The sequence below is a fragment of the Ammospiza caudacuta genome, chromosome 3 (assembly GCF_027887145.1).
Source record: "Ammospiza caudacuta isolate bAmmCau1 chromosome 3, bAmmCau1.pri, whole genome shotgun sequence".
NCBI lineage: Eukaryota > Metazoa > Chordata > Aves > Passeriformes > Passerellidae > Ammospiza > Ammospiza caudacuta.
In genome coordinates this window covers 111,259,026-111,403,204 of record NC_080595.1, presented here as the reverse complement: position 1 = coordinate 111,403,204, position 144,179 = coordinate 111,259,026, and the positions used below count along the sequence as shown (strand labels likewise).

The window sequence follows — 144,179 nt, the reverse complement described above, 5'->3', positions numbered from 1 at the left end:
TCTTTTTCACCTTAATGTTTTGCCCACAATCTTGAGAGATGTTTGACAGCTTAGGAAACTCAATATTTCAGGGATTTTGTTCTGAAAGTCTCTCTGTCCCCATCAGTTCACTGTAGCTGCCAGGCCTTACATCCTCTCCTGGGAATGAAGTGCATGGAACTGAGAGGGGAGAGGGACCAGCAGCTGGTGAAAAACCTGACAGCTCCCTTTTAATACTTACACTCTTTTTGCAACTCTTCCTATCCAGATTTCCATTTGCTTAAAACTCTTTATCTGAGAACAAAGCAATGCTTCTGAGCTTGTTATAATCCAGCTTTGGCAAGGACATACCTTCTCTCAGGGAAACAACCACTGGCCCAGCCCAGGCCCTGTACCTGATAGGTGGCCACAGGCTTGCCCATGAGTAGGTGTGAGCACACGCTGTCTGGATTCAGCCAGTGAACTTTGTTCAGAGACTACTGTTTAACACTTCCAGGCATGTTTTTTGTACAACAGGCTCATCACCAGCTGCCAGAAGAGAGCTGCTGAGCTGCCATCCTGCCCCAAACCACCATTCATGCCCTGGGCTGTCCCCTGCCTTCTCTTGGCTCGAGCATTTGGGGGAAACCTAGTTCAGGGAGCCAGAACATGTTGTTATTCATCTGGCCCATTCTGTTGAACTAACCCACTGTCTTTATTAATTCAGTTTTTCTGAACAACTCAGCTCTCTGCTCTGGTCCCATGAAAGCCTCCAGGGAGCAGAGACTACTGACTGGGAAGGAATCACTTGGGGATTCACACAACCAATGCTAACTAAATTTGTTAGCTGTAGAGCAGTCTCAAAGGATGGGGAGGAGAGATAAAAGAAAAGAAAGAATATTTCCAAGAAATCCAGTTCCAAGGAATCAGTGTGTCATTGGTTCTCCCTTTGTGAATTAGAGAATTCACGTGGGAGACAGCAATGGTGAACAAGTTCTTCCCTTGTGTGTAAAGCTTCAAGAAAATCTCACACCTTAACAGACATCAGAACCCAACCACAAGACACAATTCCCCACAGATCAGGCTGCACTGGCTCTGCTGTTCACAAACCTACTCATTTCTTTTACTCTTTGATAAGATCTGGTGGTTCACTGCTGTCTAACCTCTATGCAGTAGATGAGTGAAAAAGAACCAGGTGATCAGAGTATTTTTTGCTCTTGCATAATGAAGCGTGGTAACTCGTGCAGAGGCGTCAGGGCTGGTAAGCCTACTGATCAGGCTGCACCTCTGCAGTTTAGGAAAGGTCCTGATAGGCTTTGTTTTCACCTATTTCTAACCTGTCTATATCAGATATGCCATGCTAGTTCCCCTGCTTCATTTTGAAAAGAAAATGAGATCTTTATGAGAGGAAAACCATGAAAGAAGGAAACAATCAATATTATGCAGGGTTGCCCTTGGGTATTTGGTATACAGAGTTGCCCTGGTGGTATTTAGTCAGATCTAATGAAAATGACTATTTTATCACCAGTTGTTGTGGGAGACAATTCCACAAGGAACTGTGCATCCTGCTGTAAAGAGATTTTCCTGCACATTTCTTCCCTTTCTTGGATGTATATATCTGCACTACATAAAGGTCTCAATTATTAGAAAGGGTCTTCTTTTTAAAAATACACTTAACACCTCCTATCTAAATCTTCTCTCACAAATTAATCCCTTCAAGTGACACATCCTTTTTCTTGTAGTTTAATCCAATTACAGAATGTAGTTTCAGTGAGCAGAGAGGGGAATTATTTCAATGACATGTCTGTGACCTATGGTAAAAGTTTGATTTGGTCCTTTCTCGTGACTCTATTCTTGAAAAATCGTGTTTAGCATTTTGTCCATAAGAGCTGACCAAAAATGGTAGAATCCATGGTAATTTTTGGGAAGACATGGTGACTAATTTCTGAGTTTTTGATCATCCAAGATTAAATTTAAAAAAAAAAATTATTTAAGGTTTTCTTCCTGTCATCTCTACTCCTTTCTATCTCATGCCTTTTTACAGAGAACTGAAAGAGAAGAAAAGCTAGAAAGGGCAGAAAACTTGTTGAATTACTTGTCCTTTTCTACTCAGTTCAGAGACTAGAGTATTCTTTTCACTCATAGATGTAGTTACTAGCCCAAATATATGTTAGCTCTACAGCCTCTTTAAAACTAAATTATTATTACCTGTGCTCATGGAGAAAACTTTTCACAAACCCAGACTGCTTTCCACCCTAATTACTAGGATATCTCCTCGTGGATCTTCTGCACCTTTATCTTTGCCTGTTTCAAATTACCTATAATGCATTGACAGGACACACCAAAAAATAAATGGATAACTGAGAAGCTAATTGGTAAGTATGCAAAGCTTCCTTAATGCTACCTGGAAACGACTGGTTAGAGTTCAAATCAGCAACAGAGGTGACAGATGTGTTGTCAGGTTGCTAGAAAGCAGATGGAGAAATAAGCAGAACTTCTGGCCTGCCTCATGAAGCAGGTTCAAACTGATGCTGCCTTGAGACCTTCCTTAGTCAGTGGGAGATTTGTACCAATTCAATTAAGTCTCCACTGTGCAGTTGAAATACAAATAAGCTATTCACTGGCTATGCTGAGCTAAATGCATAGATTTGGATTATGTGTCTACTAAAACACCTGTGGAGATTGCCAGTTATCATAATGTTTTCCAGAACCTAGCTCTCCATCAAGGGAATGGACTTAGTTTGGCCCTGCCTTGGTTTTGGTATTTGAGTTGTCAGCTCTGGTCATCCTTGACAGCAAAAGATACCAGAGAATTTTGTGCAAAACAGATATCAGCCAAGATTCCCAGTCAGAAGCTTATTTGCTTTGTAAGTATTTTTATTCCCCTTCTTTCTGGTTATTCCTCTTGACCTTTCATTTCAATTATTGACAGGAGGGGGAGAAAAAAGAAAAATCCCAAACCACAAAATCAAAACACCTATTGTCCCCAGGAGAAATGCAGCAGACCACATAAGCACTGCCTGACTCACTACATTATTCACCAGTACCTTCCAGCAAAAGCAGGGGATAGGGAAAAGCACAGGCCAGACAAGGAGAGCTCTGGGCCAGCCACCTTCACCTTCTGCTCCCTTCCCCAGGGCTGTCTGTGCCTCTGCCCAGCCGCCCACAAGGACACAGCAGCCACGCTCCACCTACACACGACTGGCCTGTCTGGTTGCCTACAGTGAAAAGCTTCTCCTCTTTCTTCTCCCAGACTTCAGGGCAGGAGGCCGGGCACAGGCAGAGCATTGGCTTGGGCTCGGGCTCTCTTTTGCCATCTGCGAGCAGTGGCGGTGACCCTCGCTGGTACTGCACTCACCTTGGAGTGAGAGGAATTGTGACTCATCTTTTCCCACCTCTCCAAGCTGGGAGATGAGATGCAGGTCAGTGACGTGGCATGGCTTCCCAACCCAAAAGCAAAGCCTGTTAATACTGCTTGGGATAAAACACACGTGTTCTCCCAAGTAGTGCAATGAACTGGCAGTTTTGCAGCCTGTCCCCATGGGTCAGGGCATTTGTAAGTGATGCTTTGCAGTCCTCCAAGATGCACAAAAATGCTCCAAAAGGGGGAAATTGCCTTCAGTTTCCAGGATCCTCACAGGATCCATGGAGGACAGGCATTTGCAAGAGAAATTATTCTTCCACACTGCAATGTGCCAACTGCATCAAGAGCATTGAATCCAGCACTAGCTCAAGCCAGCCTTCAAATCAGGACTGGCTACTCAGCCAACAGACCTGGAAAAAAGGCATTAGGCAATGCATCTTTGAATAGAAAGACCCTTTTCAAAAAACAGCATCCCCAAGCCTTCCCTATTGGCCCACGCTGTTGAACCTGCTGCCCTGACTAGCTAAAGCTCCTAGTTTATCAAAGAACTGTGTCCAAAGAAATTCACTTTGCAAGCTGCCTGAGGCAGCTCTGGGAACATCTCAGACACACTGAAAAACAAAGCCAGTAATCATTTAAATTATTGCCAGGAAACTCTGAGCACCATTTTTTTTGCAAATAAAAGCAGTGGCCAAAGGGGTGCAACTCCCAGGGCTGAGGCTCTCCCTCTCTGACAACTTCCCAAGACACCTCTTAGGATGTCTCCTCAGAGGCATTTCTTAGAAACCAAAAGAGCACAGAAGTCTGACTCCTTCTCTCACACAGCAGCCTGAGTAAGTTAGAGGTCCTGGAAAAGGCCAGTCCAGATGAAGGTATTAGTTAGAGGCATATAGGGAGTGCTTTGGCTGTAATTTTAAGACATGGAGGAAGTGGGGAAAAAGGTGAGGCTAGGAAGAGAGCATAAAATAGGTCCAGACCAACTGTTGACAAAGGTCAGAGCACTTCTGGAGGGTATTTCTCCAGAGTCTTTTTAGGCTCTCCTCACCCTCTGACCACCAGATGTGTGCCCCAGCATGCTAGTTCTGGGGATTTTAGGAGGAACTGAGCCCAGCCCCATCATGCTGGCAGCAGGAGGCCAGCTGGCTTGTGGTTCACCTCTGCGATGAGACTCACACCTAATTAATCCCCAGCAGGGCCTTTTCAGAAACATCGGCATCACTTTTGCCTCTTCAATACCTTCCAGCCTTGGAAAGGCTGATGCCAACACTATGACTACCCAGGTGCAAGCAGAGCAAGCCAGGAGCCAGGCCAGCACCCTGCCCCACACCTTGGAAGATGTTCTGACCAGCTCCCTGTCTCTCTACAGCACAGACAGGTTCAGAGCCTGCTTTTCCCAAAGCAGTGGAATCTGTCTGAACCCAGACAGCTGGGCTTGGTTGGCTGGTGGAGGATACGGGAGACAGAAAGTGGAACCTCTGCCTAGGAGTGTTTGGGTGAAAAGAATGAGTCCAGAGATCCTGTGCTGTCTGGCAAGGAGTGATGGTGTCAGGTGAGGGTGCTCTGGCATGTGTTTGTGACAAGTGTCCCCAGGACCTGGACAACCAGGCTGAAGAACACAAGTGTGAGCAAAAGTTTTGTCACTCCTCTCTGTACCATTCTTGCTGCTGCTCTGGGAGTGAGCTGGAGAGAAAGTAACCAGCATGTCAGAACACCATGTCCCAAAATCCTTACTTCATGGGGAGCATTTTGCATCCAATGAAAAAGCAGACCCTTTTATATTTTTTGTTTGCTGCCTACCTGCTTGCACATGGTGGCTGCAGGCAGTGCTTTTGCACATTCACAACACCAGCCTCATGGGACCAGTTTCTGCTGGGCCTGAGCAGGGGATGGAGGAGTGTGCTTGACCAGGCCATGCCAGTGGAGCTGCACCAATGCACAGGCACCACGCAAGAGTCATCCTCATCTCCATCCTCTTGTGGCCAGTGGCTCATCAAACCTGGAATGCCTGGGACTGGTGCAGAAGGGTGTCAGGGAGTCTTTGCAAACCAGGGTCCAGGAGGGGAGTGGGCTTTCTGGCTGTGTGGGTCCCACTGAATGCTAGTGGGGCTGAGGAGAGCCCTGCTCCCATGCATGGACTGCTTTTGCAATGAGACTCGGGATGCAAGAAGTAAAGTGGGCTGTCAGGGCGATAGTGGTTTTTGGGGTGCTGACAGTAACCCTGGTACACAACAACAGGGACAAAGTCTGTATGGATGAAAGTAGCCAATGGAGGACATTAATTCAACAGCATCTTGCCCATGAATTCACAATAAATCTCCTTTCAAATAAATCTCCTTTCACTCAGGGGAGAAGCTCTTTTGTTTTAGGCCAGAGGATGAAAATCTATCCATGGTAAGGCCAAGTAAATATGCAATGACTTTTTGTTTTTTATAAAGATGTTTCAAAAATCATATTTGAAAGTACCCAAGAACTTGTGCCAAGAAATTTCCATGGGGAAAACATTGCTTCATTCATTATTTTAAATTCTAATAAGAAATGTGCCATAAGTTTAATTTATGAATACAGCTGATGAACACCAACACAACATTATATGAACTTTGGCACACATCTGCTGGAGGGCTAAAATTTAGCTCCTCACACTAGGGATGAGTGAATGGGTAAAACATTTAGGAATATCCCTTCTTACTTCACACCATTAACTTCTGCCTGGATTACCAGTTTATAGAATATACTGATTGCTGTGATGACTAGCATTTGAGTAAGGATTTGCCTGTTAGAGGAGAGAGCAGAGGCTGATCTGCTGACTCTTCTCATGAGGTCCCTTTTCCAGGCAAATATTTGTCTCATTCTCCAGTGACTAATTGCCCACTGACATTAAGTTCTGGAAATAGTAGATCCAAGCCTAACAGCCTGAATGTCGAATGGATGTATTGAAGTTAGGAAAACCACTGTCCATCCACCAGAGCTCCCCACTACCCCTCTAGTGACAGCTGAGGGGTAGTGGGGAGCCTGCCTTTGACCAGAGATAAGCAAATGGTTTCCAGCATTCTGGATAAAAAAAAGTAAGGCTAAAGTCACAAAATAATTGGCCAGCAGTGCTTCATGTTGACCTTACTCTGATCTGAGCCCTTATAAGGCCTTTTGAACAGCAGTTCGAGCATTTCGATGGCAACAGGGGATTCCCTGTGAGAGCCCAGAGCAAACCCACACTGGGAGGCAGAGGAGGCTGGCCCCATATGGCCCTGTCACTGCCACTGCAGTGGCAGCACAGAGAGGCTGGGCAGGCTCAGTGTGGGTTTCCCATGCCAGCTCCGCCACAAACACCTGAGAAATTCAACAACTTCCCATTCCTTCCCAAACTCCTACACTACCCCTACTAGGCCTCATTTTAGCTGCAACCGGAAACTCCGCTCAATTCGGCCTCCATGACTCCCAGCTGCTATAGAAGGACCAACCCCGTATCTGCCCTACTCCACTAACACAACAGCCCTCGGAGCAGTGTCACACAGCCCTGCCTGGAGCAGTGTCAGTGTCACACAGCCTGGCCTGAAGCAGTGTCAGTGTCACACAGCCCTGCCTGGAGCAGTGTCAGTGTCAGTGTCACACAGCCCTGCCTGGAGCAGTGTCAGTGTCAGTGTCACACAGCCCGGCCTGGAGCAGTGTCAGTGTGACACAGCCCGGTCTGGAGCAGTGTCAGTGTCACACAGCCTGGCCTGGAGCAATATCAGTGTCACACAGCCCAGTCTGGACCAGTGTCAGTGTCAGTGTCACACAGCCCAGCCTGGAGCAGTGTCAGTGTGACACAGCCCGGTCTGGAGCAGTGTCAGTGTCAGTGTCACACAGCCCGGCCTAGAGCAGTGTCAGTGTGACACAGCCCGGTCTGGAGCAGTGTCAGTGTCAGTGTCACACAGCCAGGCCTAGAGCAGTGTCAGTGTCACACAGCCCGGCCTGGAGCAGTGTCAGTGTCAGTGTCGCACAGCCCAGCCTGGAGCAGTGTCAGTGTCAGTGTCAGTGTCACACAGCCCGGCCTGGAGCAGTGTCAGTGTCACACAGCCCGGCCTGGAGCAGTGTCAGTGTCAGTGTCAGTGTCAGTGTCACACAGCCCGGCCTGGAGCAGTGTCAGTGTCAGTGTCAGTGTCACACAGCCCGGCCTGGAGCAGTGTCAGTGTCACGCAGCCCTGCCTGGTGAGCCAACAGCGTGGGCTCCTTGGGGAACAGGCACATGGGGCAGGCAGGCAGCTCCTCTGCATGCTGAGCTGCCCTGAGAGCAATGTGGGTGGGTGACACCCACACCATGGCACCCCAGGGACAGACATACAGCCTTTAATCATCCTCTGACCTGCCTCTCACCTTGCAGCATGCATTTACCTGAAGAAACTTTGGGTTGATCTGGTAGGACATACTATACATGGCTAAACAACGGCTGTCAAAATAAATGCAACTACTTCTGAAGGATTTGGTGAAATCAGGGGTGAAATTTGTTGCCAAGCTGTCAGACAGAGAGTAAACACTTGCTTATTTGTACATAGCTGGATCAAAGATTTGTTAGCTGAGCCCCCAGGGCTACGTTCCTAACTATTCTTTCAAAGCTGGGTGAACAAATGTCTGAAGGCAAGATGAACAGTGTGGAGAGTTACACCATTTTAAATTACATGAAATTGTACTCTTTGACTTATGTAACCCTACCTTAGTGATCTCTATGACAATTACTTGCTATACCGATGGAGAGTTGCTCAAAACCTGGAAGACAAGAAAGTTGGGCATGTCCAGGGTATGTAAAATGACCTTAGAAGAAAGAATCAATGAAGGGAAAAAAATCTCCCCTATACAGAAGAGGAAATAGTTTCTGTTAAGTAGCCTTTGGTTAAAGTGTAGAAGTTGCATTTAGTACTTAGAGTTCTTCTTACTATGCATTGTCAATCTGAAAAGCCTGGGGTGTTCATAAAAATGCTTTCCCTCTTCATCAGGAAAATAATCTGCTGTTGCCATTAAAAGACTGAATTGTGACAGCTTTGAAAAATCTTTCCTCAGATGAATGAAGCAAATCACAGAGGTAGGCAGGCTGCTGATTTGGATTCGATTTCTTTTATGTGCACATACTCTGGTGGTGGTTATTCAGGAAGCCAAACAAGACAGGAGAGACTGTTGAATAACAGAATAACACACCTTGTTCAAATTTATATGAATAACCTTCTTTGACCACTATATATTGTAATGAGATAAATTAGTGAAGCAGACTTTAATACTGGCAGATAAAAAGAACCCCAGCTTTGAAACGTGCCTGGTATTAGGATTATCTGGTCACCACTGAACATGAAAGATTCCACCCAAATACTCTGCTTTCTATGTAAAGGGAAGTAGGAGATGTCTTTACAACATGAAGGTATTTCTAAACATCAAATACACATCAGAAGCTGTTGCTGGCACCTTCTAAAGCCACCCATTTATTCATTCCCACACAGCTGAGGTCTGTTAAAAATATTGCCTCAGAATAAAATGAACCCCTCTTTCAGCAGATTTAGTTCTTAAAGATGCACTAGGTGAATTTGTCTGAACCATTGACAAAAACAGCTGTAGATCAAATGCATTTATTTAACAGGTTGTTTCACAGAAGAGATGTGCTAATTACCAGAAAGGACATAAGGAACTATGCAGTGTGAGCAGGCTTTTAAAGTGTTCTTCTTTCAAACTCAGTCAGGAGTGTCTGACACACCAAATTCAGCTTATTAGTTTTGAAGGTTTACATCTCATACTGGATAGCTGCTGGAAACCTGCAAATGTTTTTTAACCTAAGGTTGTGCTGGCTATTTTCCTGTAAATTACCTAATTAAGTAAGACATATTGCTTGCTGACACAGCCATCCTCCATTTCATTGGAACTCCATGCAGGGAGAAGACCTTAGTATCTGGGACCTCTTCATCACTAAGAACATAATTTGCTTTTGCCATTACTCCCACTCTTTTCTTTCAACAGGACCTGAGGAAACATCATGAAGCTGAGTCAGAGGAGGTTTAGATTGGATATCAGTAAAAAGTTTTTCATGCAGAGAGTGATTGAGCACTGGAACAGGCTCCCTAGGGAAGTAGTCACAGCACAAACACAATGATTTGATGTGTCTCCAAAAGAGAATTTTGCTGAAGTGTTCTTGAAAATCCTTATCTATACTATCCACAGGCACACATCTTCACTTTGTACCATGGCCATGGCTCCATGTGGCTATAGCAGTTCTCTTTTACTTAAACCAGTGCAGCATCCATGTTATCAAGCCCAAGCTGCAGCCATTTATGAAGGTGGTTGAAGATCACCCCATCTAAGTTTAGACACCTGCACACATAATTCCCCTGACTTTAGACACACACCTGCAAATGAAAAGAGCTGAACCCCAGAGGTGCCCATTTCTCTTCACTGCCTCTAAAAAGAGCCTTGAGACCTTACTCAGACATAGATGCCTACATGGTGGACCTCTAACTTTGGACCAGAAGTCCCACCCAGTATTGCAATGCAGCTGATTCCTACGTGGCTCCGTTCTGAGCTAGCCAGACAAACACCAGGTCTGCTTTGAAAGTCATGAGGCTGTGCTATCATGGCAGCAAGCCCAGCCTAATAAACCACATGTGGCAATAATAAAGTGGCTACCTGTCTTCTGGAACACAGTGAGCTAGGTAGGGTGCTGTCTGCTCTAATTATAAACAGAGGGAAAAGGCAGCTGTCTGCACTTGTTTGTGTACCTTTTCTGCATTTTTTTATTCTTTATAAAAATTTGTGATTGGCACTGGATCTGTTATGAATGTAAGATTTTGATTTAAGCATCTGAACCACGCACCTTCTCCAGTGTGCTCATTAGGTAAATTCTACTGTATCATCTTAGTGCAGAGCAAGTCAAGAAGCTTACGCCTTGCCAACTAAAATGTTATCCAGCCTACGACTTAATAACCCTTAAAAGTCTTGCCAGCTTTGTTATGATGTGTGAAAAATTCACCTGAAGCACACAGTCATGCCAAAAGAGCTCTAATGTAGATATAATTATATCAACAAAAAAATATCCTTCAGCGAGTGTAGTTTATTTACGTCAATAAAAATTATAGTTGTTTATAGGTATACTTAATATGCATCCTTGTGTACACACTCTTTTATATACCATACATACATCAGCTGCTGTGGTATAGGTAGGCATACAGCAGAGTGTCATTAGTGAACACCAAGGTTCTGCTGGAGGAAGATTCCTGGGTATGCTTTTTGCAATGTTTGAAATGTGTGCATTGTGTCTGTGGAAAAACTGTATGCTTTTCCTATTTTTTCTTAACATTATGTAGGGTATAGTGTTTCCAGGGTAGGTTTTTAACTTTTTGGGGGCTTTTCATAGAAATTAATTCAGTTAAATTTTCCTAAATGAAGAGATCTAGGTTATTCATAGCTTTTCTAGTAAATGTAGAATGAAAACCAAGTATAGTTTTAGATTCAATATAAAACAATTCAAGTATTTGAGTTTATTGGTTTGTCCTAGACTAATTAGGGCCTGATCCAAAGCCCATTTGAGGACAATGGGAATCTTTCCACTGGCATCAGTAGATTTTGGATCAGGCTTGGATGGCTATAGAAAAAAAAAAAATAATGCTGTCACAATTCAGCCAAATAAATGAAAGCATCTGTCACTTACCATGATTTGAAACTAATTGCATGGAAAATTAGATTTATGCAATAAAGATCTGTTATTGCTTGAATCTGGATTCAAGCATTTTCTTGTAGTTCACAATATTTTATTTTCACTTTGTTTGCTCATTTTCAAGAAAGTATATCCACCTCTTCCTGTAAAAAGAACAGCTTCATCCTACAAGAGCCAAAACCAGAACTGATATTAAAGGTTTTCCAGAAAACAAATTCAATTCCAGCTTTGTTACTGTGATAATTGCAAGCCTGGTTTTGTGTGTGAGGAGAGGGAAGGGAGAGACCTGAGTAAACAATGGGCAGGGGTGGGCTTTTGCTGCTCCTGCGTGCAGTGGCACAGCACTGGCCCTTCTGGCACCTGTGTCTGAGCCCCTGTCCCCCTGCTGTGCCATGGGCAGGGACCCCTCTGCTCTGGGGACCCCCACACTGAGGGACTCTGGCTGCTGCCTGCAGCCCTGACACGCTGGGGGCACAGGGGAAAGTATCTCCCCCTGATGTCTCAGGCTCCAGCACCCTGGCTTTGCTCACACTGACACTGTTTAAACTACTTTCTATACATTTCAGACCCAGCTTGGATGTGATTTTTGAAGACAATGAAGGGATGGCACGTGACTTTCTTGGGCAGCCTTAAGAAATTGTTTATAAAAAGCAAGAGAATGAAAACTGGGGAGTCCTTTTAATTTTGTTTTCTCACTCAAGAAAACAAAGCTCTATTTGGTTGTTTGGGTTAGATTTTCAACTTGGGCCAAACAGATTTGCCAACTAGTCTGTTCATTACCCTAAAAAATTACTCCACTTAAGTAATCAACAAGACTCATCCTGCCATTTCCATGTGCTCACTATCAAAGAAGGTGAGCTGAAAAACCCTGTGCATGAGATGTGTGTGGGGAATCCAGGGTGTCCTTCTAACAAACCATGTTGCAACAGGCTTTTTGGTACCCAGCCACATTCCAGTGTTTCCCTTATGAAAGGGAGACATGCAGCAGCACATCCTTCTGCACACTAACCCAGGAGGCTACAGCAGGCTGTTCACCAGGGTCCTAAACAAGGGATGGGTGAAATTGTTTTGCCTAATTTTCAACCCACTTGAATGTCATGGGTTTTAAAGTTCACCAGTCTTGAATGGTTATTTGGTTTGCATTCCTCTGAGGTGAGGCTGCAAGGGTGGGGTGAAGCAGAGAGAGGTCCTGGATGAAAAATGGGGCAGAGAAGACAAACAAAAACAGAGAGATAATGAAAACAGGAGAAGAAAAGAGCAAGGAAAACAGTTTAAAAAATGAAGCATAGCCTATAGGTATCCTGTGTATGGCATCTTATTGTATGGGGCTGATATGTGCTTCAAAGCCAAATGCAATTGTATTTATGTTTATAAGACTTGGAGCCTTAGGGGCAGTTAGGGGGTGAGAGGGAGAAAGAAGAGAGGTAAAAGAGATTTAGAATAGAAACAGGGAATAATGGGCTTTCCCCACCTCAACAGATTAGGGGGTTTTGTGTATGTAAACAAACTAGAAATGGGGTAAGGGAAAACTAAAGCATAAAACCAGGGAGAGCAATGATTAATGGATTTGGGAGTCTGCTTCTTGGGATAGGGTTTCAAGGAAGGGAGTGAAATCACAGGAAAACTCCAAAGGCAAGGGAAAGAATAGGAGGGAATAAGCAGGTAAAAATAGTGAGGGCACTGACTGAAAGTGCATTACCTGGACTGGCAATGAATTGGCAATGAGCTGGACTAGCAATGAATTGACTGCCAGCTAATTACAGTGTCCCCATTTCTGCAAATTCTACCGTCATGCAATAATTACTACCAGTTTGGGGGCATCATAAGGACTCCACCATGGATGTTTTTTTACTCTATATCTTCTTCCTCATCTTCTGCAGGAGGAATGAAAGTCTATGCTTAATCAGATGAACAAACAACGTCAATCTGTACTTGCAGAAATGGTTTCAAATTCTGGGAAAAGAAAGCTCTAAATCAGTCTCCTGAGCAAGCCCAAAGAACCAGCTCCCAGTGGCTCTTGCTTTCCCACTGCCATGACTGTGATTCTCCACAAAACAAACAAATAAACAAACAAAACCTTGGAATGCAGGCAAATGCCTTTCTCCTGTTTCTGGGGAACTCCGGAGGGCAGAGCCAGGGACACAGCAGAGCTGTGTCTTCCCCTTTGGCTTTCCTGCTCTGGAAGAGCCGTGCAGTGAGTGAGGGACAGGGCTGCAGACCCTGCCAGGTGCCCCCTGGCAGGCCAGGAGTCACAAGAGGATCCTCACTCTGCTGCCTCCTTCCCCTGAGGTGCCCCAGGGCCAGCAGAGCCCTGCACCACCCTCGTTGCCAGCCTGTGTTTAATGAGTACATTGAGTTCCTAGGTACTGGAGAGGGGTCTGTGGGTGCTGAGTGTGCTCTGGGACACGTGCATCACGCTGAATCACTTTCCAGTAGAAGGAGGACCATTCCCAGCTGCATGGGAGCTGTGAGGCAATGGAACACTGAAGGAACATACACTTCCTGGTGGTGCCTGACCAGAGCTCTTGCATCACCGGACAGCACTTGGCTGTGCTGAGGAGGGCACATCAGGCTCCTCTCTGCAGCCTCACCTGCAGCCTGCACTTCTCCCTGGCATGTGAGTGCCCTGACTGACGTGCAGCCATCAGCACCTTTCCTCACCCTGCAGGAGGGGCTGGTATGCAGAGGTGCTGGAGTTACCAGCTAGTCTGTAGCTTTCTGGTAGGATGCGAATGAGGACTGACAGCAAAGTGGGTGCAGTAACAGAACAAATGTTAATGGGATAATGTCCTGCTTTCATTATCTCCACCTGCCTTCTATATTCCCTTACCTTCAGAGATAATCCCTAGCATTTAATTTAATGAGCTTTTGTGTGTGCATCATAGCTTTCCGTTGTATTTTCAAAGCAGAAAAGCAAGCTTATCAGGCAAGATTTTTCAGTCTCTTGCAGCTGCAATTAAAATGTTTGCAGGAAAAAAAAAAAACAGAAAAGAAAACCATGTGGTAAATTTCTGATAATATAGTTGTGGTCTGCATTGTTTTCTGGATTAAAAAAAACCACCAGTCTCACCTCACATCATAAAACCTGACAGACAAGAAATCTGTGCACAATGTCTTCCATACATTCTCCAGAGCAGAGGTTTGAAAGCACTTCATTGTTTTCTTTTTTAGCCTTTTGAATGAAAATTTTTACTCTCTCTTATCTTTGTCCCACTTATCAATGCATATTTGGGTAATATATGTGTTGGGCTCTTAGCACTTTCCCTTTCTGACATTGCTGTGTGTTCAACAAATAACTTTGTTTTTTAATCATTAACTTTCAATTAGACATCAGAGACCTTGCAAAAGTCTGCCATTAAAAATGAAACTGATTATTTTACAGATCTAGGGTTTGATAGGTAAGCTCATTAATTGGCAGTAAGGCAGATGGATGTAAGAGTCTCTCTCTGTTATTGTTATGGCAGTGTGAAACCCAGCATTGCTGTGCCATGTGGACTATTAACACCCAATGTGAAACAGTGCCCTCCACAAACCTCTTGCAGCTGAATATATAATTTAAAGGATGAGGAGAAAGCAAGAATTCTGGTCACAGGTGGAAAGCTGAGCATTCCAAGGATGCAGTCAGTGTAATTCTGTATCAACACAAAAACCAGGACAAGTCTTCTAAGTTCCCAGTCAGTGCGTTTGGCTTAAGGTCACGTCTCTTCTGATCCTCATCGACTAATATTGCTTTAGTGATTTGGGGTTATGGCAGCAAGAATATTACCAAGGTCTTTGACATCCTACAAGCAGACCTGGGCAACTATAAATGTTATCTGACAATGTTTTCTGAAATCTATGATGCCTCCTGGAGTTATTTTTTGACCAAAGGCGTTGCTTCAGACAACCCAGAGAGAGGAAAGTGCTCGCTGCTCCTCAAAGGAGCAGATGTCACTGCTGCCCTCTCTGCCTGCTTCCTATTTCTCACAGCAATTGGCTAGGATTGCTCCTGACCTATCAGGATGTGTCTGTGGCAGTGTTCCAGGCAACTAAACAACACTGGACAGTTTGGGAATATCAGACCAGGAAGGGTTTAGAAGCACCATCATGGGCTGTCTCCCTCATTGTGTTAGCGGCTGAACCACCCAGTGCTTGTTTCCTCCAAATAGCAGCCCTATAATTGTTTCCTCTTGTCTAGTTCATTTTTAGAACTGTTTTAATTTTGCCTATTGTTGACCCTCCTAGTTTAGTCTATTAAGCTTTACATACACATGGAAAAAAATAACAGCACCTAACTTCCTGCCGTCCACTAGCCTCAAGAGTAACTCTCAGGGTACAAACATAAGGAACCAGGAAAGATATATTTTAAGCTGTGACATGACCACTGTGGCAGTTTAGAAGGTTAAGATGAGCAGGATTTAAGGTATGAAAGGGCAGCTCACCACATGTGTTGTTGATTTCTGTCACACATTCTGTGGGGCAATCCCTCTGATCTCAGTAGCTGCAGTTTGAGATGCTGCCCAAAGACTGGCTTGCTGCAGCATTATACTACAGATTTATCAATCTGCTCTGGTTTTACTTCACACTCTTCTGCTCCCCAGGACAAAAAAAATTCAGGCATCTGGTGAAATTCTTGGAAGATACTGCCTATTTTAAAATGTTACAATATTTAATATTTTATCCAAGCTCTCTGAAAATTTCCTTTAAGATGTATTCTTACCTCTAATGTAGTGTATCCAATTTAAAATATTTTCTTTTGATTTCCCAATAATCTTCATGTTAGTCTGTTCTAAAGTTCTAACTGTGAAGTGGCTTAATGATGCTTTAGCATAGCAAGCCTGTGCTGAAGAGCTTTTTTCCTGCAGCTAATGCAGTGGCTCCTTCACACTAAAGACAGCAATGTCTGCTTTGACCCCTACAGGCTCTGGGTTGGATTCTAATTACTGCAGATCTGAGGTTTTTTTCCTTGCAAGAGCTCTGTGTCCAGCTGCATCCATACCTGGAATCATCCATACCCTTCTAGGTGACCTTGTGGTGACCTTCAGCACTTGATGGCACATGTTGTCCATGACACAATGGGAATGCACTGAAGCAGCTGGCTCACACCAATGCTGAGCGTCTATTACTTAAGAAGAACCTTGTTGAGGCCAAGGCACCAGATGGAATTTCAGCCTTTTAATAACCCACACTACAGGCTGGAACACCTGGCTGTGGAGGGGGATTTCTGGGTGAGGTATCTAGCATGCTGACTGGAGAGAGGTAAGTACCCAAAAATTCCTGTCTGAGGGCTCTACTCAGCCTGACAGGACTTTCTAAACAAACTACAATGAGCACTGAAAAAAGAGGTGTCAATAATATTTTTCTCTTGCTTTTGTATGGCGCCCTTTTGAAACAGCTTCAGAGCTTCATTTGATTTTCTGTGCTCAGGGAAGAAATGTTATGGCCTCTATTTCCTTGAGCTTGAATGAAGAAGAAAGCACCTGTGCTTACAATTGTGCATGATGCCACAATCCCTTCATCCAAAATCTGGCTAGTAACTTCAGCTCTGAGAGTTTGACTCCAAAATTCCCACATCCCAGAAGAGCCCTGCAAGCACCAGATCAGTTCTGGGACAGATAAACCTTCACCCTTCCCACTGGAGATGGGCAATGACAGGTCAAGCCAAAGGTCCAAAAGGAGAGCAAATGAGCAAACACCTGATGCTGTGCTCCCTTGAGGAGGACACACACAGGTGAGAAGGGGTGTTCCCATCTGCCAAAGAGACTCCTGTACAGGGTCCCACAGCACAGAGACCTAGAAACAGTGGCTCACTGAGAGCCTTCTCTGTTCAGAGGACTGATTCCAAAGCAGAAGCATTTCAGTTGCAAATACTGTAGTGGGTTTTGTTTTCTTTCCCTGAGTAAAATCTGTTTTCAGTTAACTTCACATAAAAACCCTAGAAAAAGCCGTAAATTTTAGGGGTTTATTATACTCAAATGAGCAAGCATATAATATATAGACAGAAGGAGCAGGAGATGAAATATGATACATTAACATACTTAGCCCTTTTGTTGACAAAGCAATTTTACCATCAAGAAGAACTCTCATGACTTGTAACTTTAATGACTTTCCTTTTGTATACAGGAGGGTGACAAGAAATATACACAAACCGCTGACTTTGGGTTTCTATGCATATTTCTACTTTCTATAATTTCATGTCTTTTGGCTTTCCCAAAACCAGAAAGTGAAGCCTCCAGGTCTTTTCCATCCTATTTTCCTGATTCCAATTTAATTTCTAATTTTGTTTTTAAAATGCATAGCAAAAAAAAGGGCCAGGAATGTATAAAAATAATCAAGGTCAAATTGAGGTGCACTCTGTGAGCAAAGGCATGGATGGAAAAGAGGGACAGGTCTGTGTGACACACCCAGTGCTGGAAGAATAGTTCAGGAGCAGTGGAAAGGAGGCCAAGCACCATTAGCTGGGAAGGAGAGCAGAGAAAATATTGTGTCACTGCTCTGATTAGGAAATGCAGCAAGTTTCATTCCTGGTTATCTTGGCTACCTAGCTCACTTTGGTTTGCTGCAGCTACAAGCACGTCAGTATTTTCAAAACACAGTTCCAAAAATATTCCTGTAGGAGAAAAAGGGACACTTCTTTCATGTGTTCCATTGGTATTGATGCCAAGCTCTGATTCAACAGCAATGCAAGCACATTTCTGAGAAATGGAGCCTTGTTTATTTCTATTTCAGGGTGCTACATTAGTTTATCATAAAATATGAATCATATGACACCAACATTAATTTGAAGTACAAGAACAAATCTAATAGCTCCCAAGTGCATTGAGCTATCTTCTCTTTCTTCTATGTTTATCTCACCAAATATTTCTAAATACTACTGTATACTTCCTCCACAATTTAGATTTGAATGAAACATAGTACTGAATTTAACAATGAATTCTAAGTCAATACTAACATGTATTTTGCTGTTATTAAACAAAATGCTATCCACCATATCAGACATCTAAACAATGAAATAAAAATCTGGAAGCTTTCAAGTATTTTAAAACTGAATTCATGAGGCCTTATATTAAAATAGGGACATATGGTTTCTCTGCTCACCAAGAATGCTTTTACCTTCCTTGTAACTACAGAGCTCTGAAGAAATCATGACCTCTTAAGCTCTTCATAAAGATAGTTTATAATAGGTGGGTACCTCATCTGTTTGAAAAATTGTAAGCACTAACTGAACTGCAACTTGTTAGCACTCCTTAAATTCCAGTGCCTTATCTATTAACCTGAACAATGTGAGTGACGTATCAGGTAGAACAGAGTGACAGTGTTTGCTGACATTCCCATTTGTAGAAAGCAAGAGGAAACCTAATCCTAAAAAGATCCTGACAACACTGGTTGCCACACTTCTTAATTTTCAAGGAAGGGAGAGCTAGCAGGTGTTAAATTGCACATGCCTGCATGCTGCTCCTTAGAGAGCAATGCATGGGAGAAAATCTATTTATCAAAACTCCAGTTGCAGGTTAGAGTGCCCTAAGAAAAAATACATGACAGCTTGTCTCTAGTCTCTGTGCCAGCTGGTACAACCACAGTACTGTTTATGCATCTGCACGTGGCTCAGCACGTTATACAGCCCATGCCATGATATCATAGCTGGTGCTGTGTCACTCGAATGCCATTCAGTGCATTAAATGACACAATGAAATGGAGCAGAAAGACTGATGTGACAGTTCTCAATAGGAAGTGTTTATCTCTGTTCCATCAGTGGTTTAATTGACTTGCAAACCACTCAGGACTCTACAAACATTTAGGAAGAGATCTTTAGCAGACAGTAACACTTTACACTAAAGTGTCTTTAAGTACACTTATTCATAGTACAAATGGTCAATAAATTACATAATTTAGATACACATGCTGGGAATAGTAACAATTACATTTACCTTTGAGTCCCTCTATCTATGTAATTGAAGGAAATTTATGCTTAGCATACTAAAAATACTTATGGTGTTATACAGTGAAATCTGTTTCTCTGTGCTACTTCCCCATACTTTATTCTAGTCTGTGCTTTCTAGTCTTACAGCTCAATCACCAGAAGTTAGCAAGTAATTGTCATTAATGCATTAAGTAGCACAGGTAGTGCTCATCATATTTGCACAAAATGTTTTCTTGTCCTCTTCCCGAGAGGAGAGGCACACAGTGCAGTGTTCAGATTTTCTGTTTACAGAATCTGGGACCTTTTTCTTTTTAATAAACTGTGGAATCTAAGACTATCACACAGACTGGGGTCCGGACAAAAGGCCTAAAAGGATCCTGAGCACATGTATTCCACATGTCTCCAGTCTACCACAAGCCATGTAATTCCCAGCATACCACAGAAAAAAAGACTTGTGAAAATCCTTGCAGGACCGTGTAGTGCCACAAGAAGGGAGCAAGGGAAATCAAGATCCCTGGCAATGTCTTGTTTATGTTTACTGTTTGGTTTGCTCACAGGGCTGTAGGAATTTATTTATGTGTACTCTGTAGAGAAGCCCTCATTCTCTCCAGACACCTATGGGCCTCACCAACTGGGCATGAGGGAAAATGTGTTCCTGATCCCAAATCTGATGGCTACTTTATGCACCCAAGAGAGCAGATAGGACCCCCAGCACATCCTATGTGATATCCTTTCTTACTGTAGGTAGTTTATTGCTGCAGAAAGGAGCAGGAAGAAATTATCTTCAAACACAAAATAAATTTGCAATCAAGTTTAATATCAAGAGGAAAAAATCTTTGGTTTCTACTAGTGGCCATCAGAAAAGTAAAGCCTTTCCTTAATGTGACACAATTCATTTAATGAACAGAGATCACATTTATTTAGTGCTGATCAGAAGGTCCAGACATCCAGAAACTAACAAAGCCTGATGGCTTAAATATTAATGTCCATGCTTGGAGATCATCATGATCTTCTCTTGCTGTTTAATTCCATTCATATATTTAATTTATAAGTAATTTTGTATTCTTTCTCCATCAACTCTGGCAGCTATTTCAAAACCTGTTGTTTCAATGGTTGAAAAATATATTCTAATATTTGTTCCAAATATGTTTATGTAAAGCAAGTCCAAAAAATGGGCCCCAAGGTGCTAGGCCTTTGGAAGAGAAGTTGATGGAACTCTTTAGACAGGAGTTCACTCATGGATCTGATAATTTGTCTTCCTCAAATACCATCATCCTTATTACACTTAGTTTCATTAGAGCAGGGGAAGGGCTTGGCTGCCCATGGTTTTTACATGACATAGGAATCTCTTGGTTTGTGCATGTAATGGTTTGTAGAAGCTGAAAAATAAAAGATTTACAATAGCTTTAGATAATTTGTATGCTGTAGTGTCTCATGTCATCTGATGCTTCAAAATCCTGTGTACATCACATTGCTGTACCTCAGCAGAAGGACATAGATAAGCAAAGCCAGGTCATCATCTGCTGAGATGGAAACTCCTCACTGGAAAAAGATGACAGAAAAGTGACAACTGTGATGCCACGTATGATGAGCTGAACTTATAACAATATTTCTAGGTTGCATCAAGCTATCAAAGCCAGGAGAATTATTCACTATAGCCACAAAGCCATTAAATTCTTTCTACAATTTGCTTACACGTTTTTTGCATGCCTTTATGTCTAATCAATCACTCTTTACTGTAATTTTATCTGTCCAAAATAATGGGCAATTCTGGTAGAAATAGTGTAAAAGAAAAGTGGAAGACATGCAAAGATTAGGACTTCTTCCACTGAGGTATTAGTTTAATTCATTGGCCTGAAATCCTACCACTTATCTTAATGGAGACAACAATGTCTTTGTCATCATTTTTAGAAGATAAACACAGGATTTGGGACACAGAAATGCATATTCCTATAAATATGTCTATTTACTGGAGTTATGAAATAATCCATAATTTCAAGAAATTACCATTTGAAAAAAGTAGTTCTTTCTGGACCTAAAATATTGTTTTTCAGTAGATGTTCTTGCAAATGGCATATTATTCCACCATATTTATGAGAGGGGTGTTTATCTAATGGCATTTTACAATGGTAGAGTCAGACATCTATGCATTTGTTAAGGGCAAGGAATACTTTTCTCTGTGTGAAAATTGAAAATTTCCTTTCAGAGATCTCCCAGTGAAACTTTCAGGAAGGACACCCCATGTCTACAACTCTTGAGCTCAGATTTCCTTGGGTGTTAGGAGCTTCTAAAGCAAATTAAAGAGCAGCAATGCAGACAAACTACTGACAAAGAGGTATCATGATGTTTGAGAAGGCCACATGTATGTGTACAGAATTATTTACAAATAAGCTTATTATAGTATTCAGAGCACTACTTCAGTGTCCAGTCCTGAAAGGCTGCAGGTACTCAGGGCTGAGGAAGAGATTTTATCTCCAGTAGAGTGGATATAAGGATGCTCCTAAATTGTCACATAGCTTCAGCAATCAGAGTTTTGATTCCTCTGTCTGTACAAGCTGAGATGTCTTTTTTAAACCAGGTACAGCATTGTTGCAAAGTGCATGGAAGTTTTTAGAGATTATCTGTCTGTCCTAGGAACATTTTTAAGGTATTTTACTACAAATGCCTTCCTTTTAAATAGGCCCTACTCTCTTTTTTACTTAATCATAACTGAATTTCCTTGGAGAGTCTGGTCAAATATTTCAGCAGGCACTGGGGAACAGTTAATTACAGAGTCTGTTAAATTCTGTGCACTGCTCATCATATTTCTATTAGGTTAAGATTTTTCACTTTGTTTTCTTCCTTTTTTCCTAATGTGAAACATTCTTCAGGTAGGGATATGATTTGGATGCCACAAATTTTTCTTTGTGTTTATGCTGTATTGCAGCAAAACAATTTAGCAATGCAAGGGAGAAAAGAGGTTGCTATTACTCCTCAGTGCCATCAGTGCTGTGGTGTGACAGTGCACAGGGTGCTTTCTCTGCCACGTGTACCATCGAGAGAAGGGACTCAGCTACTCACCTATGTACCTCTGCAGACAGGCATTTAATTTGCACAGGATTGGTGTCTGTGAACAGCAAAGCCTGTCTCCCCCTCCCCTGCCAGGCACCAGGCTGGTGCCCACCTGAGCAGGTGTTTAGTGACAAACTGCTAGTGACAAACACTGCCAGCAGCAAAAGACCCACTGCTGGCACATCTGTGAGAAACACGTGGCAAAAGGAGAAGCTACAGGTGGCTCCGTAGCCTCCAGCACAGCTATTGCAGCAAGGATGGTTTCTTCATTTCGGAAGAAAATTTCATCAAGATTTTTATGACCTAAAAGTACATTAGAAATTACTTTTGTACCAAAGTAAGGTACTGAAACCAAAGTTTCAGTTTCAGGTTAGTGAAATTTCTTAGTACCTGATCTACCACATTACACAGCGTGTTACAGAAGCAGTCCCCTTCTTTCAAATACACAGATCCCTCTGAAAAAATTGCACTGCAAACTTAAACAATTACTTTTTTATTGCTTAAAACATCCTTTTCAACTTTCATTGTCACCAAGGCAAAACAGCTTCAATCAAAAAAATCCCCTTAAAACAAACAAATGAATGAAGGGTCACGAATACTCAAAAATAACAATGCAGGTCTATTTTGGTAATCCACTTGGCAGAGTAATATGGAAGCTTTTCTCCAATGAACTGCTTCCAAGTTTTCAAGGGTACAGATCATAAATAGATTTTTCAGGAAATTCACAAAGTTTGGGTATGATAAGGAGAGAGTAGATAATTAAGAGCAAATTTTGATTTTACCTATGTGAGTAAATAACAGAGAAAGTAGATTCCTTCCCAAAACAGGGCACCAGCATGTTTCTTTTTCTTAACCCTTTATGGTGCTTTTTTTTTCCAAATTAAATCTCCATCCTTCTTAGTGGAGACTTTATCTCCAGAGCCAGAGATAGCCTTTGAGTCTGAGAGGACACAGTACAATAAAGGACATAGAGGTCTTGGTGATGACAACAGGAAAAGCTCAAGGAAGAAAAGAGAGTGGCGCTGAAGGATGTGTGCCAGAGAAGGACTGGGGAGGGAAGGGATGTTGGGGCCCGAGAGGGAAGAAGGTGAAGGAGTCCTGGAAGTCGCTGTTATTTCAAGAGATGGCACAGATAGGCAGAGAGCCGACTGCAGAGCGCGGCCGCTGACCTTTCCCGAGCTTCGTGTTACAGCAGGCCCGACAGAGCTGCTCCGAGCCCGGCCCTCGCTGGGGACTCAGAGCTGCTCCGAGCCCGGCCCTCGCTCCGTGCCCAGCCCTCGCTGCCTGCCGGGGACTCAGAGCTGCTCCGTGCCCAGCCCTCGCTCCGTGCCCAGCCCTCGCTGCCTGCCGGGGCTCAGAGCCCCTCCATGCCCAGCCCTCACTGGGGACTCAGAGCCCCTCCACGCCCGGCCCTCGCTGCCTGCCGGGGGCTCCGCTCTCCCGGCAGCTCCAAACCCGCCCTCTCCATCCAGCCTGTCCCAAAACCCTGGGCACTTCCCGGCTTTCATAGAGGCTGCGCTCGCCCAACACAGGGCTCGCAAAAAATTTGACTCTACAGGGTAAAAGGCGATTTCTTTACCAAAACATACCAGTTTAGCTTTAATCATTGTCAAAGAAATAAAAATGGATGTCTGAAGCATTTCCAGCTTTCCTTTTCTTATCAAGGTGAAAACGCACGTAGAAATGATTCACAGAATCAGAGAATAATTTAAAATTGACAAGAATTATTTGGGAATATTGTTGCTTTTTTCAAGACTTTTTTCTGCTGAAAAAAATAAATCTACAGGTTTTCTTATATAAAAACACGAGAAATGGGCATTGTTCAATTACTTCTCTATTTTAAATTTCATCATGTTGTGTCTTTTCCCCATTGTCAAAGAAATAAAAATGGAAGTCTGAAGCATTTCCAACTTTCCTTTTCTTATCAAGGTGAAAACACACGTAGAAATGATTCACAGAATCACAGAATAATTCAACATTAACAAGAATTATTTGGGAATGCTGTTTCTTTCTTTTCAAGTCATTTTTTTTTCTGCTGAAAAAAATAAAGCTACAGATTTTATTTTTTTTTTAATAAAAGCATGGGAAATGGGCAGTGTTCAATTACTTCTCTATTTCAAATTTCACCATAGGGAGAGATGGTCAGAATAAAGCTAGCCTTCCTGCTCATGGAATGAGCAAGGAAGTTTCGCTTTATTCTGACCATCTCTCCCTATACAGGCATATTAAATGGAGAAAAGACACGACATGATTGGCATTGTAAAGATTATTTTTTTCATCAGTAGTAAAATTAAAATGGCAGATTCAAACTTGTAATTTTATTAATAAATTTACAAGTTTAATTGAATTAATAAAACTTGTAATTTTCTTAATAAAGAAAAAAATTGGATTAACAAGGTCACTTTCTCCTAAAGGATCCTAAAGCATTGTAGGAAAAAACTCTAAAGGATAAAGGATGTGCTATTGACAGTCAATCATTCTTCTGCTGAAAGTCAGCACCTTGTTGGCAGCAGTACTACCCAGTTAAGACAGGAAGTGAAATACATTTAATTTAATTGCAGGAATAATGTATGTGGCTAGAACAGTACTTTGATATGGCATTTGGTCACGTCACGCATTTAATAGCTGTGTTATTGTGACAACTGCTATGCCATTCTCCACAGCCCAAGTGGTCAACACCATTACATCTGAATTAAACAGTATGGCACTACCCTAAACATCAGCTGGGACACTGATTCAGTGCTGACTCACAGGGGACATGCTCACATGCTCAATTGCAAACACTGTTCTCCACAGAGTGGTTACTTGGACATTTTCTCCTCTAAGCAAAATCTTTGTTTCACATTAGTTTTGAGAATTGAAAGGTACTGCAGGGTGTGAAAGCCTCTTTAAGAGAGCTGGAATTACCACTCATTCTTAGTTTGCTCTTCTGATCTAGGTAGGCTGCAAACTAAAACCTGAATAGAGAATCAGTGCAAGTTCTGTGACATTTCAGAACACTTTTTATTGAAATCAGGATATAGCCTCAAAACAACTTTCACTCCATTTTCCAGAAATATTTCAAAGAGTTTGCTTTCTTTAAAAGTGGGATAAGCAGGTGACAGTAGGAAATTAAATTCTGCAGCTTGGCTTGTTCAAACTTGTATGCAACTGTTCACCTCTGTAAATACACACACAGGCACCACAAATTGAGAGTGTCACATCAAAAAGGTGCAATACAGCTTCTTTTCTCAATAAAAAGCCTGTTGTGCTTGTTGTTTAGGTTCTTTTTGTGTCTTTTGGGTGTCTCCTTGTCCTGGAACTGTTTTCCAGGTATGTGAAGAAGGATGGCCTCTTAGTTTCTTCCCCCAGCCCATTTTATGAGAGTAAGACAAGTTAATTGTGCTTGACGATATGGATGACCCTTTCAAGTCATGTAAAATGATACTGCTCTGCTTATCACAGGTAGATAACCATTAATATTATGTACTGTCTATGGGAAGAGAAAGGGTCTTGTTTGTTTTGAATGTTTTCAAAGGTAGGAAACAAAGGGTCCTGTGGGGACACCAGCACACAACAGACAGTGCAGCTATACAAATCAAAGTTAAAAGACAGGTACCTGCAGTAAAAAACAGGTGAAAGACAAAAATCTGGCTGTTTCTTTATAATAAACCGAACCCATTTCACTGAGGTGTAAAGGGGTGAAGAAGTAAAATATCATATTTAACTCATGCAGAACTCCTAACTGGAGCTCACTCCTGGCCAGTCACTATTTATACTGAATGAATTCCCCAGTTCTCATTCATTTTAACTGGGTTCATGTGTGTTATATAAAATTCCTTTAAAAAATGGGCATCTCTCAGAGTATGGTTCAGAAAATACTTTGTCATTTTGTTCATACAAGACTCAAGGAAAAGAGGATCTAGAGCCTGAAACATTTGCATTATTGTATCATTTACTGTTACAGCTTAGGAGCACAGGTCCCTAAATCTAACTATGAATAAATTGCCCCAGTGCAAGGGTGTTTCTTTGCAAACATGGGCACCAGTCAACTTATATTCAATAGAAGGGCAAAGCAGGATGAGGAAGGATCTAGTCAGCTGGGTAAGTAACGGGTGCATTTATGAGCTGAATTTTGCCTCAGTGAAATATTAATACTCACAGAACAGAATTTTCAGCTTGATTCAGCCTTCTGAGTCCAGTGGACTTGGGAACTAGCCTTTAAACTGATTGTTTAAAAATACTCCACACCACAACATCCTAAAAAGCCTGAAAGTAAAATGCACCTATTTCTTCGTAACTCATAACATGTATTGCACTCTGACATTTTTAAGCCAGTGGAAAATGTCTCATTAGCTTGAGCTGGCTTTGGATCAAGCTCCTGAAGGTTTTCGAAAGACATTGCCAGCATCTGTGCACTTCAGACAGCCTCACTTTTGGAAGCAGAATATAATAGTTTCTGGTGCTATTTTAGAATTGCATTGCATGCACTGCATCCTTTGTGGTAAAACAATATGATAAGAAAGATCAATTATATATCTCATTTGACAGATTTCGTGTTATCTGCAAAAGAAGAATGTAAAGTATAGAATTGCTGGGCAGGCAAAGAGCTGATTGAGGAAAGGGATCTCTCAACAGAGCTCAGTGGAAACTCTGCATTTTGGAGAATAATGAAGATCCCAGATCCCCTGTGCCTCAGTCTTTTGGAATAATTAGGGGTTCACTTACTAAGGGTCAGATCATCTCATTGACCTCTAAACTTTCTGATCTTTAAGAAGCTCCTCAAAGGAGGCATAAATCAAAAAGAAAGTACTATCTGCCTTTTAATGTGAGTTTTCAAGAAATCAAAAATCTATGCTTTCTCTGAAGTTAATTAAATATTCTAAAAATTTTGGGGTCTGAAGCCTTTCAAAAAGGCAATTATTGCCACAGCTGAGTGAAAACTTGATCTATTCATTGTGTGTTACAGAGAAGAAATGCATTTTAAATTACTCTGAATGAAAATTACCATTGCTAGTTTTAAAAGAAAACTTTTTAAAGACAAGTTTTTCTTTACATTTTGATATTTGGTTTTTTATGATTGAAAAGCTGTTAATTTGAAATTTCTTGGAAAAGTGGAAATTTGGGGGAAAGAAATCAAACTATTTGGGCTGATTTGTTTTGAAAATCTTGCTGAAATAGAGTATTAGTAGATTTGAAATAGTAGGCACATATTAAATGTATGATTAATAAAATGTGCCACATAATGAAAATCGATTAGGATGGTGAAATGGGAGCAAATGGGTGAGTCAAAATATTCAGTACAACTTTCATCTTGGAAATACAGACATTGAAATGCTCAGAATCCTTTATATTGCATCAAAATACCTATAATTTCTTTTTACCAATAATAGAAAACCTCAACATCATGGTGACTGAAACACTTTTGTAGCATGTCTGTGAAAAAAGACATAAAAAGTTATGTGGTTGAAAATTAATGTTTTGCTAATGCTATAAATGCATACAGAAAAATATGTACTAGTCAATGAATGGTATGTGTTCACTTTCTTTATGTAAGGTTGAAAGAAAAAACTATCACAAAGGATCTACCGGGTGGTAAAATTCACTATTGATACCACTGTGTTGTATCTGAGTGTTGACTTACCATAATGGCTGCACAATTTTAGTCCACTTGTAGCTGTGCTTATATATTTTCCTGTGTTTAACAGAACAAATGGATCTTCTGACTTTCATCTGACCCCTGATACTGCCATGAAGCATCTCTTTAAAATATTGCATGGAAACTTCCTTCTTTTCAAAGCAAATCTTAACATTATACTAATTGCTGTAACAATGTGTTTACCTTTCTCTGCTGTTAAAAGAGAATATTAAACCAGCAACTTCAGACATATTAACACTTTCTCTGCTACTCAGAGAAAATCTCTCACAAAAAGAAGTGTCAGAAGCATCACAAAAACCCCTTGACCTTGCTACTGCCCTTCTGATTTTATGCAGAAGGTACTAAGATATCAAAGATGCTCATGTACCCAGTCTCTTTGAAATCACTGTACTTGTTAGGTACTTAAATACTTTCAAGCATTTAAGCTTTACACTGCAGCGATAGGCTGTAGTGTGCAATTCTTAGACAAACAGCAGTGCTCTTCCAAATTCAACAGGAATAGGAACAATTGATCACTTTCATATTCTGAAGTAAAGTTCTAATAGTTTTCATGTAAGGTTTCATTTTATCTACATGAAAATCCTCAGATATTTTGTTGAACCCTTTAGGAAAGGCTCTTTTGACCTGCATGGAAAACAATTTGCAAGAAAACAGTGCAAGCATAGGTTTTAGAGCTCTCATAAAACATCATGCATGGGACAAGTGAGGCTATGTTACATAGAAGAACGGACTCTGTCCATAGAGTTATCAGTTAGGTCAGTGGTTAATGTGTAATCTTCAATCTACAAACCCTGAAAAACGAACCCTCTGCACTCCATATCACCTCAAAAAATGTGTGCATATAGTCACTTTCCATGATCTCATAACTTAATTACTGATTTTTCTTAACTTCACACTATTAACAGAACCAAAGTTCTCTCATCTATTTTTCTGCCACAGAGAAAATTTTCATGCTAAAAAGCTACTTTCAAATTCTCCTGATACATGCAGTTTTATTCTAGAATTTTTTACCTAGATTGATTATGAAAACTATTTTAGGTTTTCCTAAGTTCTATGATCCATATAACACATATGTAACACAAACTATATTAAAAATTAGATGTATTTCAACTAGCTTATTCAAGGATTTGATACACCACTTCATATAAGAAATGATATTTGTCATTCTAATGAAATTGATCAAGCAAGATGCCACTAATTTTAAGATTTGAGTATTTTTGTCAGCATCTTTTTAAAAGCTAATCTGTATTATGCCAGCCAAGCTTCTATGACAAACCTGATTTACAGATTTTTTTTACTACATTCTCTTCTCACAAGCCATGAGATAGACACATAATGCAGAGTTATGCAGAGTTATGCAGATACCTTTGTGACTATTTTGTTTGTTGCTACCTCACACTAGAATTAGAAGTCCTACAGAAATACTTTTTGTGCTAGGCAAGAATGGATTTGGCTTTGTTCTTTTCCTTTAGCATCATTCATACTCAGAGGAAACTTACTCAAATAGAAATGAGATTCAGGGGGACATTGTGTTCCCTAGAATCTCTAAATAATGACCCTTTCCCTAAATATGACCCTGTTCCCTAAATAAATATTCAGCCTTCAGAAGTGACTGAACTTTTATTGAACCCCAAAGTTTTGGCTTATCTCTTAGGCAATGGCTGGGCTGGTTCTTATTTATATCCCTATTTAAAACAAGCTGGTTAATTCTTGGGTTTGCTTTCAAATTTAGTCACACATGGAATATCTTAATTGTTTGTTAAAGGAACAGCAGGTTGTGGTCAGGGTCAAATGCCCTTGTGCTCAACAGATTTCAACTTTGCATAGTACTTACTCTTGAGACTGTGATAAGCAAACCTAGAGGCAGATCAGGCTTTATGTGAGGGAAGTGCTGAGTGTGCAGGTATGCAAGGGCAGGGGAAAGGAGGAGGGGACCTGACTTCATTGGACTGGGTATTTTTTATCGTACCAGACAGCATAGTATGTACTGGTAAATGAGCTTTCAGAGCACACCTTTTGGACAGCATTGGAGTCTGCAAGATTGCAGACTTGCAAGACTCTGCAAACAATGCAAGATGTCTCCACTTCACAGTTAAGCTGGATGTTAGCAGAAAGGTTTAGGTATATGGGCTGGAAACATGGTTATGTGTTCAGTCCTGCTAGTTACTCACCTGCTTTGTAGGTGCAAACTGGACCACAGACCTGCTGATGGTCCTCCAGTGCTGCCATTCCAGAATTACATTTTCCTAGACCAGGTGGGGTCCTCCCTGAGTTGCTCCAGAAGGGTCTTCAAGTAGTTTAATCAGCACAGCATAAGGTAACATAAGATTTCTGCTCACATATGGTGAAGATGTCCTTTGATGTACTTGAGGAAAGGCGAGGATGTTGTGGAATGACAGAAGTGTGAGGTTCCATGGAAGACCTGCCTATAGCCATGATCCCAACAATTTCACTAGGGCAGCTATGAACCGTGGGCTGGTTGAGTGGTTTCTAAGCCAGACTCTCAGGGAGCTGGGCAATCAATGCTCTCCTCATTTCCTTGCTTTCATTCCAAACCTGATCTTGCCCATTCAGGGACAGATTATGAGGGGGACTGGAGGAGTTGAATGGCAGTGGGCAAGACACAGATAATTATTTTAACGTGATTTGTGAAGTGTCAGGCTCAGATGTAACGCTCTGTCTTATCACTGAGTGCCTCTCCTCACTGATGAGCAAATAATCCTAAAATGGAGAAGTTAAGAGGAGCAAATCAGTGGGAGTTGACCTCCCCTGGCTATGGTGGCTGTAGGAAGTGGATGGCTCAGCAGGCAAGGCACCCTCTCCAGGCTGGTGTTGGCACAGTGTCTATGTTGTATATCAGGCTGCCTCCAGGGAATAAACAAGGGTTAACTCAGACAACCATGATTTCAGGTCTGTGCTCTGCAAAAACAAAAAGGAAGACTGCCCTGGATTTCCAACCAAGGGACATGTTCTGTGTGATTTTCTTTGGAGAACACTGCTTGCCAACTTTTCCACACCCTGGAACTGGGGGTCTGGCTGAATTTATTTTCAGCACTCTTCAGGAAATGAGGCTGTTAGGTTTATTAACCTGAAACTAGAAGACAAATTCAGTTTCTTTAGTAGGTGTAGGGACATGGTTACTAAATTTACTGTGCTTTTTCCAAAGGTTTGAGTCTTGGAGCAAGTCTGTCAGATGCTCCAATGTGTGTCTGGCTGAAATCCCCCAGCTCAGAGCTGCCAGTGTGAGCAAAGATCTTACATAGGCAGCCACCTTCAGTTAGCTCTGGTAAAAGAGAAATCCTAAGAGCTGTGTAGAAATGTGTCTTTCTCCATGTGAGTGGTATCAGTAAAAGGGCAGTGAGTGCACAAGTGATTAAGAAGGCTGGTTTACAGCAACATGCCAGTCTCCCACGAGACAAAAAGAAAATCCAGGTAGCATTACACAAGAGAAAGGTACATTTCTTTCTCTGATCTCTTTAGTGCTTACAAGATTTAGATAACATGCTTATCATGAAGCAAACGGAGATATTTTGCAAGTTTTACTTGGTGTGGTAACAACTGTTACCCTTTATACCTTTGTAAATACCCTGAAGTTCGCAAGAGTAAGTGCATAAATAAAGTGAACAAACACAGCCTAACTCCAAATACCTCTTGGCTTTTCACATACATCATTTAATTAAATGATGAGGATGAATTTTTTGTGAGGTTGTAATAAAATAAAATTATTTAAATAAATAACTGACAAAGTAGTCATACGGTCAGAATAAATTACCATGATGTTTTTAATTACTAAAGTAAGTTTTGGTAGGAGGGAAATGAATAACATTAGAAGATTTAATTACTGAATTCAGAGGGATTATTTACAGCACTAACATCAACAACATAACATCTAACATAATTAGAGATCAAAGAAAGTCTAGCAGGCAAGCAAGACCCTTCTTGCAGAAGATGTGTCTTTGTCTTTAATTCTTGCTTTTCTTTAATTTAGGTTTCTTTCCCAAGTACTTTTTTTTCCTTTAGAATATTTAACTGTAGATAATTAAATAATTTTTGTAAAGGATCAGATAACCTGTAGCAGTTGTCTGTTGGTTCTACAGAAGCTAAACATCAGAAATAGGTGAAGAATATTGACATCACAATCCCACTTCATATGAGAGGACAGGGGAGATGGGGAGCTAAATAACACCACTGTTATTTAGTACAAATGCTTGTTTAAATTTTTTCCTCAAGATTCATAAAGGGCTCTTCTGACCTGGGTAATTTCAGCAGTGCTTTGGAATAGTTGGTCTATGAAATTATAGGGCAGAGGCCTTGTTTTACTTTGGCCCTGTCCTGTGCATTTTGATGACTCTCAGGCATGTGCAGAGTTTGGAACAGGAGAGCTGCCAAGAGGCAAAAATAAATTAGATTAATTATATACAATGAATTAGAGAGAAGTTTGTGAGAAATTTTTTGTGTAATTTTTTTCTACTCAAATGTGTCCACTTATTTCTGCAATTTCTCTGATTTGCTCCATGTTTTCTGGCTGTACTCAGGAACCTGTTCCAGGCACTGAAAAATATCTTCTCTGTCTAGACTGAATGCAAAGGAAGGACATCCAATAAAAATATTCAGAAGAGGAATTTACATCCATGAAATCTTTCTCAATTTCTCCTCCTTCACGTTTTGTTAGAATTTGAAACCATAGGGATAAAAAAACCAAAAAAAAAAGGTTTGCAAAATTTGATTTAAAATTTACAGCTGAAGAAAAATATTCTAATACACACTGGATCATTGAAATTCCTGCACAATTCTCCAAGAGAAGGAAATAACAGAATTCATTAAAGACATTCATTTTCAGTAATATTGTAACTTGAAAAACTTCTAATTATTCTACAAAAGTGACTACTTACTGAATAAATCACATAGGGCTCCTGTACCAGTCCCACACCACTTTAGAATGCATCTCTTGAAAAGTTTTGGTTGTATGGTTTGAAATTAGTTATTAAAAGCTTTTCTTATCAACAAATCACATATTGGAGCAGGAGAATCACATGCCCTCATTTTTCTCCAGCTTTCTGTGAGCTCCAGAGGGCTCTGTCCTTGCTCAGCCTCCCTCCTCCCACTGGAGAGGGCACCTCCTCTCTGGGGAAGGTTGTCTGTACACCCAGGCCCAACTGCTCCCACTGATGACTCAGATCCACCCGTCTGCTCCAGCCTGTCCAAGCCCAAAGCTCAGTCTGCCTCTCTCTAAAAGTCTCGCCATTGGCTCAAGCTCAGTGTGGCTCACCAGTGCTCTTAATCTGCCTTCTAAGCTCTCCTTGCTGCTGCTTTTTCAGTCACTGTGGTTAACATCACTGGCTGTTCTGTGCTTGGCCCTTGAGCTTGTCCAGCACCTTCAGTCTAGGACTCTCAAGGCCTTCTGTAAATTTTGATACACAAAACTTCAAAGCTTTGACCTTCCTCATACTTCCACACAGCCAAAATTACCAGTCCAGCTTTCATCCTTTCACCACAAGATGCTTCTCCCTGATGTGGACGGAGCCCATTTCCTGCTCATTCCTCCATGCCCATGTTGTAAGCAGGCTTCCCCTCTCCTCCCGTGTTCCCATCCACACCCCTGACATCAAGCACAACACAATTCCCCTGTGTACAGACTGCAGCCACTCTGCCATCTTGGACAACCCATCCATGGCACCATCAGTCATCACACACTCAGGAACCTTTCACATCAGTAATGCTCCATTTCTACATTGCTCTGCCAGTCAAGGTGAAGCTCTCTGTAAAAACATACAGAACTTTGCTATTATGCACCTTCAACCATTGACAGGGAGCTTTCCTTTTTCACAGTCTACAAAACACCAGATTGTGGGCATGCTGCAAGTGTTACATGCACAGTGACCTAGAACATCACATTATTTTTCTCCATGTCTCTGAATGCAAGCTTGTCACAGACACCTTTTGTGAAAAATCTTTTCTTGAGATTTTTTTCCCTTCTGAGAAGCTGCAGCCTCAGAGACAAATGTAAACAATAGAAATCTGCTGCTGTGGAATGTAACAGGTGGATCCATGATTGGTCTCCTGTAGATGTTTGGATTTACTGACCACTCACGGCAGAGCTGGGTCTCACTCTCTGTCCGAGCCCGCTGCCTTTGTTTTCATTCTATTCTATTCTATTCTATTCTATTCTATTCTATTCTATTCTATTCTATTCTATTCTATTCCATTCCATTCCATTCCATTCTATTCTATTCTATTCTATTCTATTCTATTCTATTCTACTCTTAGCATAGCTAGCCTTCTGAAGAAACCCTTTTCTTTCCAATTCTTTTTAGTATAGTTATAATGTTATATATATATATAATAAAATAATAAATCAAGCCTTCTGATCATAGAGTCAACATTCTCGTCTCTCTCTTCACCTGAAAACCACTGTGATCACGGTCACACAAGCTATCTGTTGTCTTGTGTTCTTCACTTTGACTGAAAGTAGTAGATCATAAATGCATGGAGCATCTCTAGCACCTGGCCCTGTGTGGAAAATGGCACAGTGATGACCCAGTCCATATCTGAACTACACAGAGTCTGCAGTACTAGAAATACAGAGATTTGATATTCAGCATCTTTGGAATGTGTTATTCAGTTTCAGGACTAGGTTTGACTCACACTCCTTCAGAGAGGAGTCTAAAGTTATCCCTAAATATTTTAAAAGTGAATTATAATTATTATGATTATTTAGCATCTACTGAAATCAGGTACCTTTCTTAAAAAAGCAATTCTGGAATTGGATTTTTTTCATTCTTCTTATTTTTACCTTCACTGTGGAATTGTAGAAGTAATATTTTAAACAAATTGCTATACAGGGTTGCTAAAGTACTACTTTGTGGGATAATCTTGCACTGTGTTCAATTTACTTTGAATTTCAGATTTGGTGAACACTGAATTACATATAGTTTTCTTTCTTTCTGAAGTATTGAGAGGTTCTTCTCAAAGTCATGTGCAAGTTCCTCTTGGAAGCACATTTCTGGTGCTCTGACTCCAAAGTTTATTCTTTCTGCAGGGATCTATAGTTTCTATATTTTTATAACCCAAACCAAATGTTTTCTGAGGCATAACAGAAAGTTTTATTTCTAAGTAATTTGAACACATACATTCAAAGCATATTAAACATGGGTAGATGATGACTGCAGAAGATATTTCTAGATGTGGAGTCTTTTAAAAAGAGCTAAAACTGTTTTCCTTTCCAAGAAAAATATATCTGATTCCCTATGTTTAGTGTATTTCAAATTCTGTCATCATGTCATAATCTGTTAATAGGAAGCTGCCTACTGGTTTGCTCACTGCCAAGATTAGGGATGACATTCCTACACTCTTGAAGTCAGTGAAAAAACTTCCTTTGACTTCAATAGGCAGAACATCTCATCCAAAGCAAGAAAATTTTTATCCTTACATTTTCAGAATGGAAAAGAATGAAAAGCCTTCTTCCAATTCATATTTATCTCCATTTTCAGATACTGCCATGTAAGAATTATTTACACTGTCATCCTTTTTTATGTAAAGATTATCTTAGCTGCTTTTGACACTGAAGTCAGGAGTTAGCATATAAGGTGTTTTTGCAGCATACAATAACAACAACAACAAAAGATACTTTGGAACGGCAAAAGCAAACACTGAAAATTAACACTTATATTTCCATGTTACTAATATGAATTTGCTACCTTTCCACACAAAAGAATGAACTTAATTTCTTTAAATAGAAAATTATATTTGTAAAGATAATTTTGTTTTCAGAGTGATGTTTGGTGGGAGGAGGTGGAGGAAGGGCTGATTCAAGATTCAGTGAAATAGGTGCGGGGAAAAAAGCAGACACAAAACCTTCTATTCACTTTGTTGGACTTTGTGTCACACCCTAGCCCCCTGTGTAGCAATAAAACAGCAAGAAAAGCTCAACTCCTTCTAGCTTTTCTTCTGCAAGAGCCTTCTTAAGAAGAATTTAGCAAAATACCTGAGCCATGAGTCCCAGCCAAATTGTATAAGATTAGGATTAATTTCCAGAAATGCTGAAGTAAGTATAATCTAAGTATCAGGAACACAGTGAATTGGTGCATAAGTAGGCACCAGACCTACAAACCTTGCAAACACTGAAGGTCTCTGTGAAAACTTATTAAACAACCCAAGCACACCACATGCAGTGAGACCTGACTATTGACTGTCTACCCAAGGACACAAGGGCACAGATTTTACTATGTGATCTCTGGTTTTTGGCAAACCCTTCATGTTAAAATTTAATAATAATAATAAAGAGTCATCAGTCTTAGAATTGTGTTCATTCTTCACCTCAGGTCACTGCACAAGGAAAAGGTGAACCTAAAACACCTTAACTTTCATCTGTCTGAAAAAGTTCCTTCACAGAAAAGTGCTTTTGGATTGGGTGCACTTATACTATGATCTCTGTGCTCAGTAGTTCAGATATGTTGGTTTAGATTGCCTACCTGATGAAATACCTTTTGATACTATTTTGATATTGCAATGCCACACTAATGCTTTGTGGGCATCACTGCATCACTGAACTGATTTCACAGCAGTGTAAGCACATGTAAGCACACCAATGCACATACCCAGGACAAGCCAGCGGATGATTCTGCAGTGTGACTGACTTCAATGAACCCATCCTGTCCCATGGTGTGCAATGAAGTTTGCCACAATGAAATATTGTTTTGCTTGATAGTATGTTCAAATATTGACCAGTCCTATGACAAGTTTCTGTGACCGAGATAATAAAACCATATTTTATTATGTAAGCCACTCCATAATTCAGCTCAAAACCGAGCAATCCTTTAATTACCTATAAAAAATACAAAATTATCATAATTAATGTGTAAGCTAGATGAACATAATTTAGGAATCAAAGGATCACTGAAAATCAACAGGACTTAAGCTCCTGACTCAGTGCTTCCAAAATAGAAACCCATCAGGGCAGACAATTTGAGAGTCATTCCTCCGAAACTGGTTATTCGTACTCCTCAGCACACGCGCATCGCAGCACAAGGCTGAGGTTCTGCTGACACCTGTTGGTAAACGTCTGAACAGCAGAACTGATGTCACACAACTAAGTAAACGAAATAAAAAACATGCATAGAAAACAGGAGTAAAGGTACAGACGTGTCTTCATTCTATAACAGAAAAGTTTCCAGTTATTGGTAAGTCATAATGCGAGTGAGGCTGGGGAAAGGGCGACAAGGAAAGGTAAAAACAAAATTTGCTGCTAGATTTTTTTGTAAGATGTTCCCTGACCAAGATGATGAGTTCACTTCCTACTGAGTCAATATACTACTTGCAGTGAGTCATTGTGGAGATGCTGACTAAGCTGAAAGAGATTTGCTAATGACTGGATGATCAGCAGAATTATAATTAATATCAGCAGAGACCGGTATCTGTTTTGCAAATGATCAGAATCACGCTAACACGGGAGTGCGATAAGATGACAAACACTATTGAGAGATTTTCAAACTTTTTATTTTATATATGGGAAGATAAAATTCTGCTTACTCAGCAATTTATCTTCAAAACACAGCAAAACATCAAAGATGAACTCTGTCAGTGTTAGTTAGGCCCAAGAAAAGGTAAAATTTTAGTAAAAATTTACTTTCTGCTACAATACAAACAATTGAGATAGGCTTCAAATTTTCAGTCACAGCAGTCCTATTGTGAATAACTTAATTTTGTGTTAGCCAAACATATCAAAAAAGGCAGAAGAGTGCTACCCCTTTCATAGTAAGGATTTCTGTTATCAGACTGCACACTGCACTCTCTTTCATTTGTACAGGGCATGCATGGTGTCCAGTAAAAAAAAGATATGTTTTGTGCAGTGCTTTAGACACAATGTGAACCTGCATTAACTGCTTTCCTGATAAGAAATGATCCAACAGTGTAGATTTGCTCCTTCTACTGTTGTTCACTTCCTTCTCCCCCCAGAAAACAAGGGAGAAATTTACAGTACAGAGAAAATTCACCTGGTGCTCATGTTTGAAAGAAAATTACTGCTTGTAAAATTACAGGTCCAAAGATCTTACCCTGGACCACTATGTACTTGGGTTTTGTTTTTTGTATATTCCCACCTTCGTCCTGTATCCAGGATGAACTGAAAGGTGTTGTGATGGATGATTGCTGTGCTTCTGGATGCTTGCCAGCCCATTCAGGGATTGTCCTGCCCTGCTCCAGAGCCCTGCTGGAGCCTGAGGAGCTCTGGGCGCTGCCGTGTGCCCAGGCTGCCCTCTCCCACCAGCTCAGGGAGCTCCAGCTGTGTGGAAGAAGCACAGCTGCCCAAGACTTCCACTGTAACTCAGGCTGGCTGCATTTACAGCATGAAGCTGATTTTCGGAGACGTTGTGGAAATGCCCAGGATATTGAGATGTAGGGCTGTTCAGTCAGATACACGACAGATAACTGTGCCCAAGCTGCTAAACAGTCAGGCATTCTGGACAAACATAAAAACATTCATCCTGTCTGAAAAAGACATTTTCACAAGGCAAACTGCAGCTCTGAATCAAATGCACGGCCTCTACTGTCTACAAAATAAATTAACAGTAAGCTGCCCAAAACTCCCCGACAAGCTGTGGACATACAGCTTGTTTGTGTTGCACACTGGCAAGCAGAGCGCTTGACAGAGGTATTGAACTAATAATTCCGCCCCCATGATGAAAATTTGTGCGCATATTCAATTCTGTCTGGGAAGCTTTAGACAGAAACAGCCTTGGCTTGCCAGTATCTACCTAAGCAAGTTGCTCAGACAATTAGCAAGCTTTTATCAGCATCAGGCATGTCAAGGCATTGCCATCAACTTCCTTGCTGGTGGCATGTTCTTCAGCCCCAGAACAAAAGGTGTAGTAGTAGTCAGCAGCTGTCCCGCTGCCTTGCAAAGGGAGAAGATTAACAAAGAAACAAGGCAAGAAGGAAAAATCCCAAAGAGAAGGGATGAGAGAAAAGAAGCCACATAGCTGTTGTTTAGGATGTAAGCAAAGATGATGAGCACGGTTATGTCACGGTTATGTCACTTAGTAACAGTGGCCATTGCGGGGCTGGCATATTTCATATGTACACAACCCGCAGTTTCTACACAGGATGTCCAATTGGAGATGGTAACTTTTCATTAAGAGAAGGCAATCAAGACACAGGTCTGAGCTGGTAACTATAAAGGTTTGATGCCATTTCTAAAATGTTTTAGGTGATTGTCATTCCAGGTGGTTATTTTACTAACAACCATGAGCACTCTTTGGGCTTACCAGACCTTTAAAGGCCACACATGAACCTCCATGTCTCCAGCTGGTGCCATTAACCACACATACACATGAGTTTACCCTAGATGAAAAGCTGCAGTGAAGTCCTCCCCAGGCTGACAGGACAGCTTGGCAAAGGCTGTGGGCAGCAGCTTCATTTGGAAGAAAATTGGTTCATCCATGCTGCCAAACTGCCTCCTATCTCCTCCATTGTGCAGGAGGAGTACACCTGGTCTCTCCCTGGAGGAAAAATATTTGCAAGTTTTCTGACCCAGGAAATCCTATTGTAAAAAAAATATCCATGAATGAGCCTGAATTCATACACTTGAAACACCTTTACTGGGCACCCTTTCATCCAGCCTGGCTGCGCAGGCCAGAGTGGAGGCTGGTGTGGGACTACACACCATAACTCTGAGGCAAAGGTGACAAGCTGACAAGCACCAGCCAGCCAGGCTGGTGCTCTGGAGTGCCATCTCCACTGGGACCAAGTGGCCAACTTGGCCTTCGCTTCTAGGGTGAAGGGGAGTCGCTGGAAACTTGTAGAGTTCTGTTAGATGGAAACACACTAGAGGTTCTACTCTATAGGTTTGAGTGGACCAAGCCAAGTTTAGCCTGGAGAAGAGAAGCTCAGGAGTGACCTTATCGCTCTCTACAGCTCCCCGAAAGGAGGTTCTGTCCAGGTGAGGGTCCATCTCTTTTCCCAGGCAACCAGTGACAGAATGAGAGGACTCAGTCTTAAGCTGCACTATGGTAGGTTTAGGTTGGACATCAGGAGGAAGTTCTTCACAGAAGGGGTGGTTAGACATCAGAATGGGGTGCCCAGAGAGGTGGTGGAGTCACCATTTCTAAAGTGTTTAAGGAAAGACTGGATATGGCACTTACTGCCACAGTTTGCTTGACAAGGTAGAGTTCTGTCACAGGTTGATGATCTCTAAGTCTTTTCCACCCTAATCGATTCTGTGATTCTATGATCTGGCTTTGAGCTGCTTGAGTCACAGAATCAGAATCAAATAATCAACCCCATCTAGGAATCAGCTCTAATTTCGGGCCAGCAGGGGACTTCGGCCAGCCAGACCCCAACCGCTTCTTTCCTCACTGTGTGCCAAGGCTGGGGAGCCGAGCGGGAAAAGAATGACCGCTCGAGAACCTGCGATTTTATTTTTTGGCAAACGTTTACTATAAGGAGGATGAAACCCGGGTGCAGCCGGGTACCGAACCCTGCCGGAGCACCGGGAGCGGGGAGCAGAGCGCAAGGTCGGCAGGGCCGGCTCCTCAGCCGCCGCCATGGCGCCCGGCCCCCTGCCGCCCGCGCGGCGGGAGCCGGCAGGGGGCGCTGCGCGGCGCACGGCGCTGGCGGGGGGCGGCCGTATGGCGGCAGCGGCGCTGCGCCTGTGCCGCGCTGCGCGCCTGCTGCCGGCTGCTGCTGCCGCCGCGACCCAAAACACGGCCCCAGCCCCGCGGCCGCCTCCGCGCCTCGCCTCCTCCTCCTCCTCTTCCTCCTCCGCCTCCTTTGCTTCCCGGCCCTCTCTGCCGCAGCCCGCCATGCCGGCTTTCCAGTACCCCGAGGTTTATCGCGATGAGACCGCCGTGAGTAGGGCGCTGGCTGGGACAGCACCCGGTGTGCGGCGACCGCCGGGCCTGGGCGGGGGCACCCGGCTCGCCATTGCCGGCGGGGCCGCCTCGGGGCGGCGGTGCCGCCTCGGCTCTCGGGGCTTTGTTCGGCGGCGGCCGCGGAACGCCCGACGTGCTCCGTGCAGAGAGCCTCGGGTTTGTCGCGCCCGCGGGCCGCGGCGGCTGCCGGGGGCTCGTTAGGGCGGGATTGGGGCCCTTGCGCCGGTGCCTCCGGGCACGTCCCGCGTGTGCGGGGCCGGGGCCGGGGCCGGGGCCGGGGCCGGTGCGGAGCGGGCGCGGGAGCAGCGGCCCCGGGGCGCGTCCCGGAGCTTCGGTACCGGTGCGTGTGTCAGGGAAACCCAGGCCTCCGCCCGGGCTGCAGCAGCGTCAGCAGAGGAACAAATAGTCTATTTATATAGGATGGCACATCTGTAACATAGTCTCATCTCCCTGTGTTTCCACCGCATCTGGATACACAAGGGATTACAGTTTAAGTTTGGCTAAAATGGGATTGATTTTCTTTCCCTTCCTCAAAGCACTGTGCATTGTGCATTGCATTTAAACAAAATGTTTGCCGATATGAGCCAAAGCTGGAAGAAATCCTGAAGTATTTACTTTCCTAGTTGACTGTAAGGCTGAACTGACAAGCCCTAGTAGCAGGTATCTAGTCTTTTTTATGTACTGGAGGAAGGACGCAGGTAAATTCAACCACGTGGATTAATCTTCTGTGGTTTATTTGTTTTGTTTGTTGTTTTGGGGGTGGGCATTTTATTTTTTAAATTACGATTTATATATATATACACATTATGCACATATTTGTGGGCAACAGTAGTTTGGAGGGCTAAACCAGAGACTGTTTGTTTAACCAGGAGCCATACCTTGGGTACATCCAGTAATCGAGGTTTATAATTTGGCTTGAAAACCTTAAGGGTCTTGGTTTGGTTGGTGGAGTTTCTTTTTTGCTTACTAATCTATCTTGTGGAAGGAATTTATGTGCCTTTCACCATTTTTGTGGTGCTCTGTGTTTTTTTCTGAGAACTACTCTGCTGCTGTGGTGTATCACCAAAGAGTGGTAATACTTGTACCTCACCTGGGAGCAATGTGTTGCTTCTGTCTTTGCTCCTTAGTACTGTATGCTTTTGTGAAATTCCAAATGCCCTTCCTCATGCTGACTTATCATTTCTTGATGGATAGAGTTTGCTTGTGTGCATGTCTTTTTTTAAATTACTGTCTTTTATAAATTCAGGTGTCGGATTACCATGGATGTAAAATCAGTGATCCGTACTGCTGGCTCGAAGATCCCGACAGTGAGGAGACAAAGGTAGCCCTTCTTTGCATAGGAGTAGCTGCTTTCACATGCTTCTCTTTTATAGACCAGATGCACTGGTACTGTGCTTCTGAAGAACCTGCCAATACATTTGGAAAACTTACATAGTGAACGGAATTGTAGTTCATGTGATATCTCATGTCACCAACAGCAATGCCATTATTTTGTCCCTGTGTTTTAATGGAGGAAAGGTTGAATAGGGCTTTGAGCAACCTGGTTTACTGGCAATTGTCCCAGCCCATGGCATTTAACTAAAGGATCTTCAAAGTCCTTTCCTATCCAAACCATTCTATTGTTCTGTGAAAGTCTGGAATATTTAGTATAACTTAGATCACAGAATTTTTAAAACTAAGCCCATGCTTATCTTGTGCCCATTTTTCTTGGCCAGTTTGAATGTTCAAGGTGGTGGTGTCATACTGAAAAGAAACATAAACTTTTTTTTCCCTGTGTGTGCTTGGTTGGACCAGTCAAGGACACCCAAGCACACAAACCAACTCCTCCAGATATGTAAGGTAACTGAACTCCCTCCTCCAGATATGTAAGGTATAGTGTAATAAAAATGAATCCGTGGTCAGGTGGGGAAGTTCCTATCTCACTTTGGGGAGAGTGCAGAATGTGAGTTCATGGTATGCTGCTTTTTGACTGTTGACTTCTAAGACAGATTGAGGAAACATCCCTGGCATAGCTGAAATGTGCTACACTGGTGAAACACTTCTGGTAATGACATAAGCCACAACTGCAACACCACACTTTCACTGTCTTGGCTTTGGCTTAGTTGGACTTCCAACTTCTTGGTTTGTTTCAACACTTTGTGGGAAATAAGGTCATTTTAAACTACAGCAAAGCCTTTTGCTGCTATTTTAGTCATGTACAGTGCCTTAACTCACTGCCAGTGTAGGCAGTAATGCTGAGCTTGTTCCAGACATGAGGGATGGACAAGTGGTGAAAAAGCAGGGATCGTGTGGGGTTGGCTTGTACTGTTCTGAGCATGTGTGTAATTGAATTAAGACTAGAACTGAAACTCTCAATCTACAATTAAATGGATTTGATAATAGATCAGTGTTTTGTTCACGTTTTGATTAATTTTCCAATTGCCCTTGGAAGTCACAAGAACTCTAATAAATTTTTCTTTGCAATACTTAGAAAGGTATGTGCTCTCTTGTAGGAATTCACTGAGCTAACCTTGGCTGAATATATATATGAACTGTAAATGCTTTGCAGAGTAATAACAAAGACTGGTCGTGTTAAAACAGTTTCTATTCTAAGGCTTTTTCATGGAAAGCATATACTGTCAGTGGAATAATTATCTGGATAGAGTGGCTTAGTAGAATGTTAAAAGGTGATATGTAGTAGAAAAGCATGGTTAAAAAGAACTTGTGGCATTTCTTAGATGAAATTTAGTTTGACTGTTATTTTAGAATGACACTTGGCCTACTTAATGGCCAGACACTTCAGCCTCAAGTAGACCATCTCTACTGCTAGTACAATGCTTTAAAAATTGTTCTGCTTTTCAAATTACCTTATCTTCCAAAGCAGCCATAAGAAGTTGCTTTACTTGGACCCTTACTCTTTCCTTTCTGCTGCTAGCAAAGTCTGCCCTGGTTCAAGGCTTATGATACATTGTCAGAGGCAGATACCCACAGGTACAATAAAAATCTTTCTCTCTAGATTCATGAAGGCATACAGTTACTATTAGACCTGTAGCTTGGTGGCATCTGTTTAGCTCAGCGTGGTGGGTGACGTTGTTTACTGTGAGAGTTTCTACTGACATGTGTTCTTGTACTTTATCTACAGCAATATTTCAATTATGTATTGCTTTTAAACATGAGTGTAACTTCACACTCAAAAGCGTGGAAATAGTTTCCAAAGTGGACTGTATTCTTCTCCACAAAACTCTTTGAAAAATCTGTAATTCCTTGCTCCTTTTTCATGCAGCTGTGGCATTCCATTTACAAATAATCTAAGAATCTTTGGTGCATACTGATTGGAAATGAGAAAAATATATTAAGTTCCTGTAAAAGCAAAATTAAGAGTGATACAGGTGTGAGTGTCATAATTAGTCTGTAAGCATGCTCTTGGGCAACAAATGCTTGTAAGGAAAAGTCTGTGTTTCTTTAAATATCACTAATGAAAGCAGATGTGGTAAGATGTGTCTATGCAGTTTAAAGTGGGTAACACACAGTTCCAGTATACCCTTGCAGCAATGTTGTCATTTTGGTCATGTTATTGATGGATGAGACAAAGATGTGTGCCAATTTCTGTTCCCTGCATGTAACTGGAAAGTGCATTAGCTTGTCCAGTACGCTAGATGGTCTTACACATGTTTTTATAATCCACTTTTTCTCTGAAAATGTCACAGGACTGGGAGAAGTTTGTTTATTTGTATAGAATCCACAGTCCATATTTTTGTGTATGTAGTCTTTGAAATTCACATGTTTCCATTTAGAGAAACCAATTCAGATACACATAATTTTGGGTAGATTTAATTAAGTTCTTCCACCATCTGATGGGGGAATGATTATAGCAATGCAATGTGGAGGCTGCATGACTTACCAATGGGATGTGCTGTGCACATATTAATTCTTCACCTGAAGAATTAATACACGACTAAACACTGATAGCAGCTGCTAAGTGTGTGCCAGGTACTCTCCTATACAGCCACTGGCTTTTCTGGAGATCTGTGGAGCACAAGTTGTGCAATGTGGATTCCTGCTGTTCCTGTGGGTCATGCCCTGCAATGAGGTGTAACTCAGATGTTAGAATGCATTGATCTGATGGCCCTGTAACAGATTCAGGACAGGTAGAAACAACAGGCTGTTTCAAACCCTCTCCTGGAAAGGAGCCCCATGTAAGCAAGGGATGAGTGGACAGGATTTTGTGCTGGAGGTGAGGAGCTGGAGGTCGAGGGTGACACTGCAGCTGCCACTGCGACATTTGGCTGTGACTTACAGCCACACACAGTGTCCTCTCCTACCTTCATGTTAGAGGCAGAAAAGCTTTCATGTTAGAGGCAGAAAAGCCTGCATGTCTGCTTGTTGGCAGCTGTGATTCACCTTAAGATGCTTAGGTATTAATTTTAGGTTAATGTACCATGCTATAAATAGGGATGATGGAACACCAACAGAGCACCAGGTTTTCCATGCATGCAACAAACAGCTGGAGTGGTAATGGTTTTAATCACTGTCCATACATGTTTGTGATGGAAGCTGGAGTGTTCTAAAGAAACCAGACTTCCCAAAGTTTTCAGAGATTAGTATTTTTTTCCTAAGAACTGATCTTTGAGCCATACTTTGAGCTTATCATGAAATCCTGGCTGGGACTAATTCTGTGTGTTATGTTAATAGTATGAATAGATGATGCACATGGCATTTTGTGTCCTCTTAAAGCTCTTCCCAGCTCCTGAAATAATAGTGCAGTCTGTGGGCAATATTTGTCATTTGGGCAAATGTGAGAGTTTTTAAAAGCATGGTGTGCTTTTGGAGGTTGTTACCTTAAGTTTTGGGGATTTTTTTGTGTATTTGTTTGGGTTTTTGTTTGCTAAGGGTTTCTTTGGTAGTTGTTTTGGGGTTTTTTAAGGGGAAAGGCAGGACTGTCTTTTCTCCTGGCTGGTTACTCCAGTGTATGCCCTTGAGAGTCATTATTCAAGATATAAATTGAGTCCTATTAAAGAATTGTGGCATAATGCAAATAAGCATGTAAGATTCTTCAGGTGTGACACTGCATAATCTATATGGGGGAAAGATGTCTGTGATGCATTGCTTCTGAAAATGTTTTCTGTAGAAAATAGGCATTTTTGCTTGAGTTTATATTTTTTGATTGTTTTCTTTCAGGCGTTTGTGGAGGCTCAGAACAAGCTCACAGTTCCCTTTCTCGAGCAGTGTCCTGTGAGAGGGCTGTTCAAGGAACGAATGACTGAACTCTATGATTATCCTAAGTACAGCTGCCACTTCAAGAAAGGAAAAAGGTATGTGAGGAATGTCTTTGGAGGTGGAGATGAATGTGAAGCAAGTCAGAAGCAACTATTAATTAGGAAAACAAACTATATTTGTATTTATTTTTTTATAGCTGCTAAGTAAGAAAACTAAGCCAATGTTAACATGTGTGGTTGCATGATGCAGAGCAAAAAGTGCTTCACTCTCTCCAGTTCCCAATCATATTATCTTCTTCTTTTATTGTCTTTTCTTTTATAAGAAAAATTTTTGAGTTTATCGGAACTTAGACGATTTTGTAGAATAATTATTGTAAAAGTAAAGCTTTGAGTAGTTCCTTTCAGAAAGGCTTGGCCACTGTCAGTATAGTTAAAGGCATGTTCTCTGAAAACAGAATAAGCTTATCATGTGTGATACTTGCTAGAACCCTGCTCTTACACTGGTCATTTGTTGAGCAGCTGGTAGGCTTTTTTTGTTTAGTGATAGCCAGTGAAAAGCAGTAGGAATTCCCTTGTGAAAAGCTGTTCCTGTAGCTGCAGGGTATATAGGAAAAATCACTTGAAGGACTTAAAGCAACTGATGGAAAAAGATCTGTTTTCTCAGAAACAAAGAAATCCTGCTATATTCCAATGCCTTACCTACTCATATCCCTGCTTTAAATCTGTGGCCAGGTGAAGAAATGGTGTTTCTGTGTCTTACCCAAGATCTGGAGGCTGCAGCTGCTACTGAATTTAATGTGACTTCTTTTAGAAACATTATCAAGCTTCTAGAGAAAGGGAGTAAAGGGACTTAACTACATCTAAAGATTGTTTCAGAAGTTAAAAAAGAGGTAGTGCAAGCAACCAGCCACTCTTAATAATGGGAAACACAGATAATATTTTTCAATATTTTCAATTTGTTTTATCTTTGTTGAGTGGGCACCCAGGTATGTCATACATGTGTTCACCATAATCCACAGATGATGAGAAAGAGAGGATATCTTGTTGCCTTAAGATTTCTACACAGATATTGAGAGGGATTTGTTTTAGTGATCTTTGCTGGAAGGAAGGCACTGACTGATACTACTAAAGGAGGGAAATTCTGTTCTGTGTGGGGTTTGTTGAAGGTATATGGTGGGGAGTGAACCCAAGCTGTTGCTGGATTTAATGTGAATTTTAGTTGTTGTGGATGTGGCACAACATGTCAGTGTATAGAGGTGTGAGGTTTATGCCCAGAGGCAGTGGAGCTGTTTAGGACAGTGCTGCATCTGGGGAAGTTTGCCTTACTGAGTGAGTCAGGCAAAGCTTGCTAGTTTGTATGTGATGCTCATGCAGATGTAGCAGGTGGCCAGGTGTGGTCAGTGTCTGCTCTGGGTTCTCTGACCCATTCTCCCTGTGCAGTGCAAACATGTCTGGGTGTTGTTACCTTCAGTGCTATTAAGGCCTAATGTTGCAGAAGGGCTGGCAGTGATAAATGCAGTCTCTGCTAACAGATACAAATTCTTTATTTAATGCAGCTGACTGTCCTCCAGGAAGAACATTTGTGCCCAGAGCTTGATGTGCTTGCTTGTAATTCATGACACTTTACTTCAACTTTAATAGGTATTTTTTTAGTCTTTCTGAGGGATACTCTATTTCTTGGCATGTGCTGGATTTAAATCAGAGCAGTTCAAATATAATAGAAAATCCCTCTGTTGTGGTGTTTGAGGGGATCAAGAGGTCTCTACCAATTTAAATAACAGTCCCACAGGTGTGGGGAAAGGAACTATTCTATTTGAAGAATTTTCTGAATTGCTCATGACACTTAGAAATCCTTAAATTTAACCACTCTGGTTTTCTGGTGAAGGATAGCTGCTGAAGGACAGTGTTTGAGGAGTTATTCTATGGAGTCTGCAGAAAGGAAAGGTGCCCAGGGAAGTGCTGTGTCTGTCTCATTGCTTGACCTTTGCTTCCCAGCTTGTTGCCCAGCATTGCAGAAATGGAATTGACAAGAAAATGGCTGATCAAATAGAAAATTACTTTTCTTTTTCTTCTATTTATTTTAATCTTTCAGAACATTGCTGAACATAACTGTTATTACTTGAACATATTACTAGCTGATATTGTTAACCAAGCCCTTGTGAGTATATTTTCCCCTTCTGGCTTTACCAAGTTCCCATGTTTGCACCCAAGTGGTTGTCAGTCTTAGGGAATAGATGAACTTATATTTAGATTTGAATGTTGCTCTGTAAATTCTCCTGTCCCCCCAGGCAAATTCTCCTCTTCCCCCAAACTGCTGCCTGTTTTTTTAAGACGTGTTTTTATAGTAAAGTACTGTGAAGATGGGTGTTAATTTCTGTAAGCTCTGTGGTGTCTTAGGATGTGTCTTAGGATGATGAAGAGTATCACTCACTAAAGACAGCTCTGTTCCTACAACTTTTTCAAACACACATTTGTAAGGACATTGAAACAGTTTTGGTTCTATTTGATTTGAGCATGTCTGTCACCTAGCATGGATTGAAAGCAGCTGTATGAATGAGAAAGCTGAGAACATAAGGGATGGGAACTTGTGCCAGTGCTTGTAACAGAGAAATGCTGCAGCTGCCAGAGTTGTTTAACATAGACAGTTATATGGAGTTTATAGTATACTTAGAATTCTTTGAAATGCACTGTGGCAATGCAACTTTTATTTTTAAATGATATTTTGAATCCTAGCCATGACTCCTACTCTGCTGTGAAACTTGTGTTTCCCTAACCTGTTCATCTGTGTTTTATTCACTTCATGACAACTTTATACAAGTTTTTTTGTGCTTGCCTAACTGAAAATTAGAGTTCTTCCTACTCAATTTTTCCCTCTTGTGTTCTTTTTAGGTATTTTCACTTCTACAATACCGGGCTCCAGAATCAGCGAGTTTTATATGTACAAGATTCCTTGGATGCTGATGCCAAAGTTTTTCTTGATCCAAATAAGCTTTCTGATGATGGCACGGTGGCCTTACGAGGTTAGTGAGACAGCAGTTCCTGCTGAGTAAGTCTCAGTCTTCAGCAGAAGCTGAAAATTTAAGTAATTATAATAGCCCTATGTGGATTTGTACAGTGTGTCAGAAGAACATTTCTAAATCTACATTGTATCCACAATTAACTTGGTTCAGTTTCCCAGTGCTTTTTTTCACAAATCAGTAACAGGTTTCCAGTGAAGTATGAGCAGCTCTTGAGGCTGTCCATAGAAAGGAAAAAAAGTTTGTTTTTATATTGATTAGTTATCTTAAAATTGTATTTTGCAGCTTTAACACAAGCCAACAAGTAAGAGACTGTGAAGGAACATAGCATTAACTTCTGTGATCACAAAATTGTTTGTGTTCACTAAGGCTGTAACTTCTCTTAGCTATCAGTTTTCACTCCCTACTTGCTCATTTTTAGAAGCAGGCTCTTGAACCTAGAAGTCCTCTAAGTCTGTTCAAGGACAGTTAATAAAAACAGCCGTCAGAATTAATAAATGTTTCTCTTAAAGTGACCTAGCTGAAAAGAATCAATATGGCTTTTTTTATGAACAATAGTGAAGTCCTGCCTTAATCTGTGTATATTGCATGCATATAATATCTAGAATTTTCTAGAGATTCTTCTAGTGTTTCTAGAAGTCTTAAGGCATAGTCTCCTTCCAAATGCACTTAGAAAATCAACAGCTGTGTAACAAGAGGGAAAACTTCCAGTGTTGATTAATAATCGATTTAAGGGCAGGGAAAGGAAGAACTGAATGGCTGTCAAGTAAAGTCCTGTCAAGGACTGTGCTAGGATTTGCAGTGTTCATCTGTGAGCATACTAGAAAAAGGAGTGAGCAGTGAGGTGGCAGTAATTGCTGACAGTACAAAGTTACTCCTGGTTGAAGAATGACTAAAGAGTTGCAGGAAGACCTTAGTAATAATTTAAGTAGGCAATAAATTAACAGGTAAAAGTCTTTGTGCAGATAAATTAAGTGATGCACAGAGGAACAAACAATCCTAACTTCATTTATGGAGGAACGGATGGAGTGAACTCTTGAGCTCATGATGATCTCTTGGGAGCAATGCTTGGAGTGTAACGTGCAATTCCATGAAAATTGGATTCTTGGTCAACTTGATTCTTGGTAGGAGCTGAACAAGTACATCAAATACCAATTTATTCATCAGGAAGAAATTTCTCCCTAGAAGCATTCAAGAAAAACTGTGTGACACTCAGTGCTGAGATTTAGTTGACAAGGTGGTGATCAGTCAAAGGTTGAACTCTTGGAGGTCTTTTCCAACCCTCATGATTCTGTGGTTATATGAAACAGAACAAAACAAGGAGACACAGTTACATTAGCAACCCAGAAGTTTATACTGTACCATTGAACACTAAATCAAGTCCCAGTCTCCTCAGCTCAAAAGGGGCTCTGAAATACAGGTTGGAGGAGGGCAATAGGAACAATCAAAGGAAAAACCGAGTGTGCCTGGAGTAATCAGCTTGGAAAAGGGACAGTTTAGCAAGGATATTAGAGGTCTGCAGAATCATTTGTGGCATGCAATAGGATGAAGAGAAGGAATAAGGGTTGATTAGTCATTTTTCTATTACAAGAATGAGGGAATATCAAATCAAAGCAGTGGGAGTCAAGTCCCAAGCAAACAGAAGAAGGTGATGGTTCATGCTGCAAGAAGTAGATGTGTAGAACCCTTACCAATGGATGGTGATGGTGGAAGCTGGACATAATCAAGGTGAAGGGAAACATTCAGGAGTATTAGCCGACTACTGCATGGAAAAGGAATCTGCTAAACTAAATATGGTTGGAGATGATAAGAATATTTGAAGGAAATATTACATGTGCTTGCATTGTTCTTGCATTTATTCCTGCATTTTGTTCTTGTGCTTGCATTGCACAGTATCAGCACAGGCTGGGGAATGAAGAGATTGAGAGCATCCTTGCTATCAAGGGCTTGGGGGTCCTGGTGGATGAGAGGCTGGACATGAGTCAGCAATGTGAGCTTGCAGCCCAGAAAGAGATTTAATCCTGGCCTGCATCCCAAGCAGCGTGGCCAGCAGGGCAAGGGATGGGATTCTGCCCCTCCACTGGGCTCCTGTGAGACTCTGCCTGGAGCACTGTGTCTAAATCTAGGCCCCATTCTAGGATCTGTTGGAGGGAGTCCAGAAGAGGGCCATGAAAAGATTAGAGGGCTGAAGCACCTCACCTATGATGAAGGGCTGAGAGAGTTGAGATTATTCAGCCTGGAAAAGAGAAAGCTGTGGGATGACCCTCTGGTAGCTTTCCTGTACCCAAATGGGGCCTACAAGAAAGCTGGAGAGGGACTTTTTACAAGGGCATGTAGTGATAGGACAAGGGAGAATGGTTTTAAACTGAAAGAGGTTTAGATTAGATATTATCAAAAAATTATTTACTGTGAAGGTGGTGAGGCACTGGTACAGGTTGCCCACAGAAGCTGTGCATTTCCCACACCTGAAAGTGTTCAAGGCCAGGTTAGACAGAGCTTTGAGCAGCCTTTGTCTAGTGGAAGTGTCCCTGTCTACAGCAGGAGGGTAGGATCTAGATGATTTTTAAGATCCCTTCCAACCAAACCATTCCATGATTATGTGGTTACTCCTGAGGACAACTAGATGGAATTGTGTTCTGAATCAGAATTGCCACTCTTACATTCTTTTGGGAGAGAATATATTGAGTGCCTCTCAAAACTGTCATGTCTGTGAAATGCAACTCTTTCCTAGGTTGTTTTTTGGTAGATGCTTTCAGGTCTGTACAGACCTGTGATAATTCAGTCTCTTCGCTTGACTTGATTTGCAAGCATGAATTTGATCTTCATCAACTAAAATGGAAGCTCTTTATTGTCTTATTGTCTTATCACTGTTTGGATAAAGTGAAATGTATATCACAGGTCTTAGCTGAGAATACTGGTAATTAACCATTTGCATGCTAGTGGTTTCCCAGTTACTTCAGTTTTCACGGTTTTAAAGGATCTAGTTTTCAGTGACTCCATTTTTAAGTGGTATTTACACTATTTCAATATACAACTTGCATCTTTGTTAGCTTCTTTGGTACTGTTTCTCTTAAAATTTCACTCAAGTTCTCCACCTATTTTAATTTTCTAGCTCTTCCTGCCAAGCTCAGGGCAGGCAGTAGAAGAAATATGATTCAAACCATAATTGGCTTGGCACAACTTATGTTACTGAATATGGATACACTTACTGAGTATCTGTGCCTAAACATGGATCTGCAAATTAATTGAGAATTCCATGGAGTTGGACAAAGTGGTGTGACTCCTAAGTGATAGCAGATGTATTGTCTTGCAGTGTTTTTAGGAAATAAACCTCCTCTTACTGTTTGGTGAGCAGTTTCTTTAACTAGTATCCCAATTTAATATCTCTTCATTTTGTTTGTTTCTGATTTCCTAGGTTATGCATTCAGTGAAGATGGTGAATACTTTGCATATGGCCTGAGTTCTAGTGGCTCTGATTGGATTACTATTAAGTTTATGAAAGTAGAAGGTCCTGAGGATCTCCCAGATACACTGGAGAGAGTTAAATTCAGTTGCATGGCATGGACCCATGATGGAAAAGGCATGTTCTATAACAGCTACCCACAACAAGATGGGAAAAGTGATGGTAGGTATGACCATTCTAATTGCGTGCTGTGTGGAAGCAGAATCACTTCTGCAGTGAATTGATGCAACAATTAGCTCTGCAAATCTATATTGAAATAAGTGGCTGTATTGGTTGTGCAATTAGAGATCAAATTATGTCTTGTATCACCAAAGCCTATGTTCAATTAGTGTGAATCACTTTTTGTCTGCCTGGCCCTCTTTTTCTCAAAGTTTGCTGCTCCCTTTCTTTTCCTCTGGGATGATTTACTTAGGTTCCATAGTGTTGGTGGTGTTGACTAGAATTTGATGCCTGCTGGAAGCTTACTTAGATCTTTCCCCTAATGCATTTGTGTGGGCATAGATAAACTGCTTTGGGAGATTGACCTGATGAATAGCAGTGTGAGGCATAAGGTTTCTCTTGTTCAAACAGATTAATTCATGTGTGGTTCACAGCAAAGCAAAACGAAATGTTTATGCTAGCAAAATCCAAGGAGCACCGCACAAAGTGGAATAAATTGCGGAGCAGCATCAAGGGGGAAGGAATTTAGCAGCTCTTACTATGATGCAGAGCTACTGAAAAGTTTCTTCTGGAGATGTGCTCTTCACTAAACTGGAGAGAGCCAGAATTTTGCCTCTGTATTTTCTTTTGAAGGCTGTAATTTTGCCAGACTGGCAAGATAGACACCAGCCTTGTTTTGTTGAGGTTTTTTTTACCTCTTGTTTGTAGTTCAAAAGTTGAAATGTTGGAAAATGTTGCAAGAATGAATTTTTAAAAAAAAATAAATCAAGTGGTACCTCATACATAAGTGCTTTAAAATACATCACTTTTATATTTTCAGCAAATGTAAGTATGAAGGTTTCTAGGAATGTAATTAGCAGTAAATCTTCCCTTAATTGCACTGGGTGAAATGGAAATGAAAATGTAATTAGAGAGTGTCAGGGATTTTTGGTTTTCTTTGCTTTGCTTGCTTTTATTTCTAGAAAGCAAAGCTTGAAATGATACCTTCTTCAAATGTGAAGATTTGTTATCAACAATAAAAGGAAAGCGTTACTTTTGAAACAGGTTTCCAGCATAAAGTTTTATCTTGTTTAGTAGGAGGGTGTTTGTTTGGAGGGGAATGGTTGTAGCTTGGAACCATTCCTAGTCCTCTCTTCTGAATTTCTCATTCATATACAAAGGGATACACAAGTTTCTAAGGGTTTCATATGATTGTTGCATTTCTTTGAGAACTTACTAGTTTAAATATCTGCATTTCACTAGGTACTGAGACCTCCACTAATCTGCATCAAAAGCTGTATTATCATGTATTAGGAACTAACCAGTCAGAAGATATCCTGTGTGCTGAATTTCCTGATGAACCAAAATGGATGGGTGGAGCTGAGGTATGGTAAATATCCTGCACCTTGTCATTATCATGTTCTGTTTTTCAGATTCTAGCAACTGATAGTGGGTATTAATTTGAAAACATTTTGTTAAAAGAACACTTTTTATTAGTGTTGTAGAGTTGAAAATTGAACTAAGAATCATTGATTAAGAATTCCTGAAAATAAGACTGCCTAATTTACTTCAAATCACTCCTCCAGCCTGCAATGACACAATCATACACCCTCTTTCTTCACTGAGGTTGTTCTGCCTGATACACATTCCAAGACAGAGAAGATCATTTGATGGACAATGTGTCACTGTTCTTGTTTCTTGGTCAGTGTTTGGCCCCAGCTTGTACTTCCTGCACAAAAAGTTTATTCTAATATCCAGTGTCTAGATATTCCCTGCATTATATTTTCTTGGTTATATTTAATTTTGCAATGTTTTCCCTGGAAAACAAAATCTGTTCTGCTTAATTGAGGAATGGAGGTCAAAATCTGTTAATACTCTGTGTATAATTGGGGAACTCTAAATTTCCCTACAAGTTTTATCAGCACACCTATGGTACAGACTGTGTTAATAGAAATGGAATTGATTTCCTAAGCTTATTTTGTTGAACTACTGCTTTATAGTGCAAAATCCCAGTAACCCTTTTGCAATTAATGTGTTTTATTCCCCATATTAGATTTAGCAATGTGCAGTTGAGTGCCCTTATTTATCAAGGAACTGATGTTTTCCCTGTGGATGAATACTTGTAATACCCTGTACTCTCCTGCCTACTGTGTTTGATCAGTACTTTTTGTTTCTATATTGGTCTCTTTTTTTGTCTGACACTTTTGATGAATATGAAGTGGTTTTAGCCTGGTTTGGTGTACTCAGTTCCTGCAAATACTTTTCTGTGCAAGAACCTCTTTTGGAAAATGTGATCATCAGTTTGTGTCACTTTTCAACACATTTACCCATGAAAATGTTAGGGCTGTCTTTACTGTAGGCTGACAGAAAACAAAGGTACTTTTAACAGTCAGAGAAAAATATTCTGCAATTTAAAAAAAAAAACAAACAACAAAACCCAAACCAAAACAGTACAGTTGCAAAATGTGGTTTCGTCCTTGTGCAATGGATCAAAAATCTTCTTTGCAGGCCATTTCAGTAAGTTTTCTGGTCAGCTTTTTCTAAGTGTTTAAGAAAGTGGAAGACCACAATGTAGTGGGGGAAAAATTTAAATATCGTTAGTCAAAATCAAATTATGGAGCTGTTTGGTGCTATCCTGAATATACTTCCTTGGTACTAAGATGCTGCTATAGGTTTTAAAATACAACTTTGCAGAGCACAGCATGTTATAAAATGCATGTTTTCATGTGTTTTTGTCAGATAAATAAAAAAAATGTTTTTATTTTACCAACTTTACTAGTCCCACTAGCTAGAGACATTATGTTTTACAAAAGCTTCCATGAAAACAGTTGATTTGTAGTGTAGGTGTTCTAGTACCAAACCTTTCTCCATGGTGGAGGGAGAGTTGAACTTTCATACCTAGGTTTGAACAGAATTTGCAGGTCTTGCAACCAAGGTCAAGGAAGAGAAATACCTCACTTGCAAGTGAAAAGCACCTGACAAGAAAATTCTTCAGAGACTGCAGAATTAATGATGTTGCCATGATATTTCAGAAAAAATAATCTCAGGTGTGCTGTAGGGAGTCAGAGTGGTGTGTATTCTCAATGGAGATAGGAAACTAGGTCATTCATAAGGACCAAAGAGGGTTGTATAAAATTTTGTCAGCTTAATATATTTACAAGACAATATGCAAGCAAATAGCTTCAGGGTGCTTTTCCTTATTATGCATTCAACACCAATCCTAAGTATGCTTGATTTAAACAAAATCTGTGGTGCTGAAAATGGTGTTGGCAGAGAAATACAGATGCATTTCCAGCTCTTCACTTGAATGAATTGTTTCTGAGGGAAAAAATTCTGTTTTTTTTAGTCAGATATGTAAGTTTTGAAAAAAATAATCTTTTCATTAGTCTAGAAAAAGCATAAGCATTTCTGGGAGAGTTGTGAAGGGCAGGGATGGAATTTAATTGAATAACAGCCCAGCAGAGGGCAGTCTGGTATGAAGATTTTTAAAACCTTGGCAATGTCATAGGTATTCTGGGAAAACAGGAGCTTCCCATGCTTTTCTGTTTAAGTGGCATTTTCTTGCTTTTTCTCCAGACTGACTGAACATATCTCTCTTTCACAGACAGACTGTTATTCTCAAAGTTAAACAATAAGTTATATAACAGTCTTTCACAGTTGGTAGTGCAAGAAGTCCCTGTGGTACCAGCAGGAAAGTAAACAGAACAGAAAGGAGTGGGTGAGAGGAACCCTCCTATCCCAATTCTGCCAGCAGTGAAATAAGTACAATTTTTCATGTTTTCTAACACACACTGTCTACTGTCTCTGAATTGACAAATTTTTTAAAATTCTTCATTTTATATTTAGAGCTGTCATTTAACATCAGTGGTTCTAAAACAGGGAGGTGATCTTGCACGTGAAATTCAGAGCACAGAGGAGCAGGCTGTGCCAGATGTGTGCTGGCTATAGTGGTTTCACTGCAGCAACACAGAAGCATCCACTGGGGAAGAGTGAGCAGCATGGAGGGCTGAAAACATTGCCAGTTCACTCAAGTGAGACTGCTGGGTAAAACAGGGCTCTGGGAATGTTTCTAAAGCCTTACACTGCCTTAGTCAAGGATGAATCTTGAATAGAAGACTAGTATGAATGTCTTCCTACAGCCCTGGCAGCAAGCCTAGAGAATTTTACTCATAAGAAGGAGGCAGGTAATTGTGGCTGCACGTGGGACTGTGGGAGCTGATAATTTCTTACATGGCCAGGTTCCAGATGCTTTGGTGCTTTCATTGCTCAAAAGCAAGCTGAGAGCCACAGTAAAATGTGTTTGATGTTTGTCACCCCAAAAAGCTGCTGATATTGTTCTGTGCTAGACTTAGGAAAGAGAATGCATATAAATATGTGTGTGAAAATCCCTGTTCTCTGGCTTTGGTGTGGCTCCTTCAACCCCAAAGCTGACAGAGGCTCAAAATATGGTCAGAAGAGAAGGGCTCGTTATACCAGCACATTGTATCTAAAACCCAAGAATAAAAACCCAGCTGGAATAAGAGATTGGAATTAATGCCCAGAGCAAGTTTTCTCACCTGGGGAGTGGGTGGACAGACCACATCAGAATGTTGTTTGCATATAACCATGTCCTGCATAAAGTGTCAGGCCTGTGCCTCAGAATGTAGGAAGGAGATTCTGTTGGACCTCATCCTGAGCTTTTGCATTCCTGTGATCACCCATCATTAGGGCTTCTGAAATGTGATTGATTCTGAAACTGGTACTGTGCAAACACAAAACAAAGCAGCGCCTTTGCAGACTGAGAGTAGCAGCCTCAGGTGGCTTGGATTGTGCAGGCAGTCCCAGGAGGTTGCTTTGTGAGAGGGAGTTTGTGCCCCAGTCCTCAGCATCTTAAAAGACTGCAAGAACATAAAATGTGATAGGAGCTATTTGCAAGCTTCAGTGATTTTCTGGCACTGCTGCAAAGATAATATCAGAACATAGCTGTATGTTCCCTTCATGAAAAAAACAACAAGCCAGTACAACACCCCACAACCCCCATAAAAACCCCACAAAACCCACAACTCTTTACAAAAGAGTTTCCTATTCTAGGAAGGAAAATAGCTTTGATTTTTCTAATAAATGTGAGATAATAAAAGTGGAATTTGAAAGGCTAGGAGACTACTGTGGGAGTTCTTTGTCATCCTGCAGGCAGATCTTTGCAGCACAGGTACATGTGCACATCTGTAGAACACTTGAGGCTGTTCAGACAGTGTAATTGCTCTTTACTTGCCAAATATTTTAGCAAATTTTACAGTAATTTTTTTCTCTCTGTAGAAGCAACATGCTTTGTGGATTTTTGTGCTTAATATTTGTTCATCTGATAAAAATCTTAAAAATACTCATAAATAACAAAAGAGGTCGTTTCTGCAACAAGTGAAAGGTTTCCTGCATGTAAATTCTTCTTAGTGGAGTCATATCCAGGGTCAGTGGTGTTATGCAAAAGTCTTCATGCAGCATATATCTAAAGTTGAGGAAGTAACTGCTGTCATTAATCTGCTTTATTATGGTGACTGGGTACATTCCTAAATAAGTATTTAAAAAAAAATCTATTCAGTCTCTCTGGGTGATTTTAAGCTGTGTTACATCCATAGCATATAGTAAAAATGGTAGCAGTGTTAAAATTCAGCTTATTGATGCAGTGAGTTTTTAGTTCCATGCATATGACTGGATACATTACAGTTAGTAATTTGACCTTTTAGCTCTGTTGGAAAGCTTTGATTCTGTCTGTGATTTTTTTGAACTTTGCTTTTTTTTTTTTTTTTTTTTGTACATGATTCATTTGCTGTGCTTCATTGGAAATGCATTAGATAGCAGTGATGATTGCTCAGTTTCATATGCAAAGGGCACCAGTGCATGAGGAGTGGTAGTTTGAGAAATCACTGCAGATGCAGATCAGGTTGTAGATTACCATAGTGTTAATGCCTGCAGTTAAGAAGAGAGTTTGTCTTTTTCTCAACACAGGCATAGGATCTAATAACTGAATTTTATTTATTTTATTTTTAGTACCTTGTTATGCAGAAACAAATTATGCAATGATTAGATTTTTTTCCGCCTTGATAATAAAAAAGGGCAAAGGTAGTAAAACTTTTAATTTATTATCTGTTAAGGAATGATGTGTATATGTAGTTGCCTTAATAGAATACAACATACTCGAAGGGCCCCTATTTGTTAACTTTGTTAATATAGAGAGCTCTTCCTTATCCTGAAACTGGCAATTGTGACTGTCCAGGTAGTGTTCACAGAACTTGCATTAATATTCACTGTTGGTATGCACATGACTTGAAAGTAGAGCACTCTAATATCTCTCATATTGACATTTTAGTTGAGTAATACATAAAGCCAGGAAGTCTAAAAACCCAACAGCTTTCTCATGTTCATTCTTTTTTGTTGTTGTTTGTTCAATTATGTATGAGTTTTTGGTCTGAAATCTGCTGCTAGACAAAATATTTCACTTTGTTTTTGCTGTGGATCCTCAACCCTTTTGCAGTTCCTTATGTGGCTTGTATAATGAATTAGTTGTATTTTGTAACAAAGATGAGATTTGAGTGGTTAGATTGTTTTTACTGATTAGACTTCATATATTTTTTTTATTTTCTGTTCATTGATATATTGAAGTTACAGGTTCTTCTCTTAATGTTTGTCTTAGCAGTGGTTACTGTTCATCAAAATGGAGAGAACAGGTAGCATTGAAATCACTAGGCAGAAAAACAGCCCAGAGAAAACACTCCACTATAAACCAGAACTCTGCTATAAAAGAGAATTTAAAGGTTTTGATGCTTGAAAGACTAGATAAAATTGTACTTGGGAGTACAGCTATCTTAGTGATACTGTTGTGTTTGTTTGTGTGGTGTAATGATGGTCACAACAAATATTTAAGAAATAGTAGGTCTGACAAACTCAAAATTGCCAACCGACTGAATGACAAAAGCTACATACCAACATCAGTTCTTTGAAATAATCCTTCCTTTACTGGTGCTGAGTTAGGGATTAGTGCTGTGTTATGCCAGTGAAATCATTGTTATGCTGAAGGTTTTCAAAAGCTCCAGTTGAAAGGCTACAGGATTTCTTCTGTCCTGTTTTGACAGATACTAAATGTTGTTTTAAGACGTGCAATTGCTTTATAGCCAGCTTACCTTTTAGCAGTGGATGTTCTTTGAAATTATAGTAATTATTTTAATGAGAGAAATGTGCACTGACTGGCATTCCAGATCACTCTCAGAAATTTTTGAGATGTTTCCTTTTCATCCTAAATGTGGGAAATCAAGTCTGACATTGCAGCTGTCCCCCTTAAGCTGAGCCATTAATGCACTCTGAGATTTGAGTGAGGTACTAGCATGAAATTTCAGTTCATAAATTTGTGAGCCAAGAGCAGTGATTGCAGCTCAGCTCATGAAGATGATGTAGCAGTGTAAGAATAATTCAAATGATAGTTGGTAAATCCTATTTCCTTTTGCTGTCCTGAAACCCATACTCTTGTCTGTTTACAGTGTAGGGTCAGTGGCATTTGGGCTGTGATTACACATTCATCAGTGCTGCAATCTGAGCTGCCTTAAGCAATCTCTACCCCTGTTATTCATCTTTCCAGCTGTTTGGTGCTGTGTGTTAGCTTGGCCATTTGTGCAACTGAACAGTGAACTGATCGAGATACTAATGTGGCAGAGGAGCTTCTTTTATTCTTCTTTGGTTTTTATTGTGGATTAAGTATTTTTTCTTTTTCTTTCTCCTTCCCCTCCTGGATTCTTTGCTTTGCTTGTTTGGGTGTTTCTGGATTCTTTCTTCTTTTCTGGTTCTTGGAGGTTTAAATTTTTTTGTTGTTGAACATGCCATTTTATCAGTGGAATCAGTTCCCTGAACTGGTGTACTTCACAAATGGTGGATGCTTGTTCTGGCATGACATGGGGAATCAATTTACATGGACACAAGCAATGACAGCAGTAGGAAGAGCTTGAGGTAGAGACTGCATAAGGTGATGCTGCTGCCAAGATTGCTTATCAAACTGTAACTTTGCAGTGTAGATGTCTAAATCTGCAGTATAATACTGAACATTTTAGCATGCTGCAGTCAACCATCTTGTCCTGTTTCTGTCAAAATCCTTTGGGTTGTAGAACTCACTGGTATAAGAATAGCTTTAGTGATAGAGACACACTTAATTGGTATCCCACCAGCAAGATGCTTTGGGAGTTCTTACTTCAAATTAAACATAAACTGCTATCAACTCTTAACTAGTCCAGCTGGGAATATGGAAGGAAAAATTAGATGTACTCAGATTTGCTGTCATCAGAGATCCTGAATTGCCCTTGCAACAACATCAGAAATTTGCACATCTCTGTTCTTTCTTGGGTAAAGTTTCAGTCTTCTCTTAACTGTTTCAGTCACAGAATCAAGGAATAAATTTATGTGGGTTCTGACTGTGACTAAAAGAGTTTTGTGTGTCATACTCTTGAATGTAACTGAAATCTGTATTTTTATATATAACTTAAAATTATTTGTTATGTTTTTTCAGTTGGTGAGGAAATGAAGGGAACTTGGTGCTTTCACAAGTGTGGGCAGATGTTTAAGCAGCATACTGCAATAATTTTCTTAATTAAAATTTACTCCTGCAATTACTGCTTACCTAAAACCACTGAAGATGTATCTTTCAAGAAAGATCACCTAATCTTTGTTTCCATTTCTGGATATACTTGTTTCTAGGTGCAGGGTGCCCTGTTAAAGATGTCTTTGTTTCATATAAGGGAGTGGTTTTTTGGCTACAGTAGGAATCTTAGGTGTTCTTTTATATTTGTCTTGTGAGCTTTTTACTGTATGGACTTTTTTTGTGGTATAATTAGATCATAACAAAATGCCTGTAAAAATACGATTTGGAAACACCCATTTGGGGATTGTTTTTGTTTCAAGGAGTGTTTAGTTGTTGGGGTTTTTTTATTAACTTTCATACACTGAGATTTGTTTCTATTCTACTAGGTCCCTTTCTTGTGTCCTTAAGATCGTGGCTCTATTGGAATAGCAGTATAATTAAAACTTAATTATTTTGAAATTTATTTTGCACAACTCATTCTACAGATATTTTGCATAACAAATGTTACAAATATAAACTGAAATATATCTAAGAAGTAATTACAATATAAGAATTGTTTTGAAGCTGTGTATAGTGCCAAGTGGAAAATGTCCAGAACCCAGATTTGTATTTTGTGACTTTAAATTCCCATTAGATAAGGTCATATAAGAATATGAACAGTAAACAGCCTTCTCTATCAGCTCTGTTAATAAAACATCAAAATTTGGTAATTTGGGAATATGCTCGAAACAGCTCAGTCAGGAGAAGGAGACACTAAGACTTCTTGTTACTTTCTGCCTTTTCTTGTTGGATTTGCACTTTCAAAAGCTTTGTCAAGAAATGTGATATGTCTGCAAAGGATTAATTGATGACTTTCTGTACTAGCAGACACCATTTCAGAAATTCTGTTGTGTGTGTACATGCATGTGCAAAAGCAAACCAAGAAGCTTCACCAGATAATTTATAATGTGGTTATAGCTTGTAATGTTCTTTTAACAGCAGCACTAGATTTTTCTGCATGTGTGAACTTTTTCAAGTTGGAATTCTCTTTTCCAAAGGGTGAATTGTCTGATTTTTCTGGAACTTCTTGCAGGTGTCGGATGATGGTCGATATGTCTTGCTGTCTATCAGGGAAGGCTGTGATCCAGTGAACAGACTGTGGTACTGTGATCTACAGAAGGAGTCTCAGGGTATATCAGGTATGTGTTGCTTTGTAAGCTTGCTTCCTTTTAAGGCAATATAAAATTTGAAATACTTTATGTTTGAATGAAAAAAAAAAGTCTTGAAATGCATGTATTGCTTAACCACCTTAATGCAGAAATTAGACAAAATAAGCGCTGCTAGCATTCCATTTTCTGTTATGTATCAGTAGACTAAAAACTCCATTCTTCATTCTGTAGTTTGTTTAACAGGTCACAAGGAAAAGTTGATATAGTATAAGGAGCTGTACAGTGTATGTTCAATTTCATTCTACACCACTAATACTTTTCCATATTAAAACTTTTTTCGTATTTTAAAAATTTCACTTATCTCCCTTCAAGCACTGATAGCACTTTTTTACAAAAAGTGACTAACTTATAGATAACATTTTTTTTCTATGTATAGTGCTAGGAAACAAAAATCCTCCAGTGTTATTTGGTATCACCATTGTTGTTACAGTAGAAGTATCAACTCATATTTCAAATGCACTCTCCTGAAGTGCTCCTTTCTTGCCTTCTAGTTGGAGTGGTCTTTGGCTTTTGTGTATTAAGCTTTGTAGCCACAATGGTGTGAGCTGAAAGTATGGCACTTTACACCATATGGCTGTTGCTAATTGTTGGCATAGTTAGCTGGTTTACTGATTGGTAGTTTTGTATTTCCAGAGTATTGGATTGTTGAAAGGTATTCCTCAATTTGGGTTTTGCATAGAACACAACTTAGCTTTTTTGATTCTTGCAGCTTCTCTTTTCAGAAACTTCAGAAACAGAATAAATACTGCAGTATCTCTGTGTTGAATATTGGATCTCAAGAAGCTTGTTCTCTTGTTTATTAAGAGCATATTTCAGGCTAAGGAGGGGACACTACTATGGACTTGTCTACAGCCAAACATCAGCTGAGGCTGCCAGCAACTTCCACATGCACAGCCAGTTCTTAGTTATTTGTACACACCAGGTCAGGCAGGGCACCTTTCTTTCATGATCACTTTGGGAACTTATCAAGGCCCTGTAGAATTCTAGATTGCTTGAGCCCTAGATTAGATTGTCCTTCCGCACAGAAGGCATCACAGTGGCTAGAATTTCCACTGTAAGGAGTATGGCCTGTGAAATGAGTCATCTTCCAGTTGTCTGAAGAAGGCATCATCTACTTCTTCCTACTTAGGAAGTCCATAACATGTGCTACTACATACAGTAGACTGCTATTATGTACTCTATAGCACACAGTAGTATATACCACTACAGTAGTACCCATGCTGGTCTGCCTGTTAATCTTAACCTATGAGCTACTTACCATCTCCTGGACTGTCCCAAGGCAGAACTCCACAAACTCCAGCTGTTATTTCACATAAAAGACAACTCACCTCCTCATCTTGCCAACCTATCCTTACTAAACAACCTTTACCTCTCCATGGTAGCACAGCATTCCTGTGAGCTATCCCACCATGTCTCCATCTTCCCACTGAGGTCATAGTCCAGAAACTGCCCATGGACCTCTAACTCCTCCTGTTTGTTTCCATGTTGTGTGCATCAGTGTAGAGGCAGTTCAGGCAGGCACCCAAGTGTGTTGATTGCTCAGTACAGGTTTGAGAGCTTTCTCCATGAGGCTGTTCTGCAGGCACTTCCTTCTTCATATGCCTGTGCTTGGAGAAACTCCACTTCAGCTCTGTTTTGTGGATTGCTGTGTCTCTTTCATTCTTACCACCCAGGCCTTTGCCTTGCCTGCCCCATCCACATCTTCCTTACTTGTTGAGGAATCACTTTCTCCTGTTTTTTCTGGTTTAAAGCTCTGCTTACTGGGTTACCTAACCTGCAGGGATCCCTTTGCCTTGCTTAATCCAGTGGACAACAGTGCAGCAATAGTTCTGAATGGGGTAACCTAGAATTGCTTCCAAATCATTGATTTTTCTCTTGGATGTGTATGGATAAATGTCTCCCATTCCTTATTTACAGCCCACTTTCTGTAAATAAGAGCCTACTTTCTGGAAATAAGAGATGCTTAATCCCACTTTGCTTTTGGAAGTGTTGGCTCCCAAATGCAACCAGTGGTAATGGAAAAGCAGGAGTCCCAGTGGTCCAAACCTCACAAGAATGTGTGGAAGGTCAGCTGGCCAGGCAGATGTGAGACCATAAGCTTGTGGCATAAATTTAATCTTGTTATACCTTGAAGACTCACTCAAATGAACACCCTTATGGATTCCTGAGATGCAGAGAATACTTTGGAAGAAATTTTTATCATCTTAGACATGAGCCACTTTCAGTCAAAGTTCTCTCCCTTGTGGATTCTCAGACATATGAAAGTCAATGAAGATTTGTCTTCCAACTTTGATGTTCGTAATAGCTCTCTCCTGTGTGAATTCTTGGATGACACTCTGTTTATGCTGAATCTTAATATAATTATGTTGGAATGTCAAATGACTTTATACAAACCCATACACCACTAGGTTCTGCTGTTTCCAGTGTTCAGAGACTTGTGTATCTTTGTTGCATACACGACTCTGTCTGTGTGTTGTACTCAAGAGGACTTTTAGGATGCACCCTTCCTGTATATCTGTTTATTGGGATCATTATGGTGTTCAGCAGAGCTTTGTCATCACTGGAAGGTTGTGGTGACCTGAGATGATGAAGTTTCATAACCCATCTGGGGATTAGAAGGAACAGTTATAAGCATAGCTGCATTTCTATAGAGCTCCTTAAACAACCTGGGTTTTATATTGATTTTTCTCAGAAGTGCCATCTGTAAGTCATAGACCAATTCATAGTGTGTTAGACAAGTATGCTCTCAGAGTTGAAATAAAGTCTGACAGGGAAGAGTGTTAAATAAATGGGGAAATGCATTGTAATATTGTAGGCAAGTAATATTGTCTGACAGGGGGATGTATGATTTAAAGGACCCATAGGGTGGACAAGTGGAGTCATTCTGTTAGGTTTTAAATTTGTAAACCCATCTCCTTGAATGGGCTATTGGGTATGTAATAACAAGGCTAAGTTAGTCTAAGCCACATGTTCATCCAACAGCTGTTACATCACTGACTGCTTTGAGATCCAAAGTGGATGAGATGATTAAAAAATTTTCTTACCTTGTGCTGTAACAAAGGACTCTCCTTGCTGCCAAATTCTGTGTTGGAGGTAAAGTGAGCATCACCTCCAGACTGTAGGTGTGGTAAGATGGACTGAATGTACCTGTTCAGACCATTAGCTGAGGCTCCTGCTCTCCTGTGCTCCCTCAGGACGATTCAGTCCATGTGAAATACAAGTATCTCTCTGGGCAGATTTGGACCCCTGTACTGATTGCAAAAAGTGGCTTGTAGCTCACATGCTTCTAAGATTAAAGGGAGAAAAGGTAAAGAGAAATACCTCAAAACTGAAAGCAACTTGAAAAAATTAAAGCAGGAAATCTGAAAAAAAGTACGAAGTTGAGGGGAAAGAGAAAATGAACTGATTAAGACACAGGTGTTTGTGAAGATGTCAGGAAAAAAGAGAACTAATTTCAGGACTGTCTGAGTGAGTACTGGTTATTTCAGAAATTGTACTGACTGGCAAAGGGGAAATGAGAGAAGCTGAAAATGAAAGAAAATGGATGATATTATAGGTAGTCTAGGATCTAGCAGATAACACATCTGATATAAATGCTGTTTTAAGGATAGAGTGATTTTACAGTGAAGCTTCAATTTAGTAACCATAAAGAAGAAGTGAAATAATATTGGGGAGGCTCTGCTTAATTCAGTCAAAATGCTTTTGCATCCTGGAGATGGTTGCTGAAGACAGAGGTGCAAATAAGTCTGATTTTGCAACTGAAAGCTGGAAATGACCATTGAATTCTTAGTTACTTTTGTTTTTAACACCTTATTGAAGTGATATTGACTGAACTGCTTCCTGAATTGTTGAAATTAATTGACCAAGGAAAATTTCTATTAAGAGACAGGACTATGGTTTTGTAATGAAGGGGAAAAAAGTAACAGAGCTAGTAATCAAGGGAAAGGACCTAATATATGGAATGTACCTCAGAAGTGAAGGGACACAACTGGTATTACAAACAATCTTGTAGTAATTTTGCACTTAGGTGGTTCTGTCCCCCTCTTCTTTTTTATCCTTCCCTCTGTAATAGACCTCATATCCGTGTTCCTTATATCACTTCCACTGTTTGGACTTGTCCTTGAAAATCCCACGGAGGCTGGTTATAGAAGTGTCCTTTATATTGTTTAATTTCTATGAGATACATCAGAATTTGAGTCTTGTTTGAGCAGCAGGTCGAGATAAATGCACATGTGTGTATTTATGGACTAAAGCCACACAATGCTCATAGAAGCTCCTGTGCTCAATGTACTGACTGTGCCACTCTGCAGCAGCATCCTGAATAGGCAGACCTGACTTCCCTTGTCTGGATGGAGCAAAACAAAGGTTAGGACTTCCCTCAACTATGAAGGAATCACAATAACAAACTATTCCTGTACAGGTATTTTATTGGCTAGTTACCTGGTACTAGCTCTTCTTGTACTGGATAGCAACATTGTGGTTTCTAGGTTGAGGTTCTTGGATTCAGTGAAAGCCATTGTGTTTCCATGAAGTGATTCTTAGTTTGGATCCTTTTGATAGTATGATGTACAGCTTATTTAGAAACAGTGATTGTTTTTTATAATTTTCTCATTTCACTGAGACTGAAGAAAAAGATTTTGAAAACTTCATGCAATCTGGCAATATTGCACTGGATATATAGAGGTCAGTATGTGGCAGATTTCATATGATCAAATAAAAATTTAAGTGTTCTCTTTCATCTATAGACTTTATTGATAGACTTTTTCATTATTTTCATTTTTGGGGACTTGTTTGATTTAGCTGAACTAGTCTACTTCTGCACACAGCTGGACATGAAATTATATGCTCATTAAATATTTCAAGTCTGGTGTAAACACCTTTCTCACACTTCTGAGTTTATTTGTATTGTAAGGTCATAGTTTAGAATGAGTAAATGTGCTCTACTTAAGGATTGTTAGAATTAAGATTGGCTAGCTGATTTGTGGGCTTTGCTTCTAAGTTACTGTAGGTAAGAGATGTGGCACAATTTTTAAAAAATATTTCTACCCATAAGTTTGGAGATCTTCTTGCTCAGAATAAAGTTCATTTTGTTTGTCTGAGTGACAAAAAGAGGCATTTTCCCTCAAAGAGCACACAAGCTGGTTGAATTATTTTGCTTAAATTTGCAGGGTAGAGTGGGGAAGCAGAGTGAGAAGCGGGGTATCCATCTTAGGAAAAGAAAGAAGAAACAGGAGTGCAAAATTAAACAGTATGTCTCATGTGTGGAAATAAAAAATGGTTAATAAATATCTGCCTGATAGAACTTGGAATATGACTGTGAATTCTGGGGTGAGTCAGCTACTGTGGGAATCATCAAGCAACACAATATAGCCCATAACAAGCTTGCAGGAGCTCAGATATTTCTTTCCCCAGTAGGTGAAAGGAACATGTATTCTTCCATTTTTACTCTTATTTATATATGGCATGTTTTTATAGGAAGAAAATATTTCCTTTTTAAATTTCAAATTAAACTCAGCAGTTTGTGGTTGTTTTGAAAATCTTAATCCAACCAGATAAGCTCATTCAGTTGAAAAAAAAAGCTGTAAAACCCTTTTTTGCCTTCTTAAATTGTGAACTTCTTCTATATTTATGCTCAATTACATGCCTGTCCCATTTTTGCCATCTGTCTAGACAATACAAATAAAAAAGTAAATTTGCGCCTTTTCAATCTGAGACACTAAAAGGGATGATCCATATTGTTCTACAAGAATCATCAAGAAATGGAACAGAATGATTTTGCTAACAAACTGAAGTAAATTGCTTTGAGGAAGAGGAAACCTCTGGTTTATCTTTCTCACAATTTATCTTTTTATAAAACATGGTTTGTCCATTATTTGCGACTTAATTATTGCTTTAGTAATCTTGAGTTAATGCATTTCATTACCTTCCTGCACAGCTTGAGTTGTTGCTTCTTTTTGCATAGTTTAAATAATAAGTGAGATGATAATGATGTCATCAAAGACTCTCTGGAAGAAACAACATTGTATTAGTTCTGTTGTACTGAAGGAAGTTGTGTCCTGTGCATTCATAGGTTGTTCATGTGTTTCTCAGGCTGTGAGTCAACAGATGTTAACTTGTCCTGTGTTGAGTGGGAAATCATCTTAGTCTCTGAATGGACATCACATCTCATAAATGAGAGTAGACTATTTCTAAATGTTCAGGAGACTTAAAAGGATTTAACTTGTCTATTTCTGCATCTGAAAATTTAGGTGCATCAATAATCTTCCCCATTTACTGTGTCATGATATTTTTGTCAACAGCTGTAGATTAATCAAATTGGCCATGCAGTCTCCTGTGATATATATTCCTTGTCAGATTGTTTTCCTCAGAAGATAATCTACACAGCAGTGTTTCTGTTTCTTTCCATGAGTGGTACAGAAAGCATCTGAGCATCTTTTCTGCCTCCCAGATTATCTAAAATGTTCTTCATGCTTTCCTTCCCCCCTTCACAGGGTTTCTACTGAATACAGACTGAGTCATTTTCCTCTTCAAATGTTCAGGTTTTTAAGGAGGCCATTGTGAGTTACTTGTGCCAAGAATGCTCCTTTTTAGAATAGAAAATCACTGTGCTAAGTAAGCTATGACAAATATGGAATAGCTTCATTTTAATGGAGATTTTTAATTAGTCTGAAAAGATAAGAGATTTGGGGAGATATTGTTTCCCTTCCTCCCCTACTACGATAGGAGTTTTGTGAAACCCACCAGAGTTTTGTGAAACCAGTTCATGGCAGTTTTTGTGACAAAGCTCTTTGTGTTAGAAATGACCAGGTTTACCAGTTGGAATTTTATGTTTACAACTAACTTAACCAAACACATCTTTAAAAAGATTTATATCTCATATCAGTATTTTACAAATACTCTATTTCTCAAGACCTGAGGTCATAATTCACAGTTTTGTGGCAAGGCAGTGCTGTGGGAAGACCCCCTGGGAGCAGACAGCTGGCTGCTCTTTAAGCTTTTGAGGTAACTCCCTTGCTGTACTCTGTTTCAGGTAACTGTGGACATGGATAACTCTTCCCTTTGTGCTTTGTTCTTCCTCTTTAGTTCCTTGTGGGGTGAGGTTTAGAAAGATCAGGGACAAAGTTATGGGATTCTTGTCTGGATTTGACCACTCTGTCAGCCAGCTGATAAGGTTTAATTTTGCCTTCTGAATCAGTAGCAGGAGTGCAGTGCCTGCTGGGTCAGGAGGGACAGCACTGTGGGTTCATGATCAGAAGGTTATTCCCTCATTCAGTACTCCAGATTTCCCTGCTTATCTTGCTAAGCTGTTCATAGGCTTTTCAACTCTTGGCTCCTGTAACAAACATTTAAAAGTGATCTAATGCTAAGTATTTCTTTAAAAAACCCACATATTTACCCAGTAGCTGAGCACTGTAAGGCACAATTTTGGTAGCTGTTTTATCAAACTTGGCTTCCATAAGACAGACAGCACTCAGTTTTGCTTGTTTGTTGACTCAGTCAAACAAGAAAACTTATTTCATTAATCACTTTGCTTAACTGTTCTTGGTATACCTGAAAATGCCTCATAGCCAAACAGCTGGATACACAGTAATCAAGCAATTATTTATTAGCAAACCTTGTTGTACACCTTACCAAAATAAAAACCCCAAACACCAAAAAACCCAACCAACCAAAAAAACCCACCAAACACCAAACAAACCACAAAAACAGTGCAGTTTTTTATGTAGCATGTCTCTTCATGCTTCTGTGCCTGGTAATAATTCTGTTTTTCCTTTTTCTTGAGAAATGAGATTGTTTGTTTCTTTTTTATTAGATTGTCAGCCTTGACTGTTTACTCTTTTGAATATGTGATTTGGTGCTGTGAAGAAGGAATTTAGCACCAATCTGTTGATGTGAACAAGAAATAAATGAAAGCTGTTTAATCACCCTTGGCTATGAACATAGACCAGCATGACATGGTCTATTGGTCTTGTTGAAGTTATCCTTAGTATTGACCTTTTTCTTTATTTTGTATTGTGGTAGCAGCTGGGAAGCCTAATGAAAAAAAATCAGGATCCTCTTGTGAACACTACAGAGCTATAGAACTGTTTATGAGTTACTGACTCAGAGCTCTGGGCAGACCCCCACTTTGCTCTTCCTAAGGGACCTGAAGCATGAGAGCAGAGGGGAAAAAAGAAGGGATATAAACCAGCATGGGGAGCAGAAGAGGTGGCTCTTCTTATAGTCTTTGGCTGTGTAGAAACACAGCCTTAATGAAAAGCTGCAGTGATTTCTGGAATGCAAAAAGCTGAGAGAGTTGACTAATTGGAAAGCACACCTGAGTTGTTGGATTGGAAAGGAAGCTAAACACAGATTTGTTTTAAATAGGAGGTACAGGGACTTTCTGGAGAGAGAACAGTGATAGGGGCTCTTGTGCTTGGGTACTGGGCTGCTTGGAGGTTGGTGGTTTGTGTCTGGTGGGAACAGTGTGAGGTGATGGGAGGACACATGCACAGGAATAGGAGCTAGTGGAAAATACTTGAGAACCACTGGCTTGAAAAGATGTGATAAAAATGGAGCAAACACAGAAGTTCACAGCTTAGTCATTTTTCAGCTGGAATTGCTTAGTCACTGTCAGCTGGAATTGCTTTGTGTTAGACTGGCAGGGAAAGGTTGCAAGAAAGAATTTAAGAGCAAGGCTATTACCGCGCCTGAGTGGGCGCAGCTGGTGAGAGAGAGACGGTGAATCTTGTTTCTTGAATCAGAAGGCTTGATTTATTAAGATATTATATATAATACATTATTACTATACTAATAGAATATAGAGAGAGGTTTTGCAGAGCAGCTAGGCTAGCTAGGAAGAGATAGAAAAAAATCCACAACAGAGCTGTGGCCAAGGACTCAGTCCCCTGGCTTGCACTGGTGATTGGCCCTTAATTATAAACATAAAACATGAACCAATCACCAATCAAAATAGGTGCCCCTGTTGCATTCCCCAGCAGCTGATAATAATTGTTTACCTTGTCTTCGGAGGCCTCTGGCCTCCCGAAGACACAGAAATCCGAAAGAAAGGATTTCTGTGGAGAAATGTCTGCGACACAAGGCTGTCAGAATTTTTTTAAAATTTTCTTTCTGTGTTTAGAATGTTGGGTTTTTTTTCCCCCACACTAAAAAAGCATGTATGTGACTTGAGGGGAGGTGAAAAAAGTTAATGTTTGTCCACTTCAGTGTTGAAAATAGGATTGTTTGGCCTTTTGTATTTTAGTTTAGTCTTGCAATTTATCAGGCTCTCTTAATAAACAAATAAGCAATGAACAGTGCTATATACAGTAACATCAAAGGGATGAGTCGGTATGTGCTGTGTAGCCTGAAATAGTGGGTCAAAACCTTTGTAATGAACATGAACAAGAGACAGTGAGGTCACAGTAGACATCAGCTATAAAGTGGAATGTGGTGAGAGGGAAAATACTCTTCCATGTTTTGAAAAACTTTTCTATGATTGAAGTAATTTAAAAAAAATCAAAAATTAATATCAAAACAAGGCTCTTGTGTCCTAACAAATGGGGAGAAAAAAAATTAGTTGTCTTGAAAAATATGTGGAAGGATCAACAATAGAGTGTTTAAGAAAAATGTTTCATATCCCTTAAATGTCAATTTCAGTTTTGCTTTCACTGTATTTTTTTATTTATTATGCATAAATAGAAGTATAAATACATACTTTGTCTGTATTTATTTTTGGAGGGAAATTATTAGCAGTAAAACTAAATAAAATTAGTGACAAAAAAAGCACTACGGGGTGTCATCTATTTGAATTTCTGTAAGACCTTTGATGTGATCTCCTACAATATCTCTCTAAATTGGAAAGATAGGAATTTGATGGATGGATTTTTGGGTGGATGAGGTATTTGTGGATGATCACATCCCAAGGGTCCACAGCTCAGTGTCCCAATGGTCAGGGGTGAGCAGTGTCTGTGGTCCAATGGGACCATAGGTACTCAGGGGTCCCGGAGTGGGAGCAGTGCTGGATAGGCAATGGGATTGAGGGCACCTTCAGCCAGCCTGCAGACATCCCCAAGCTGAGTGGTGCTGCATTCCTGAAGGACAGGAAGGACAGGATACCATACAGAATACCATACAGATGGACCTGCACAAGCTCAAGGAATGGACCCGTGGGACCCTCATGAAGTTCCATAGGGCCAAGTGCAAGGTGCTGCACCAGTGTTTGGGTTACCCCCTTTATCAATGCAGGCTGCAGGATGAAGGGATTGAGAGCAGCCCTGCTGGGTCTGAGAAGGACTTGTATTGGTGGATGAGAGGCTGGACATGACCCAGCAATGTGCACTCACAGCCCAGATAGCCAGTTGTGTGCTAGGCTGCATCCAGAGCAGCATGGGCAGCAGGGTGAGCGAGGGGATTCTGTGCCTCAGCCATGCTCTCATGAGACCCCATCTGGAACACTGCATCCAGCTCTGGGCACCCCAGCACAGAGAGGACATTGACCTGTTGGAGTGGGCCCAGAGGAGGACCATGAAGAAGAGCAGAAGACTGGAGCACCTCTCCTGTGAGGAAAGGCTGAAAGAGCTGTGGTTGTTCAGCCTGGAGAAGAGAAGGCTTCAGGGAGACCTTGCTGCTGCCTCAAACTTCAAGGGAGTCTGTAAGAAGGGTGGGGACAAACTTTTAGCAGGGCTTGTTCCCATACAAAAAACAGTAATGGCTTTAAGCTTTAAAAAGGGTAGGTTTCGGTTAGACAGAAGAAAGGAGATTTTTACAAGAAATGTGTTAAAACATTTGAACAGGTTGCCACATCACAAAGAGGTGATGGATATCCCATTCCTGAAAACATTTAAATTCAGGTGGGATGGGACTTTGAGCAACTGGATCTAGTTGAAGATGTCTCTGCTTATTGCATGGGGATTGGCATGGATGACTTTAAAGGACCTTTCAAATGCAAAATATGCTATAAAATTCAATAGCTTGCTGTTAATTTAAGCAAGGACATCTTCATGCTGCTACTGTCTGACTGGACATTACATTTATAAATCACTGACTCATAGAATGTTGAGGGGTTGGAATGGACCTTAAAGATCATCCAGTCCCAACCCTACCTGCCATGGGCAGGGGCACCTCCCTTTAGACCAGGTTACTCAAAGCCTTATTCAAGCTGGCTTTGAACACCACCAGGGCAAATAGTATTCATAATGAAGTTATTTTTTAGATGAGGTATTTGTGCTTTCATCTGTTTGTATTAGAGAATGTGTAGTGTGAGGGAGAGAGATTAGCTTTGATGCCTGCTTTTCAGTTGCTATGTTCTGCTGTCTGAGGGCATGAGCTATAACTCTCTCAAAATGAATCATCTATATTCTCTTCTCCTGTCTTTTGAGTGATTATCCCAGTGGAAGTAAAATTGGAGCCTTGAAAGTGATTGAGAAATGTCTGTTCATAAAAGTGCTTGATTTCTTTCTTCTGGATGAATCTTTGAATATATCTTGACACGTCTGAACTTTTTAACTCAAAGGAATGAAGATTGCTTCCTTCCATTTATTTATATTTTAGATGGCAAATACATTAACTTTCCATGATCATTGAGTAACTGTCATCCATCATCTGCAAGATGAGTTGTACCCTCTCAATACAAATACAAAAGTTGCATTCCTTTAAGAACATCTTAATATCTCCTTTACAGTATTTCCTCCCTCAGATGTTTATAGGTGAAGTCAGGCCCCAAGACATAGAGAGATCTTGCTTTTAAAGAAAGTCCAAATTGTTTGAAAATATCTCTGGCCTTTGGAGATCAGAGTGAGACAATTAAATATTTGTGTCTTTGAAGAAAAAAGAGGGAAAAGCCCCTGAGTTCTTTTCTCTAGCTGCCTCGCTCAGAGCAGGGGCTTGGGAGCAAGCTGAGTATTGCATGATTCAAGAAGAAATTGCATTTTGATGTCTGAGTGAAGGACTCTGCCATTCAATTCTCAGAATATGTAATGAACATGCCACAGGGGCCCTGAAATAGTCTGTTCCAATCTGATGTATGTTGTACACCCTGAGATTATCTGTCTTCTATTGAATGTAAAAGAAGTAATCCACTACTGTGGATTAGTACTGTGAAACACTGTAAAAGGCTGCCTAGAGAGGTGGATGCCCCATCCCTGGAGATACTCAAATCTGGGTTGGACGGGGCTTTAAGCACCTGATCTAGTGGAATATGACCCCATCCCCATGGCAGGGTGGCTGGAACCAGGTGGCTTTTAAGATCCCTTCCAACCCAAATAATTTTGTGATTCTATGAAAATCTGGGAGTTAAAAAATCATGATCTTTCTGTAGGTAGAAATCTATTTATTTAATGTGTGTGCTGTAATAAAATGTGGCATCATTCTTTGGGTTAGAAAACCTGTCCTGTTATGAGCCAAGCCTCCTGGTTCACTTCCTGAGGTTTCTCAACACTGCCCCATTTGTAGAAAAGTTGTCTTGCAAGAAATGACAAGACACAATGGAATTTATGGAGGTGAGCATTTATATGTTCACCTGATAATTTTGACTGTTAGAGCACATGAAAAAAGCCAAATGCAAGTGTTTGCCTTTTGTAAACTTTCTTCCCCAGTGTCAGATAACCCTAACATTAAACCCTGTCCTCCAGTAGGCACAGGCAAGAGGTTATTTGCCATTAAGTAATTGTTTGGCCTTTCCATGAAAAATGAAATATGGATGTATCAAGAGAAGTGATTGACAGTGACTCTCAGCTACTCTGTCCTTTCTGTATAAAGAGGGTTGGTAACAAGACCTTGTGACAATTCACGCTCTTACCAATTTGTTCAAATTAGCTTCTTCTGTGGTTGTTGTCATTCACAGACCTGGTTCATCACCCAGAGCTCTCAGCAGACCATGCAATATTTTACTATGTTCAGGGGCCAGTACGAGACTCAGGGCTTATTCTGTGATGCTTACTGAAAAAATTTATCTTTTGATCTTCCATGGATCCAGGAACTTAGTTTAAAAATTCTGTCTGTAACACTGAATGTTGCTTTTGTTTTTTGCAGAAGCCTAGCTCTGTAGGATTATGATTTTCTGTTGTGTGGCATGGCTTTATTGTCCACTTAATTCTACCTGCAGTTCCTATTGTAATGCAGTTATGTGATGATGAATTACTGATAGGTATAAAACCTATAGGCAAAACCATCTGTATCTTTTCAGCAATGTATTTTCATAGAAGGACTGGCAGGGGAAAGGATTAGGGTATAGCAGCAGTACAGAAACTGTCATGCTTTTCTGTATGTAATAAATCTGTCTCATTGTGTGCTTATGTGGATTAAACTGAAGTCTTCAGCATTTCAGGTGTTAAGAGTAGCCTTAGACTATCCAAATGCCAACTCTCAGTGATTCTTCTCAAAGGCACATGTTCTCAGAGGGCTTCTGGTTAAACTTGTGAATGCCTTATCAAAATCCAGTTCCTCAACTCTTTTTCTCTCCTTTTTGTGAAGAATGGACTGAATGTCTGTCCTTCACCTTGTTCTTCAAGTAAAGTCATAGCTTACAGACATACTGTTCTTTTGTTACTAAAGGGCAAGGCCAGAGTGCTTGACATGGGGGCAGTGCCATTCTAGTGAGCTGTATGGGCCTGTCCCTTCCTTGTGTTGCCACTGGCATGACCTGGGGAGAAATGATGTCTGTCCCCATCACTTTTCAGCCATATTAGTACCCAGTGAACTGCCTGGGTTTGTCATCAGGTTATTTCTAGCCCAAAGGAGAAGGCTAAGCAGGAGGATCTGAAGCAATGCTAGAATATCCCTTTCAGTCACAGCCACAACTAGGTCACCTGCAACCAAGCATAAAGAAGCATCCTCCTTTGGCTGATACCTGTGTCATTGCAAAGGATTTGTTCCTCTCACTGGAGAACTGCAGCACAAACCCTGTTCAGCAGTGATGTGTCTGATGTAAAGACTGCCTCTAGATGCCTCTGATCCTGGATTAGATGTTGGTGTATTTAACCACTTCAGTAAGATAGTGGTTAAGAGGTAATTCAGCTGCAATATTTGTCTTCTAAGGACTACATAAAAGCCACTTTAATAAGATGGATGCTCTTGTTTTTGTATAATAACAACTAAGTGTGCCCCTGCAGAACATCAACCCTCTCACTTATTTACTATCTGCTCATTTGGGAGTGGATGAATGAGTTGCAAGGAAGCAATGTAACTCCCTAGTGTCACATTATTGTCCTTTTTCTTCATGGAATCCAAGTTATGTTGCACTCATGGAGACTACAACTATTGTGCACATTTGCCATTAAAAAAGTGTGTTTTTTCAACAGCCTGGCAATTTCTTTTTATGAAGTCTGGTACTTCAGTATGATGGTTTCATTCTGTCAGATACCAGTATTGTTATGGTGTTACTCTGCAGTTAAAGTTTTTATTTACTGAAATGCAATGTGACTTGGGATCTTGAAATGGTTTTGTGGTGTTTATTAGGATGGATTTGCTTTGTTTTTCCTGGACATCAAAGCAGGTTTTCTCTGTGGAACTCACAGCAACTGCAGTGACTTAGCAGGATTTTTCTTCAGCATGAAATCTCTTGAGAAGGCCTAAACTTTGTCTCTCAATAAAAATCAAATTTAAGGGGCAGTGTATTCACTGAGGATACTAAATTGACTGGATTGTGTGGAAAGTTCATACTGGAATTCAATCGCTTTGCATGAAAAGACAGAGAAGTTTTCTTTAAACCAAAATGGCAATTAAGAGATACAAACTTTATGAATGTACCAGGCCTGACTGTACTCTGTTATTACATCTAATGGGTTTAAAATGACCTTAGTCATCTCACTGCTTCCTCAATTATTCTTTTCTTTTTTTAAAATTTACAGTAATTACAGCTTGGCTATGATCTACTTGCTCAGTTTTTTAATATTATAAAATAAGTTGAAATGCTTTTTTTATTGATACAAACATTGCATTATAGAGTTTCACAAACAGATTTATGAACAGTTTGTTTATACTTAAAAGCAAAGACCCAACCTGTAGTTTTAGGAAAGGAGCAGACAGTGCACTAAAAGTTATTTGAAGATATAAGAGCTTTAGTTTCACATGTCAATAAGGATTCTGATTTTTCAGCATAGCTAATGTATGATGCTTGCAATAGTAAGTTTGGATGATAGGCTGGGTTGTATATGTAACAAATATATCACATATCTTATTTAGCCTTGCTGCTTTTTCTTTCTACTAGACTCTCACTCTCAACCTATTGCAAAACAGGAAAATGTGAATAAAAAGCAGTGGAGTCTTAAAATCCCATCTTCAGGTTGAGTCAATTCTACCCACTCTGTACCACAGTCTGAAACTGAGGCAATTCATTTTTGGAGAAGTCGGTTTCTTTTAGTGAGTGTGATATTCTAAGAGATTGATAGGCAAAATGCAGTTTCTTTCTTCAGAAGCCCAGATGTTTTTCCTAAATGTAATTGTCCTTTGATGGTGACAAATTTCTGCAGAACAGCATTTCAGGAATGTTGTTTCTGAGTTGAAAGAGAAATTCCTCATGTTGAAGTTTATTGTACTCATTCCAATAGCATCGTTTCTATTCTGTGGGACGTTCCGGGCTTTTAAGGAGAATGGAAAACTTTCCATTAAAAGTAAATTTTTTTGCAGGAACTGAAATCCCCAAACATTTCTTTATAATTAAATAGTTATTTTAGAAAAACTGTTAAAAATAAAATTGCACTTGAAAGCTTAGTGCAGTCTTTCAGCTCAGCTGCAGCCCTTCATTCTGAGTCTGTGGAAGGTCCTTGAACCTGATGTGCTCTGTGGCATTGGCTTCACAGCAGCCACTGTGGTAGGAGCATTGCTGTGGCAAACATCTGAGCTCTCCAGAAGCCCCTTAGGAAAGCTGGTGAAACACAAGCCATATTCTGTCAGCATTTTGCTAGAAATTCCTCCAAACCAGTCATCTTAACGTGTCTGTGAACTGTCATTTTTCCACTACCATTTTTCCAGCCTGTTGATCTGGAGCAGTCTTTGGAGGTTCTTAATACCTGGTACACATTCTGGCCTTTCCTTTGTTTGAGGAACTGACATTCTGTGTTTGATCTTACAGGAATTCTTCAGTGGGTGAAGCTGATAGATAACTTTGAGGCTGAGTACGAGTATGTCACCAATGAAGGAACAGTGTTCACTTTCAAGACAAACCGCCACTCTCCAAATTATCGGTTAATCAACATTGACTTCAACGATCCAGAGGAATCCAAATGGAAAGTTCTCGTCCCTGAACATGAAAAAGATGTTCTAGGTAAGAGTTCGTGTCAAGTTAAAGATATTAGGTTCTGCTTTTTCCAAATTAATTCAGTAATTAGTCTGTTGAATGATCTTTTACAGACCTTCTTGCTTTTTTCCTGTGTTTAAGCTTTGGTTAGGATTTGCAGTTTAAAAGACTTGCTGAGATACAAGTGATTCAGAACATCTCTTTCTCTCTCTCTCCAACGTCCTGTGTGGCCCTAGTGAAGTTGCTTCATCTGTCCTTGTTTTAATTTGGTGTTCATGGGAAATGAGGGGAAAGTATTTTCCTGCTTCATGTCAGTGAAATAAATGTTTACTAGACACTCAATGATTACATCAAGAGGGACTTTATAAGCAGAAAGAAGGGAAAGAGCAAATCTGGCCGTACTGCAGCATGCTTTGAACAGAATTGGTCAGAATTTGAGACAGGATTTCTTTTGTTCCTGGAATAAGAGGAGTAAACAATACTTGAAAAAAAAGCCACAGGAAAGTGTAAGAGCATGGAATTCTTAAAGTATAGAAGTAAGTTCAAAACATAAATGTTTGGTTTTGATATAATCAAAATAAAGGTTTATTTTTTAATCCTATAATTTTGCAGAAAGTTCTGTGAAAGCTTAGAATTAGTTTCAGATAATGCAGAGGAACCACCTTTGAGCTGTTTTTTGACAGATACCTCGTGTACATTTATGTAATTTGCTCTCCATACAGTACAAGGTATAATTATGATTTATCTGACTAGCATAATTAGTTATTCAAAAATACTCTGAATTTTTTATTAATCAATTTTTGTACAAATTCCTTCATGTTTGCTGCTTTTCCAGTGAAGAGCTGCTTTGTAAAATGAGTAGAATTCTCTTTGTGTATCTGATTTCATATGTACATATAGTGTACCTTCTGTCTTTCCTCACTAAGACACACCTATTTTACTACATTTCAAAGTCATCTTAAGGCTTTTGTCACTTAAAAAAAATCTTTATTTCTGTCTGCAGTTCTCAATATGTCCTGTGTGATTTCTGCCCCAGACTAGATGTCCCCAGTGTGACATAATTGTTTATTCTAAACACATCCAGAATTGTAGTGATTTTGCAAAAGACTGGGGTCTAGAATATTGAGAGAATTTTAGTGAATGGAAATGTAGCAAATTAGAGTTTGGTGAGGCACACATCTTTTCTTAAGATTGGGAGCTATTTGAATCAGGAGCAACCTACATCTTAAATGAAGTATGTTTCAAGTCCTAAGCAGAGAAGTAGTAATAGATGTAAGTGAAAATTGCTTCCAAGTCTTAATTTTGGTCATGTGCAAATTCACTGGCAGTGTGTTAAGCTATGCTTAAGTTATGAGGGATGGCAGTTTATAAAGTGGGACCAAACTGAAGAATTTATATGGTGAATGTATAAACAGAATGGGATAGGAACCTGGGGCTGACATGAAATGTGGTTGCCATGTGTGGATTTACATGGAGAGTAATCTAGGCAGCCAAAGGAGCTTTGACCAGTGGCTCTGTAAGCACTGATTATCTATTCCTTCCCAGTAAGATAAGTGCCAGATCTGCTCTTTCCTGCACGGTGGTATTTAGCTCAACTCCATTTTGGTTTTGTTCTGAAGGCAAAGTCGTGATGAGTTCATGTTCATGCACAAACAACAAAAAAAATTAATGCATGCAGCATTCATTTAATGGCTTTAACATGACAGCCTTGACAGAACACACTTAACAAGAACTGCCCTAAAAAAGCTGAAAGCTCAGAGGAATGGGTTTGCTGAGGACACTGGCCTTTAGACTGTAAACCCAACAGGCATTCAGCTCTTAAACAGTTGAAAGCAAACATAATCTGTCATGCAAAACCATCAGGATGACTTGCAGGAATATGTTGTGTGTCATTAATCTTTTACTGTACTTGAATGTGAAGCCAGAACAAGCAATCATATGTCTACTTCTCTCTATAGTTTTTTGGAGTTGTATGTAAAGAAATTGGATTGAACCAACAAATGCAAGAGTCTCCATAAAAAGATGAGTTTTAAGTAGATCTTAATAAATCTATAGTAGATCTTACAGAAAAGTAAATTTAAATTCTTCAGTTGCTTCTTTGTAACAGACACTTGCAGATTAATGTTGTATCGTAGCATCAAGGTATGGGAGTTCTATCATGTTCAGGAAGTTGTAGTCCTGAATAAATAAAAAACTTCACTCCTTCACTTGATGTAGCCAGCAAGCAAGCCAGTCTCCATGTCAGGCTCTTTTAATCATTACAAGTTTTGTTAAGGAAGACATAATTACAGCAATGACAGTTAATAATTCGTTCTTGAAAACCTTGGAGTCAAGTGAATTTGATTTGGGTGATAAAGAGATGACAGTGTAATGAAGCTCCTTCTGCAAAAGCTAAGACAGCAGTGATTCAGAGGGTAAATGGGTGTTACTGCTTTTTACTTATGTGTGGGAGTGATTTTAACAAGATGTAATTTAGCTGTATTAGTATTTCTTCACAAGCATTATAATTAGTGATACCCTAGGTCACAAATCTGTTTTATTGGGATGTATGGATCCTACTCTGGTATGACCTACCTGGAAGACATAGGCTGTTCATTTCTGCATCTTAACTTAGATTCAAGTTCATAAAAACTGCAGTTACAGAAATAGATTTATTTACAAATAATAAATTCATGATTGAGAATTAAGAATCTCTTCCAGTGTCCATCACTGGCATAAAGAGATGTTCCACATTAGTACAGATCTTAGAAAGATGCTACAGCTAATACAATCTAACCAAGAAATAAACACACATGCCTACATCATGGTGTGAATGTCATTTGGTTTCTTCAACATATTCTTTAAGATAGACTTTTCTATTGGCTTTGACCCTTTCCTTTTCAAGAACTGTTTATAAGTGAGATAATTTGGGAAATAAGGGGGAAAATCAAGCATATTGCTGCAGTGAAGTTGTACACACACTTCATTTTACAACTGTCAGCAGGGATTTTACACAGGGATGAGGTAAATTTAGATTTCTACTCTGTGAGCTGAGGGGAAGAAATAAATGACAGCTATTTTAAAAGGAAATTGAAGAGGGCACCTCAGAGCATATTGTAGTGTGATGAGGCTAATTTCCTTCCCTTTGGAGTTTGTTTATAAAGTGCTAGTTTTAATTTTCAGGGAGTCTGAAATCAAACCACAGGAGAGATTCACATCTGACATGGAACTTGTGCTTTAAATGACCACATAGCTGCAGGAAGTGTGCTGAATTGAAAGGCAGCTATGACACTCTAAATGCAGACTGACCATAACAGACCTGCAGCCCTAGTTCTAAGGCACAGGATAGACCTGCTGGGTTTAGAAGGTTAAATGATTTATTTTGAGAACTGTTACACCCCCCATTGCACCCAGGGTGCTCAGTGCTGGTAGAGCAGGGCAGCTGGAGAGCAGCAGTATCCAGCCCTTTCCTTGTAGCAATGAAAAGCAAAATAGATCTCCTGTGTAAGGAGAGCTGAGGAATAAGACAAATTCCTGAATGTGTTGTACATGAGGAGAGGATCTTCAACAGTTCCTTGAATCTCAGTTGGCCATTTAACAAGCAGAGGCAAAGCTTGAAGTGCTCCCTGTACCTTGTACACATCTACACACCTCAGTGCATGTGAAATGCTTCCCTTCCCTCAGCTACAATTCCCAAGTGGAAAATAGTATTTTTCTTTATACTTTTAACCTGCTAACTAATTCATAAATGTGTGGGAGATGGGGAGAGGAGTTACTGCAGCTGAAATTTGTGTTTTAGCACCATAGTGAAGCCAGGAGGGAAAGTCTGGAAGGAGCACCAAATCCTTGACTTGTTGAAATTGGTTGAAGCTTTCCCATTAACTTTAACATGGCAGGCTGCCACTGAGGGTCTCAGTGAGAAGATACATGCTTTTTATTGCGAGGGCTTGTCAACATTTACTCACACATTTCAGAATTATTCATGTTTTATTTTGTGAATTGCTCATGCTTTACCTGCAAATTTACTTGTAAGTAGCCTTGAGTAATGGTTACAGGTCATTCTAGTTGAGATCAGCATTGGTACCTGTTAATCTGCAGAGACATTGAAGTTTATTCTCACTGTCTGTGATGACCAAAAAAACCACCATGACCTTCCAGGTCTGTCTTGCAGCTACAGCTTTGGCATCCATTGAAATGCATTAATTATTCTCACTCAGCAATACATGTGTTGAGTGGATGCATAAGCGCATTAGATTGAGTAACTCAGCAATTCCTGCTGAAGCTCTGGAGCTGCTTGGCTCCTCTAGCATGGTGTGTTCTCCATCAGCATTTCAGCCTGCATCTGTCAAAGCATGTTTGTACATTCAGACACTTAACATGCTGTAGTAGTGCTGCAGAAAGGAAAGGTCAAAACTGTTTTAAGTCATTAAGGTTAGTGGCGCAGATGTTTAGTGTGAAGATTCAACTCCTTTTTTCACTGAAACTGTTTCAAAAAATTGTTCATAGCAGCATTGCAGTTAGTGACTTTGTGATTAGTGACAGCTGTCAAAATTATAAAAAGAGTTTTTGGAAAGTAGCAGTATATGAATTACTGGAAGGTTGAAGTAGAAGTTCTCAACGCAGTTGAGCTCAGTTTTCTAGGCCTTGTTAAGAATTGTGTCTCCTCTAGCCCAAATTTAGCTGTTGAAGAATTGTGTGTAACCTATTGTCATCACCAAAATGGTCACTGTACTCTTCAGAGAGAACTGGCCAGTACCAAGGATAACTCTTCACAGCTGCTTTCACTACTTAGGTGCCTCCAAGTGTGTTCATCTCTCTCTGATGGCTGAAGCAAGATGCTCAGGTTGGAGAAGGCAACCTCTTAGTGTTTATTGTGTATTAATATAAATCCTGTGCCTGATGGATGTTGGAAGTAGGTAGGTTGATAAATTTGGGTATATCCCAGAGAGTAACTGCTCTGTTCATTGGTGTTAACTGAAAACAATACCTGTACACCTATACATTGGAGAGATTTTGGATAGTTAGCTTTTCAAAAACCATCACTTGTGTATATAAAAGTGCTCAGCAAGCAATTCACAGTATCCCAGAATGGGGCATCCAAAATAAATGGTTCACTTGCACTCTAAAGGTGCTTATTTCTTCTCTCCATTTGTCTATAAAGGGTGCCTACAGCAATGGTGTCACGCTTAGGCAGGAGATTTGAAATCACAGAGTCTTAAAAGTTCCTAGGAAGTTCAGAGGCATGCAGGGTGCATCCTGCACTGCACGAGAAAACCAAAAGGTTGGCTGCTGATGCAACACCCCCAGCAGTACCTGTGGTTCTCAGTGCTGAGCATGGGAATTACAGAGACTCAAAGCTTGCAGTCCAAAAATAGCTCTTGTTAATAATTCAGCATTTTTTAGCTTGCTGTGTATATAAGTGTTGGTTCTTAGTGTCCTCTTTTACTTCTGGTCTTTCAAGTCTGCTTCAATGTTTTGCTCTATTTTGATTTTTGCGTTTTTTTGTAGCTGCCATTACTGTAAGTTTTGGAGGCAGTTAGCAATGCTCCAAACCCAGTTATAATGCAGGTACTGTACACAGAAGGTGTGTTCCTAAATTTCATGGAATGTTTTAAAGACATTTTGCACTGGCTTCTCATCTGTTATCTCCACCTGAGAGCATCTAATTTGTAAACCAGAGAGGTGATGGAGAGTTGATATTGCTGCTTCCTAGGCAAATTCCTTAGTAGCAGAAATCCCCACATAAGCCAGCAGCCTTTCTCCTGAGCAACTGAATCTTTCTAATAAAACGAGTACTACCTCTTCATAAATATATAAGTCAAAATAATAATGAACATCAGCTCTTAAAGAAAAAATCCATTAAACTGAATCATTTAATCAAATAATTAGTGAGGAATTAAAGCATCACCACAATGTAATTTTAAAATAAAAATATCTTAATTTTTTTGTTGAGGCAAATCTATATATTATATACATTTGAAGTTGATCTGAGAGTGTTTATAATCCATTTTGTGAAACTTTTTTCCAAAGAATTTTGAGAGTTAAACTGGACATTTTAATTATAGATGGTGTAAAGAATACCAGTGGAGTTCATGGGATCTACTCATTGCAGAGACAATAGTTCTGCATGCAAAAAAGGTGTGTTGCTGTTGGGATGCTAACTTTTAAATTCATAGTTTGTATGAATTTCATAAAAATGTGCAGTGACAACATTAAAAATATTTTAAATTGCTACATATTCTCTTTGTGTATACAGCCAAGAGTGATTCTCTATTTCAAAATATGTAATTGAATAGAACTATCAACTTGTAATGTTTATTATGTTCTCCAGCCTCGCTTAAGAAATTTTAGCTACCCTAGAACTAAAATTACACATCTATTACTCAGTGTTACTGAGTTATAAGTTACACTTATTACAGTGTTATGTTATGCTGTACCTTATTATTTCAGGTCATGGCTAAAATTTCAGTTAGTGTTCTCTGGAGCTTTGGTCAGAAAATTCCCAAATTTAGACTAGAAGCTCATGAGGGTGTTGGAAAGTTTGAGAGTAAAAAAATATGAATGGTGGTGTTGGGGAAGAGGGGAGTAGTAAAGCTTTACTTAGGTATTTATGAAACATGATTTCACATGTCTAGAAAGACAAGCATTATAATTCAGCGGTCCTTCAGAAAAAAGCTAAAAGGATTTGAAAGTCTTTGAGCTCTAGGGGATCATGACAGACCTAAACTCTATATGAGGGCATATATGATGCTTTCAGAATAACGAGTTTTGACCTTCAGGTCCAAAAACTTGTTACCCTTAATGGAAGGGGCACAACATACAACTCAGAACTTTTATTCTGGAATCTGAATATGCAAAGTTGCATTTATAAGACTGTCTTCTTTACAACTCTGTGAATTCAATTTGGTTTTATAGGACTTGGAGGAAACTAGAAAGAGCTGTTAAGATGTGAATAACATAAAATGGCATAAAACTGAAATTCCATCAATTTTTGTATGCTTATGCTCTAATATTTTTTCTCCAATGTTGTCACATTAAACTCTCCATCTCACAGTGCTACTTTGGCATTACAGTGTACCCCTGTCTGTCCTACCTAAAATTTCTTGCTCATTTGGTTCCTCTCCTAATTCTTTGCTTCTAGCAGATAAAAAAAAGCCATTTTCCAACACTGGTATTTTGTCCATGATTTAGATTTCCAGTCTGCATTGTCAGAGTAGAAGTTGTGTATATGTAGTTGGAAGAGAATAAGAATCACCTGCTCATCTAGTCTTACAAACAAATAAAAATGTCCCACATTACCTCCTTCAAGATACTTTCTTTGGTTTTTAACTTTGCTTGTATTTTGCCTTGCTTGTATTCATTTGTGAATTAATGAGAAGTTAAAATACTTTTGTTGCAAAATAATTTCTTAAATGACAGAAATATTGAGCAAGATTAAGGTGTTTTAATCTTTCTCCTGTCTGTATGAGTAAATAAATAGACTTGTCACTAGAGATCTAAAGCCAATGACACAGGAGACAGGAGAGAATATGTCACATTATATATCATGGGTGAACTGGAGCTCCAAAGAGTTTCTACACTTTGCAGGCTACAGAGATGGAGATTGAAGTGGGATACTCAGCAGAACCACAGAGATTTTTAGAAATGACAGCCCAGATATTTTATTTTAATTGGTTTAAATTTTTTAAGTCCCATTGAAAAATTAGCATGCCATGAAATGAAGGTTCACATATGTCTAGTAGTTATTCCAAGGAACAAACTCAGGGTGGGAGAAGTTCTGCAGAGCAGAAGCTCTCATTCCTGCTCAGCTGCACAGACACAGTGGGACTGGAACTAGGACTGCCAGGAGAGATATGAAGGCAATGAACCTCTGCAGAGGGATTTGTTCCTGGATCCTTTTGCTGGATCCAGTTCATTGTGCTGCATCCTGCTCCTCTTACCTTCCAGTCTCAAGAATGCTGTTTTGCAACATTAGCATCTTGAACAAGCACATGGGCGTTTTTAATGGCATGATGAGAATATCACCCCAGAATAACCCTTTTCTTACACCCAGTGGGACTTGCTTGCAAGAATAGTCTCCTGATTACTTCAGCACTAGAACCAAGAGAAGTGGTAACATCTAGGTTCTATACCAAAATGTGCAATACAGGATCATGTCTTTTTTCCTTATGAGTTTAGTTTGAGTACAAATCATATTGATTGTTTTGATTTTCATTACTTTCCATAAGTATTGCTGGCAAATATAAATGTTTTGCTTGGGTTATGCATTGAAATCTGTGATATTTAAGAGCAGGATTGATCTATAAATATCCTAAATGCATAAGCATATTGATTAAGCAATTCTTTATTCCTGTGTCTGCATAAATTAACTTTAAGCAGCATGGTTAATGCATTTCCAGAGAATGTCATACTTTACTTTGGGTTCATTTACAAAGATTTAAAAGTTAAAGGCAGTGTGTGTCAAAAATTTTGCTGCATGCATTTAGGTATGCTAAATGCATAGGATCAGAATATGTCTGATTGTTTTCTTTCTTACTTTTTTAAATTGTATTTTCTGTGGCTTTGTTTTTCTTTTCCATGCTGTGCAGAATGGGTTGCTTGTGTGAGGTCCAATTACCTGGTGTTGTGCTACCTGCATGATGTGAAGAATATCCTGCAGCTTCATGACCTAGCCACTGGTGCTCATCTCAAGACTTTTCCCCTAGAAGTTGGTAGTATTGTGGGATATAGTGGCCAGAAGAAGGACACTGAAATATTCTACCAGTTTACTTCCTTTTTATCTCCAGGTAAGGTTTGTTTTGTCTCATGTTATTGTTCCTTTTCCCGAGAACAGTGCCTTTTTCAGTTTTTGTAGTTTTCACCCATATTAGCAGTGATTGTGCACATAAAAATGCATCAGTCTTTGATCCATCAAGCCTAAATAATGTGACTGCTAGTATTTGAGAAACCTTCATTAAGACTAAAGACTGACTTGTACTGGAGATAAAATTGTATTATTCTCACAGTTCTTGCTTCATACAGCAAGACAGAAGGTGAAAACCTCAGTAAAAGATAATTGTTAATGTGTTTAATGTGATTTTTAATCACAATTTTAGAGAACATTAATAAAAGTCACAGAAATTGCTCTCTGATAGTTTTATGATCCTTATTTGAGCGTCCTTGCTGTCTGTCCTTACAGCTGTTGGTGTTGTTGGATTGCTGTAGGAATCATCTTTGTATAGTCCTGCAAAGCTGGAGCTGTCCAAAGCATTACATAATACAAGTGTGGCAAAACAGTAAATATTCTTGGATTTTGCATAGGAAGGGAGTTTTGACAATTGTCAATCTAGTACATTACAAGAAAATGTATTTACTGTTCACTCTTTTTTTTTTTTTCTTTCTTTATGGCCCAAACAATCAATGCCTAATACAACACAGGATTCAAATATGAAGGGGCAGATCAGTTTCGGCATCTTTATCTCCTTCCAAGGTTTTGTATCAAAAAGGGATAAATAATGTGCTTATAGCATCTGACCTGTGTTTTTGCTTGTTTCAGTTAGAGCACAGCAACACTACATTGCAAAATGGCTGTAAAATACTTCAGATGTTTGCTGGTTTTGCTAGAAAGGATTATGTCAAATTATCAAAATTATGTTTTGATTTTAACAGATAAGAAGCGTATGAATTGCCTATTGTCTTACTGTTTACATAAACAGAAATATTATCTATTTTCAGTTCCTCTTTTAAACAACATTCAGATTGTTGCAGCCACTGGAGCTGGCGAGTAGCTTGAGGACACTCTTGCATTTATCTCTAACTTTGTCCGTCCAGCTTGGTGGTTTATCTCTAACTTTGTCCAGCTTGACTTGCCCACACTGTGGGCCAGAAGTTGCCAGTTTTACAGGCCTGCCCCATTCATCTCAGTTGATCCAACAGAGTCTCTGCAGCTGCTAAAAATGTGTAGGGGAAGAGCCCAGACCTGTTTTAGCCTTTAGGCTTTCCAGCTGGCCAGCAATAGTTTCTCTCACTGCCTGCTGGTTGCTTAGGTTATTTTTCTCCTTTTCATTGATTTCCTTAGCATCTACAAAGAATTCACTATGGCATTGCTCTGTTAACTGGGGCAGAGTGACCTGGAATCTGGAAGAAAAAGGGGAGGTAAGAAATGTGGGTAGGCTGTATGAGGATAAGGAAAGAATGAGAAAAGCAGATCAGAGAGGTAATTTTTAGGTAGGTTTATTTTAGTTTGTGTGCAGCCTCTGTTCACCTCATCAGTGGAATAATCATACAAAAGATATGGGGCTGATCCCTGGTTAACATAAATATTCCTACTTTACTATCAATATAATTTGCACCTGTATTAGGTTGGACTATTTTTTTTCTTCTAATGAGAAGCAAATTAACATACTCGTGTTTAATACCAGCAACAAAAGTAATAATAACCATACATATGAAATAATGAGTAAAGGAGTTCTAAACCCATATATGCTGACACCATAAAATAATTTCTGTTATTCCCTGAAAAATATGGCTATCCCTGCTGTCCACTCTGGTATGATGCTTCGGTGACCACTGGCATTTTACATTTATTTAGTACCCAGCAAAACAGTTAAAAATATTACAATGTTTTTTTATATTAACTGCTGTGACACTAAAAATAAAGCAGAACAAGAGATGCAGTAGCAGGGGTTGAATTGCATGCTAGTGTAACATAAGGTTGATTTGCTCTGGAATGCAGTCTGTGACTGTGCTTATTCCTCATCATGTGGTTTGCTAAGACGTGGGAATTGTGCCTGCTCTGTGTGTAGTGTTTGCCAGTACATTGCCCAGCTTGGGCAGCTGCCTGTGTGTCAAACAGCTGCTCTGCTGTTGCTGACTGGAGAGCTTTACACTGAACTTCCATATGATTTTCTGGATCCTGATCTTTAAGGGAAATGCTGCCTTAATGCTGATTTGGACCTGTCAACTTGATTAGGCTTGCTAATCATTTTGTGATAAATAAAAAAAAAAATCCCAGCAGACTATGGTAGTTCTACTTTTAGTCCCCTGTTAATTCACTGTTATGGAAAAAAGCTTTATCAATTGCTAGAAATGTTTGTTTACATCTGCATTTGTTTACCAATCTCTATCTTCCTGATTTTCCAGTCTATAAAACTAACTTAAAGAGGCAATTCCCTGGTATCAGATAAGTTGTCTCATTATTTCATGCTTTAGTCTGTCTGAATTTCATAGTTATAACCTCTGTAGTAATTACTTCTGTTTCCTGAATGTATCACACACACTATAATGCACAGAATACATCAGGATTTCAATCAAGTCCTGTCCACCTTGGTTAACTTTATTACATTGAGGATCCCAGTAGAATGCTTACTGCCATACCTTTGGCTGTTCTTTTCCCTCATATATGTTCCAAATTTTGCAGCGACCAGCTTGTTGTAAAGAAGAAAGAATAATTAACACTCAAGTTAGTTTATGTATCACATGTATCTGTAGTACAGGCATGAATATTAGGATTTTTTAGTATGTTAACCAGTATGAGGATGCAAACATGATAGTCACGTTGTATGACACATACTCAAATGTTATGAGGGTTGAATGACAGGAAATATGTTTTATAGTTTAAATTATTCTTGGTTAATTGCACATCTGTGTAGTGTCTAGATACTGCATTCCCTATGATTTGGCCTCTGCTGCAACCTAGAAGTTCTTTACTATTTATAGACATAAGTTTTCTCATGGACACAATCCTTTGGAAATCATATATACAACTCAAGTGAAGTTGTCTTCAAACTTACAGGATCAAGTTGTAAGAAAAGCTACTCAAGACCAGATTTTGTTCAGTTCCATAGGTAACCTGTGCCTGTCTGCCACAATTTCAAGTGGATGTTTAGCTCTTTCTGTTATCTGGGCCATTTGAATTTTAATTTCAAATATTTTACCATAAGGAGAAAATTGTTGACCTGAGTGAAATTCTTGATACATTTATTCTCAGTCTGGTGGATGTAAAAGTGAGTGGTTTAAATTTGACTTTACATCTCTTTCTTCTAACATTATTGTTCTTAATAAGTCCTTTCTAACTTCATGTGAATGGTTTTTTCCCCTATTTTGCTTAAGCCCCCCTGGCTTTGTGTGAGTGGTGAGAATTACTATTTCTGCACAGAAAGCCTTTGCAACCTCCCTAGATGAAATGCATATATGTAAGTGTTAAATTGTGTAATAAATGAAAAAATGTGTCCAAAACTACTGATTTTCACCTTGCTGAGTTACTTTTCCCATTCATGACTCCATCACAGTGCCTAAACTGGCATCTTTTTAATGATTGATGTATACTAAGCTGACAAGCTTGCATTGTATTCTTTATTTTAGGTATTATATATCACTGTGATCTGACCAAAGAGGAACTGGAGCCACGAGTTTTCCGAGAAGTAACTGTTAAAGGATTTGATCCTTCAGTTTACCAGACAATTCAGGTAATAAACTGAACCCTGCTGTCTTGCTCTAATCACCTATGCAAGAGCTCAAGACAGCTGGACTTAGCTGTTGTGAGGAGGTTTGCTTTAGAACTATGCTTTGGTTTTGAATTGAAATACTATTGTATTCAATACAAGTATCTCAGTATGGTAGCATGGAGACTCCTTTGGAGGTGCCTATTACACATAATGAAGGTATATAAGAATTAGCTAAATTTAAGGTTTATAAAGGTAAGAGAAATTATTTCAGTGGAAAACAGTGTAAGCTACAGATTATATGGAACAGGTTCAGGAAAATACAAGGTTCTTCATAGACAACAGCTTTGACCTCATAACAATTATTGTTACTGAAATAATATACATTTTAAGTAGTAAATGATCTTTTCACTAAACACAGCTTTGGTAAGGTGCTGATAAAGTACTATGCCCAGATCAGGACTTTTAAGACAGTTATGGAACTTGTAGAGTTCATGGAAATTCGTTGAAATTGTAGAATTATTTAGGTTGAAAAAGACCTTTTAAGAGCAAATCCAACCATAAATCTATTATTGCCAAGTCCATCACTAAATGTGTCACTAAGTGCCCATCTGTTTGTCTTTTAAAAACATCCAGGGATAGTGACTCAACTGAAATCATTAGGGGTCTAGAAAAACAGTCATTATATTGTGATGCTTAGCATATTTAGACCTGCAATATATAGAATAAATATTGGAGGGTGGATTCATTTTTTTATATGTAGGATGTTTCCATCTTCTGGCTAAGAGTAAGAATGGGATAAGGGCTTTTTCTTTCTATAGATAAAGGTGTAACAAAATCTAGTGCCAAAAGTGGAACTTGAATAACCTTTGCCTGCAAAAAGGTGAAATTGTGTAGAAGGTAAGCAACATAAAGCCATGTGACAGCATGACTTGGAGTCTTTGAAAATAGATTAGATACTTCTTTTAATATCTTGTTTTTAATTTTGCCTCCGACATATGCCAAGGCACATTCTCTAAAAGCGTAAAGGCAGTAGTGTGTGTACATGAGGTGGTTGTAAACAGCCCCATCTGTTTGTCTCTACATCTCCAGACAGAAATTAGAGTGTGGTAGAGAACAATTTGCTGGAAATGTTCTCACAGAGAATGCATTTTTGCTGCTTCACTCAAATTCATTAAGGATCTTCCTCAGGATAACTTTAGGGCAGAGTGAACTGGATCAGAAAAAGAAAACTGCATTCCCTTTAGGAAAGAACTTGGTACAATTGTAATGCTGCCATCAAACCCAGAAGGATAATAATGAAACACAAATACCCATGTAATTAAAAAGGGTATGGAAGAGGTAAATTAGAAATAATGTATTTTTGTAGTAAATCAAATTTTATATAATAAATGTCTGCAAAAATAAAATCTCGTTTTACACTTAAATCAGTTGCATGCTAAATTAAGGTAAAGTAGAACAGTAATACAAATCATTTCAAGGAGGAAGCATGCTGTTGCTATGCCCTTGGAAACCTTCACTTTGTAAAGCACTGGCAGAGATTCACTGCTAGGCTGTAATGTGATGGAAGTCAGTATCACTGCTTCTGGTTTTCTCCTTACGTGGCTTCTGCTCAGTTCCAGCCCTAGGGAGCTGTGACCTGTGTAGTTACACTGGGATCAGTGCTTATGAAGAGCACTCTTGGCTCACCAGTCATCCAGTTTTGCCTTATACCAAGAAATTATCTCAGTATGGCAACCTCTTGGAAATTAGTTTTGGTATGTTTCGTTCAGATCCATGGAGAAATCTCAGCTGAGCTGTGGAAAAAGCTGTTTGCCAAGGCCAGGGCTGGGACTGCCTGCTCAAGTTTGTAGTGACTGAGCCTGTCAGTGCTGCACAGGTCAGATGGACTCCAGCCTTTGTTTCCATTTGTGTGGTCCCACTTAGAGCCTTGGTGGTGCTTCTGCTTGGAGGAGGGAAAGGGGATGGAGGGGTATCAAAGCAGGGTATAAAAGGCTGTCAACCTAAATGAATACACAGCCATTTCAAAATACAGGCAGCATTGCAGGGAACTGTGAAAAAAATCTAAAATAAGAATACAAGAAATATACTGAAAGTAGGCAAACCCTGATTATTAAAGAAGAATGAACAATGCTGTATAATCTATTTAATAATTGTAATTTCCATCAGAATTTTGAAGTAGTAAAGGATAATGTTGCTGGCTGTCCTAATCCATGTCCTTAATGAAAGGCAGGTCTCCTGCCAAGGTTCTTTCTTTTTTCTCATATACCTGAAGAAATGCCTACTAATACCAGCAATCTTCCCAACTTTGCTGTGCAGCATGTATGAAACTGTAATGAGTTATTCTTTAAAAGTCTTTGAATATAACAGGGTCGAGATTTGAACTGAAATGTAAGGTGTCATGTGTATATGGAACATGAATTAATGGCAATTGGAATTGAAATTAATGGCAATTTGAAAATTGCCACAGTACCTGTTTTTTGGTCTTTCAAATCCAATCTACAGTGTTTGGTATATGTTGCAAAGTGCAAGGGTAGACTAGTAATAAAGTTACTACACTAAGAAAATTTGTGGTAGAGCTGCTGCATTTTTTGTACCTAGGGCTAAGATCTTACCCTTTGCCAGCCCAAACTAAGAACAAATTAGCCAGCTTGCACTGAAGGGAGAGCTGTTTCCACATCTGACTTTTGCACCAGGGTAGGAGTATGTTTGTAAGTTATTGGCTCCATGTGACACCCTGCAAGTACAGTCTAGTTCATTGTGCTGTAGCTTGTATTTATGTCCTTACCTTGAAAGACTCTGTGACCTTCATGGCAAAGTCACAATGTTTAAAATGCTTGCCACACATCAAAAATTTATCCTGGCTGCTTTTGTTAAATGACACATTAAGTTCTATTAATTACTCTTCCTCTGCCAAGCACTTCTTAAATTTGTTTTTTCTTCCCTGTGTACTTCCATCTATCGCAATGACAGACTTTTCCAGGAAATAGCCTGGGATGGGCTTTACAGAAGGAAAAAACACTTTTATAGGAGCTTAAAAACAGCACTTGCCCTAAGATATTTACTGTGTTAATAACTCAACTGTTGCTTTAAATAAAAGCATTTTATTTAAACAAAAGTATTTTATCTCTGTAAATTTGCCAACTATGTTCTTATATGCCTCTCCATGTTAGCACCTCACAGTGACACTTAATCATGGATAAACAGTCTTCTGGTGTGGCTCACAGCACACCTACTTTTAGGCTGATGTGTAGGCTTTTAAGTGTTAAAATTGCCGCAATAAAAATGTTGATTGGCTCCTTTTACCATTCTTTGAATACCCTCCAGTACTTAAAATACTTTGAGATGAACCAAAAATAGATGTTGCTATTGACAGATGCACTTTGGATTAGCTCTTGCAGAAGGTGAAATTCATAACATAACTTGGTTTTCCAACTTAGTTTGATTAAAAAAGCAGCTGCTGTTTAGATATTGCAGCACAGATGCAAGAAGCACAGGTCTTAAAAAATATATTTCTGTTTGTGCTGGAATGAATTTCCATCTTTCTTTTGCAGAAATTACTTTTGCAGGTAAAGTCATTTTCATGAGAATTTTATTCTTTTCTTGCTCACTTTCACTCCCATCCCCAAGCCATTGCAGTACTGATTTCAAGTTATGAGGCGTTGATAGGGAAAATTCGTCTACAGTCATTCTCATTCCAAGTGGAACTTTACACCATACAGTTTGGCACAGTGATTAATCTTTGCTTCAGGAAAATACAACACTGAGAGATGAGTCAGGCTTGAGATTGACTGGCAGAGAAACTTGTGCACAGCACCTGCCCATGCTATTCCTGGATCTTGCTGTTGCTGGTGGTATCATTCCATGAGCATTAGATTCCCTCATTAATATAAAAATAACTGAGGAAAGCAGTGTCCTCTGAAAACTGTAGTAAGCTCAACCTGCTAAGCAATGCAAGAGCTGATACTGTAATTATCTTTGGTTTTTTCAGTGTGGTTATAGAGATGGTCTTAACATAGTTTTTTTTTTTTTTCCCCTTATTCACATATATATCATAAAGCATGGTTTGAGTTGGAAGGGATTTCAAAGATCATCTAGTTCTAACCCCACTGCCATGGGCAGAGACATCTTCCACTAGACCAGGTTGCTCAGACTCCCATCCATCCTGGCCCCAAGGATCATGTATCCCCATCTTCTCTGGGCAACCTGTTCCAGTGTCTCACCACCCTCACAGTAAAGAATTTGTTCATAATTTCTCATCTACACTTTCCCTCCTGCACTTTAAGCCCATTTCCTTCTTTCTGTTGCAATATGCCCTTGAAAAAAGTTCCTCTGCAGTTCTTTTATAGGTCCCTCTTAAGTACTGGAAAGCCACAATGAGGCTACCCCAGAGCCTTCTCCTGAGCACCCCTAACTTTCTCAGGCTGTCTTCATAGAAGGGGTGCTCCAGCCCTCTGATCATCTTTGTGTGTCCCCTCTGGCCTGCTCTGACATGTCATTGTCCCTGTGCTGGGCACCCCAGAGCTGGATGCAGTGCTCCAGGTGGGGCCTCACCAGAGGGGTGACCTGCTGGCCATGCTCCTGTGGATTAACCTGGACACAGTTGGCTTTCTGAGCTGTGAGTGCACTTTGCTGGCACACTCTGAGTGTCTGGTCTGCCAACACCCCAAGTATTTCTCCTCAGGGCTGCTCTCTGTACACTTCCACCCAGCCTGTATTTGTGCTCGGGATTGTGTCAGTCCTAGTGCAGGAGTTTGCACTTGGCCTTGTTGAACTTCATGAGGTCCACACAGTCCCACCTCTCAAGCCTGCCATGGTCCCTCTAGTTAACATCCCTTCCCTCCAGCATGTCGACAGCTTGGTGCCAGCAGACTTGCTGAGGATGCTCTCAATCCATTTTGCAGACAAAGGTGTTAGGCAGCACCAGCCCAAATGCCCCAGAACTGCCCCACTGACCAGAACTCGTGTGACTTTCTGTATTAATAGATCATTGTAAGTTGTAAGATCATTTAAATCTATCTGCTGGGACAAAGTACTCTCATACCAGAGAACTGAAGGCATGTACTTGCAACTGATTCTGAGCAGAGACAAATAATTTTCCCCTTTTCTACAGAGGAATAAGTAATTTTGGCATAATTTTCATCCCTCTCCTAAGAATCCATCACAACCAAAAAGGGGTTGATTTTTGAAGAGTTGGACGTTCTTTCTTCTCTCAGCATTTGGGGTTTGAATCCTGCCTTGATCTCATGGGATGGGAGGATAGCATTAATGCTTGGGGAAAACAAGTTGCTTATTGTTGTTTGTTTCTATTTTATTCTTTTTATTTCCTTGAGGTTTTGTATTGCAGTAAGGAAGAAAATGAGTTCAAGAAGCTTTGGACAATACTTCAGGCGCGTGGTGTGACTCTTGGGGATGGTCCTCTGCAGGGCTAGGAGCTGGACTCAGTGATGCTTGTGGGTCCCTTCCAACTGAGCAGATTCTGTGATTCTGTGAAATATTGGTGGGAAGAAGGAATGTGACAAACACCACAGTTTTAGTGCTTGCCACAGTATGGCAGATACCTGCTCTCTTGCAGGGGGGCAATAAGCTCTGAGCCACTTCCTTCAGAGCTCCCAGGAAGGAGATTGAAAGCTTTGGCTCTGATCTCACCTAGTGCTTTGGCACCGAGGTACCAGTCTTGCTCTGGAGGACATCAACAAAATCACAGTGACAACTGTGACAGCATTGGCAGGTTGCCTGTGGAATACAGTATCTTACACCCTTGGCATGTGATTGTTACAAACACCACATCAGTCTGCCATTACCTCTTCTAATTGGAGGTCAGTGAAGAAACACTGAAACAATGAAAATGTTGTGCTCTAGTTTAAAGGCCCTTGTAGTTCTTGAAAGCCAAGAGATTGTATATTAAATATGTTAAATATTTGCAGCCACATTACACTCCTTTTTCAGGGAGGAAATTGTCAGAATCAAGGACTTCACATCTAGATAGAGTATCAAGAGATGGATTTCTTATGATGACCTTAAATGCTCTTGAACTTTGAAATCCACAAGCTGGAGTAGCAGAATAGCAGTTGGCTCTACATCCATTATAATTTAAGTAGCCCCATTAAATGCAGTTCAGATATTCCTCAGGTATCTAGAGTAGGAATCACATCTTTCTATTCCAAATAAGAGAATGAAGTGATAGACTTTGCATTGCTTTCTTCACCAATCCAGTTCAAATCCTATTTTAAGGTCTAAATGTCTGGATTTGTTCTGTCCCCTTCTTATATATCCTGGGGATTGATGCATAGTTAGGAATTTGGGAGCTTTTGTTCAGCAGAATGCAGAACAATGGAAGTGTGGTTTGGGATGCAGGGGAGTGCAAAACTTCTCTTAGGAAGAATTAGTACAACTACTAACTACACAATGTGAAAATAATACTAAAATATTTTTTTAAATACTCTCTGTGTTCATATGTATTGTCATATAGGCTTTGAGATTCAATAGTTCCAAGCTTTTAATAGTAAATTGTTTATTTTTCTGTTGAGTGTGTAGGGAGCTGAAGAGCTTCTTAAAATGGAAGCGTCTATAGAACCGTCACGCTCTAGACTTTATAAAAATGTTCATTTGTTTCAAGCATGCAAGAGAAGTGATTGCTCAGTAGTTTAATTAAGCTCATTATGAAACACTGTTCCTGCACCTTACTCAGTAGGACTTTTGTTTGAACTTACCTGTGGTTTGTTTTCCACTTTTCTAGTGAAGGGAGATGTTAGTTGGCTTACTTAATCCCAAGAAGCTGCATTCCACACTCTCTCAGAATTCCTTAAACACAAGGTGAAATAGCACAGACTGACAGACCTGTAAGTGTTAAACATAGTGTTTATGGTGAATTGAATTCCTCTTTGCACCCAGGAGTTTTAAACAAGAGCTTAAGGAATTGTAGTGGAGCTTAAAGGATTGCCTCACATGTCTTAAATGATTGCATTGTTGATTGTAAATAAAAAATAGTTTTGATTTTTACAGTAAATGGGAAAATACCTTTTGCTATCAAAAAGATTTAAAAAGTCATTCACTCAGACACCTTAAATAAACACATGTGTTGAGGTCTTCAGGAAGCTCAGTAGATAGATTCTTTGCTGATATAGAGATATTAAAATAATAATGTTGTAGTAAAAATACTTGGGGTTTGTCTTCCTTCTAAAAAGTCACCGAAGAATTTCTTCCCTTCTATTTTTCATATTCACTTCTCTCTGATTGAACTCACCTCCACTAATTAAGCATGAACACATTGCTATTTTAATTAACTCTCTTACTCACAGGGTAAGAATTCTGTTTAATGTTCCTCAGTGGGAATCTACTTCCATCTTAGGCTTATCAGTGTTATTTCTCAAAGGTAGTGAATATTATTAACTTCATTCTACAGGAACAGAAACATTCAGGATGAAATTTGTCCATGGCTTCACATTGATGAGGTGTTGCTCTGGGGATATGGTTTGCTGTTCTAATGGCAGTGGTTTGCTGATCCTCAGAGTTGATTTTTCAGTGTGGATTGAAAACCTAATCAAGGTGGTTATTAAAATCTTACACAAATAGTTCAGAGAACTTCAGCATCAGTAAAAAGCCCCCCTCTTGATATGTCTAATAGTAATAAAGGCTGACAGCACACAGTCTTTTGATCATTATAGTGTTTGTGTGTCTTGTATAGTACAGATTTAATGGCCAATACCATCCATGATAGAGGGTCAAACACAGAATAGTTCCACAGAAAAAAATGGTCTAAAACCTCTTTAGAGCTGTTTAATTCCTGCTTAAACCAAGTAGTTATAAAAATTGGAAATTTCAGCATAGTCCTCTACTGAAAGAAAAAAGTGATAGCTGCCCCTTTTCTCACTAAGAAGATAAATGTCAAACTTTGGCATTCCAGCATTGTTCAGAATGAGAATGCTCCTCTGCAGAATGGGAATATTTCTATCCATTTGCCCACCCATCATTTTGCCTCATGGAGCCTGGCTGGTGGGGTGGGGTTTAATTGTGATGATAATGCTGTATTGAGGACAGATTGCTCTGGGACCACAATCATTAGTTTTATTCAGCTGGCAAAAGATGATTACATGATGGCAGTTGTCATTCATCACTGGCAGAGGCCAGCATTCGAGCCACTGCCTGGCTGCCTTTACTGGGCCTCCTAGAAAACCAGACTTTTCTGGTTGTATTTTTCTACTAGCAGTGTCATGTAAGTGCATTTAATAGTCATTAGGTTTCCTAGGAAGGGGATTTACTCTAAGGAGGAGTTATATACCCAGGTATGTATCTGTCTGTGCCATAGAACAGTGTTTAAATTCAAACAAATTTCCAGAAGAGTAGCAACTAAAGTAATTTATTTGTTAGTGAGGTTCATATTACTTGAAAATAAAATGTTGGGCACTCTGTTAATAGGTGTTTGCACATCTGTGTTATACATATGGGCAAGTTTTTAAAATGTTTTCTTTGGTTTTAACATGTAAATGTTTAATACTTAAATTTTTTAACCATTTTCTCAAGATCTGTAATGCAAGTGGTGGATTTTTTAATATATCTCTCTTCTCACCAACTGTTCCTGTTGATTTTTGTTAAGTGTATAAACTCCCTGGATGGCCTTCACATTTCTCAGTTCCATAGTTACATGAAAAGGCAAAAGGGAGGTACTTGTTCTGCTTTAGAGTCTGTCTTCTTCACTTCTGCTTTTGAAGTTTCTCTTCTTGAAATCACATAAAATCTGTGTAAGAACAATCTCAGAACTCATCTGTTGGAGTCCCAGGAGGTAGGATACTGGCTTTTCCTGCAAGAAGAAAGGAAACAACTTCTACTGCCCAACAGCTGTGCTGAACAGAAAAACCTGTAGCAGAGCTGCTGTAATAAACAAGGGGCAAAAAGGCTGGGAAAAAGAAGAAGCAACCATGCCTGAATGTGTTTGGATGTGGTGGTGACATGGGAATGACTGAGCTGTCATGGGCACTATGGCAGGTCACTTCTGCCTGTGCCAATTCCCCAATTCCTGCCTGGTTTCTGTCTGCCTTGTGTTTAAAAGCCTTCACACTCCCTAGGCAATCTGTCCCAGGTTCTCACTGAGTTTCCTATTAAAAAGCTTTTGCAGGGAATAGGGGGACACCATCTGAAGGTCTTGCCTGAATTCACTTCTTGAGCTTGAATGCATTGCTTTGTGTCCCTCACTGCCATGGAAGGCAATTGGTTCTCTTCAGGTTACAGCCAACTTCTGCAGATTTAGAGACTGTCACTGTGTGTCCCTCAATTTTATTTTCCTTTTGACTAAAACCAATCAAAACAAAAGACAAATCTGCACTCTGTTCAGTTTCTCTAGTGGATTATGTTTCCTGGCCTCCTCTCACACTGCATCCTCTTCTGGAATCTGTTTAGATGCTCAGCATATGGTGTGGCATGGTGTCAGCTGAGCACAGCACTCCAGCTGAGGCTTTGCAAATGTGAATGCAACAGGAGGGGTTACTTCACAACACATTGGGGGTGAGAATTTGGTTTCTATGTCCTCATGTAGGGTTTGCCTTTTCCCTAACAATTCATCATTCAAGTTCAGTTTGGCATGTCTACATCTCCAAGATACTTTTCTAAATTATTTTTTAGTGCGTTGTTCACTGCTGTTTATGTGATTGCATCTGTCAGGTTATAGAGTATGTTGTATTTCTGGCCTTGCTGGATTGCATTTTAGCATTTCAGGTAGTTTTGGCTTCTCTTTGTTGATCCTTCCAAAAAGGGCTCCCTTGTCCCCTCTTTTCTGCAGTGTCTCTGTGTTTCCTGTTAGCAATTAAGCTTCACCACAACTCCATACTCCGATTTAAATACTTTACAGTGGATGCACCTCTCATTCTGAATAGTGTCTCTGTAGGTAGCTGGGGAACTGGAGTGTTTTCAGAGTAGCAGTGGCTCTGGCAGAGCTGGGAGGTTTTTGTTTCAGAGTTGCAGGCCTCCAGGCACACACAAAGTTCATAACTAGTTTATGCAATTATTTATTAGGTTTGGTATGTAACTGTTACAAAGAGGTTGAAGGAGGTAGGGCAGCTGGCAGAGAACAAATGAGAAGGTTGTTGCTCCTTTATTTGCTTGGCCCTTACCAACCACAGCTTGAAGCAGAACAGAGAAATAAATTACATTTGGAATATTGATAATGATAGCTATGCATTAACTGCCTAAAGGAGACAAAACCAAATTAGAACTGCTAAAAAATGCAGATAAATTCTTGATATATATACACACACATAATCACTGCAGCCCAATAAAATTATACATGCTGTCTTCATCCAGGGTTAAAACTGTTTGGTGGATTAGGGTTTTTCTTGTTGTTAATTAACATTCATCATCGTGGTGGAAAGCAGATTAACAGAGTTGAGAGTGGAAAACAACAATTTCAGATGTTGGTGAGATCTTACATAGACATATGGAAGATGAAAACCTCTGAAAAATGATTCTGTATGGCCACTACTTGGAGCAGACTCTGCTATTGGAAGGGGAAAAGGGAAGCAAATTATAGTGAGTCTGGTAACCTAAAGTTACAGCTCCTGCATTCACTGTGAGCATGATTGCCTTAGAAAAGGATGCATATTAACCAGGATAATCATATAATATTAGGAGCAGTTCAGTTTATACTGGGAAAATAATTTCTGCTAAATAGCAATGAAGAGATTTTGGAGAACCTCTATTCAGTGTTAGATGGCACAACCACACCTCTTAGTAATGCACTGGTGTTGCTGACCACTGTGAAGGGCAGAGTCTCCATTTGCTCCATTTATACCAAAGACAGAAAAAAATTGCACTAGTAACAACAAGGCAGAGCTTAAAAAGCTTAGTCAATGCTTTCTCAACAGATTTGGTGAGTTGTTTTTTCTTAAATTGGATTCACTGCTGAAAAGACAAACTAAACATAAAGTGCTTTGATCAGTATCCAGAGATGCAAAGTTGCAAAATTGTGTAAGTGGAATACATGAGTGGAATCGTTCTGCGGACCTCTCTTATTTGTCCTCAGTATAAGAACTGAAGTAGTAAAAACTTAAAAATCACAAAATCTTGGTGAATTCTGAAAGAACATTTTTTGGAAGGAAAATAAAGGAAGATATTTCTTTTTCAGTTCACTTTCTACTCAAAAAACATTTAAATCACTCATTTTCTCTGGGCTTTTGTCTGCTTATGATGCAGTACAAATTCATCAGTGTGCAATTTTACTAATGATAAGCTAGTTTGCATCTTCATTTAGCAGCTGATTTGATTTTATCAACACTGCTCAGAGGTACTGATAAAATACTATCTTCCCTTAGATTAATTATTTCTTCTCTGTCCTTGAGTCATCTCACAGGAGATTTATGGGACATGGGGAGCCTCTAAGAACTATTATTATTCACAGTAACCAGTGTTTCAACTGTGTAGATGAATGATATAAAGAAAGAGATTATTTCCTTAGTTCCAGCTTCTATTCTCACAGACAGGGAAAAATTGCTACATAAATTCTCCCTGGCAGCTCCCTGAACTGCTTGCTCTTCATCCAATTTGTCAATTATTTTGGAAGAACCAGTGTACAGAGATCCCTGCTAACAGTTAAAAATAGTCTGGATGCAGAAAGGCTTCAAAGCATAATGCCTGAAATCACAGAGTCATATTTTACCAGTAAGGACATCCCTGACGTTTTCTTTCTGCTTGCTGGTGGTTTTTGAACTGATAGCACTCATTCTAGTTGATCTGGTGTCATTAGAAATTTGATCTGTTGATTTATTGAGAGTTGATTATTAGTTGTGGATTATGATACAAGTTTATTGGTTTTGCTCTCTTGTTCACGTTTTACCTAAGAAAGGAAAGATTGCTGCAAACTGTCCTTAGTCTTAGGGCTTAAAAAAATGTTCCTCTTTTGTTACTTGTTTTTCTCTGCCATGTTCCAAGAGTATTACAAGGGTGCTTCAGCCCACTCCTTGGTGTTCCTGGTATGAAGTCCCTTCAATGTCTTAGTTCTGACATCTGTCTGGAAACTATACCATCCGTTGGAATTTTTGCTGGGTTGTTTTATATTAGACTTGGAATAATTTTTTCCCTAAGCATTGTTACAACAGTGAATGAAAACTTCTCTTCTGCTTCTTGCTACTCACTGAGTGATTTTTCTTCATTGTACAAATGACTGCTACAAATCTGAAAACAATAGTACTGTCTCCACAGGAAGCTTGAAATCAATACCATCTGAACCTTAGAATTATTTTTTCTAAGTTAGCACCCTAGGTATTTTACAGGACTTTAGTTTTTCCTTGACCATTCTCAAGGGACTTTTTCCCCTTCTCCTACCATTTTGTTTGGTTTTTTTAAATCTTGTCGGGGTGCAAATGAGTAACTTTAAATTCAAGTTTATCTCAGAAAGTAAATTATATGTAGCTATAATTTGAGTGAGAAAATGGATATGGAACTGCTTCACAGTACTTTTAATGACCTATTTATTTCAGTAAGTACTTCAGAATAAATATTCACAGGAAAGTGATTCAGAACTGATTTTGAAACATGCACTGTCTGGTGTAGAAGATCTCTCTTTTCTTTCAAACCAAAAAGCATTAATGATTTTTTTAATATTCTACTAGCCACATGCGGAATTTTTGTAGGTGTTTAGTGATTTATAGCGCTTCTGATTTTGGGTTGACATCTGTAAACATGGTATGGTTCTCTAAGGAAGAGAGAGCAGAGCCCTCTGACGTTACCTGGCCATTGAAAGTCCTGAACAAAGCTTCTTGTCCATGTAAGCAAATACATGGGTCCTCTTGAGGCTTTGACACAAGCTGACACTTGACATCCCCATTTTCAAGATTGAATTTTCTCTGTGCAAGAATTTTTCGGGTATGAGCTTACAGGTGAAATTCGAGCACCCTGAACTATGTAGATGCCCAACATTAGGGAGAAAATCCAACAGTAGTTGTGTTGTTTTCCTGAAGCTTGTAAACACTCAGCAGTGAGGCTATGTTGGGATGGCCAAGAAAGCTTGAAGCAAGATGGAGTCAAAACCAGGGAAGGTGAATTAGTTACTAATTCTAGTTACTAGTTACTAGTAAATGTTAGTTAGTTAGCTAGTTACCAGCTAGTTTGAATGAATGCATCTCTCTCATCTCTCAGTGTGTTGGATTAGGTGTGTGAATCTACCACATCATAAAACTATAAATAAGAATAGTTATTGTGAAGTAGCTTGCAAAAAGTAAGTTCTTCCTCTTGCTTACCCCATGGTAAGTTGCCTTTATGTTTTTGTTCTTGGAGTGTTTCTCATTACAATTTGAACTGATTTCCAGCATGGTAAAAATGAATAGTGTTTATTTTCTAGTGCCTACACACTTCACTCAGTAAACTGTCTCGTGTCAGAGCAGTTTACTGAGTGAAGTAAAGCTTGATTTAATGAAAGAAAATGCACTAGCCAGCAGCTGTTATTTATGATTTTATTCATAATGGTGTGCTACTTCCACCAAGACACCCCTTTGTTTGTCTCATGCTATACTGCTTCACAGTAGTACATTTCCTGAATGCATAAACACAGAGGTAATTCAGAAAAGAGACTGTAACTTACAAAGGCCCCTAGGACATTTTTCTCTTTAACATGACTAGAGTGTATATTTAAATGAAAAGGTAAATTTATCTGTCTCATATCTGTCTCTCCACTGTACACTAAGTCATCTTCAAGACAAATTGATGAAAGAAGAGGAATAACTGTACTTGGCAGATTTAAATTATTCTGCTGCAGGAAGCTCTGAGACTGCACTGAAAGGGGCAAAGGATAACCAGAAAAGGCAGGAAGCCTCTCTACAGAGGTAGAGGGTGTGTGGGGATCTCATTGGATCCCATTTACCTCCAATGCTTTATGTAAGGGGGATGATACCTTTTAACTTATATAGAAGAGAGTGATTTAAAAGCAGTTTCTGCCATGCCAGTCTTGCAGGATTTCTCATCTTTCACCTGTTGTATTTTTCTCTTGTCATCCCCTGCATCCTCTTACCACCCTGTGAGATACCTCCCTGCAGTTAGTGAGGCAGCTGAACCTAGTAGCAAGGAGACTTTTCCTCTAAAAGACCATCTCCTGGCACTTTGCCTCTGTCAGCATGAGTCTGCTTTTTGCGCCGGTGGGTGGGTGGGTGGTGAAACAATTTCTTCTGAGCAGTTTCTTGATTATTTTCATAGTGCTTTTGCAAATGTCTGTGGTGGGTGTCCTTCTTTCTGGGATTTACCTGCATGAATTTTTACTGTACTGAGTTACTTTGGCCCCTCTCCAGTTCAGTGTTAAGCAAGCTTTGCAACCCACACAGAATTGCTTTGAAGCTAATTTAAGAGGCTTAAAGAAGATTGATGAGGATTCCCCTCTGAAGAAAGGAAACTTCAGATGCTGTAGATTTGCTCTGTAGTGGTAACAGTTCTCTGTTATTTTTCCTGACTTCTGACTCATGTTATATATAAGAATACAAAAACTGGTGTTTAGTAAGAGCTGCTCGTACGTGTGGCCATGGGCTGGCTGCCAGGGCTGCCCATGGGGCCACTGCAGATCTCACACTTGGGTCCATGCCACTGCTGCAATAATTGGGGAGTTTTGCTTGTGATGTACTATGATCTTTAACCCCAGATTGGTGTCTGTTTTGTAAGATCAGAGGTGATGAGGGATGGAATCAGCTATGGACAGATAGTGAGGAAGGCAGCACATGATTCTGCTTGAATCAGTGAATTTTCTGCCCTGGCATCTCAAGAGAGGATTTCTCCCTGCCTGCCAGCACTGCCTGTTCAGACTTGCTTGTGTGAGGGCAGGGTCTTTGTGACTTGCCCTCCTGAAGCACCCAGTGTTAGGACTTGTCAGGGAGAGATGTTGCTTTGTGGCATTGTTGTGGCACTGTTATCTCTGTACCTAAACATAGGTTTGAAAACTTTGATGCCACCATCTGTGAAGGAGGACTTCCTCTAGGGACTATTCCTTTAAGTTTATTGTTCTAATCACCTTTCAAAGATACTGGTGTGGGGTTTTTAAAACAGTGAACATTTAACAAAGCATTTGTGACATTTGGCAAAATGTGAGCAATGTTATGTGATTTACTATGAATTCCTTATACTTTTCTTCCCCAAGTCTCAAAACAGAAATGTCGGTGTGTGATGAGAAACCTTTACTTAACAAGGGGAATACTTTATGTGAAACTGGATGTTTGAAACTCAGTCCCAAGTAGTCATTCCCTGTAGCCCCTGTGCAGGGGTTGCTGGGACTGATCAATGTGTTTTGCCTCCCCAGTGCTGTCTGTAACTTTGTGGTGGCTGCAGCAGTGTGTGAGGGCAGCTGTTCTTACCTAGAAGTAGAAAAAATTGCTAAATCTCACAAAACTGTTAAATCCTGTGTTTGTTTCAAATGAAAAGGAATTATCTCAGAAAAACTGTATAGGACTTATTGGAAAAAATTATTTTAAAGGCATTGTTGTGGCGTTAATCAACCTAAATTACTGAACATGAATTTATAATAAGGAGCATTCCAGCTTGATTTATATGCCATTTTAGTTGCTTTTTGTAAAATTTTTTGGCATTTCACACAATGGATGTCAGTTAATGACAAGTGTGATTCTTACCTTTTCTTAATCAAGCACACACAGACATGGAGACAATTGCTGTTTCTGGTATGTAATACCTAATCTTGAAAGAGAAGTTGGGAGAGATATTATTTAAATAACTACTGGCTTCCTATGAATAATTAGCCTGCTGTGACTTAGGGGGTGTTTTCAAGTCTCAGAAATTAAAGTTTCTACTTGTGTATAAAATTCATGTTTTATCTACAGGACATAGCTCTTTCTTGACAAGACAAATTAATCACTTTTTAACTGGATTTTAATGCTTTGCCATTATGAGCAAGTCAGGCAAATGATAAAAGATTTGTGAACATTCAGATACTGTTCACAGTTCAAAAAATATATACATTAGACCCAAATGGACAAGAGTATTTTGGATTTGTGTTTTACAGCTGCATTTCAAAACGTGTGTTGAATCTTACCTTAGAGGGTGAATTTTAAATGTGTGAAGGTTTGGGGTTGGTTTTTGTGTTGAAGGATTTTAGGTTTTGTAAAAGCAAGATGATTTCAGGTGCACTTTTCTTACCCAAACAATTATAATTACATACATCTTTTAATCTCTCCATTATATAAACACATAAAATAGTTCTGAAAGGGAGAAAATGTAAAACTAAATACTCAGAAGTTGCTGCGGTTTTTAATTTTTAAAAATTGAAGTTTCTATTCAATGTCAGTAATTTTAGGTATTTTTAGTTATGTGGCACAATGTGAGTATGCAGCAGATTAGTTTTATTTATTTATTGGGGTGATTGTGTCAATTTCTTTAATATTCGAAGGTACTGATTTCATTATTACAAGAGAAGTGCATATTGGATGATTGCCAAAATTGTTTTTACTTCTGTGTGTATCAGTGTCTGGCTATGTAATCTCTGTAGATAAATGAAAGAAAAACTTCATCTGCAGCATCTGTTTTTCAGACCTTTTGGCTTTCTAAAATACTTTGTTTTGCCTCCTGGTGACTTGAGATGGAGAGGATGCTTCTTGTCATTGCAGAGGCAGAGGTGGATAAATACAGAGCCTTTCTGAATTCAGGTCTGTGTCTACAATGCCTGATGGTAGTTCCCCTCTTCCCTAAGTGAAGATTCACCTAATATAAATACTGCACATTTAAAGCAGATGATAATTAGGAGGACAAAGACCTTCCCAGGAATGAATGTATTGAACTTTTTTATCCTGCTTAACCCCTAAGTAAATTTACAAGCCAGAGGGCAAAGCTATTAACTGCGTTGGCTTGTAAAACTTACTCTGTAAACTGTCTTTGACTAAACATCCATTGACTTTTCCTGGTCTAAATTGCTTTCAAATGCTAAGTTTAAAAATCAAAAGAAAGTAACACACCACTCTATAAATACATATGCATCACTAAAGAAGAATTATTAAGATTTGGCTCTATTTCGCTTATATAGCTTAATTTTAATTAACTTGTAGCAATGAGTAACTGTGCAAACCGTGTTGCTTTCTCCTTCCCTCACAATAAGTAGACTAGAAGCTATAAATGTATACTTCAGGCTCTGCCATCTGAATTTGAAGGTGTTTCTGGCAGTGAGACCCCCCTGCCATGTGGCACAGGGACATTAGTGTGAGACTGATAGTTACAGCTATCCCAGGGCTGCTCACTGCTCCAGCACTGTGCTCCTAGAATAGCACCAAGGGCTGCACGCAGCAGGAGTGCCCTGTCAACCACACAGCATTGCTCTTGCATTCCTAAAGGCTGAAGGTGCTTATTTTTAGCATGTCCCTCTTTGAATGGTGAGTTTCAGCATTCATAATAATATTTCTGAAGTGTTTTTCTCCATCCTTTTCCCTTCAAATTAATTTTCATAACTTGTCCTCTTCTTATAAATGCTGACATTAGTGACATAAGACCTTATTGGAAATTATATGAACAATGAGTAATATAATGTGACTGGCACAAGTGGATCTCTCCTGTCTGTGATAACACAGGAAAAGGTAGTACCCTTTTATGTGCATTTAACACTGTAAAAGCTGACAGCTTCTAAAGTTAGGCATGAAACACCATCTTGGGAAATCCTTTTTAGGGCTTGCTCTTTGCAGTTTACCTTAATCTTTGAGATAGAAGCACATCCCTTTATTGGTTACATGAGTAAACCATTGGACTTGCTTCAGAGATAACAGCTAATTTAAAGGTGAGATTGAATCAGTTGTTGAAAATACTCTATTTGGAGAAGCTTAAATGGCTTCACCATATCTTAGTGTCTCACTGAATTGATTTCTGTCCCCCCTCTCTTGTGTTCTTGGAGGGAGAGGTAATAATTATTTTAGCAAAGATAGTACTGAAAACCCTTAAACTGCAAATTTAAGCAATGCCATGCAGCTTGACATGCATCTTTTTTTTTCTGTTGAGATTTTATTTAATGGTATGTTATTTTATCTTAACTGATGACAATAAAAGCCCTACAGAAGTCAGTTTTCAGGGAGCTGTTATATAAAAGATAAAGTTCTCATTCAGAAACCAGCAGTAAAGTTAGTGGCATACTTTAATCATCAGGGCAGGACTGGCCAACTGCACTAAGTTTCTGGAAATATAGAAAGACTGGGTTCTTGCTTCCTGAGAATTTCCAGCAACAGCTGGAGTTGACAGATGATGTGTTAGGGAAGAGTCTCTGGAAATCCTCATCATCAGCCTCAGTAGTTCTCCTGTTCATCAGTTATTTTATTTGTTTATAGTGTTCAAGTAACTATTTAAAGTAAAAATCCATTATACTCTACTGTTCTGACAAGCACTTTGTCAGTTGAGATACAGTTATGGCAGTTGGAAACTGATTTTATCTGTGTAGAAACACCCTTAGGCTTTTAGTTTTGTTTTGTTGGGCTTTTTTCATCCACTGTGGGTGCTGTGAAATTCTGAATTTTTATCTGTAATATGTCTAGAGGTTTTGGTAAAGCCTTTGGAGGTAGATGTGATTTCATTTGCAATTTCTCACATTTCCTTAGCAATGATTAAACTAAAATTAAATGTGATTACCTTTGTTTTCAGCCATGTGTATTTACATGTTTCACATTACAGGCAATGCTCAGAATAAATGCATTGCATAGGTTCATATTACTGATGAGGTTCATGTGCTGTAAAAATAGAACCTGCTCATCATGTGCTTTACAAATCACTGTAGGACTATTTCCTTTAAAAGCAGAGATTGTAAACATGCAACTAAATTATAAGAATGTGTCATTCTTCATTTACTACATTTTTGTTCTAATTAGAGTTGAAGCTGCAATGATGTTAAAGCAAGGTAGTGAAAAGGAATCAGCCAGAATTTTAGGACAAGCAATAAACTGCATTCACAGCCATGTGTTTTTCTTGATTGGCAAAATATAACACAGTGGATCCCAAATTAGAGTATGCAGGCAGAGACATGCATCAAAACAAGAAGATGTGGGAACTGTGTTAAACAATTACAGTCTATGTTTGTGTACATGGAGTTCAGCTTTCAGCCTCACACAGTGTTGTGGCAGCAATAGAAAGATGTATGGAAGCATGTGCTATGTGGAGACTTTGTGTTTTGGGAGCTGGTTTCCTTTCAGGAAGAAAGCCAGTGAGCAGTTCAGTTGTCTTCTTTGATGGACTGGGGATTCTGCAAGGTTGGGTCTCCTGGTTCTAGTTGCCTCGTAATGTCCAAAAATGCACCAAAGTGCTACAAAAGTTTCTGTCATGGCTTGTGTTACCAGCCTGATAAGGGTTGGTAACCCTGAGACAACCTTAAAGACTGGACAATGCTTAGTCCACCTTTGCTGGATACAGACTTGCTTTAGTGAAATTATCTGTGCAGGAAATCTGGTTTTAGTTCTGTTTGTTCTCTCTGCCAGCTCAGTCTTTGCTCCTTTCACATGTGACGGACCATGCAGCCCTTGTGTTTTGACAGTCTTCCCTTGAAGAGAACTGTATTCTTTTTGTAACATTTTCTTAAACCCTCTTGTGCGTAGAACTGAAGGATAAGATGCCTAAAGGTGATACCATCATACCCTTGGTATTGTCTCATTTTGATACATTTTCCAGAGCTGCTAAGCAACCAAGCAGGTGGTGCCCAGTACTGAACCTGACCTGGCAGGTGGTGCAAGTTGCTCAGGTTTTACCCTCAGACCCCATAGAAATGGTCACCTCTCCTCTGATTCTTGTTAACAGCACTTGTGGAGTTACAGCACTAAGAGCATTTTGTATTTCTTTTTCTCTTGTCTTAGGTTTTCTACCCTAGCAAAGATGGCACTAAGATCCCAATGTTTATTATTCACAAGAAAGGAATTAAATTAGATGGTTCTCACCCTGCCTTCTTGTATGGATATGGAGGCTTCAACATATCAATTACACCAAGCTACAGGTAAGCAGGGTGATTCACACTTTCTTCTGAAGTATCTGGTATTAGCAGCTGTCACCAGGAATCTGACAGGATGCATTTCAGGTTCCTGAGAAGCAAGATGAGGGCCATAAAGGCTGCCCAGGCATCATTTGTCTGCTTTGTTAGTTCTGAATTAGAGGGTTTTACCCAGGCTCACAGAGGAAATTATGTCAGAGCAGAGAAGTGCTCTGCTCTCCTGAACTTTACAGCAGTCACCCTGCCCTTAGGATTACACCTTAACCTCTTCTTGCTCTATCACTGAGTTCCACAGAAAAACATGGACAAATATATAAAGGAAATATTTGGGCCCATTGCTGAATTAATACCATAGGAAATTTTCTTTATTCCAAGTGAAACAATTACATATGTCTAAATATTATGCAAAATCAAGTGTTTGACTAACTTAATGTAAATAATTAAAATTTGGCTGCATTTTCATATTATACTTTTGAGATTACATTGGAAACAAAATCCTTCTGTGGCCCATATGATCAGTAAAGAGGATTGTGTCTTGAGACACGAATGATACTGTCCTCACAAATGCAAAGCAACTCATTGTAAACCAAAAATGCTGTGTTCAGATCAGGCTTTGTAGCTCTCAAAAGCCATAAGCTTTATTGCATAGATGATCTCTTTAAAGAAAACCTTATTTCTTAAGCAAGGCAATTTGAATAGACTTGCCAAGAGGCAGTGCTTGAATACTTAAGAAATGCTCCTAGGTGAGGCAGAGGAAAGCAGAAGTGGAAAGGGCTGAATAGAGAACAGCTTTTCAGGAAGCAGAAGAGCAGCTCACTACCGAAAAATAATCTATTATAAAACAATCCTATTAAGTTTAGATACTACCAGTCTTGCTTTAGAGTTAGCACATTTCAAGAAATCCTTTATAGTGCTTGCCTTTCTTATTTGCTGTGATTGTATTTCTGAATAGCATTTACAGTTTCTTGTCCTTTTTAACAAATACCCTGTCTAACAATGGATCTCCCATCTTGTACTCTGATTATTTGTAAGCTTTTTATCTGCCTCATAAAGCTACACTTCTAATTTCTTGTGGTTCTTGAGAGACACAATTATATAACTAGCATAGTTTCAAAATTCTTTTTTACTTAGGTTTAACCACTGATTTATTACAGTTGATTGTAGATGCTGAGAACTGTTATAAAACTTACCATGTTTTCATTTTTAAAGAATGTAAAATGAATATTACATATCTATTGATTTAAGGTAAAATTTCACATACTGGAGAGCTGGTTGCTGGCAGAAGGAGAAGGTATTTCACAGTCCTTACTTCCACCTCCCATCCATTGGCCCTGGTGCTTGCTGGAGCCTTTGCTAAGCTGATTTACCTCACAAGAATGACAGAAAACTATCCCAGCAAAACAGAGTGGGTGGGTTTCTGCCATTTTGGCAAGCTAAAAATTGATTCTCGTAGGAGTCCAGCAAACAGCAGCAAAAGGGTGCAGCTGACATTTAGAAGAGAGGAAGATGGGAAGTAGGAGCAGTGACCTGTATTTTCCTGAACCCTGTGAAACCTTCATTATACAGTTCATAAATTAAGAATATGAATCTGTAGCAGTCCCTTAAAAGCAAATGCACAGAGAACTATCAGTGACCTCCAGATCAAAATATATTGCCCCACTGCCAATGTAAATAAAACATGATTGGCCACACCTCCCTCCTTACTCTCTCCCTGTAATATCAAGACATGATTTCTCAGCTTTCTCTTTCTAAAAGAAAAAAAAAGAGAAAAGCCAAAGGCTTCAAATACATGTTTATGACTAATAACCTGAGAGTGGAGTACTTGGTGAGGGAATGTGTTCCAAAAGTAGGGAGGCAAAATCAGGGAAAGGAAATTCTGGCAGGGAATTTATGTCAGAAAGGCAGGATGTCCAGTTCACCCTTTACCTGGCAGATTCCACTAATGTTTTACTCCATCTCTGTTACTACATTCTGCAGTACTCCACAAGGAGTTCCCAAATCCAAGTGCTATTCTATCCACAGCCCAACACCATGATTTGGTGGTGGGGTTTTGTGGGGTTTTTTTTGGTTTTGTGGGGTTTGGGTTTTTTTTGGGGGGGGGGGGTTGTGTTTTTTTTGTTGTTTTTTTTTTGGGTTTTGGTTGATTGGTTGGTTTGTTGGGTTTTTGTTTTTTTTTTTTTTGGTTGGTTGGTTTTTGTTTTATTTTATGACCACAGGCTTGAGTGCTAGAAAGCAGCCACAGGATGGCCAAGGCTGAGGCTACATCACTCACCTGCTTCTGAGCTGAGATGTAGCCATGGAAATGTAACCAGTAGGAATCAGCTTACCTTTAAGAAAAACAAACAAAAATTCCTGGCTAAAGACTCCTAAGCTTTTTTAGTTAAAACTTTCCACAAAGCATTCCATCATCTCCTTTCCAGTGGTTCAGTTCTGTCCTGTATGTCTTCCAGGCTGTACAGTATTTTCTTACTGGTATTTCACAGCCATTAGCATGAGCCAGCTCTCTGGTTTGGGGAACTTATTTCTGTTTAATTCACAAACTGATGTTCCTTTTCACATCAAAAATAAAAAAAACATTTTTCACTGAAAGCAATAGAAACAAACCAACAGGTTACAGGATCCAGAAATAACTGCAGGAATGATAGGCCAAAGTCATTAAGTCAGTTACAGTAGTGGTTTATTTTTGAATGCAAGCATGCATTTTTCATATGGCTTTTCTGGACTGGGGAGCTTCATTTGGTGGCATTTTGAAATGGTGCTTGCTAGAGCACTGTCATTAATTATACAGCCCACAGAGGAAGTGCAAGTGAAGGCTGATGGAGCTGATACCAGTGGCTTGTCAGAGCTGCTGGGGAAATGGCATCACAAACCCACCACTGATGCCTCAGATTTGGCTAACTGCACTGTAGGAACCAACATGTTTCCCTTCAGTGTTGTGTGTGTGCCTGCGTGGGTACAGGAGAAGCAATTTCTAAGTCATCCTGGAATACAGCTGGTGGTGCAGCAGACTGTGAAATTGCTTGTCACTGCCAGGATGTTCCCAGCCTTTAAGCAAAGAGGTGGTGCAGGGAAGAGAAACTGTGAGCCTGGAGAAAGGTCAGCCCTCAGTGCAGAGTGGAGGATTACTCCTTTTGCTTGTTCTGTTACTGCTCTCTTCAGCTCCACAAAAGCTTAAAAAGCAACCAAGTCCAGCGGCTCAGGACTTCTTCCCCATCACCTGTGCACTAGCCTGCATCTTCCTGTCAGCTCCAATACCTCACAGCAGATCAGCAATTCTGGGGAGGTGTTCTTGGTCTGTGAAGCACTGCTCCTCACATTGTTCTCTACTGTAAAACACAATATCGGATTTATTAATTCTTGTTTTACGCTCTTTAAGAGCGACTAGAGGGTCTGGAAGGAGCCCTCCATGGTGAGAACTACCTTCTGATCCCTCCACTGACTCCATCTTGACCCTGTTGCCCTTTCCTTTACCCTGCTTCCAGGAGAGAAGGAAGAGCAGGGATAATGAGCAAAAGGCTTCAGAGATTGTTGGGAAGGGCAGGGAGCCAGACTTTGCTTTGCAGAATGAGACATTTCATAGCCATGCAGGTTGACTGGGCCGTTTGCTGTGACTCAGACACCAAGCTGACTTGAAATCAAATCTGGAAGCAAGAATCCACCCAGAAAAACACAGCAGGCAGTAATAGGGTTGTGTGTGAAACTTGAGCTTTGTGCTGATTACTTGGAATTTTCACTTTTTAAACAAGTAATGAGTTTGGACTATATAATTGTAAAACCTGGTTCCTGAACTTAAAGGTAAAGGTCAAGAGAAAAACTTTGAGAAAGTTTGTTACAAATACTCAAAATATTGGTCAAGTTAGGGTCCTGACTCACCATGATCCTTCAGATGGGCACAGTTGCTTTCAGCAGATGGAAGAGGATGGATTCTGCTGTGGAATATCTGATTTTTTGAAGTCTTCTCATGCAGTATGTTTGTGAAGCAAGCTCTTATCTTACCTCTAATTGTTACTTGCTACTTCTGGTTATTAGGGAATCAAATAACTTTGGACCAAGAGGTCCAAAGTTTGAGGTAGACAGGGAAAAGAAGTGCAGAATATTTTGGGAGGTTTTGTGACTCTACATACCAAAAATTAAGAAGGCACAGTCTGATGAGGCAACCTCCTGTCAGGTTACTCCACATTAGCTGTGCAGCAACCTGCTGAAATTAAAGAGTCCTGGAGTTTGACAGAGTAATACTGTCTGACCTTTGCACAATGGGCTTCTAGAATATCAGTCTTGCATCTAATCAGCATGTCACAGCAGTCTAAGGAAAATGCAATTCACAGTGATGGTCTTAAGAATTCATTTTACAAAAGCTGAGATAATTCATGGCTCCTGAGCCATCTGATGTGCTGGATAACCAGCCTACGTGGAAGCTTTTCCTTTGATGGTTATGCAAATGCAGAAATCTCTTCCCAGTTATCCTTGTGCTTTCCTTTCCATTTCCTTACTCCTTGATATATACTCTCAAGAACATGTGCCAGTACACAGGTAATTGCTTTGGGAGGTGTGAAAACTTCACCTGTTGTGATACTACACATCCACAGGAGACACACTGTAAGAGTGCCATTTTTCAAACCATTTCTGATAAACAGCAGTGGGACTTAAAGGTAAAAAGACACAGCCCTTGCCCTTGTGGTTGAACAAATTTATTTTCTGCAGACAGTGGTTTCTGGGTGAGCAAAGAATTCAAGTAAATAAGAAATTTAAACCTACTAGATGGGGAAAAAAGACTTGTTGAGGTTAAATGTTAATATTTTACCTGTCTCCTTTGCATATGTGTGGTTGGCCTTCTGCAGCTTCAGCTATGTTAAGCTACTGCCTCAACAGATCAACAATTAACATTTTTTAATTGTTAAATATAATTTGATTACTTCAGTCCATTAAAAAAAAAAGATAGTATTACATCTGATACTTTTGCAACTTGACATTTTAAAAAAATATGCTATTTTTGCTTTCAGACAGTTTCAGGAGATAGTAGGGGAGGCAGAACCTGTAATTTTATGTTTATACTATTTGTTTTGTATTTAGCAATGTAAGAAGAAAATTAATAAGAATGGGATTGGCCAGCTGCTGACTTGACTGCTGACCATGGCACAAAAGAATGGTAGATACAGAATTTTTCCTTGCAAACACAATATTGCAAAGGTCCAAAAGAAGTAAATTAAGCAGAAGTTAGGTTGAAAATTCATGCTCATAAAAAAAAAACCAAGTGCTGATTTTAATTCTTGGATTTCTTCCTTTGGGCTAAATCTTCCTTTCCTCTCTGTAGAAGTGGAGGTCCCATGATGGAGGAACAATTCAGAAAGCTATGGAGGTCCAGTGGTACTGCATAACTCTACTCTGCAGACTAGACTGGGCTAGACTGCAGGCTTTGAAGATAATTTTTGTAAATGGTGACACATTCTGAGTGGTCATCTGCTAGGCCAAACCACTGGCCACTCTCCTCTGGAGAGCAGAACTGAGGGAGGAGGAACAGACCAGCACTGTTCCTTCCTCTCCTAAAGCTGCTGGGAGTTTCATCTCCATGGATAACCATCAAAAAATCCTGACTACTCAGGTTCGCCATCAAGAGGGGCTTAATTCACAATATCATCATTGACTTTGGGAGAGATCTTTCCCTCAGAGTATTTTTGCAGAAGTGGTAGGTGTATAAAAATTGGAAAATAAAAATAGTCCTCTTATCTGTTTGCTTTTTCAGCGTGTCAAGACTTATTTTTGTGCAACACCTGGGAGGGGTTCTGGCAGTGGCGAACATCAGGGGCGGGGGCGAATATGGAGAGACCTGGCACAAAGGTGAGTCAGTCAAAGAACAGGAACAAAACTGCAGGCTTAACAATGCAAATTGCAACATTTTCTGTTCACTCCTTCTCCCATGCTCACATCTCCTTTTGCATTTTACTTATTCTGCTAAAAAGTAAATTTTTTTCCATGCTTACATGTTAGATCTGTACGTTGTCCAGTGTTAATTTGATGGTTTTCCTTAGATTATTTTCATTTTTGCAGCCTACTTGAAAACAGTTTTGTACAAAGACAATATTTTCCAACAAAATGATTTGGGTTTTTTAAGCAGTATCAAGTTCCCTGGGGTTAAACACAGGAAAATGCAGCTATTTATATTGAACTGATCTTACAACAAATGTCTGCATTTTGCAAAAGACCTGGTTTCCTTTCACATACCCCTTTCATTATTGCAGGTTCCCAATCCTAAATCCCCAAAACAACAACACTGACTATTTAGACTCTCTTGTTATCAAACATGCACACACAAAAAAATTTGCAGAACTTTGTGGAAGGTGTGAACTCTTGAGTTCAGAGTATAAACTCTTCTGTATTGTTTTTGCATAATTTATGAATAGACCTTTTTTTAAAAATATTTGCTGAATATGACTGGAAAAATGTCTTCACCAAAAGGATTTTCAAGCAGCAGAACAGGCCGCCCATGGAAGTGGTTGAGTCACCATCCCTGGAGGTGATGTTTAAAAGACACATAGATGTGTCTTAGGGACATGGCAGTGCTGAGTTAACAGTTGAACATGATGATCCTAAAAGTCTTTTCCAACCTAAATGTTCTGTGATTCTGTGATTGAAGTCCATATGAAAACCGTCAGCTCCAGAAGCGCATTCACATCATCCCCTCCAAACTCTTGGGGGATCCAACTTGCAGGCAATCATTTGACCTTTTAGGGTTTTCTGTAATCTGACTGTCATGTCACAGGGAAACTCAGTCAAACACTGAAAAGCTGTCAATCTCTTTTCCCCTTTTCTGAACACTTTTGATGTACTTCATCTGTGTTTTTCCCATCTTGTCTTAATCATTTAATTGTCTTTGTCCACTTGCCTTATTGTTGACAACTGTCACATTCCTCCACCAGGGGAAAAAGCTTGGAAAAGTCCTTCTTATTTCAGGAACATACCTATCCTTATTTAAAGGTGACACTTTACTCATATTCCAAGAATCTGGTGCATAAGTTGCTGGGAATGTTGTCAGCAAGGCAAATGTACCAAAACAATGGTGCTTATGATCTAGCAATTTGCCATGGCAGTAAGCCATAATATCTTTTTATCAGACAGAATGGTATTTCCAGATCATTGCATCTTGATTTTACTATTTCATCTGTGGTAACTATTTGTCTGGGTCATTTCCTCACAATTGAGTTAATTATGTAATAGTTTCATAAATAGAAGCTGTATGTGCTTGCAGATACAGGATATTATTGCTAAAGATGAAGTATCCTTCATTAATTTTAATTTGGAGATTGATCTGTAGTAGATTTTAATAAAATTTATTTTAATATGATAATGCTTCTTTGATGCACCTATTTCCTGCTTGATTTTGACCCAAGTATTTTATTGCGGTTTTAAATAAAATATGTATCTGTTCTTTTTTTTATTCCAGAAGCAATTACAGAAGGTTTTTTTGCTTAGGTTCAATTTTATAAATAGGATTCTGACCTTACACCAGCCTGGTGTTTTGAGCAAGGAGTAAGATTTATTTCTCCTTTATTGCCACATACTTAAAAACATTTTTGTTGTCCCAGTATGTCTATTTTCAATGGTCTTGTTAATACAAGAATGATGTGTATTTGTTAAAAAAACCCAACAAAACTTACAAATGTACTGGTTCCAATTCTACCAGATCTTTATGACTAAATGTCAGACTTACATTGCTAAACTTCTGTGACACAGAAACAAAGTTTTTACAAAACTATTGTTTTTTTAAATGGTTTTGTAAAACCATTGTAAACTGCTTGTCTAAGGATCACTTGATGGAGAATGGAGATAAAGAGACATCTCAGGACTGTAGCTCATCTAACTTAATTTAGGGTAAAATTAATTGTCCTGGAGGTTCCTGGACCATAGGGGGACCCTTAGGCAATCAGCTTGGAATAAACATCCAGCTTTTAAAGAAAGGAGAAGAAACTGGATTTCATTTCTGCATCCTGTAAGCCCCACTTGCCTGGCTGGGCCACTGCCTTTGCTACAGGAATGGAAGGATTTTCTTCCTAGTTCCCATTTCTTACCAGCATTTAATTGGCTGAGATTACCATGGGCTTTAGGTATGATAATGTTTGAGGAGGATCTAGTTTTAGTCTCTTGCCAAACAAGCAAGATTTGGACAACTGTGCATTCTCTAAGCTGATACTCTTCTATTAAAATAATTCAAAGATTGTAGGAAAAACCATCCTTTTCCTTCCCTATTCCACCCTGCAAAATTTTTTTTTCAGACCTAGAAGTCTTATCAATGATGTCATCAGAACCAACAATTTCTGTCATTATTTGCTCCCTTATACATATGATGGTATTTGGAATTTCATTCAACATGATGGCAGTATCTTAAGCATTTCTATATTGAAAATTAACTAATAAATTTTCAAAGCAAGATGGAACTCTGAAGTCTCTTTTCGACCATAGCTTTATATCATCTGGTTTGAAAACAACTAATAGGAAAAAAAAGTAAATTACCAGCCACATATTATACATCCAGGAAATTAGAAGTGCTTATTTTATATAGCCTATTTTATAAGCTGAATCTTTATTCCCCTAAGAAACTGTCACTGAGTTTAATGATGTTGAAGTCCCATTAGCTTAAACCTCAAGTGTGTTGTATTGTGGTCATTTTGTAGATATTTTGCTGTGCAAAGCTTTTAGCTTTCCTTTCACTGGTTAGGAACATTACCTGGCACTCACTGCAGTATAGGTATGTATTATTCAGAGTTTCTGAAAGCATCAGAGGTATTGACAGAACCATCTTATAGCCTCTCTGTGTTGACAGAATCTTTCATTTTTGCTGTTTTTCTGAGCAGCATCAATTATTAAAATGTTCATGAAGCTGGAATTGCTCCCAGGTATTTTTGGACACATGTTTTTGTGAAGAGATGGTATCAAAAGGATTTTATGGTATCAACTGATTTGTTTTGTTTCCTTGCTAGGTGGTATCTTGGCCAACAAACAAAATTGCTTTGATGACTTTCAGTGTGCTGCCAAATACCTCATCAAGGAAGGCTACACATCCCCAAAGAAGCTGACTATTAATGGAGGCTCAAATGGGGGCCTCTTAGTTGGTAAGAACTGCTTGTCTGTTTCCCAGATTTGGTGCTGGGCTTATCAAAGTAATCAGACAAAAATTGATGAGATCTTGTTGTCAAAAGCTGTCAGAATGTCAATGCAATAATGTATACCAGGTGTTAAATATGTACAGTAGTATTTCACTTGCTGTTTGCATAGGACATTGGAATTCTGCAATTCTCTGGAAAAGCCCCACATGTGTGGTAAGAGCTAACCCTGTGGTAGAATCACAGACAGAAAGTAAGAATGGTTGTAAAAACATGGAGGTTTTTTATCTTTCTTTCTTCAGGTTAACCATTACAAAATAACCACTGACCTATTAATTTATGTAGCATTGGGAAACTGTGTGTGGTCTGTTACAAATGCATATTGTTCACTTAAAATTCACTGCTGTGTTCTTAAATTCAAGAAAATTAATAGCCTTGTCTTAAACAGAAGTCTTGTCACAGAAAGATCTCATATTCTGAGCAGTCTAGGAGCTACAAAATCTATTTCTAATAAGATCCTTATCTGAAAGTAACAGAAGAAAAAAGAAGGTGATTTTTTGTGCAATTTTGAAAGGAAGATGAGACACACAGTAATAGTATCAGGGTCTGTTTGCCTTTTTTTAAGCAGTATGAAAGGTGACAGTATGACAGATTTGAGCTACTTATGTGAGAAGGGGGTAAAAAAGGCACCTCAAGTTCATGAACCACTGAATTATAGAAGATGAGCAGTTTTCCTAGGCCTACTCTTCTTTTGTATTTATTAGCTGGTGTATACTGACTCTATTGATTTTATTCTATTTTTCAGTGAATTAGCATCCAGCATGAGAAACAGAATTTGGAATTATATGGATCTTTGGTCTAAGCCATGTTGGCTAGACCTGCATTGTTATTTTTAAAAAGCAGTTGTTTTAAAGATGGATAAACCACTACTTGTAAAGCTGTATTTTGGTTTTTGCTTAAATGCTTCTCGATAACAAGTGGCAGAAGGTATTTGTGCATTTAAAATGGAAATGGGTGAATGTGAAAAAGGATTAAAGGCTTTGTACTCCATTTGGGAATGCAAGCAGTGCACACGTCAGTTTTATGTTGGGCCTAAATGTATAGTTAGAACTGCATTTAAACTTTGAATATATTGCATAGCTTCTGAAAATACTTCTTTATTGTTATATGGACTTCAGCTTCAGTCAGGATGAGATTCATCCTACCCAGCTTCAGTAATAAAACCCCCTGGGTTACTGGCTGAACTGTTCAGTTGGGCTCCTGTGTCAGGAAGGGGAAGTAAGAGACAACTACAGGAAATACATAATTCTGGTGGGAGACAGGTGTTGGGAATCTAGACCTCCCTGCTCTAAAAAATCTTGTTAGAATCCTTCCTTTGAATTTACTGGTAGATTACAATCAAGCAGGATTTCCATGCTCTTGATGAGCCACGTAGGGATTTTCCTTGACTGAGTAGAATTAGGTGAATTCAGGAAATTCTTATAAAGTCTTTTTTATCAAAGCAAAAATAAATTTTGCAATAGTTACTGATGCAACATTAGAGATCATAACTCATCCTGTAGGTTCAAAGACCCACTGCCACATTTTCTTCTTTCTTATTTATTGAAGAAAGAGCTGACAAGGAAGAGTATTGTCTAACTCTTCCAAAATACTCTTTCCTTTCAGTCAGACTAACAGGAGGTGACTGAGCACTGCAGAGCCCTGAGCTCATCTTGCCTCATTCAACTGCAAAACAAGACTTCCCTGTCCTGCAGTGTGATCCCCAAGCTGAGCAGAGCAGCACAGCTGTGAGCTGAAAACCTCCCTGCAAATGCAGTGTTGGACCTCTCATGTTTGCCTGGACAAAACCAGTTCTGACATTTTGAGGGCTTATTTTCATACTGAATTTTAAAACCCAAAGTTATGTATAGGGGCATATAATACACAAATTAATTGTTGTTCCAGATTCCACTTTATTAATGCATATAATTATTATGGCTGATTGAAAAGGTGTAGTGTGCATGGATGAGTGTCTCCATACTTCAGATTTCTCACTGAAGTTACTATGTAAGGAAATAGCAAGGAGCAATTTCTTCCAAAATCCTGAGCAACAGGCAGTGCTTCAAGACATACTCTAAAATAAAGAGTATTAAAGTAAAATGTTATGCTAGTTGTTTTGGCTTTTGTTCCTACCACAATACAATTTATGTTCATAAAAGAAAATAGCTTGAAGAGAAGGGATCTGATCTTTAGGTTAAAACCTGAAGATCTTTTACATAGCATCTCTTTAAGGCACTATGTACCTATGAAAATTACTCATAATTCTATCATAGTTACATATCAGATTTGACTAGAAGTAAAATTTTATTTTATTTATTTTATTTACTAGAAGTAAAATTTTATTCAGAAAGTTTAAATGAAGAAAATAGGGTGTAGTGTAAACTCTTGGCAGAGACAGACAGATCACAGGAGACTGATAAGCAAATTGGTTCCAGTGTTAAGATTAGCAATGACATTTTTCCATGCTCATCAGAGGCAGGAAGCTGGCCAGATGATCTGTGGGACTCACAGGTTAGTGAGATGTAAAAGGAGCATTAAAGGAAATTAATTGCAAAGCAGAACAACTAAATGGTCTGTTTGTATTGATGTTCCCTCCTGAGGAGAGGGTGGGGGTTCCCTGCGTGGGTCTGTCTTCATGGGGAATATTCTGGGGAGCTGACTCCAGTTGAAGCATCAGCAGGAAAGGCTTTGGAATGCATCAATCCATGAAAAGTGGTGTGTTGCCAGGGCCAGATGGTGCACATGCAGGATCCTAAGTGAACTCTGGTATGAAATTGCAGGCTACTAAGCCTGAATATCTGAGGAACAGAAGGGGGCAGGTGTAATGCCAAGTTTTAAATGGTTCACGGTGATCCACAAGCTGCAGATGAGTAAATCTGACTTCTCTAATGGGCAAGCTAATAAATGAATACCAGTAAATAAGACCTAAAGAAAGAATTCTGCAGGCTGAAGTTGCAGCTTTCAAATGTATTGGAGCTATCTGAAGGAGTTGGGCTGCATATGGGGCTTTTAACAGTGATCTAGGTGAGGAGCTATTCTTGGATTTTCAAAAGCTGTGAAAGAAAGTCCTTGCTGAGCTGGAAGCAAAGTCATGTCCTAGCAATGTCATGGTTAGCAGGAGGCAAAGAGTGGTGATAATCAATCCATTTTCACAATGGACAAAAATGAGGCTATAAGAATAATTTGGGAAAGATCATACCTACATGTGGATGCACAGTGAATAGTTCTGAATTAATTAAGGGATTCTGGGATCCGTTGTAGTAGTGAAAATTTCAGTGATCTTGTTTCTTAAAATTCAAAAAAGGCAGAGGAATTTGTAAAATCAGCAGGGAAAAGGTTTAAATCAAGAAACAGGAATTGGAATTGAAGAACTTACAGGCTATGATAAACACTGAATGAATAAACAGTAAGAGAGTAAACAGTTGTATTTACAGGGGATGTGTGTTTTGATGGCTTTTTTTATAGGATGGCTTAACTCCAGCTCGGAGAAAACTGAAATAACTAGTTCATCAGATAATAATTTACAGGAGGGATGTCCCACTTGCCACTTTTATACTTTGAATACTCAGGTTGATGGAACCACTGAAGTTGTTTTTAAAATATATGAGGCAAGCATTATTCTTAAAGAAATTGTCCTTTCCAGTTGTAGGAAGATAAAAATTGCAAAACAAGAAAATACAGCAGCAATTCACTTTGTTAATTTGAGGTTATTGTACTGATTTTGTAACAGTCTGCTTTTAACAAAACTCTTTTCTTATGAGTTTACATAGTAATTATGGAAGACAACTTTCATCAGTAAATGGAGGGCTTTTGATCCTTAATGCCCTTTTCTTTCTTGAAACTAATATTAAAAGTTTAAACAGCGAATGGTTTAGGTACCTTCAGTTCAGTAGTTCAAAATCTCATGTGCCTTAAAAGTTTATTTCTCCTTCAGTCCTGATTTGGTGGTTTGAAAGGCAGTGTTCACAGAACAACATGTTTGGTGTCTGAAGAGCACAGAAATGGCTCTTAAGTTCTTTAGAATGTACCATTTTTCAGAGTTACGTTTTTTATCCATTTGTGTATTTGCTTACAGTTTTGCTTGAAACTCTATTTGACTTCATATTCACTGACAGCCTACACCCAGTACGACCTGGTAGTGAACCTTTTACTGTTGAACTTAATTCTTTAAGACCTGAGTACTAATGGAATTGTTCTCCTGCTGAAGCTGCCTGTGCCAACCAGCGCCCTGACCTGTTTGGCTGTGCCATTGCCCAAGTGGGAGTGATGGACATGCTGAAATTCCACAAGTACACCATCGGCCATGCCTGGACCACTGACTACGGCTGCTCTGACTGCAAGGAGCAGTTCGAATGGCTGCGCAAGTGAGTGCCTTCACATCCTTTCTGTGGCTGCTAAAACACACAGTCTGCTCAAACCTTTCCAGTTGTCATGATCAATATATGTTCTAGTGATTTCTTATCATTTCCCACACTGAATTTGGGGAGTTCAGCATTTCCTTACAAGTCAGTTTTGACCTATCTTCAAAGTCCTGTTGAATCAAGTGGTCCTGTTTTCAAAGACCTTGTTCTCCTAGCAGCTTTTAACAGCTCGTAATGTTTTCTTTCTGAATAATGACTCTTTTAGGCTATTACAACAGAATATTCTCAAGTGGACCACTACATCAATTGTATTTTTTACCACGAGAGAGAGACAGTCACCATTGTGAATTGTATTATACAATGTGGGTTGGATTTATTTGTACTAAACCAAAATAGGATCTTAATTAATGAAAAATTAAGCTGAGAAAAAAATTTCTCAGCTTCTGTTGAGAGTCTCAATTTCCCTGTTTCCAGCAGGATGGATCCTGTTATGGACTTGACAGGCTTCCCTGCAGTTTCCCTGCTGGCTTCTCCTGATATTTTATTCCTGTGAGATGTACACATATGTATCTCTTAGAAATAAAGAAATGTACTTGCTTTACATTTCAGAGCCAGAGATCTGTGGCCCCTCTTGCATGTCAGTTGCCATTAGCACAATTCTGATTAATGTCACTGAGAACTTTTCTATTCTGAGTGCTAACAAACACCACTGTGATGGTTTCAGTAGGAAAGGACCTTCTTGTTGGATCTTGAGGAAAAAGATATGGCAACATTTGTGTGTTTTTCTCAGGTACTCTCCACTTCACAATGTCAAGCTGCCAGAAGAAGATGGCATCCAGTATCCCTCCACGCTGCTGCTCACAGCAGACCACGACGACCGCGTGGTCCCTCTGCACTCTCTCAAGTTCATCGCCACCCTGCAGTACATTGTGGGCCGGAGCAGCAAACAAACCAATCCCCTTCTCATCCACATTGACACCAAGGCTGGCCACGGAGCAGGAAAGCCAACTGCTAAAGTTATAGAAGAAGTGTCAGATATGTTTGCTTTTGTAGCACGATGTCTAAATCTTGAGTGGATTGAATAGGAAAAGTGCTTATTACTGTCTCCTTTAGAAAACAAGGGCTTTAACATTAAAGAACAGCCACACTACAACATGGTGTAGTACTTACATTTAAGAACTACAGTTTAATATTTTATTGATCCAACCTGCTATGGAGTTTTCATCTTCTGTGCTTCCCTCTTTTTGGCATTTCTTTGATTTTTTTTCTACTGCATTCCAAATTCCATTTTGAAAAGCATGTTCAAAAAAATAGCTGAGCTACTCTCAGTACTGTTGTGAAAATTTAGATTTCAAAATTAGTGCTATTTGAGCTTATTTCCTGTAAACAGTTTTAATGTATTTCACCTATAAACATATCCAAATCATTTGTAATTAAATGTAAGTACTGTTCACATACAAGATCTCTGAGCATATTTTATTTACACAGTAATTTATTTAAGAATGTAAATTGAAGGTGTTCAGTGATAACCATGAAAAACTGAAGAGATGGTAATCCAGTTAAGTCAAATATTATTAAAAAGCTTATATTACATTCTGTTCATAAACGTGTTACAGTCTATAATAATGATTTTGCTAAATTGTTCCTTCTTTCCAAAGAGACTTCAAAATGTCACAAGTCTTCTCTTCTGCCATTTATTTCTGCACAGAAGAGTGGAGGCTGAAAAACTTGATGAAATCTTAGATTCTCACTGTAATCTCAGTCAAGCTATACAGATGCTCTCCAACAACCCATATGAAATTATTTCTTTCTGAAGAGTAGACCAGGCACTGATTTAAGTAAATGAACAAAATATAAACCAACACAAAACAAAATAAAAAACTCCACTCCAACCCAAAGCCACAGCTTTGTCCAGATTATTCAGGTTCAGTTTTTTTCTGATGCTTCTCACAGGACATTCTCTAACAAGGCAAAATCTGAACATGCATATATAACCTAGTTTTGGCTGCAAGAGCTCATAGTCAGACTCCCCTATGACTTGACACAGGCACATTATTTGAACTGTCATTTTTCCCATCTAGGCTGTAGAGCTGCAAAGTAGATGTGAGCATTTGCTTCCTGTTTAATCTCTGATGCACTGCAGGAATTACAGTTTGATTTTGCACAGAAAAAAATATTCTATCAACTATTATTAGTCTTGCTGCCCTTCCACAAAACATCAGTGTTTCTCATTTTTGGATGAACTGATGTAATCTTCCAGAGTCATTCTTGTCATTACATTCATACTTCGACCCTAAGGACAGTATTTTTACTCTGGGCTCAGGAGTTTTATCTCTAAACAAAGAGATTATGTCTTGGTGCAGGAAGAGGAAGGAGTGGTATTTAAAGAGAGGGCGATGCTCTAAATGCAGCAAAATTAAAATAAATTTGTACCAGAGTCACTCTGTGTTTCCCTCATGATCTGGACTTCTTCTGATTCTCTCTGGAGTCCAGGAAAGATTATCCTCTCCAGGCCCTTATTAGGTATGGCTAATTTGATTTTAGGAGAAAATAAAAAATTATTTCTGCTTTCATATGAAATACCACATGTAAAACCTGTGTGTGATTTGGGGTTTGTTTGGGACCCACGGGCATTAGAGTTGTTTGCAAGATACTCTGTAAACTTTTGCACTCTGATCACAGCATTGAATTAAACAATCAGAGTAGAGAGTTGAGGGAGGGTTGATTTTTTTTCCTTCCAGGGTGTGAAAACAGGGTACAGATTCAGCACCCTCCCTTTTCCCAGAGGTGTATGAATTGCTTTCTTTGATCATCTAGAAATTTTCAACAGCTTTCCCACGTGGCAGAAACAAAGGACATAAAGCTGTGCCATCTCCATGTGAAATATTCATAGCTGTGGCATGTAGCCTTCTATTGAATGTGTGGTTTCTGTCAAGAGGGCAGTACCCAGTTCACCTTTGCAGGATAGGTGTGTGGAAACATGGTCCTCAGACATTCAAGAAATAGAGCTGAACTGTGTCCATGCATTGAATTGCAAATACCTGAGTACAGCCAGCTCAGTCATCTCTAGGCCTGTTCCTAAAAATGCTTTTCCTTGTTCTCCAATTGCTCAAGCACAAAACTTCTGGCACAGGTTAAAAGTAACTCCTTTTCCTTGTGAAGCTTTCTGTTTAGGCTGAGTTCCCTGAATGACTCAGTGTCATGACAGATGACCCATAATCTGGGCACTTTGGAAACAAACATTTCTGTGAGTGGCAGTCAGAAGTACTGAACGTGGAGCTGCTTGCTGGAGACACCACTCACAAAGTAAATGTTCCAGAGCACTGGAAAGGCATTGTGTTTCTCTAACAGTGTCATCATGTCAACATTTATTTGATCTTAATCAGCTGTGCCACATTCAGGATTCAGGTGCCCAAAAAATTATGTTGCAAAGCTGTCCTGTTACCTGAGTTGCTGATTGGAGACAGACAGGATCATACTCCAGCTGGAATCTGTAATTAACTCTGAGTGAGTAATGCTTTTGTAATATAGTGGGATTTAAACCTTTGGGGTTTTGATTAAATAGACCTGGAGCCAAACCATTCCTGCTGTATAAAACATAATGAAATTTCTATTAGTCTAGTTTCAAGGTTATTCTCTCTGTAGTGGAAACGGTATTTTATGAAGATACTCTTGTATCTTGTTTTATGGTGTCTATTTCCAGTATGTGAAGCAAAATTCACAAGCTGGGCAAGGTAACCTCCCAGATATCTGCTTTTTCAAAACCACCTTAGAAAAATAAATACTGATGTTTTGCATCAAGATCCAAACCCCCCAAAAAAGCCCTGCAAGAGGCTTATGTTGCATGAAAAAAATCTGGCTTTATGTAGAAATAAATGAACTTTCTACATAATTCTCCTAATAGTCTTCACAACTGATGTAAAGATATCTTAGTTGTCTTTCCTCCCATGAATGTACATTTGCATTAGAGTTGATTTATGTGAAAAAAGTCAGAAGTATTTTTAAAAGCTGAGTCTTCATTTTCTTTACAGAGAGAGAGATTTGAATTTCTTTGCATTGGAATTGATTTACATTTTGGTAGCTGGAAAAAAAGATAGATGTGTATGTATAGATATATTTATGTGTATGTATGTACTGATTTCAGCTGGGAGCTGCACTCTCTAGTCTAGGGATGGAAGAGGGCAGCTGGCAGTGGGTATGTAAGAATAGAGGGTGCTCAGGAGGGAGTTTGGAGATGGATACCTGTCCCTGGCACCTAGAGCTTCTGGAGCAGGATTTTCTTGACTTGGCTCTGCTTTGCCATCTGTCTGTAGGGAGGCAGAAAGATGAGCAGCAGCACTTCTGGACTCAGCACAGCCAGCAGCAGCTTTCAGTGTTGCCAGGTCATTTATTTATTTTTAGCCTGAGGTTGCCCCTTCAGGATTGCCTAAAAATCTGCTTATAGACTTCCTGACAGTCTCTCCTGTGAAAGGGGTTTTCCAAGCTGAGTAGGATTTAGGGGGAAGGCCAAGGGAGGGACTTGGAAGCCAGGCTAATAAACAACCAGACAATTTTCTGCCAAGCTCTTCTACTTTGAAAATCTTTAGTAGACCACTTTTGTGTAATTGTCGCTTTGTACAGACCTCTCAGAATTGGATAGGTTTGAACAGCCAGGTTTGGCATCTTTGTTCATTTTTCCTTGTGTTAATTACTTCTGCCTTCAGATATGCCAAGAGAGAAGGAAAAAAAAAAAAAAAAAGCATTGCTCAGGCATTTTTAGCTTGCTCTTGCAGAAGAGTGATGTGGGGTAGCCTTCCAATTGTCATGTCCCTGAAGATAACTATAGTGTGTCCTCAAGATAGCATTATCCATGAATAGAAAATTCTGAATAAGCTCATGTCTTCAGTTTATTCACAGGAGGGCAATCCTAGTGACAGAGTCCCTGTGGAAGCTGGACTCGCTACTGGCACAGAAATTTACTGAAATTCTGGACTAGGAGGAGTGTGGTTTGACTGTTTCTCCTAATTTTCCATAAGAATAACTGAAAATTCAACATTTAGAGCTGAAGCTAAGCAGTAATGTATTAGTGAGAATCTCTTTTCTGTTTACATCCCTCTGCCTTGTTACGAGGAGTAAGGGAGGCAAAGAACAAACTTGGTGCTCGTGCCCTTACCCATTCCAGTGGAAGTTTAATGCTGAAAGTCTGAATAGCAAGAGTCAGAGTGTGGTGACTTCACTAAACATTTCCAGCTGGCCACTTGTTGCTCAGAAAACTCTTTATTTGTGTTTGTGCACTGCTTTCAGTGCCTCCCAGGCCTTCTGTGTGCAAAAAGGAAGGAGCTACTATTCTTGAAGCCCCTAAGGTGGGAGAACACATGCTGTTTTAAGCAAGATGTGTCCTAGGTAGGTATTTGGTAGTGCTAACTACCATGAACATACTAAATAACAGAGGAGTTTATTCATTAGTTAGTTTTACACCAGTTAAGGCAAATTTTTACAAGTTTGGGGAGCGCTTAGCTGGTGAAAAACTGTTACCCATGCTGATTTATTATTTTAGGCCATTTCTAGTGTGCAACAAGGGCATGTCATTGTGGCACCAAGTGACAAAATGCTGTGACTTGGGCTGTTGTTTCCCTCCTGAGGAAGAAACTGAATAAAGGGCATGGGCATTTCACTTTTCAGAATCCTTTGGAACAGTAACAGAAGCAGATAAACAATTCTTATTGTCTTCTGATTGTTTCAAATGAAACAGTGTCATTTCAAAACAACAAAATGTGTTGTTTTCTGGTTGTACTGCTGTTTCAGAGGAACTTCTGCTGTAACAGAACAAGCTTTGTGATGTAGGTATGTGCAGATATTTCTTTCAGTAAAAAGAAATACTGGGCCAGGTTGTTAAATACTTTCTACTTCATATATTTAGTGTCCATAATTAACATTTTGCTGCTGAAACTGCTTTTTGGTTTAGTTTAAAGCTTCTCAGCATTAAAACCATGTTTTCATTGTAAGTGGCAGAAAGCTGTAGACTTAAGACCATTGATAGGGGACCCAAGTTTCAGCTCCTGAATGGGTTACCTTTCATTTTGTGTTTCACTGAGTAGACACAGGTAGAATCATAAAATGGTTTTGTTTGGAAGGGACCTTAAGGATCATCCAGGTCCGGCTACCCTGCTCTGGGCAGGGACACTTTCCACTCTAGACCAGGGTGCTCAGGATCCCATCCAACATGGTCTTGAACGCTTAAAGAATGGGGCATTCACAGCTTTTCTGGATGACCTGTTCCAGTGCCTCACCACCCTCATAATGAAGAGTTTATTCCTAATATCTAATCTAAACCTACCCTCTTTTGGTTTGCAGCCATTCCCCCTTGTCCTCTCACTACATGCCCTAGTACAAAGTCTCTCTCCATCTTTCTTGTAGGCTTCCTACCTGTACTGAAAGCCACAGTTAGGTCAGCCCAAAGCTGCTTTTTTCCAGACTGAACTAGAAAAACTTCACATAACAGTAAAACAGTGAAATGAGTGAAAGTAGATGATCACTGCCTGTAAATTGAAGATCTTGAGAAACCTCTATGGTTGACTGTATGTAAACAAGCCTCCAGCTGTTATTTGAAATTAAAGGGATTACTTTTCCTAATTAGAGATGCTCAGCTCTCCTTGAGCTTCAAGGAAGTCTGGCTCCAAATCTGAACTTCATAAGAGCACACATCAGTCAAAATGCCAAAAAGCAAAAGCAGTTCTTGAAATTCCCCATCTTTTCAATGTGGTAATCCTTCAGCAAAGCTTCAGCTGCCAAGGACAAACTGGAAAACATCCTCCTCTCACAGATGACAGTCACTCACACAACAACCCAGTCATTAAATAGTTTGCTGCCATGGGCCTGCTGCCCAATCCTCCTGCCTGGTGGAGCCTTCCAGGCACTGTGATTGCCAGAGGAAGTCAAATGAGGGGGATGGGTACCAAATTTACAGAATTGCTTCCAGCTAATGAGTTAGACAGTTATTGAGAACATTTCATTGGAGAATTTGGATTGTTTTCATTATCTTTGATACTTGTTCCCTGTTAGGATCTGATTAGTGGGAGATGCCTCTCCTGAATTAAGGCTCAAGAAAGAAGTCTGGTGTTAATAATTTTACCATGGATGCCATGGTAAAACTCAGAGATTGTTACCTCAGTCTGTGCCAGGGGAGGTTCAGATTGAAGATTGGAAATAATTTCTTCACAGAAAGGGTTGTTAAGCATTGGAATGGACTGCCCAGGGGAGTGCTGGAGTCACCATCCCTGGAGGTGTTCAGGAAAAAGCTGGACTCAGTGCTATGGTGTAGTTGACAAGGTAGTGAACAGTCAAAGGTTTGAGGTCTTTTCCAACCTTAGTGATTCTGGATGCTTGATCCTGTGACCTGGGTCTTGTCTGTGGAGAAAAATGGGCTTACATAGGAACTTGGGAAATAAATTTGGAATTTGAAGTGTCCAGGACCACCTGCCCTGCCTCAGCAGAGGGCCTGAATGCTGCCAAATTACAGAGGCTACCTTTCTCTGCCTTTAAACATCTGCACTCAAAGTTATTTTTTCTAAGTTTTTTAGCCTGCTCATCTCATTTGTGGGTTTTCTCCACTGTGGAGGATGACAGCAGACATCTAGGGAAGCTAATTACTCTTCTGTCAAGCCCTCAAAGGCTGCACAAGCCTTTTGGGAGAACATGTCATCTTTCTCTCCAGCACAGATTTTGATGCAAATACCAGTTTAGCTTAGAAACCAGCTTCCCAGGGGTTTTCCTCCCTGCAAGAGAGGCATGGAGCTCATCTCCCTGCCTTGCCAGCCCAGGACCCACACAGACCTATAGATAAGGGAGATGCCACAAGCAAGGAGACCCCTTGGACCAGCAAGAGCAGCCAAGGCATGGAAAGCTGGGGAGCCCCAGTTTCTACAGAATTACCAAAATTCTGCCACTGGCTCATTTGTTTCAGTGTCGTGCTGGCCTGTAAAGTGTGAGGCTGGCAGGAAACAGCCTGGCCTGTCATTGAGTGCAGGGGAGCAGTCCTGCTCAGGTCAGGCCTTTAGCACAGCAGAAACCTCCAGCTACCAAGAGAGATTTCTGGCCTGCAGGAGAGATATTTTTGGAGGGAAGCAATGAACTGAAAGGGTTTTCTGAATGACAGCTTTAGACTTAAAAACCTAAAGCCTATCTGACACAGATCCTCCTATTGACTCTGAGCCCATATCTTACAGCAGCAGCTTTGTCCTTCTCATTCTCCCATCCCATTCTCTCTGCACTGTTTTACATGTTACATGAATACCTAATCTTCTTTACCTTTGAGCTCTAAAAGGTGTTCTCATATTTCCTAATCACATTACACCTGATAATTTTTCATTCTTCCACCTTCTTGCTTTTTAACTTTGTCGACTCTGAATTACCCAGAGCTTCAGCATCTGAGAATGTCTACAAAGCTTATGGCAAAACAAACAAGCTGCAGGCTAACACACACACATATGCAGAGAGAGACCTTTCCTTGGGGTTTTGCTTCATTTTCTCTCTTCTTTCTGTCCCAGCTCGCTTTTTAGAAATTCAGAAATCCCTTGGGCCAGTTTCTGAGGACTAGCTGTTCTCCTTGGGTGACATATGGTTGCCACAAGCGTGGCCCTCCTAAGGGCTGTTTCACTCAAATGGCAGTTCTGGGATGCAGCAGGGACTGTGACAGCATGCTTATTATCCACAGACCACTGAATTTCCCTCATCAGGAATTTTTGGTACTAGCATTAAAATTCCCATTTTGCCCTCTGGTTGTAATCCCTGCTTTCACTGTGCTTTCACCATCTGTTGCAAACTCCAGCTGTTGATTTTTAAAGAAATGCTTTTGGAACACAAGTTGTGGCTCTGAAAAAACCTTCTCTCCAGTTGCTTCTGTGATAATTGGATGTCCTTACTTAACAAACAAGTAATGCCCAAGACATTCTGCTGCTCTGAACTTCCTCCTGGTCTGTTTAATCAGTTCCTCTAGCTGGATCTAGCTGTGGTTTAGCTTCTGTTGTTTTTTCCTTTCTCTCATTATTTCACCAGGGCAAGCTGTCCCCACAGACTGCTGCCACCTCTTGTGCATCTCCTCCATCTCATTCCTTGAAATTGCTAATGAAAAGATGCTGCCTGTGCATGCTTTCCACACTGGAAGATGGGAAGTTTGCAGAGTTTTCAGCCCTGATGGTGATTTCACCTCTGCAGCAGCCACTTGTCCCAGTAATTGTCTCAGAGACACAGGGCCCCCAAGACAATGTGGGCTTCTCCTCCTGCAAATTCCGTGCTGTTTTCATTTCAGCATCTCCTGCAGGCACACAAATAGTATGTCTGGCCTTTCCCTATTCTCATTTCAGGAAAACACAGCCAGCAAGATCTAAATCAAACAAAATCCAACAGAACGGAGGAGTCTGGGGATTCCTCAGAGTGAGACACCATCCCCCCCAACACAACTGAAAAATGACTGGCAGCAGAAGGCAGTCCTCATCCAAAGCAAAACAATCCGTGTGAATCTTCCCATTTTGGCAATGAACTTTCAGATCAGATCCAAAAACAGCAGGGAAATTTTCACACTGGTGTAATTGTGAAGTTGCAGCATAGATGGTACAAAAGAGCCCTCAAATACCTGTTGAGATATTTCAGTATACCTCTCTTGGGTAGTTCTGCCACTGCTAATTTTGTGCCTATATTTAACTGAGTCCTTGAGCAATGTGGGAACTGCAGGTCATTCATTATCAGAGCCGCCCTCAGTGAACACAGGTTGGGGACAAGGCAAAGGGACGAGGCCAGGGAGCTGCTGTGCCCCATCCCCAGGAAGGCCCCACCTGGCTCCAAGCCAGCAGCTCACCCTAAGGAGCCCTGCAGGCATCCCTGACAGCATCTGAGAGCAGCAGAGAGCCTGAGACCCTGCTGCACCTGCTCACTTCAAGTCCTGGGAAGTCTGAGCCTTACCACAACAGTGTGGACAATCCCCTCTGAACTGGAGCAAATCACGTTTATGTACAATTTACTGTTTAAATCAAAGCGGAAAAAACCTCCAAACATCATGGTTCTCAAGTCTCCATGACACATCCTGAGGATTGTTCACACTAGAAAGATAGTGGGAGACAAGTGAAGAAATGGTTGTAAAAAGGAAATATTTCCCTTCATTCTTAAACCCTTTCAGCTCTTGCAGTCTGAAGCCATTTAAGATTTAAAAATGAATAAGATTATAAAGACTAAGTTCACATGTTCTCTGAATGTGACACCCTACCACTGCTGGGATTTTTCAGGCAAGGGAATGCCCTTCTGTGCTCAGTCCTTGTGTCTTCATCCCCTTGATGATCTGAGGGGACTTTGCTGCCCATGGGAAGGTTGAGCAGCAGTGTTTGAAAGAGAGACAGGTAAAATGCTCTGAGATGGTTTTATGCAAAGGAATATGTGTGTACCTGCTCATTACTACTACTCCCTTACTACTTGTATTCATGCAAGGGCTATCAAGGAGTTTCCTGAGGCTCTTTGCTTCCTAATGAAAACAAAACCAAACTTCTGGTGCCAGCTCGTTACTAGAAATGCCTTTAAATACCTACACATCCTTTGCTCTACTCACACAATTTCAAGCTGGCTTGACAACTGGCAATTAAGCTGAGATCCTTTCATTCTTTTTTCTTCTCTCTTCTAACTTAACTGACTCTGCTGTAGTTACTGACATTGATGCCAGCAGTCTCTGCCTTTTCACTTCCATTTTCCACCTCTGCTATTTGTGCAAATGTCCCTTTCAGTTTTCTGGTCAAACTCACATATAATGGGTTCAATGTCTTGCTGTTTGGTTTTTTTTCTCACTGAAACACATGTCCTAAAATTCTTATTTAATTGCAGAAAAATTGTCATTTGTCCAGGAAAAAAAAAAAAAAAAGGCAAAAAGGCAAAAAAGCACATCTATTACAAAAGGGAGGAAATTAGAAAATGAAATTACTTGATTTTACCAACATTTTGTGAGACTCTTCCAACACTCCACTGAATGTGTCATGAACACATCACTATGTGGTTCTAAAATATGGAGTCCTGTTTGAGCATATTGTTGTTCACTGTCCTTCATGCTGTAAATAATCCTACATTACCCCAAAGCATTTATATGCCTGGGAGATATTTTTAGTGTGGTTCCATCTTTATTTTTACAAGGTTTCTTCAAAGAATGGATCTGCTGCTGCTCCTCTGGTTTTTCCTGCCAGATTGTTGCTGAAAACATGTAAGCTCTCAACAGGAGCTAGAGCACAATAGCATTAATCAGTGCCTCCTGCCAAATCCTTGCCAGTTCTAAACAGCACTTGGGGGATTATTTCTCAGCCTTGATTCAAAATCAATGACCTCTTGCTTATTACTTTAACTGCAGTGACAGTTCTGCTGGATGGAGAGACTTCCCCGTGTGTGCTCCATTGGATTTGTAGCAGTTACATTCTAGTATTCCTAAATCCATATTTGGGTGCAAGATTTTGCCCTGTTTTAAGTCTCATCTTTAAATGCTTCTGCCCAGTGAAAGGGCTTTCTTCTTTTCCCCTTTCTGTGTGCTTTGGTTTCTCTTTCTCTGACAGTCTCAGAGGCAGCGGGGAAAACCCTGATCCTCGAGGGCAAGTCTGAAACAGTAGTGAGAAATTGTGGGTTTCAGCCTCCTTCATCATTTTCATTGTTCAGGAAACAAAGCCTGGCCCACAGTGACACAGCAGGAGCAGGGCAGGAGCCACAAGCGTCCCCAGGGCAGCTGAGCCCTTCCCTTCCCTTCCCTTCCCTTCCCTTCCCTTCCCTTCCCTTCCCTTCCCTTCCCTTCCCTTCCCTTCCCTTCCCTTCCCTTCCCTTCCCTTCCCTTCCCTTCCCTTCCCTTCCCTTCCCTTCCCTTCCCTTCCCTTCCCTTCCCTTCCCTTCCCTTCCCTTCCCTTCCCTTCCCTTCCCTTCCCTTCCCTTCCCTTCCCTTCCCTTCCCTTCCCTTCCCTTCCCTTCCCTTCCCTTCCCTCCCATCAGGGGCTGCTCTGGGGATGCTGCAGGTGCCATGAACGTGCAGGGAGAGGCAGGAATGATTCCAGCAGTAGAGGGGACTGTGGGATGCTGTTCCTGCTGTGTTTCCCAGTAACTTTGCTGGGAGCCACATGTGCACTGAGCTCAGTTTAAAGGTGCTCAAGAGAAAGGTATGAGGAGCTTACTGGAAGGTTTGTCTTAAGCCCTTCAGACAATTCAGGCTATACCATCTCATTTTTAGTTTCTTCTTGCCCACTTATCATAGTGCTGCAATGAATCTCATAGACACATCTTCAGAGGGAAATGGAAAATATGTTTTAGTTTGCCAGCTGCAAAAAAAAAAAAAAGGTTAAGATTAACGGCTCATGTCAGCTCTGTTAACAATGTCTTTTGCAGATTTGTCCAATCTTGGTATTATTTTCATGCACAGTGAATTATTACCTATTGTCTCTGTCAAAAGCAAAAAATTCCAATTCTTTAGCAATGTGTTAAAACCTGAAAAAGAAAAATTGTGTTTCATAATTCCTGACAAGATTCCATTATGCAGAAAGGAAAAAGTTTTCTTCAATTTTACGTACCCAGATAAACGATGTCTTAAAGGCTGTGATGCCTCTGTTACACAAAGAATATTTTTCCACTTCAGTAGAGTTACTCTTGGACCACACATCCATTACTGCCCTCCAAGTCTTTATTTCATCTAATATGGGAGTGTGTTCTATGGAAGACACATGATGACTTTCATATCACAGCAGAATTAACAAAGTATCACAAAGAATTTCTTTCTCTCAAAATCTTTAAATATAATCAATTCTGGACAGAAATCTGTGATTTATAATGAGCAGATAAATCATAACCATCTGAATGAACTACACAATGCTATTTCATCATATAGGTTTGCACCCCTCGGGTTTTACAGCAGAGATAGCTGGAGGAACCCATGACAACTGAAGATGAAAAGGCAAAATCCTTCCTTAATAAAAATTCTTCTAACTTCATTAAATTCAAGCAAGCTGCAATGATTCACACTTCTCCAGAGTGTTTTCAGCACATTTTCTTTCATAAATAGAACAGGGGGAATGGGAATAGTTAAAGGTAGGATTATGGATAAACAACTCAGAGAATGGAGACTTCATGAAGTCTGGTAGGGAACCCTGTTAAAATGTAATTTTATTATTAGCTGGAAAATCTGTGTGCCTTATATTTCTGTGATGCACAAAAAAAAAAAAAAAAAAGTAAAAAGAAATAAAAAAAAAATAACAAAAAACTCCACAAATACACATCTTTAAAAGATCATTAGAAAAGTAAACTATTAAGTCTGGCACGGCCCTTGTGCCAGATGAGCTCATGTGTGATTGCTGAGAAGTGCCTGATCAATGGTGTGTCACCAGCAGAGCAGTTCAGCTGCCCACACATGTCTGGTGACACCTGAGATGCTCCTGAGCATTCCCTCGGCCTCCAGGGGCTCTCCCAAAGGGGACAGGTTCCCCAGGCCTTGGGAGGTGCGTGCCAGCCCTGCTGAGACATCACAGACAGCCCTTGGGCATCCCAGACTGAACAACCTTCTTCCATCAGGACCGTAATGGGAGCCTTATCTGAGCTCACAGAAGTGCACTACATGTCCACAGCATGGACAGTAAGGCTGATACACCTCTGAAGAAAGTCTTGACTCACCCAAGAACTAGCCACCCTCCAAAAAATACTTGGTTATTTTTACCTTCTCTGCCAGAGCAGGACAGAAAGAGGATGCCCAGCCACATCTCTGACACCAACATCCCTGTTCTCAGGAGATCGCTCATAACTTTACAGTCCAAGTGTTTAAATATGCTTTGGTACTACTGTGCTGCCACAAATACAGAATTTATACTCACTCAAATTCAAAAATAGAAACTGTCCAGCAAGTACAAATATGAATACAGTCTTTATCAGGTGGCATTTTTGTTATTTTCAAATGGTTTTCCTCCTGAGATGACAATGAATTAAAGTGGGATACCAACTTAACTCTTTCCGAGGGCAAGGTCTCAGCATCTGAAGCTTTGTAGGACAAAGCTTTCTGCTTACTGGTGTGAGTATGGACTTCACGGTGGTTTAGGAGTTACTTCAAAGATTGGCAGCTTAGTTCAACTATTCAGATGCTGCCTCTGCTGTCAGAGTTTTTTCCATACACCCGTTTTTCAGTACAAACCATCCACGAATACTGTGAAGACCTGAAAACTGAAGTTGCTATATATTGGCTTCCAAGTGGGTAAGTGGCTTAAGTTTTTGAACTCATGTTTTCTGCATTCATCTGTTGAATAGAGAAAATACATTTCACTGGATATATATACAATATATCATATATAATATATCATATATATTATATATCATATATATACACAAGGCCTTGTGTACTCCACACCTGCTTTGATGTGCCCCAGAGATCCACAAAAGGGATTTGAGCACCAAGCTTTGTCTCTGCAGACCCCCCCAGTTGCAATACTTAGACTGGAAATCTTCACTTGGATTATTTCCAATTCTATCATACAAGCAGCTAGATTTAAATGCCCAAATTTCTTAAATGTCATCTTTTGGACATGCAAATGCAGGTTCTGAGTTTAGCCCATACCTAAACAGCTGTGTCTTACAAGCATGACACACAAACCCTTGCAGGAAAACACACCTGGGACGTGGTACCAGAGAGGACACCTGCCCCATCCCAGGTGTGACATGGGTGAGTGCAGCTTCCCAGGCAGCAGGCCAGGATTCCCAGCATGGTATATACAGCAGTGATCCCAAAAAGGCTTTCTGACTGCTTTCAAAGAGATTGTTTCACAGAGGAGTCATTAGTCTATTTAATAAATACATGTAGTCTATTTAATAAATACATTAGTCTATTTAATAAATACATGCAAAATACATGTAGTCTATACAGGAAAAAACCCAACAAGCTAATTATAAACAATTTTGTCTCTATCTCCTATTCCAAATTTCTGTAATTTCTTATCTGATTTATTTTCATTCTAGTATTCTTCCCAGAGAACTGATATCTTTGCATTAAGTCTTCATTTGCTCCCACTTGTCATAATTAGAAGCTAATAATCCTGTTCATGACTTCACACACGCTCACTGAAACCCATTATGCCAAGGACAAAGTATGACAGTCTCAGGCGTGGGGAGTAGGAATAACAAATGAGAGACAGCAGCAGATGTAAACTAACTGCTAAAACCAAAGAATTACACTGTACCCTTCCACAGGAAACCTCTGGGAGGGAGGCAAAGAGCCCAGCAGGGCTCTCTGTACCCTGGGGGTGCTCTGTAAAATCCCTCGTCCATCGTCATAACAAATGGCAGTTGAAACACAATGTTAAACACAGCCCAGCACTCAGTCTAACCAACTCATGGTTAGCCTTAGCTTGCCTTTAGTTCTAAGGAAAAATATGGCTTTACTCCAATTCATGGCTACTCATAGTGTTACCTGTTTTCCTGTGCATGATTTTCCTTGAAATCATGCGCAGTAGTTTTTACACAATTGTATTTTCTTGGCTAATTTCTTAAGGATAGGTAGCACTGGGCACTGAGCTGGGCAGGAGTGCTGAAGTGATAGTGATATTTTGATAGCTCCCAGGCTGATTCAGTGTCATGTTTAATGTGGCTTTGGCCAAAGGAATCCCACCTTTATTGAAAAACTGAATGCTTTTAGTAACATTGCATTGTACTACAGTCAAGTGGTAGAAACAAGTTCAGGGACCACAGTGGCCACAAAAATGGCTTTTACTCAAATAAGGGATTTGCCATGCGTGCTCACATCTGGTGCAGACAAGGAAGGAAAATAAGTTGGAAGGGTGCAACAGCAGGCTCAAATGTTAAGGGTCAAACAGCATTTGTCTTTTTACTGAAGGTTTGTTTCCAAATTTCAGATCAGGAATCACTTATCCTAGGCAAAAAAAAAAAAAAAATCTGTTTTTCTTTTTTGTTTTTTCAGCATTTAAAGCTGCTGATTGCAACCTAAGACCAGAGAGGTTTTTAAGGTGGTGCCTTGTCTCCAGCAGTCACTGCAGGTGACTCACAACATGCTATAATCTTCAGAAAAGCTCTTTCCCATGAGTTTGTCCTGTGCCCCTTGAGTACATGCAAACTTTGGACATCCATGTCTGTGAGCAGGAGCTCACAGCCCAGGGACACCCTGAGGCTGGAACAGCCTCTGGGGCTGTCAGCTGAACCTGGTTCCCACTACCTCCATCTGCCAGGGCCCCATTCCTCTACCAGGAGTGTTCTGTTGATCCTCTCTTTCAATGCTTTTCATGACTTCATTAACTTCTGAGCTGGCTGCCTTCTGTGCTATTTCATTGACTCTTTTTTGGACTGTTTTGCTCCCTTCCTCTTGTTATTCCTCATACAGAAGCAGTTTCATACTTTTGATCATCCTTGTTGCTCTTTTCTGAATTTTTTTCAGCATCTCTACGCCTTTTTGAGGAAGAAAGATCAGAACTGCATGCAGAATAGAAGGAAATGAAAAATCATAGACGTATGAAATGGCATAATGATGATGTCCAGTTTTTCTTTCTTTTCTGTCAGTTGTTAATACTTGCTTTTCCTTAGATTGCATACTGATAATAAGCATGAATAGTTTTAGTGGTATTATCTCTCATAGCCCAGAACTTTTGCTGTTGAGGGAAGCAGTCAACCCATCTTTTTATATTTGAAAACAGGATTGGTTTTCCCCCACCTTCATATTTGTCTACATCAAATTTCATCTGTCATTTTATTGCCCACTCAATCCAGCAGGCTCCTTCTGCAAGTCTGCATAATCATCTTTGCTGTTCAGAAAAAATTATTAACTTCATATTCTCAGCAAATCCTGCTCCTCACCCTGCTTCCATGTCCTGTATGACAATGCTGAAAAGCACAAATGCCAGTAAGAATTTCTTGCAGGACTCCCATTACAATCTCACTTTGCCATGAAGAATGACCATTTCCTCTTGCCCTTTGGTTTCTTTCTTCTAATAAATTATTTATTCACACATGAACTTTCCCTTTTGCCCCACAGCTGCTTTGCTTCCTTAAAAGCTTCTGGTGAAAGTCCTTGCTGAAAGCCTTTGGAAATTACAGTAGACAGCACAGCCAGCCTTTTCTTATTCAATTGTTGTTGACATTTTCAAAGAACAGAGGGTCTGAGAAGGTGATGTTCATCTATAAAAGCTGTAACAATTATTCTCTAGCAAAAGGGATTGCTGTTATTCCAGCCAAGAAAATTTCTTTGGTGAAATGACAATGCAGGGAATCCATCACTGAGGAAACAGATGATTTTCTACATGACTTGTTATCCAGAACTCATTTCCAGAGCAAGTCACCCACATCAAGAAGTCAGCAAGATTCCAAAGAAGGTTTGGCAACCACAACTGAAGTTCTTCTGCTTGTTATCCACTCGTATAGGAAGGGATATAAAAACTCATGAATGGGCATTAAATTATTATCTCTGTGTAAAAGATCAGGATGAAATCTAGTGTAGAAGGCGATCCCGTTATTTCAGGATGCTCCTCCATTGAGGAGCACAAAGCTTGCAGGGTGTGTTAGCAGGAAAGCCCTGTGTAAAAGATCAGGATGAAATCTAATGTAGAAGGCGATCCTGTTATTTCAGGATGTGACACAGAGGAGCACAAAGCCTGCAGGGTGTGTTAGCAGGAGAGCTCCCCAGGCACGGAGCTGCAGGCCATGGAGCTGAGCAGAGCAATTCCTTCCTGCTGATCACTGGGATGCAGCCCTTGAGGAGGGTAAAGACTGAGACAAGATTATCTGCAAATGTTCTCAGCCACTTATTGAGCTTCGTTTTAATGCCAGTGCTTGGGTTATAACGTAAGCTAGCTGAGATCTCAATATCTTCATTTAAATGACAAAATATCCTGTTTATAATGCTCATAAAATAACTTGCAGCTCTCTAAATCCAGCCTAATGTTTGTGCTTTGCATGTTTTTCACATTAGTTTGCTCTTCCCTTCCTTTCTCTTCCCTTCCTAGCAATTTGCAGCAGGATGAGATTCTCACACTGCTCAAGCTGAATCTTGTGTTGTTCATTGTATTACAGTTAGTGCCACAGTATTGTTTAATGATAGACATGAGCTGATCAGCACACTGGGAAATGTTTTGGAGCTCTGCAGCCATATCAGTCTCTCGAGGCTGTTTTTTAGTTTGTTGTTGCTTTAGTCCACAGCCCATTTGGTAAATGCAGTACAGTAAATTGTGTTTCCGCTTCTTATTTTTTCCTGTGTAATGCTTTGTAACCAGTGCAAATAATAACCAAAAAAAAAAGTAAAATATTAACCCCCTAGGTTCCATCTTGTGTCTTGAAAAGTGCTGGACATGATTTGTAGTGCATCCATGTGCCTGCAGGACTAAGCAAGCACAGACAGCTCTGAGCTGGCTTTGCACTAAACCAGGTACATCTGCTTTACAGCTGTTGCACAGAAATAGCATAGCACAGTAAATTAGCATACTCAGAGGGCTGGGATTTGAAAATTAACTCGGATAAATCTCTGATATGTATCTGTCCACACATGTTTACTTCAGAAAGTAAAGCTCTGAAGCAGGAAAAAGAAAGAATAGCACAGTATTTTTTCTTTATTCCCCTTTGATTTCCATATACAGCCAACCACTGCAGTATTTGAGTATGTCATCCATGCCCAGATACTCTTATATAGTTTTCTGTGCATATAACAGAAAAGCACAGTACAGGTTTTAATAGCATTTATTAATTTTGTGCGTGCAGTGATACACAGATTGTTGGCATTATGGCAGACAATCCACATTAGTAAGCAGAATGACCTTCCCAAATTTCCAGCCTTCAGGAACACAATTCAGTTGCCATTTTGATAAATACTTCTGAACAGCTTCATTTTTTGAGAGCAATCCCAATGAAGCCACATTTTAGCCTATATGTCTGCAATTACATCTGTCTGTGTTACTCTTTTGGCTGAATGGATTTAGCCAAAGCATACACTGCAAATTGTAAAGATAATGCCAGAAAAGACTAAAGAAAAAAATTTCTCAGTTGCTATAAATAAGTACAGGCAAACATGTCTGACAACAGATCATGAAAAGAGTAATTGAGATCCTCTTTTAAAGTAATTAAGCAACAAGGAGAGTTAACTCAATTGAAAGACAATATCCTTATTAAGGGAGAACATGATAAAGGAATATCTTGAAGTGGATGACACTTTCCAGAAAAAATAAGCCATGAAGTCCCTGATTGAATTTCAATTTTTATCCATTTTCTGATCTAAGCCTGAGTATGTGTGCCTGGTATGAGTATATATATATATGTGTGCTGGTATGAGTATGTATATTCTGAGCTCCATCCTCCCTTAATGCAACCATTTTCTCCCCTACTGGGCTGTCTCAGTAATATATTTGTACAGCTAACACACAGCCAGCAGAGGAGCTTCATGAATGTGCTGCTCAGTGAGAACAGCAGCACCTTCCTGTTTGAGGAAAAGAAGTCCCCAAGCCTTGGCATACCACTACTCACTAATTTTCATATCCTGTTGCACTTGTACCTTCCTGCTGATTTCCATGGCACAGAAATCTCCTCCTGTAGTCACAACAGAGATCATTAACCCAGTAATTGTCTCTGGCTGCTTCCTGTGGCCAGTCTGGTCCTGCACGTGGGCAGAGTCTGGGCGAGCATCTGGAGCTGAGGAGGGGACAGTGATCTGTGGGAGTGGTCCAGGAGCCAGATGCTCTCTGCTGCCACAGAAGCCCCGGGTGAGTTTTTCTGAGGAAACAGCAGCTGTCCTGATGCCACACCACCCAGACAACGGGCTGGCTCCCCAGTGCTTCCATCTTTCTTCATCTGTACCTGAATGAATGAGGAAGGCACGAGCAAATTCATGTGTCAGGAAGCTGGTCACAGATGCTACTTCAGGCTAATGAGCCCGGCTAGCCAGGCACTTCCTGGCAGTATCAGGGAAAAACAGATTTTGCCAGAAATAGCTGAGTAGCTCTTGCCAAGGCTTCTCTGCCCAGCAAACTGGGGAGATGGTACCAGGTCAGGGCGTGGCACCAGGAGAAGGCTGCTCCCCTGCATTCAGCACCTCTGCCCTCCCTCTCGTGGCTCCATGCACAGCAGGGAGGCACTGGGCAGCTCTGCCCAG

At 39.9% G+C, this 144,179-nt stretch overlaps 1 protein-coding gene across 1 annotated transcript; it reads left to right on the top strand.

The window, feature by feature from the left end:
- Nucleotides 1-40,193: 40,193 nt before the first annotated feature.
- On the top strand, nucleotides 40,194-127,520 carry PREP (prolyl endopeptidase). Its single transcript, XM_058801218.1, has 15 exons — nucleotides 40,194-40,416; nucleotides 41,687-41,761; nucleotides 45,598-45,731; nucleotides 48,525-48,655; nucleotides 52,068-52,277; nucleotides 53,517-53,638; nucleotides 61,922-62,027; nucleotides 78,109-78,300; nucleotides 86,841-87,038; nucleotides 90,595-90,698; nucleotides 110,459-110,595; nucleotides 116,330-116,424; nucleotides 119,562-119,693; nucleotides 123,931-124,087; nucleotides 124,875-127,520. The coding sequence occupies exons 1-15, from the start codon at nucleotides 40,198-40,200 to the stop codon at nucleotides 125,167-125,169; spliced, it is 2,307 nt and encodes a 768-aa protein (XP_058657201.1). The 5' UTR covers nucleotides 40,194-40,197; the 3' UTR covers nucleotides 125,170-127,520.
- Nucleotides 127,521-144,179: the final 16,659 nt, after the last annotated feature.

Excerpts from the sequence above, each read along its gene's own strand:
- PREP (XM_058801218.1), top strand. The coding sequence starts at position 40,198 with ATGGCGGCAGCGGCGCTGCGCCTGTGCCGCGCTGCGCGCCTGCTGCCG. Across the intron at positions 40,417-41,686 it reads TTTATCGCGATGAGACCGCC|GTGTCGGATTACCATGGATG; the intron begins GTGAGTAGGGCG and ends TTATAAATTCAG. Across the intron at positions 62,028-78,108 it reads GGAGTCTCAGGGTATATCAG|GAATTCTTCAGTGGGTGAAG; the intron begins GTATGTGTTGCT and ends TTGATCTTACAG.